We start from the raw sequence: 143026 nt of genomic DNA on the forward strand, positions 1-143026 counted from the left end.
TCCTCTTCTCAATAGAAACATTTCGTTGTAAGCGGGTTCCGTAAGCCTTGCCCCATTTTCTCAGTTGCCTATAATGGAGGCCAATCAGGTGGCAGACTCCCCTCAGGCCCTACTTCCCAGGATGTGATACAGACATGTCGCCTGCTTCAGCCCAAAGGCACAGCTTATCGGAAGGTAAAAACCCTGAGTGGCAGAGTTCCTGCCTAATCCCTGCCACAAGCACAAGCAGATTGAAATTGGTCAAAGGCTTTCTCCACAAGCTTAACACGTTTGCTCCCATGTAGCCACCGAAGTCCGGGTTTACCTAGCTAGGAATCAAACTTGAGGAATAGTACTCAGAGGTCTGGCTGACTGCAAAAACAGTTTCACCAGGCAGCCCAAACCGAGTACACCTACTTGTAATATCCATGGGCAGAACAAATGGTGTCAACTTACACGCCTCCAGCACGGGAGGGGCGACGGCCACATTCTCCATGTGAAACAAGCCCATGCCTTCAGGGTGAAAGGCCTCTATGCCTCTTTGCTTCTGCAGCCCAGGGATAGGGTCAGGGGTGAAAGGCTTCCAAAAGAGCAGAGATAAAAAACCTTTGAACCACAGAGCCGGTGCAGCCGAGAACAAGGACTGCTCTTGGCCTGAGAACAACCACGGCCCAGCGCTACTTTGGAGTGCACATGTGTGGAGAAAGGGGGTTGACATCTGCTGCGTCATAACTTCTCCGGGCCACGTAGTGTGAGCACAAGCAGAGTGACCCAACGTCTCATCCCAGTTTTCTGTGTAAGTTGTCCAAGGCAAACTCCCTGCTTGAATCCCTGCGTGGGGTACGTACCCTCCAGAGAAAAATGGATGCTTGGGACCCTGGGCTGGTATCTAGGTTAATGTTCTGTGCATCCACTTCGCAGCTGTTCTCTCTAAGCATGTCCCAACCTCGTTTTGGAAGAGTTTCCTGAGAGCGTCGGAAATAGGAAAGTAGCCGACAGGCCCACGAGGAGGCAGTGCTCTCCTGCAACAATGCTACCAGCCTCAGACACTTGCGTTCTCTTTGGTAGATGAAAGAACACTGGGCTTGGAAGCTTCTTCCATCCAGTTTGCGAGTCGCCCTTCCACAGTGTCCTAGGATTCCAAGTGTTGCCATGCCGTCACAATGGCCAATTCTTAGGCCTATGACGGCAGAGTGTCTGGCAGCTCTCAAAGAGACCTTAGGAATGCTGGCTTTTTGGCTTCTTCCACCGAGAAACCAGCTCCTCCAGGTGCTCTGTCATTAGTGATTTCACGTCCGAGAATCTCTGGGCACCCTCATTCCTCCTCCACGAAGTAAGACACAAACGGAATTGCCCAAACGGGAAGAAGCCTTCTGAGCCCGGCAGAGAGGCAGACTCTCCCAATCAGCATTCCCACAAGGCTGAGCCCAGGGTACGGGACACAGAGAGGGAGAAAGATAGCCGTAATCGCGAATTTTTCCACAATGTAGACTAGGCCTCAACTTTCAAGCCCACTTGAATTGCCTAGAGAAAGCACCAGGCCTCTCTGTGCTTTCCTGTGGCAGGAAACTTTGCTTTCGTTCTTTAGGAGACACATTGACTCAGGACTGCCCTACCCCAAGGACTCACGGTGTGCAGGCCGATTGGTTGAGATCAGCCCTTCTAGCTCTTTCACGGAGGATACCAACTGGGAAAAGAGCCGATCAAACCCTGGAAACGGTGGTGGTTTTCCCTAGTCTACACAGGAACAGCACTCGGAGGGAGAGGAGCTTCTGACGTGTAGTAGCAAAATCTCCTCTTCTCAATAGAAACATTTCGTTGTAAGCGGGTTCCGTAAGCCTTGCCCCATTTTCTCAGTTGCCTATAATGGAGGCCAATCAGGTGGCAGACTCCCCTCAGGCCCTACTTCCCAGGATGTGATACAGACACGTCGCCTGCTTCAGCCCAAAGGCACAGCTTATCGGAAGGTAAAAACCCTGAGTGGCAGAGTTCCTGCCTAATCCCTGCCACAAGCACAAGCAGATTGCCATTGGTCAAAGGCTTTCTCCACAAGCTTAACACGTTTGCTCCTATGTAGCCACCGAAGTCCCGGTTTACCTAGCTAGGAATCAAACTTGAGGAATAGTACTCAGAGGGCTGGCTGACTGCAAAAACAGTTTAACCAGGCAGCCCAAACCGAGTACACCTACTTGTAATATCCATGGGCAGAACAAATGGTGTCAACTTACACGCCTCCAGCACGGGAGGGGCGACGGCCACATTCTCCATGTGAAACAAGCCCATGCCTTCAGGGTGAAAGGCCTCTATGCCTCTTTGCTTCTGCAGCCCAGGGATAGGGTCAGGGGTGAAAGGCTTCCAAAAGAGCAGAGATAAAGAACCTTTGAACCACAGAGCCGGTACAGCCGAGAACAAGGACTGCTCTTGGCCTGAGAACACCCACTGCGCACCGCTTCTTTGGGGTCCACATGTGTAGAGAAAGGGCTTGATATCTACTACGTCACAACTTCTCTGGGGCACGTAGTGTGAGCACAAGCAGAGTGACCCAACGTCTCATCCCAGTTTTCTGTGTAAGTTGTCCAAGGCAAACTCCCTGCTTGAATCCCTGCGTGGGGTACGTACCCTCCAGAGAAAAATGGATGCTTGGGACCCTGGGCTGGTATCTAGGTTAATGTTCTGTGCATCCACTTCGCAGCTGTTCTCTCTAAGCATGTCCCAACCTCGTTTTGGAAGAGTTTCCTGAGAGCGTCGGAAATAGGAAAGTAGCCGACAGGCCCACGAGGAGGCAGTGCTCTCCTGCAACAATGCTACCAGCCTCAGACACTTGCGTTCTCTTTGGTAGATGAAAGAACACTGGGCTTGGAAGCTTCTTCCATCCAGTTTGCGAGTCGCCCTTCCACAGTGTCCTAGGATTCCAAGTGTTGCCATGCCGTCACAATGGCCAATTCTTAGGCCTATGACGGCAGAGTGTCTGGCAGCTCTCAAAGAGACCTTAGGAATGCTGGCTTTTTGGCTTCTTCCACCGAGAAACCAGCTCCTCCAGGTGCTCTGTCATTAGTGATTTCACGTCCGAGAATCTCTGGGCACCCTCATTCCTCCTCCACGAAGTAAGACACAAACGGAATTGCCCAAACGGGGAGAAGCCTTCTGAGCCCGGCAGAGAGGCCCACTCTCCCAATCAGCATTCCCACAAGGCTGAGCCCAGGGTACGGGACAGAGAGAGGGAGAAAGATAGCCGTAATCGCGAATTTTTCCACAATGTAGACTAGGCCTCAACTTTCAAGCCCACTTGAATTGCCTAGAGAAAGCACCAGGCCTCTCAGTGCTTTCCTGTGGCAGGAAACTTTGCTTTCGTTCTTTAGGAGACACATTGACTCAGGATTGCCCTACCCCAAGGACTCACGGTGTGCAGGCCAATTGGTTGAGATCAGCACTTCTAGCTCTTTCACGGAGGATACCAACTGGGAAAAGAGCCGATCAAACCCTGGAAACGGTGGTGGTTTTCCCTAGTCTACACAGGAACAGCACTCGGAGGGAGAGGAGCTTCTGACGTGTAGTAGCAAAATCTCCTCTTCTCAATAGAAACATTTCGTTGTAAGCGGGTTCCGTAAGCCTTGCCCCATTTTCTCAGTTGCCTATAATGGAGGCCAATCAGGTGGCAGACTCCCCTCAGGCCCTACTTCCCAGGATGTGATACAGACACGTCGCCTGCTTCAGCCCAAAGGCACAGCTTATCGGAAGGTAAAAACCCTGAGTGGCAGAGTTCCTGCCTAATCCCTGCCACAAGCACAAGCAGATTGAAATTGGTCAAAGGCTTTCTCCACAAGCTTAACACGTTTGCTCCCATGTAGCCACCGAAGTCCGGGTTTACCTAGCTAGGAATCAAACTTGAGGAATAGTACTCAGAGGTCTGGCTGACTGCAAAAACAGTTTCACCAGGCAGCCCAAACCGAGTACACCTACTTGTAATATCCATGGGCAGAACAAATGGTGTCAACTTACACGCCTCCAGCACGGGAGGGGCGACGGCCACATTCTCCATGTGAAACAAGCCCATGCCTTCAGGGTGAAAGGCCTCTATGCCTCTTTGCTTCTGCAGCCCAGGGATAGGGTCAGGGGTGAAAGGCTTCCAAAAGAGCAGAGATAAAGAACCTTTGAACCACAGAGCCGGTACAGCCGAGAACAAGGACTGCTCTTGGCCTGAGAACACCCACGGCCCAGCGCTACTTTGGAGTGCACATGTGTGGAGAAAGGGGGTTGACATCTGCTGCGTCATAACTTCTCCGGGCCACGTAGTGTGAGCACAAGCAGAGTGACCCAACGTCTCATCCCAGTTTTCTGTGTAAGTTGTCCAAGGCAAACTCCCTGCTTGAATCCCTGCGTGGGGTACGTACCCTCCAGAGAAAAATGGATGCTTGGGACCCTGGGCTGGTATCTAGGTTAATGTTCTGTGCATCCACTTCGCAGCTGTTCTCTCTAAGCATGTCCCAACCTCGTTTTGGAAGAGTTTCCTGAGAGCGTCGGAAATAGGAAAGTAGCCGACAGGCCCACGAGGAGGCAGTGTTCTCCTGCAACAATGCTACCAGCCTCAGACACTTGCGTTCTCTTTGGTAGATGAAAGAACACTGGGCTTGGAAGCTTCTTCCATCCAGTTTGCGAGTCGCCCTTCCACAGTGTCCTAGGATTCCAAGTGTTGCCATGCCGTCACAATGGCCAATTCTTAGGCCTATGACGGCAGAGTGTCTGGCAGCTCTCAAAGAGACCTTAGGAATGCTGGCTTTTTGGCTTCTTCCACCGAGAAACCAGCTCCTCCAGGTGCTCCGTCATTAGTGATTTCACGTCCGAGAATCTCTGGGCACCCTCATTCCTCCTCCACGAAGTAAGACACAAACGGAATTGCCCAAACGGGAAGAAGCCTTCTGAGCCCGGCAGAGAGGCAGACTCTCCCAATCAGCATTCCCACAAGGCTGAGCCCAGGGTACGGGACACAGAGAGGGAGAAAGATAGCCGTAATCGCGAATTTTTCCACAATGTAGACTAGGCCTCAACTTTCAAGCCCACTTGAATTGCCTAGAGAAAGCACCAGGCCTCTCTGTGCTTTCCTGTGGCAGGAAACTTTGCTTTCGTTCTTTAGGAGACACATTGACTCAGGACTGCCCTACCCCAAGGACTCACGGTGTGCAGGCCGATTGGTTGAGATCAGCCCTTCTAGCTCTTTCACGGAGGATACCAACTGGGAAAAGAGCCGATCAAACCCTGGAAACGGTGGTGGTTTTCCCTAGTCTACCCAGGAACAGCACTCGGAGGGAGAGGAGCTTCTGACGTGTAGTAGCAAAATCTCCTCTTCTCAATAGAAACATTTCGTTGTAAGCGGGTTCCGTAAGCCTTGCCCCATTTTCTCAGTTGCCTATAATGGAGGCCAATCAGGTGGCAGACTCCCCTCAGGCCCTACTTCCCAGGATGTGATACAGACACGTCGCCTGCTTCAGCCCAAAGGCACAGCTTATCGGAAGGTAAAAACCCTGAGTGGCAGAGTTCCTGCCTAATCCCTGCCACAAGCACAAGCAGATTGCCATTGGTCAAAGGCTTTCTCCACAAGCTTAACACGTTTGCTCCCATGTAGCCACCGAAGTCCCGGTTTACCTAGCTAGGAATCAAACTTGAGGAATAGTACTCAGAGGGCTGGCTGACTGCAAAAACAGTTTAACCAGGCAGCCCAAACCGAGTACACCTACTTGTAATATCCATGGGCAGAACAAATGGTGTCAACTTACACGCCTCCAGCACGGGAGGGGCGACGGCCACATTCTCCATGTGAAACAAGCCCATGCCTTCAGGGTGAAAGGCCTCTATGCCTCTTTGCTTCTGCAGCCCAGGGATAGGGTCAGGGGTGAAAGGCTTCCAAAAGAGCAGAGATAAAGAACCTTTGAACCACACAGCCGGTACAGCCGAGAACAAGGACTGCTCTTGGCCTGAGAACACCCACTGCGCACCGCTTCTTTGGGGTCCACATGTGTAGAGAAAGGGCTTGATATCTACTACGTCACAACTTCTCTGGGGCACGTAGTGTGAGCACAAGCAGAGTTACCCAACGTCTCATCCCAGTTTTCTGTGTAAGTTGTCCAAGGCAAACTCCCTGCTTGAATCCCTGCGTGGGGTACGTACCCTCCAGAGAAAAATGGATGCTTGGGACCCTGGGCTGGTATCTAGGTTAATGTTCTGTGCATCCACTTCGCAGCTGTTCTCTCTAAGCATGTCCCAACCTCGTTTTGGAAGAGTTTCCTGAGAGCGTCGGAAATAGGAAAGTAGCCGACAGGCCCACGAGGAGGCAGTGCTCTCCTGCAACAATGCTACCAGCCTCAGACACTTGCGTTCTCTTTGGTAGATGAAAGAACACTGGGCTTGGAAGCTTCTTCCATCCAGTTTGCGAGTCGCCCTTCCACAGTGTCCTAGGATTCCAAGTGTTGCCATGCCGTCACAATGGCCAATTCTTAGGCCTATGACGGCAGAGTGTCTGGCAGCTCTCAAAGAGACCTTAGGAATGCTGGCTTTTTGGCTTCTTCCACCGAGAAACCAGCTCCTCCAGGTGCTCTGTCATTAGTGATTTCACGTCCGAGAATCTCTGGGCACCCTCATTCCTCCTCCACGAAGTAAGACACAAACGGAATTGCCCAAACGGGAAGAAGCCTTCTGAGCCCGGCAGAGAGGCAGACTCTCCCAATCAGCATTCCCACAAGGCTGAGCCCAGGGTACGGGACACAGAGAGGGAGAAAGATAGCCGTAATCGCGAATTTTTCCACAATGTAGACTAGGCCTCAACTTTCAAGCCCACTTGAATTGCCTAGAGAAAGCACCAGGCCTCTCTGTGCTTTCCTGTGGCAGGAAACTTTGCTTTCGTTCTTTAGGAGACACATTGACTCAGGACTGCCCTACCCCAAGGACTCACGGTGTGCAGGCCGATTGGTTGAGATCAGCCCTTCTAGCTCTTTCACGGAGGATACCAACTGGGAAAAGAGCCGATCAAACCCTGGAAACGGTGGTGGTTTTCCCTAGTCTACACAGGAACAGCACTCGGAGGGAGAGGAGCTTCTGACGTGTAGTAGCAAAATCTCCTCTTCTCAATAGAAACATTTCGTTGTAAGCGGGTTCCGTAAGCCTTGCCCCATTTTCTCAGTTGCCTATAATGGAGGCCAATCAGGTGGCAGACTCCCCTCAGGCCCTACTTCCCAGGATGTGATACAGACACGTCGCCTGCTTCAGCCCAAAGGCACAGCTTATCGGAAGGTAAAAACCCTGAGTGGCAGAGTTCCTGCCTAATCCCTGCCACAAGCACAAGCAGATTGCCATTGGTCAAAGGCTTTCTCCACAAGCTTAACACGTTTGCTCCTATGTAGCCACCGAAGTCCCGGTTTACCTAGCTAGGAATCAAACTTGAGGAATAGTACTCAGAGGGCTGGCTGACTGCAAAAACAGTTTCACCAGGCAGCCCAAACCGAGTACACCTACTTGTAATATCCATGGGCAGAACAAATGGTGTCAACTTACACGCCTCCAGCACGGGAGGGGCGACGGCCACATTCTCCATGTGAAACAAGCCCATGCCTTCAGGGTGAAAGGCCTCTATGCCTCTTTGCTTCTGCAGCCCAGGGATAGGGTCAGGGGTGAAAGGCTTCCAAAAGAGCAGAGATAAAGAACCTTTGAACCACACAGCCGGTACAGCCGAGAACAAGGACTGCTCTTGGCCTGAGAACACCCACTGCGCACCGCTTCTTTGGGGTCCACATGTGTAGAGAAAGGGCTTGATATCTACTACGTCACAACTTCTCTGGGGCACGTAGTGTGAGCACAAGCAGAGTGACCCAACGTCTCATCCCAGTTTTCTGTGTAAGTTGTCCAAGGCAAACTCCCTGCTTGAATCCCTGCGTGGGGTACGTACCCTCCAGAGAAAAATGGATGCTTGGGACCCTGGGCTGGTATCTAGGTTAATGTTCTGTGCATCCACTTCGCAGCTGTTCTCTCTAAGCATGTCCCAACCTCGTTTTGGAAGAGTTTCCTGAGAGCGTCGGAAATAGGAAAGTAGCCGACAGGCCCACGAGGAGGCAGTGCTCTCCTGCAACAATGCTACCAGCCTCAGACACTTGCGTTCTCTTTGGTAGATGAAAGAACACTGGGCTTGGAAGCTTCTTCCATCCAGTTTGCGAGTCGCCCTTCCACAGTGTCCTAGGATTCCAAGTGTTGCCATGCCGTCACAATGGCCAATTCTTAGGCCTATGACGGCAGAGTGTCTGGCAGCTCTCAAAGAGACCTTAGGAATGCTGGCTTTTTGGCTTCTTCCACCGAGAAACCAGCTCCTCCAGGTGCTCTGTCATTAGTGATTTCACGTCCGAGAATCTCTGGGCACCCTCATTCCTCCTCCACGAAGTAAGACACAAACGGAATTGCCCAAACGGGGAGAAGCCTTCTGAGCCCGGCAGAGAGGCCGACTCTCCCAATCAGCATTCCCACAAGGCTGAGCCCAGGGTACGGGACAGAGAGAGGGAGAAAGATAGCCGTAATCGCGAATTTTTCCACAATGTAGACTAGGCCTCAACTTTCAAGCCCACTTGAATTGCCTAGAGAAAGCACCAGGCCTCTCAGTGCTTTCCTGTGGCAGGAAACTTTGCTTTCGTTCTTTAGGAGACACATTGACTCAGGATTGCCCTACCCCAAGGACTCACGGTGTGCAGGCCAATTGGTTGAGATCAGCACTTCTAGCTCTTTCACGGAGGATACCAACTGGGAAAAGAGCCGATCAAACCCTGGAAACGGTGGTGGTTTTCCCTAGTCTACACAGGAACAGCACTCGGAGGGAGAGGAGCTTCTGACGTGTAGTAGCAAAATCTCCTCTTCTCAATAGAAACATTTCGTTGTAAGCGGGTTCCGTAAGCCTTGCCCCATTTTCTCAGTTGCCTATAATGGAGGCCAATCAGGTGGCAGACTCCCCTCAGGCCCTACTTCCCAGGATGTGATACAGACACGTCGCCTGCTTCAGCCCAAAGGCACAGCTTATCGGAAGGTAAAAACCCTGAGTGGCAGAGTTCCTGCCTAATCCCTGCCACAAGCACAAGCAGATTGAAATTGGTCAAAGGCTTTCTCCACAAGCTTAACACGTTTGCTCCCATGTAGCCACCGAAGTCCGGGTTTACCTAGCTAGGAATCAAACTTGAGGAATAGTACTCAGAGGTCTGGCTGACTGCAAAAACAGTTTCACCAGGCAGCCCAAACCGAGTACACCTACTTGTAATATCCATGGGCAGAACAAATGGTGTCAACTTACACGCCTCCAGCACGGGAGGGGCGACGGCCACATTCTCCATGTGAAACAAGCCCATGCCTTCAGGGTGAAAGGCCTCTATGCCTCTTTGCTTCTGCAGCCCAGGGATAGGGTCAGGGGTGAAAGGCTTCCAAAAGAGCAGAGATAAAGAACCTTTGAACCACAGAGCCGGTAGAGCCGAGAACAAGGACTGCTCTTGGCCTGAGAACACCCACGGCCCAGCGCTACTTTGGAGTGCACATGTGTGGAGAAAGGGGGTTGACATCTGCTGCGTCATAACTTCTCCGGGCCACGTAGTGTGAGCACAAGCAGAGTGACCCAACGTCTCATCCCAGTTTTCTGTGTAAGTTGTCCAAGGCAAACTCCCTGCTTGAATCCCTGCGTGGGGTACGTACCCTCCAGAGAAAAATGGATGCTTGGGACCCTGGGCTGGTATCTAGGTTAATGTTCTGTGCATCCACTTCGCAGCTGTTCTCTCTAAGCATGTCCCAACCTCGTTTTGGAAGAGTTTCCTGAGAGCGTCGGAAATAGGAAAGTAGCCGACAGGCCCACGAGGAGGCAGTGCTCTCCTGCAACAATGCTACCAGCCTCAGACACTTGCGTTCTCTTTGGTAGATGAAAGAACACTGGGCTTGGAAGCTTCTTCCATCCAGTTTGCGAGTCGCCCTTCCACAGTGTCCTAGGATTCCAAGTGTTGCCATGCCGTCACAATGGCCAATTCTTAGGCCTATGACGGCAGAGTGTCTGGCAGCTCTCAAAGAGACCTTAGGAATGCTGGCTTTTTGGCTTCTTCCACCGAGAAACCAGCTCCTCCAGGTGCTCCGTCATTAGTGATTTCACGTCCGAGAATCTCTGGGCACCCTCATTCCTCCTCCACGAAGTAAGACACAAACGGAATTGCCCAAACGGGAAGAAGCCTTCTGAGCCCGGCAGAGAGGCAGACTCTCCCAATCAGCATTCCCACAAGGCTGAGCCCAGGGTACGGGACACAGAGAGGGAGAAAGATAGCCGTAATCGCGAATTTTTCCACAATGTAGACTAGGCCTCAACTTTCAAGCCCACTTGAATTGCCTAGAGAAAGCACCAGGCCTCTCTGTGCTTTCCTGTGGCAGGAAACTTTGCTTTCGTTCTTTAGGAGACACATTGACTCAGGACTGCCCTACCCCAAGGACTCACGGTGTGCAGGCCGATTGGTTGAGATCAGCCCTTCTAGCTCTTTCACGGAGGATACCAACTGGGAAAAGAGCCGATCAAACCCTGGAAACGGTGGTGGTTTTCCCTAGTCTACCCAGGAACAGCACTCGGAGGGAGAGGAGCTTCTGACGTGTAGTAGCAAAATCTCCTCTTCTCAATAGAAACATTTCGTTGTAAGCGGGTTCCGTAAGCCTTGCCCCATTTTCTCAGTTGCCTATAATGGAGGCCAATCAGGTGGCAGACTCCCCTCAGGCCCTACTTCCCAGGATGTGATACAGACACGTCGCCTGCTTCAGCCCAAAGGCACAGCTTATCGGAAGGTAAAAACCCTGAGTGGCAGAGTTCCTGCCTAATCCCTGCCACAAGCACAAGCAGATTGCCATTGGTCAAAGGCTTTCTCCACAAGCTTAACACGTTTGCTCCCATGTAGCCACCGAAGTCCCGGTTTACCTAGCTAGGAATCAAACTTGAGGAATAGTACTCAGAGGGCTGGCTGACTGCAAAAACAGTTTAACCAGGCAGCCCAAACCGAGTACACCTACTTGTAATATCCATGGGCAGAACAAATGGTGTCAACTTACACGCCTCCAGCACGGGAGGGGCGACGGCCACATTCTCCATGTGAAACAAGCCCATGCCTTCAGGGTGAAAGGCCTCTATGCCTCTTTGCTTCTGCAGCCCAGGGATAGGGTCAGGGGTGAAAGGCTTCCAAAAGAGCAGAGATAAAGAACCTTTGAACCACACAGCCGGTACAGCCGAGAACAAGGACTGCTCTTGGCCTGAGAACACCCACTGCGCACCGCTTCTTTGGGGTCCACATGTGTAGAGAAAGGGCTTGATATCTACTACGTCACAACTTCTCTGGGGCACGTAGTGTGAGCACAAGCAGAGTTACCCAACGTCTCATCCCAGTTTTCTGTGTAAGTTGTCCAAGGCAAACTCCCTGCTTGAATCCCTGCGTGGGGTACGTACCCTCCAGAGAAAAATGGATGCTTGGGACCCTGGGCTGGTATCTAGGTTAATGTTCTGTGCATCCACTTCGCAGCTGTTCTCTCTAAGCATGTCCCAACCTCGTTTTGGAAGAGTTTCCTGAGAGCGTCGGAAATAGGAAAGTAGCCGACAGGCCCACGAGGAGGCAGTGCTCTCCTGCAACAATGCTACCAGCCTCAGACACTTGCGTTCTCTTTGGTAGATGAAAGAACACTGGGCTTGGAAGCTTCTTCCATCCAGTTTGCGAGTCGCCCTTCCACAGTGTCCTAGGATTCCAAGTGTTGCCATGCCGTCACAATGGCCAATTCTTAGGCCTATGACGGCAGAGTGTCTGGCAGCTCTCAAAGAGACCTTAGGAATGCTGGCTTTTTGGCTTCTTCCACCGAGAAACCAGCTCCTCCAGGTGCTCTGTCATTAGTGATTTCACGTCCGAGAATCTCTGGGCACCCTCATTCCTCCTCCACGAAGTAAGACACAAACGGAATTGCCCAAACGGGAAGAAGCCTTCTGAGCCCGGCAGAGAGGCAGACTCTCCCAATCAGCATTCCCACAAGGCTGAGCCCAGGGTACGGGACACAGAGAGGGAGAAAGATAGCCGTAATCGCGAATTTTTCCACAATGTAGACTAGGCCTCAACTTTCAAGCCCACTTGAATTGCCTAGAGAAAGCACCAGGCCTCTCTGTGCTTTCCTGTGGCAGGAAACTTTGCTTTCGTTCTTTAGGAGACACATTGACTCAGGACTGCCCTACCCCAAGGACTCACGGTGTGCAGGCCGATTGGTTGAGATCAGCCCTTCTAGCTCTTTCACGGAGGATACCAACTGGGAAAAGAGCCGATCAAACCCTGGAAACGGTGGTGGTTTTCCCTAGTCTACACAGGAACAGCACTCGGAGGGAGAGGAGCTTCTGACGTGTAGTAGCAAAATCTCCTCTTCTCAATAGAAACATTTCGTTGTAAGCGGGTTCCGTAAGCCTTGCCCCATTTTCTCAGTTGCCTATAATGGAGGCCAATCAGGTGGCAGACTCCCCTCAGGCCCTACTTCCCAGGATGTGATACAGACACGTCGCCTGCTTCAGCCCAAAGGCACAGCTTATCGGAAGGTAAAAACCCTGAGTGGCAGAGTTCCTGCCTAATCCCTGCCACAAGCACAAGCAGATTGCCATTGGTCAAAGGCTTTCTCCACAAGCTTAACACGTTTGCTCCTATGTAGCCACCGAAGTCCCGGTTTACCTAGCTAGGAATCAAACTTGAGGAATAGTACTCAGAGGGCTGGCTGACTGCAAAAACAGTTTCACCAGGCAGCCCAAACCGAGTACACCTACTTGTAATATCCATGGGCAGAACAAATGGTGTCAACTTACACGCCTCCAGCACGGGAGGGGCGACGGCCACATTCTCCATGTGAAACAAGCCCATGCCTTCAGGGTGAAAGGCCTCTATGCCTCTTTGCTTCTGCAGCCCAGGGATAGGGTCAGGGGTGAAAGGCTTCCAAAAGAGCAGAGATAAAGAACCTTTGAACCACAGAGCCGGTACAGCCGAGAACAAGGACTGCTCTTGGCCTGAGAACACCCACTGCGCACCGCTTCTTTGGGGTCCACATGTGTAGAGAAAGGGCTTGATATCTACTACGTCACAACTTCTCTGGGGCACGTAGTGTGAGCACAAGCAGAGTGACCCAACGTCTCATCCCAGTTTTCTGTGTAAGTTGTCCAAGGCAAACTCCCTGCTTGAATCCCTGCGTGGGGTACGTACCCTCCAGAGAAAAATGGATGCTTGGGACCCTGGGCTGGTATCTAGGTTAATGTTCTGTGCATCCACTTCGCAGCTGTTCTCTCTAAGCATGTCCCAACCTCGTTTTGGAAGAGTTTCCTGAGAGCGTCGGAAATAGGAAAGTAGCCGACAGGCCCACGAGGAGGCAGTGCTCTCCTGCAACAATGCTACCAGCCTCAGACACTTGCGTTCTCTTTGGTAGATGAAAGAACACTGGGCTTGGAAGCTTCTTCCATCCAGTTTGCGAGTCGCCCTTCCACAGTGTCCTAGGATTCCAAGTGTTGCCATGCCGTCACAATGGCCAATTCTTAGGCCTATGACGGCAGAGTGTCTGGCAGCTCTCAAAGAGACCTTAGGAATGCTGGCTTTTTGGCTTCTTCCACCGAGAAACCAGCTCCTCCAGGTGCTCTGTCATTAGTGATTTCACGTCCGAGAATCTCTGGGCACCCTCATTCCTCCTCCACGAAGTAAGACACAAACGGAATTGCCCAAACGGGGAGAAGCCTTCTGAGCCCGGCAGAGAGGCCGACTCTCCCAATCAGCATTCCCACAAGGCTGAGCCCAGGGTACGGGACAGAGAGAGGGAGAAAGATAGCCGTAATCGCGAATTTTTCCACAATGTAGACTAGGCCTCAACTTTCAAGCCCACTTGAATTGCCTAGAGAAAGCACCAGGCCTCTCAGTGCTTTCCTGTGGCAGGAAACTTTGCTTTCGTTCTTTAGGAGACACATTGACTCAGGATTGCCCTACCCCAAGGACTCACGGTGTGCAGGCCAATTGGTTGAGATCAGCACTTCTAGCTCTTTCACGGAGGATACCAACTGGGAAAAGAGCCGATCAAACCCTGGAAACGGTGGTGGTTTTCCCTAGTCTACACAGGAACAGCACTCGGAGGGAGAGGAGCTTCTGACGTGTAGTAGCAAAATCTCCTCTTCTCAATAGAAACATTTCGTTGTAAGCGGGTTCCGTAAGCCTTGCCCCATTTTCTCAGTTGCCTATAATGGAGGCCAATCAGGTGGCAGACTCCCCTCAGGCCCTACTTCCCAGGATGTGATACAGACACGTCGCCTGCTTCAGCCCAAAGGCACAGCTTATCGGAAGGTAAAAACCCTGAGTGGCAGAGTTCCTGCCTAATCCCTGCCACAAGCACAAGCAGATTGAAATTGGTCAAAGGCTTTCTCCACAAGCTTAACACGTTTGCTCCCATGTAGCCACCGAAGTCCGGGTTTACCTAGCTAGGAATCAAACTTGAGGAATAGTACTCAGAGGTCTGGCTGACTGCAAAAATAGTTTCACCAGGCAGCCCAAACCGAGTACACCTACTTGTAATATCCATGGGCAGAACAAATGGTGTCAACTTACACGCCTCCAGCACGGGAGGGGCGACGGCCACATTCTCCATGTGAAACAAGCCCATGCCTTCAGGGTGAAAGGCCTCTATGCCTCTTTGCTTCTGCAGCCCAGGGATAGGGTCAGGGGTGAAAGGCTTCCAAAAGAGCAGAGATAAAGAACCTTTGAACCACAGAGCCGGTACAGCCGAGAACAAGGACTGCTCTTGGCCTGAGAACACCCACGGCCCAGCGCTACTTTGGAGTGCACATGTGTGGAGAAAGGGGGTTGACATCTGCTGCGTCATAACTTCTCCGGGCCACGTAGTGTGAGCACAAGCAGAGTGACCCAACGTCTCATCCCAGTTTTCTGTGTAAGTTGTCCAAGGCAAACTCCCTGCTTGAATCCCTGCGTGGGGTACGTACCCTCCAGAGAAAAATGGATGCTTGGGACCCTGGGCTGGTATCTAGGTTAATGTTCTGTGCATCCACTTCGCAGCTGTTCTCTCTAAGCATGTCCCAACCTCGTTTTGGAAGAGTTTCCTGAGAGCGTCGGAAATAGGAAAGTAGCCGACAGGCCCACGAGGAGGCAGTGCTCTCCTGCAACAATGCTACCAGCCTCAGACACTTGCGTTCTCTTTGGTAGATGAAAGAACACTGGGCTTGGAAGCTTCTTCCATCCAGTTTGCGAGTCGCCCTTCCACAGTGTCCTAGGATTCCAAGTGTTGCCATGCCGTCACAATGGCCAATTCTTAGGCCTATGACGGCAGAGTGTCTGGCAGCTCTCAAAGAGACCTTAGGAATGCTGGCTTTTTGGCTTCTTCCACCGAGAAACCAGCTCCTCCAGGTGCTCCGTCATTAGTGATTTCACGTCCGAGAATCTCTGGGCACCCTCATTCCTCCTCCACGAAGTAAGACACAAACGGAATTGCCCAAACGGGAAGAAGCCTTCTGAGCCCGGCAGAGAGGCAGACTCTCCCAATCAGCATTCCCACAAGGCTGAGCCCAGGGTACGGGACACAGAGAGGGAGAAAGATAGCCGTAATCGCGAATTTTTCCACAATGTAGACTAGGCCTCAACTTTCAAGCCCACTTGAATTGCCTAGAGAAAGCACCAGGCCTCTCTGTGCTTTCCTGTGGCAGGAAACTTTGCTTTCGTTCTTTAGGAGACACATTGACTCAGGACTGCCCTACCCCAAGGACTCACGGTGTGCAGGCCGATTGGTTGAGATCAGCCCTTCTAGCTCTTTCACGGAGGATACCAACTGGGAAAAGAGCCGATCAAACCCTGGAAACGGTGGTGGTTTTCCCTAGTCTACCCAGGAACAGCACTCGGAGGGAGAGGAGCTTCTGACGTGTAGTAGCAAAATCTCCTCTTCTCAATAGAAACATTTCGTTGTAAGCGGGTTCCGTAAGCCTTGCCCCATTTTCTCAGTTGCCTATAATGGAGGCCAATCAGGTGGCAGACTCCCCTCAGGCCCTACTTCCCAGGATGTGATACAGACACGTCGCCTGCTTCAGCCCAAAGGCACAGCTTATGGGAAGGTAAAAACCCTGAGTGGCAGAGTTCCTGCTTAATCCCTGCCACAAGCACAAGCAGATTGCCATTGGTCAAAGGCTTTCTCCACAAGCTTAACACGTTTGCTCCCATGTAGCCACCGAAGTCCGGGTTTACCTAACTAGGAATCAAACTGGAGGAATAGTACTCAGAAGGCTGGCTGACTGCAAAAACAGTTTCACCAGGCAGCCCAAACCGAGTACACCTACTTGAAATATCCATGGGCAGAACAAATGTTGTCAACATACACGCCTCCAGCACTGGAGGGGCTACGGACACATTCTCCATGTGAAACAAGCCCATGCCTTCAGGGTGAAAGTCCTCTATGCCTCTTTGCTTCTGCAGCCCAGGGATACGGTCAGGTCTGAAAGGCTTCCAAAAGAGCAGAGATAAAGAACCTTTGAACCACAGAGACGGTGCAGCCGAGAACAAGGACTGCTCTTGGCCTGAGAACACCCACGGCCCAGCGCTACTTTGGAGTGCACATGTGTGGAGAAAGGGGGTTGACATCTGCTGCGTCATAACTTCTCCGGGCCACGTAGTGTGAGCACAAGTAGAGTGACCCAACGTCTCATCCCAGTTTTCTGTGTAAGTTGTCCAAGGCAAACTCCCTGCTTGAATCCCTGCGTGGGGTACGTACCCTCCAGAGAAAAATGGATGCTTGGGACCCTGGGCTGGTATCTAGGTTAATGTTCTGTGCATCCACTTCGCAGCTGTTCTCTCTAAGCATGTCCCAACCTCGTTTTGGAAGAGTTTCCTGAGAGCGTCGGAAATAGGAAAGTAGCCGACAGGCCCACGAGGAGGCAGTGCTCTCCAGCAACAATGCTACCAGCCTCAGACACTTGCGTTCTCTTTGGTACATGAAAGAACACTGGGCTTGGAAGCTTCTTCCATCCAGTTTGGGAGTCGCCCTTCCACAGTGTCCTAGGATTCCAAGTGTTGCCATGCCGTCACAATGGCCAATTCTTAGGCCTATGACGGTAGAGTGTCTGGCAGCTCTCAAAGAGACCTTAGGAATGCTGGCTTTTTGGCTTCTTCCACCGAGAAACCAGCTCCTCCAGGTGCTCTGTCATTAGTGATTTCACGTCCGAGAATCTCTGGGCACCCTCATTCCTCCTCCACGAAGTAAGACACAAACGGAATTGCCCAAACGGGAAGAAGCCTTCTGAGCCCGGCAGAGAGGCCGACTCTCCCAATCAGCATTCCCAAAAGGCTGAGCCCAGGGTACGGGACAGAGAGAGGGAGAAAGATAGCCGTAATCGCGAACTTTTCCACAATATAGACTAGGCCTCACCTTTCCAGCCCACTTGAATTGCCTAGAGAAAGCACCAGGCCTCTCTGTGCTTTCCTGTGGCAGGAAACTTTGCTTTCGTTCTTTAGGAGACACATTGACTCAGGACTGCCCTACCCCAAGGACTCACGGTGTGCAGGCCGATTGGTTGAGATCAGCCCTTCTAGCTCTTTCACGGAAGATACCAACTGGGAAAAGAGCCGATCAAAACCTGGAAACCGTGGTGGTTTTCCCTAGTCTACACAGGAACAGCACTCTGAGGGAGAGGGGCTGCTGACGTGTAGTAGCAAAATCTCCTCTTCTCAATAGAAACATTTCGTTGTAAGCGGGTACCGTAAGCCTTGCCCCATTTTCTCAGTTGCCTATAATGGAGGCCAATCAGGTGGCAGACTCCCCTCAGGCCCTACTTCCCAGGATGTGATACAGACACGTCGCCTGCTTCAGCCCAAAGGCACAGCTTATCGGAAGGTAAAAACCCTGAGTGGCAGAGTTCCTGCCTAATCCCTGCCACAAGAACAAGCAGATTGCCATTGGTCAAAGGCTTTCTCCACAAGCTTAACACGTTTGCTCCCATGTAGCCACCGAAGTCCAGGTTTACCTAGCTAGGAATCAAACTTGAGGAATAGTACTCAGAGGGCTGGCTGACTGCAAAAACAGTTTCACCAGGCAGCCCAAACCGAGTACACCTACTTGTAATATCCATGGGCAGAACAAATGGTGTCAACTTACACGCCTCCAGCACGGGAGGGGCGACGGCCACATTCTCCATGTGAAACAAGCCCATGCCTTCAGGGTGAAAGGCCTCTATGCCTCTTTGCTTCTGCAGCCCAGGGATAGGGTCAGGGGTGAAAGGCTTCCAAAAGAGCAGAGATAAAGAACCTTTGAACCACAGAGCCGGTGTAGCCGAGAACAAGGACTGCTCTTGGCCTGAGAACACCCACGGCCCAGCGCTACTTTGGAGTGCACATGTGTGGAGAAAGGGGGTTGACATCTGCTGCGTCATAACTTCTCCGGGCCACGTAGTGTGAGCACAAGTAGAGTGACCCAACGTCTCATCCCAGTTTTCTGTGTAAGTTGTCCAAGGCAAACTCCCTGCTTGAATCCCTGCGTGGGGTACGTACCCTCCAGAGAAAAATGGATGCTTGGGACCCTGGGCTGGTATCTAGGTTAATGTTCTGTGCATCCACTTCGCAGCTGTTCTCTCTAAGCATGTCCCAACCTCGTTTTGGAAGAGTTTCCTGAGAGCGTCGGAAATAGGAAAGTAGCCGACAGGCCCACGAGGAGGCAGTGCTCTCCAGCAACAATGCTACCAGCCTCAGACACTTGCGTTCTCTTTGGTACATGAAAGAACACTGGGCTTGGAAGCTTCTTCCATCCAGTTTGCGAGTCGCCCTTCCACAGTGTCCTAGGATTCCAAGTGTTGCCATGCCGTCACAATGGCCAATTCTTAGGCCTATGACGGCAGAGTGTCTGGCAGCTCTCAAAGAGACCTTAGGAATGCTGGCTTTTTGGCTTCTTCCACCGAGAAACCAGCTCCTCCAGGTGCTCTGTCATTAGTGATTTCACGTCCGAGAATCTCTGGGCACCCTCATTCCTCCTCCACGAAGTAAGACACAAACGGAATTGCCCAAACGGGGAGAAGCCTTCTGAGCCCGGCAGAGAGGCCGACTCTCCCAATCAGCATTCCCACAAGGCTGAGCCCAGGGTACGGGACAGAGAGAGGGAGAAAGATAGCCGTAATCGCGAACTTTTCCACAATATAGACTAGGCCTCACCTTTCCAGCCCACTTGAATTGCCTAGAGAAAGCACCAGGCCTCTCTGTGCTTTCCTGTGGCAGGAAACTTTGCTTTCGTTCTTTAGGAGACACATTGACTCAGGACTGCCCTACCCCAAGGACTCACGGTGTGCAGGCCGATTGGTTGAGATCAGCCCTTCTAGCTCTTTCACGGAAGATACCAACTGGGAAAATAGCCGATCAAAACCTGGAAACCGTGGTGGTTTTCCCTAGTCTACACAGGAACAGCACTCTGAGGGAGAGGAGCTGCTGACGTGTAGTAGCAAAATCTCCTCTTCTCAATAGAAACATTTCGTTGTAAGCGGGTACCGTAAGCCTTGCCCCATTTTCTCAGTTGCCTATAATGGAGGCCAATCAGGTGGCAGACTCCCCTCAGGCCCTACTTCCCAGGATGTGATACAGACACGTCGCCTGCTTCAGCCCAAAGGCACAGCTTATCGGAAGGTAAAAATCCTGAGTGGCAGAGTTCCTGCCTAATCCCTGCCACAAGAACAAGCAGATTGCCATTGGTCAAAGGCTTTCTCCACAAGCTTAACACGTTTGCTCCCATGTAGCCACCGAAGTCCAGGTTTACCTAGGTAGGAATCAAACTTGAGGAATAGTACTCAGAGGGCTGGCTGACTGCAAAAACAGTTTCACCAGGCAGCCCAAACCGAGTACACCTACTTGTAATATCCATGGGCAGAACAAATGGTGTCAACTTACACGCCTCCATCACTGGAGGGGCGACGGACACATTCTCCATGTGAAACAAGCCCATGCCTTCAGGGTGAAAGGCCTCTATGCCTCTTTGCTTCTGCAGCCCAGGGATAGGGTCAGGGGTGAAAGGCTTCCAAAAGAGCAGAGATAAAGAACCTTTGAACCACAGAGCCGGTGCAGCCGAGAACAAGGACTGCTCTTGGCCTGAGAACACCCACGGCCCAGCGCTTCTTTGGGGTGCACATGTGTGGAGAAAGGGGCTTGACATCTGCTGCGTCATAACTTCCCCGGGCCACGTAGTGTGAGCACAAGCAGAGTGACCCAACGTCTCATCCCAGTTTTCTGTGTAAGTTGTCCAAGGCAAACTCCCTGCTTGAATCCCTGCGTGGGGTACGTACCCTCCAGAGAAAAATGGATGCTTGGGACCCTGGGCTGGTATCTAGGTTAATGTTCTGTGCATCCACTTCGCAGCTGTTCTCTCTAAGCATGTCCCAACCTCATTTTGAAAGAGTTTCCTGAGAGCGTCGGAAATAGGAAAGTAGCCGACAGGCCCACGAGGAGGCAGTGCTCTCCTGCAACAATGCTACCAGCCTCAGACACTTGCGTTCTCTTTGGTAGATGAAAGAACACTGGGCTTGGAAGCTTCTTCCATCCAGTTTGCGAGTCGCCCTTCCACAGTGTCCTAGGATTCCAAGTGTTGCCATGCCGTCACAATGGCCAATTCTTAGGCCTATGACGGCAGAGTGTCTGGCAGCTCTCAAAGAGACCTTAGGAATGCTGGCTTTTTGGCTTCTTCCACCGAGAAACCAGCTCCTCCAGGTACTCTGTCATTAGAGATTTCACGTCCGAGAATCTCTGGGCACCCTCATTCCTCCTCCACGAAGTAAGACACAAACGGAATTGCCCAAACGGGAAGAAGCCTTCTGAGCCCGGCAGAGAGGCAGACTCTCCCAATCAGCATTCCCACAAGGCTGAGCCCAGGGTACGGGACAGAGAGAGGGAGAAAGATAGCCGTAATCGCGAATTTTTCCACAATGTAGACTAGGCCTCAACTTTCAAGCCCACTTGAATTGCCTAGAGAAAGCACCAGGCCTCTCTGTGCTTTCCTGTGGCAGGAAACTTTGCTTTCGTTCTTTAGGAGACACATTGACTCAGGATTGCCCTACCCCAAGGACTCACGGTGTGCAGGCCAATTGGTTGAGATCAGCACTTCTAGCTCTTTCACGGAGGATACCAACTGGGAAAAGAGCCGATCAAACCCTGGAAACGGTGGTGGTTTTCCCTAGTCTACACAGGAACAGCACTCGGAGGGAGAGGAGCTTCTGACGTGTAGTAGCAAAATCTCCTCTTCTCAATAGAAACATTTCGTTGTAAGCGGGTTCCGTAAGCCTTGCCCCATTTTCTCAGTTGCCTATAATGGAGGCCAATCAGGTGGCAGACTCCCCTCAGGCCCTACTTCCCAGGATGTGATACAGACATGTCGCCTGCTTCAGCCCAAAGGCACAGCTTATCGGAAGGTAAAAACCCTGAGTGGCAGAGTTCCTGCCTAATCCCTGCCACAAGCACAAGCAGATTGAAATTGGTCAAAGGCTTTCTGCACAAGCTTAACACGTTTGCTCCCATGTAGCCACCGAAGTCCGGGTTTACCTAGCTAGGAATCAAACTTGAGGAATAGTACTCAGAGGTCTGGCTGACTGCAAAAACAGTTTCACCAGGCAGCCCAAACCGAGTACACCTACTTGTAATATCCATGGGCAGAACAAATGGTGTCAACTTACACGCCTCCAGCACGGGAGGGGCGACGGCCACATTCTCCATGTGAAACAAGCCCATGCCTTCAGGGTGAAAGGCCTCTATGCCTCTTTGCTTCTGCAGCCCAGGGATAGGGTCAGGGGTGAAAGGCTTCCAAAAGAGCAGAGATAAAGAACCTTTGAACCACAGAGACGGTACAGCCGAGAACAAGGACTGCTCTTGGCCTGAGAACACCCACGGCCCAGCGCTACTTTGGAGTGCACATGTGTGGAGAAAGGGGGTTGACATCTGCTGCGTCATAACTTCTCCGGGCCACATAGTGTGAGCACAAGCAGAGTGACCCAACGTCTCATCCCAGTTTTCTGTGTAAGTTGTCCAAGGCAAACTCCCTGCTTGAATCCCTGCGTGGGGTACGTACCCTCCAGAGAAAAATGGATGCTTGGGACCCTGGGCTGGTATCTAGGTTAATGTTCTGTGCATCCACTTCGCAGCTGTTCTCTCTAAGCATGTCCCAACCTCGTTTTGGAAGAGTTTCCTGAGAGCGTCGGAAATAGGAAAGTAGCCGACAGGCCCACGAGGAGGCAGTGCTCTCCTGCAACAATGCTACCAGCCTCAGACACTTGCGTTCTCTTTGGTAGATGAAAGAACACTGGGCTTGGAAGCTTCTTCCATCCAGTTTGCGAGTCGCCCTTCCACAGTGTCCTAGGATTCCAAGTGTTGCCATGCCGTCACAATGGCCAATTCTTAGGCCTATGACGGCAGAGTGTCTGGCAGCTCTCAAAGAGACCTTAGGAATGCTGGCTTTTTGGCTTCTTCCACCGAGAAACCAGCTCCTCCAGGTGCTCTGTCATTAGTGATTTCACGTCCGAGAATCTCTGGGCACCCTCATTCCTCCTCCACGAAGTAAGACACAAACGGAATTGCCCAAACGGGAAGAAGCCTTCTGAGCCCGGCAGAGAGGCAGACTCTCCCAATCAGCATTCCCACAAGGCTGAGCCCAGGGTACGGGACACAGAGAGGGAGAAAGATAGCCGTAATCGCGAATTTTTCCACAATGTAGACTAGGCCTCAACTTTCAAGCCCACTTGAATTGCCTAGAGAAAGCACCAGGCCTCTCTGTGCTTTCCTGTGGCAGGAAACTTTGCTTTCGTTCTTTAGGAGACACATTGACTCAGGACTGCCCTACCCCAAGGACTCACGGTGTGCAGGCCGATTGGTTGAGATCAGCCCTTCTAGCTCTTTCACGGAAGATACCAACTGGGAAAAGAGCCGATCAAAACCTGGAAACCGTGGTGGTTTTCCCTAGTCTACACAGGAACAGCACTCTGAGGGAGAGGGGCTGCTGACGTGTAGTAGCAAAATCTCCTCTTCTCAATAGAAACATTTCGTTGTAAGCGGGTACCGTAAGCCTTGCCCCATTTTCTCAGTTGCCTATAATGGAGGCCAATCAGGTGGCAGACTCCCCTCAGGCCCTACTTCCCAGGATGTGATACAGACACGTCGCCTGCTTCAGCCCAAAGGCACAGCTTATCGGAAGGTAAAAACCCTGAGTGGCAGAGTTCCTGCCTAATCCCTGCCACAAGCACAAGCAGATTGCCATTGGTCAAAGGCTTTCTCCACAAGCTTAACACGTTTGCTCCCATGTAGCCACCGAAGTCCCGGTTTACCTAGCTAGGAATCAAACTTGAGGAATAGTACTCAGAGGGCTGGCTGACTGCAAAAACAGTTTCACCAGGCAGCCCAAACCGAGTACACCTACTTGTAATATCCATGGGCAGAACAAATGTTGTCAACTTACACGCCTCCAGCACGGGAGGGGCGACGGCCACATTCTCCATGTGAAACAAGCCCATGCCTTCAGGGTGAAAGGCCTCTATGCCTCTTTGCTTCTGCAGCCCAGGGATAGGGTCAGGGGTGAAAGGCTTCCAAAAGAGCAGAGATAAAGAACCTTTGAACCACACAGCCGGTACAGCCGAGAACAAGGACTGCTCTTGGCCTGAGAACACCCACTGCGCACCGCTTCTTTGGGGTCCACATGTGTAGAGAAAGGGCTTGATATCTGCTACGTCACAACTTCTCTGGGGCACGTAGTGTGAGCACAAGCAGAGTGACCCAACGTCTCATCCCAGTTTTCTGTGTAAGTTGTCCAAGGCAAACTCCCTGCTTGAATCCCTGCGTGGGGTACGTACCCTCCAGAGAAAAATGGATGCTTGGGACCCTGGGCTGGTATCTAGGTTAATGTTCTGTGCATCCACTTCGCAGCTGTTCTCTCTAAGCATGTCCCAACCTCGTTTTGGAAGAGTTTCCTGAGAGCGTCGGAAATAGGAAAGTAGCCGACAGGCCCACGAGGAGGCAGTGCTCTCCAGCAACAATGCTACCAGCCTCAGACACTTGCGTTCTCTTTGGTACATGAAAGAACACTGGGCTTGGAAGCTTCTTCCATCCAGTTTGGGAGTCGCCCTTCCACAGTGTCCTAGGATTCCAAGTGTTGCCATGCCGTCACAATGGCCAATTCTTAGGCCTATGACGGCAGAGTGTCTGGCAGCTCTCAAAGAGACCTTAGGAATGCTGGCTTTTTGGCTTCTTCCACCGAGAAACCAGCTCCTCCAGGTGCTCTGTCATTAGTGATTTCACGTCCGAGAATCTCTGGGCACCCTCATTCCTCCTCCACGAAGTAAGACACAAACGGAATTGCCCAAACGGGAAGAAGCCTTCTGAGCCCGGCAGAGAGGCCGACTCTCCCAATCAGCATTCCCAAAAGGCTGAGCCCAGGGTACGGGACAGAGAGAGGGAGAAAGATAGCCGTAATCGCGAACTTTTCCACAATATAGACTAGGCCTCACCTTTCCAGCCCACTTGAATTGCCTAGAGAAAGCACCAGGCCTCTCTGTGCTTTCCTGTGGCAGGAAACTTTGCTTTCGTTCTTTAGGAGACACATTGACTCAGGACTGCCCTACCCCAAGGACTCACGGTGTGCAGGCCGATTGGTTGAGATCAGCCCTTCTAGCTCTTTCACGGAAGATACCAACTGGGAAAATAGCCGATCAAAACCTGGAAACCGTGGTGGTTTTCCCTAGTCTACACAGGAACAGCACTCTGAGGGAGAGGGGCTGCTGACGTGTAGTAGCAAAATCTCCTCTTCTCAATAGAAACATTTCGTTGTAAGCGGGTACCGTAAGCCTTGCCCCATTTTCTCAGTTGCCTATAATGGAGGCCAATCAGGTGGCAGACTCCCCTCAGGCCCTACTTCCCAGGATGTGATACAGACACGTCGCCTGCTTCAGCCCAAAGGCACAGCTTATCGGAAGGTAAAAACCCTGAGTGGCAGAGTTCCTGCCTAATCCCTGCCACAAGAACAAGCAGATTGCCATTGGTCAAAGGCTTTCTCCACAAGCTTAACACGTTTGCTCCCATGTAGCCACCGAAGTCCAGGTTTACCTAGCTAGGAATCAAACTTGAGGAATAGTACTCAGAGGGCTGGCTGACTGCAAAAACAGTTTCACCAGGCAGCCCAAACCGAGTACACCTACTTGTAATATCCATGGGCAGAACAAATGGTGTCAACTTACACGCCTCCAGCACGGGAGGGGCGACGGCCACATTCTCCATGTGAAACAAGCCCATGCCTTCAGGGTGAAAGGCCTCTATGCCTCTTTGCTTCTGCAGCCCAGGGATAGGGTCAGGGGTGAAAGGCTTCCAAAAGAGCAGAGATAAAGAACCTTTGAACCACAGAGCCGGTGTAGCCGAGAACAAGGACTGCTCTTGGCCTGAGAACACCCACGGCCCAGCGCTACTTTGGAGTGCACATGTGTGGAGAAAGGGGGTTGACATCTGCTGCGTCATAACTTCTCCGGGCCACGTAGTGTGAGCACAAGTAGAGTGACCCAACGTCTCATCCCAGTTTTCTGTGTAAGTTGTCCAAGGCAAACTCCCTGCTTGAATCCCTGCGTGGGGTACGTACCCTCCAGAGAAAAATGGATGCTTGGGACCCTGGGCTGGTATCTAGGTTAATGTTCTGTGCATCCACTTCGCAGCTGTTCTCTCTAAGCATGTCCCAACCTCGTTTTGGAAGAGTTTCCTGAGAGCGTCGGAAATAGGAAAGTAGCCGACAGGCCCACGAGGAGGCAGTGCTCTCCAGCAACAATGCTACCAGCCTCAGACACTTGCGTTCTCTTTGGTACATGAAAGAACACTGGGCTTGGAAGCTTCTTCCATCCAGTTTGCGAGTCGCCCTTCCACAGTGTCCTAGGATTCCAAGTGTTGCCATGCCGTCACAATGGCCAATTCTTAGGCCTATGACGGCAGAGTGTCTGGCAGCTCTCAAAGAGACCTTAGGAATGCTGGCTTTTTGGCTTCTTCCACCGAGAAACCAGCTCCTCCAGGTGCTCTGTCATTAGTGATTTCACGTCCGAGAATCTCTGGGCACCCTCATTCCTCCTCCACGAAGTAAGACACAAACGGAATTGCCCAAACGGGGAGAAGCCTTCTGAGCCCGGCAGAGAGGCCGACTCTCCCAATCAGCATTCCCACAAGGCTGAGCCCAGGGTACGGGACAGAGAGAGGGAGAAAGATAGCCGTAATCGCGAACTTTTCCACAATATAGACTAGGCCTCACCTTTCCAGCCCACTTGAATTGCCTAGAGAAAGCACCAGGCCTCTCTGTGCTTTCCTGTGGCAGGAAACTTTGCTTTCGTTCTTTAGGAGACACATTGACTCAGGACTGCCCTACCCCAAGGACTCACGGTGTGCAGGCCGATTGGTTGAGATCAGCCCTTCTAGCTCTTTCACGGAGGATACCAACTGGGAAAATAGCCGATCAAAACCTGGAAACCGTGGTGGTTTTCCCTAGTCTACACAGGAACAGCACTCTGAGGGAGAGGAGCTGCTGACGTGTAGTAGCAAAATCTCCTCTTCTCAATAGAAACATTTCGTTGTAAGCGGGTACCGTAAGCCTTGCCCCATTTTCTCAGTTGCCTATAATGGAGGCCAATCAGGTGGCAGACTCCCCTCAGGCCCTACTTCCCAGGATGTGATACAGACACGTCGCCTGCTTCAGCCCAAAGGCACAGCTTATCGGAAGGTAAAAACCCTGAGTGGCAGAGTTCCTGCCTAATCCCTGCCACAAGCACAAGCAGATTGCCATTGGTCAAAGGCTTTCTCCACAAGCTTAACACGTTTGCTCCCATGTAGCCACCGAAGTCCCGGTTTACCTAGCTAGGAATCAAACTTGAGGAATAGTACTCAGAGGGCTGGCTGACTGCAAAAACAGTTTCACCAGGCAGCCCAAACCGAGTACACCTACTTGTAATATCCATGGGCAGAACAAATGGTGTCAACTTACACGCCTCCAGCACGGGAGGGGCGACGGCCACATTCTCCATGTGAAACAAGCCCATGCCTTCAGGGTGAAAGGCCTCTATGCCTCTTTGCTTCTGCAGCCCAGGGATAGGGTCAGGGGTGAAAGGCTTCCAAAAGAGCAGAGATAAAGAACCTTTGAACCACACAGCCGGTACAGCCGAGAACAAGGACTGCTCTTGGCCTGAGAACACCCACTGCGCACCGCTTCTTTGGGGTCCACATGTGTAGAGAAAGGGCTTGATATCTGCTACGTCACAACTTCTCTGGGGCACGTAGTGTGAGCACAAGCAGAGTGACCCAACGTCTCATCCCAGTTTTCTGTGTAAGTTGTCCAAGGCAAACTCCCTGCTTGAATCCCTGCGTGGGGTACGTACCCTCCAGAGAAAAATGGATGCTTGGGACCCTGGGCTGGTATCTAGGTTAATGTTCTGTGCATCCACTTCGCAGCTGTTCTCTCTAAGCATGTCCCAACCTCGTTTTGGAAGAGTTTCCTGAGAGCGTCGGAAATAGGAAAGTAGCCGACAGGCCCACGAGGAGGCAGTGCTCTCCAGCAACAATGCTACCAACCTCAGACACTTGCGTTCTCTTTGGTACATGAAAGAACACTGGGCTTGGAAGCTTCTTCCATCCAGTTTGCGAGTCGCCCTTCCACAGTGTCCTAGGATTCCAAGTGTTGCCATGCCGTCACAATGGCCAATTCTTAGGCCTATGACGGCAGAGTGTCTGGCAGCTCTCAAAGAGACCTTAGGAATGCTGGCTTTTTGGCTTCTTCCACCGAGAAACCTGCTCCTCCAGGTGCTCTGTCATTAGTGATTTCACGTCCGAGAATCTCTGGGCACCATCATTCCTCCTCCACGAGGTAAGACACAAACGGAATTGCCCAAACGGGAAGAAGCCTTCTGAGCCCGGCAGAGAGGCAGACTCTCCCAATCAGCATTCCCACAAGGCTGAGCCCAGGGTACGGGACACAGAGAGGGAGAATGATAGCCGTAATCGCGAACTTTTCCACAATGTAGACTAGGCCTCAACTTTCCAGCCCACTTGAATTGCCTAGAGAAAGCACCAGGCCTCTCTGTGCTTTCCTGTGGCAGGAAACTTTGCTTTCGTTCTTTAGGAGACACATTGACTCAGGACTGCCCTACCCCAAGGACTCACGGTGTGCAGGCCGATTGGTTGAGATCAGCCCTTCTAGCTCTTTCACGGAGGATACCAACTGGGAAAAGAGCCGATCAAACCCTGGAAACCGTGGTGGTTTTCCCTAGTCTACACAGGAACAGCACTCTGAGGGAGAGGAGCTGCTGACGTGTAGTAGCAAAATCTCCTCTTCTCAATAGAAACATTTCGTTGTAAGCGGGTTCCGTAAGCCTTGCCCCATTTTCTCAGTTGCCTATAATGGAGGCCAATCAGGTGGCAGACTCCCCTCAGGCCCTACTTCCCAGGATGTGATACAGACACGTCGCCTGCTTCAGCCCAAAGGCACAGCTTATCGGAAGGTAAAAACCCTGAGTGGCAGAGTTCCTGCCTAATCCCTGCCACAAGCACAAGCAGATTGCCATTGGTCAAAGGCTTTCTCCACAAGCTTAACACGTTTGCTCCCATGTAGCCACCGAAGTCCGGGTTTACCTAGCTAGGAATCAAACTTGAGGAATAGTACTCAGAGGGCTGGCTGACTGCAAAAACAGTTTCACCAGGCAGCCCAAACCGAGTACACCTACTTGTAATATCCATGGGCAGAACAAATGGTGTCAACTTACACGCCTCCAGCAAGGGAGGGGCGAGGGACACATTCTCCATGTGAAACAAGCCCATGCCTTCAGGGTGAAAGGCCTCTATGCCTCTTTGCTTCTGCAGCCCAGGGATAGGGTCAGGGGTGAAAGGCTTCCAAAAGAGCAGAGATAAAGAACCTTTGAACCACAGAGCCGGTGCAGCCGAGAACAAGGACTGCTCTTGGCCTGAGAACACCCACGGCCCAGCGCTTCTTTGGGGTGCACATGTGTGGAGAAAGGGGGTTGACATCTGCTGCGTCATAACTTCTCCGGGCCACGTAGTGTGAGCACAAGCAGAGTGACCCAACGTCTCATCCCAGTTTTCTGTGTAAGTTGTCCAAGGCAAACTCCCTGCTTGAATCCCTGCGTGGGGTACGTACCCTCCAGAGAAAAATGGATGCTTGGGACCCTGGGCTGGTATCTAGATTAATGTTCTGTGCATCCACTTCGCAGCTGTTCTCTCTAAGCATGTCCCAACCTCGTTTTGGAAGAGTTTCCTGAGAGCGTCGGAAATAGGAAAGTAGCCGACAGGCCCACGAGGAGGCAGTGCTCTCCAGCAACAATGCTACCAGCCTCAGACACTTGCGTTCTCTTTGGTACATGAAAGAACACTGGGCTTGGAAGCTTCTTCCATCCAGTTTGCGAGTCGCCCTTCCACAGTGTCCTAGGATTCCAAGTGTTGCCATGCCGTCACAATGGCCAATTCTTAGGCCTATGACGGCAGAGTGTCTGGCAGCTCTCAAAGAGACCTTAGGAATGCTGGCTTTTTGGCTTCTTCCACCGAGAAACCTGCTCCTCCAGGTGCTCTGTCATTAGTGATTTCACGTCCGAGAATCTCTGGGCACCCTCATTCCTCCTCCACGAAGTAAGACACAAACGGAATTGCCCAAACGGGAAGAAGCCTTCTGAGCCCGGCAGAGAGGCAGACTCTCCCAATCAGCATTCCCACAAGGCTGAGCCCAGGGTACGGGACAGAGAGAGGGAGAAAGATAGCCGTAATCGCGAACTTTTCCACAATGTAGACTAGGCCTCAACTTTCCAGCCCACTTGAATTGCCTAGAGAAAGCACCAGGCCTCTCTGTGCTTTCCTGTGGCAGGAAACTTTGCTTTCGTTCTTTAGGAGACACATTGACTCAGGACTGCCCTACCCCAAGGACTCACGGTGTGCAGGCCGATTGGTTGAGATCAGCCCTTCTAGCTCTTTCACGGAGGATACCAACTGGGAAAAGAGCCGATCAAACCCTGGAAACCGTGGTGGTTTTCCCTAGTCTACACAGGAACAGCACTCTGAGGGAGAGGAGCTGCTGACGTGTAGTAGCAAAATCTCCTCTTCTCAATAGAAACATTTCGTTGTAAGCGGGTTCCGTAAGCCTTGCCCCATTTTCTCAGTTGCCTATAATGGAGGCCAATCAGGTGGCAGACTCCCCTCAGGCCCTACTTCCCAGGATGTGATACAGACACGTCGCCTGCTTCAGCCCAAAGGCACAGCTTATCGGAAGGTAAAAACCCTGAGTGGCAGAGTTCCTGCCTAATCCCTGCCACAAGCACAAGCAGATTGCCATTGGTCAAAGGCTTTCTCCGCAAGCTTAACACGTTTGCTCCCATGTAGCCACCGAAGTCCGGGTTTACCTAGCTAGGAATCAAACTTGAGGAATAGTACTCAGAAGGCTGGCTGACTGCAAAAACAGTTTCACCAGGCAGCCCAAACCGAGTACACCTACTTGTAAGATCCATGGGCAGAACAAATGGTGTCAACTTACAGGCCTCCAGCAAGGGAGGGGCGACGCCCACATTCTCCATGTGAAACAAGCCCATGCCTTCAGGGTGAAAGGCCTCTATGCCTCTATGCTTCTGCAGCCCAGTGATAGGGTCAGGTCTGAAAGGCTTCCAAAAGAGCAGAGATAAAGAACCTTTGAACCACAGAGACGGTGCAGCCGAGAACAAGGACTGCTCTTGGCCTGAGAACACCCACGGCCCAGCGCTTCTTTGGGGTGCACATGTGTGGAGAAAGGGGCTTGACATCTGCTGCGTCATAACTTCTCCGGGCCACGTAGTGTGAGCACAAGCAGAGTGACCCAACGTCTCATCCCAGTTTTCTGTGTAAGTTGTCCAAGGCAAACTCCCTGCTTGAATCCCTGCGTGGGGTACGTACCCTCCAGAGGAAAATGGATGCTTGGGACCCTGGGCTGGTATCTAGGTTAATGTTCTGTGCATCCACTTCGCAGCTGTTCTCTCTAAGCATGTCCCAACCTCGTTTTGGAAGAGTTTCCTGAGAGCGTCGGAAATAGGAAAGTAGCCGACAGGCCCACGAGGAGGCAGTGCTCTCCAGCAACAATGCTACCAGCCTCAGACACTTGCGTTCTCTTTGGTACATGAAAGAACACTGGGCTTGGAAGCTTCTTCCATCCAGTTTGCGAGTCGCCCTTCCACAGTGTCCTAGGATTCCAAGTGTTGACATGCCGTCACAATGGCCAATTCTTAGGCCTATGACGGCAGAGTCTCTGGCAGCTCTCAAAGAGACCTTAGGAATGCTGGCTTTTTTTTTCTTCCACCGAGAAACCAGCTCCTCCAGGTGCTCCGTCATTAGTGATTTCACGTCAGAGAATCTCTGGGCACCCTCATTCCTCCTCCACGAAGTAAGACACAAACGGAATTGCCCAAACGGGAAGAAGCCTTCTGAGCCCGGCAGAGAGGCAGACTCTCCCAATCAGCATTCCCACAAGGCTGAGCCCAGGGTACGGGACAGAGAGAGGGAGAAAGATAGCCGTAATCGCGAACTTTTCCACAATGTAGACTAGGCCTCACCTTTCAAGCCCACTTGAATTGCCTAGAGAAAGCACCAGGCCTCTCTGTGCTTTCCTGTGGCAGGAAACTTTGCTTTCGTTCTCTAGGAGACACATTGACTCAGGACTGCCCTACCCCAAGGACTCACGGTGTGCAGGCCGATTGGTTGAGATCAGCCCTTCTAGCTCTTTCACGGAGGATACCAACTGGGAAAAGAGCCAATCAAACCCTGGAACCGGTGGTGGTTTTCCCTAGTCTACCCAGGAACAGCACTCTGAGGGAGAGGAGCTGCTGACGTGTAGTAGCAAAATCTCCTCTTCTCAATAGAAACATTTCGTTGTAAGCGGGTTCCGTAAGCCTTGCCCCATTTTCTCAGTTGCCTATAATGGAGGCCAATCAGGTGGCAGACGACCCTCAGGCCCTACTTCCCAGGATGTGATACAGACACGTCGCCTGCTTCAGCCCAAAGGCACAGCTTATGGGAAGGTAAAAACCCTGAGTGGCAGAGTTCCTGCTTAATCCCTGCCACAAGCACAAGCAGATTGCCATTGGTCAAAGGCTTTCTCCACAAGCTTAACACGTTTGCTCCCATGTAGCCACCGAAGTCCGGGTTTACCTAACTAGGAATCAAACTGGAGGAATAGTACTCAGAAGGCTGGCTGACTGCAAAAACAGTTTCACCAGGCAGCCCAAACCGAGTACACCTACTTGAAATATCCATGGGCAGAACAAATGTTGTCAACATACACGCCTCCAGCACTGGAGGGGCTACGGACACATTCTCCATGTGAAACAAGCCCATGCCTTCAGGGTGAAAGTCCTCTATGCCTCTTTGCTTCTGCAGCCCAGGGATACGGTCAGGTCTGAAAGGCTTCCAAAAGAGCAGAGATAAAGAACCTTTGAACCACAGAGACGGTGCAGCCGAGAACAAGGACTGCTCTTGGCCTGAGAACACCCACGGCCCAGCGCTACTTTGGAGTGCACATGTGTGGAGAAAGGGGGTTGACATCTGCTGCGTCATAACTTCTCCGGGCCACGTAGTGTGAGCACAAGTAGAGTGACCCAACGTCTCATCCCAGTTTTCTGTGTAAGTTGTCCAAGGCAAACTCCCTGCTTGAATCCCTGCGTGGGGTACGTACCCTCCAGAGAAAAATGGATGCTTGGGACCCTGGGCTGGTATCTAGGTTAATGTTCTGTGCATCCACTTCGCAGCTGTTCTCTCTAAGCATGTCCCAACCTCGTTTTGGAAGAGTTTCCTGAGAGCGTCGGAAATAGGAAAGTAGCCGACAGGCCCACGAGGAGGCAGTGCTCTCCAGCAACAATGCTACCAGCCTCAGACACTTGCGTTCTCTTTGGTACATGAAAGAACACTGGGCTTGGAAGCTTCTTCCATCCAGTTTGGGAGTCGCCCTTCCACAGTGTCCTAGGATTCCAAGTGTTGCCATGCCGTCACAATGGCCAATTCTTAGGCCTATGACGGCAGAGTGTCTGGCAGCTCTCAAAGAGACCTTAGGAATGCTGGCTTTTTGGCTTCTTCCACCGAGAAACCAGCTCCTCCAGGTGCTCTGTCATTAGTGATTTCACGTCCGAGAATCTCTGGGCACCCTCATTCCTCCTCCACGAAGTAAGACACAAACGGAATTGCCCAAACGGGAAGAAGCCTTCTGAGCCCGGCAGAGAGGCCGACTCTCCCAATCAGCATTCCCAAAAGGCTGAGCCCAGGGTACGGGACAGAGAGAGGGAGAAAGATAGCCGTAATCGCGAACTTTTCCACAATATAGACTAGGCCTCACCTTTCCAGCCCACTTGAATTGCCTAGAGAAAGCACCAGGCCTCTCTGTGCTTTCCTGTGGCAGGAAACTTTGCTTTCGTTCTTTAGGAGACACATTGACTCAGGACTGCCCTACCCCAAGGACTCACGGTGTGCAGGCCGATTGGTTGAGATCAGCCCTTCTAGCTCTTTCACGGAAGATACCAACTGGGAAAAGAGCCGATCAAAACCTGGAAACCGTGGTGGTTTTCCCTAGTCTACACAGGAACAGCACTCTGAGGGAGAGGGGCTGCTGACGTGTAGTAGCAAAATCTCCTCTTCTCAATAGAAACATTTCGTTGTAAGCGGGTACCGTAAGCCTTGCCCCATTTTCTCAGTTGCCTATAATGGAGGCCAATCAGGTGGCAGACTCCCCTCAGGCCCTACTTCCCAGGATGTGATACAGACACGTCGCCTGCTTCAGCCCAAAGGCACAGCTTATCGGAAGGTAAAAACCCTGAGTGGCAGAGTTCCTGCCTAATCCCTGCCACAAGAACAAGCAGATTGCCATTGGTCAAAGGCTTTCTCCACAAGCTTAACACGTTTGCTCCCATGTAGCCACCGAAGTCCAGGTTTACCTAGCTAGGAATCAAACTTGAGGAATAGTACTCAGAGGGCTGGCTGACTGCAAAAACAGTTTCACCAGGCAGCCCAAACCGAGTACACCTACTTGTAATATCCATGGGCAGAACAAATGGTGTCAACTTACACGCCTCCAGCACGGGAGGGGCGACGGCCACATTCTCCATGTGAAACAAGCCCATGCCTTCAGGGTGAAAGGCCTCTATGCCTCTTTGCTTCTGCAGCCCAGGGATAGGGTCAGGGGTGAAAGGCTTCCAAAAGAGCAGAGATAAAGAACCTTTGAACCACAGAGCCGGTGTAGCCGAGAACAAGGACTGCTCTTGGCCTGAGAACACCCACGGCCCAGCGCTACTTTGGAGTGCACATGTGTGGAGAAAGGGGGTTGACATCTGCTGCGTCATAACTTCTCCGGGCCACGTAGTGTGAGCACAAGTAGAGTGACCCAACGTCTCATCCCAGTTTTCTGTGTAAGTTGTCCAAGGCAAACTCCCTGCTTGAATCCCTGCGTGGGGTACGTACCCTCCAGAGAAAAATGGATGCTTGGGACCCTGGGCTGGTATCTAGGTTAATGTTCTGTGCATCCACTTCGCAGCTGTTCTCTCTAAGCATGTCCCAACCTCGTTTTGGAAGAGTTTCCTGAGAGCGTCGGAAATAGGAAAGTAGCCGACAGGCCCACGAGGAGGCAGTGCTCTCCAGCAACAATGCTACCAGCCTCAGACACTTGCGTTCTCTTTGGTACATGAAAGAACACTGGGCTTGGAAGCTTCTTCCATCCAGTTTGCGAGTCGCCCTTCCACAGTGTCCTAGGATTCCAAGTGTTGCCATGCCGTCACAATGGCCAATTCTTAGGCCTATGACGGCAGAGTGTCTGGCAGCTCTCAAAGAGACCTTAGGAATGCTGGCTTTTTGGCTTCTTCCACCGAGAAACCAGCTCCTCCAGGTGCTCTGTCATTAGTGATTTCACGTCCGAGAATCTCTGGGCACCCTCATTCCTCCTCCACGAAGTAAGACACAAACGGAATTGCCCAAACGGGGAGAAGCCTTCTGAGCCCGGCAGAGAGGCCGACTCTCCCAATCAGCATTCCCACAAGGCTGAGCCCAGGGTACGGGACAGAGAGAGGGAGAAAGATAGCCGTAATCGCGAACTTTTTCACAATATAGACTAGGCCTCACCTTTCCAGCCCACTTGAATTGCCTAGAGAAAGCACCAGGCCTCTCTGTGCTTTCCTGTGGCAGGAAACTTTGCTTTCGTTCTTTAGGAGACACATTGACTCAGGACTGCCCTACCCCAAGGACTCACGGTGTGCAGGCCGATTGGTTGAGATCAGCCCTTCTAGCTCTTTCACGGAGGATACCAACTGGGAAAATAGCCGAACAAACCCTGGAAACCGTGGTGGTTTTCCCTAGTCTACACAGGAACAGCACTCTGAGGGAGAGGAGCTGCTGACGTGTAGTAGCAAAATCTCCTCTTCTCAATAGAAACATTTCGTTGTAAGCGGGTACCGTAAGCCTTGCCCCATTTTCTCAGTTGCCTATAATGGAGGCCAATCAGGTGGCAGACTCCCCTCAGGCCCTACTTCCCAGGATGTGATACAGACACGTCGCCTGCTTCAGCCCAAAGGCACAGCTTATCGGAAGGTAAAAATCCTGAGTGGCAGAGTTCCTGCCTAATCCCTGCCACAAGAACAAGCAGATTGCCATTGGTCAAAGGCTTTCTCCACAAGCTTAACACGTTTGCTCCCATGTAGCCACCGAAGTCCAGGTTTACCTAGGTAGGAATCAAACTTGAGGAATAGTACTCAGAGGGCTGGCTGACTGCAAAAACAGTTTCACCAGGCAGCCCAAACCGAGTACACCTACTTGTAATATCCATGGGCAGAACAAATGGTGTCAACTTACACGCCTCCATCACTGGAGGGGCGACGGACACATTCTCCATGTGAAACAAGCCCATGCCTTCAGGGTGAAAGGCCTCTATGCCTCTTTGCTTCTGCAGCCCAGGGATAGGGTCAGGGGTGAAAGGCTTCCAAAAGAGCAGAGATAAAGAACCTTTGAACCACAGAGCCGGTGCAGCCGAGAACAAGGACTGCTCTTGGCCTGAGAACACCCACGGCCCAGCGCTTCTTTGGGGTGCACATGTGTGGAGAAAGGGGCTTGACATCTGCTGCGTCATAACTTCCCCGGGCCACGTAGTGTGAGCACAAGCAGAGTGACCCAACGTCTCATCCCAGTTTTCTGTGTAAGTTGTCCAAGGCAAACTCCCTGCTTGAATCCCTGCGTGGGGTACGTACCCTCCAGAGAAAAATGGATGCTTGGGACCCTGGGCTGGTATCTAGGTTAATGTTCTGTGCATCCACTTCGCAGCTGTTCTCTCTAAGCATGTCCCAACCTCATTTTGGAAGAGTTTCCTGAGAGCGTCGGAAATAGGAAAGTAGCCGACAGGCCCACGAGGAGGCAGTGCTCTCCTGCAACAATGCTACCAGCCTCAGACACTTGCGTTCTCTTTGGTAGATGAAAGAACACAGGGCTTGGAAGCTTCTTCCATCCAGTTTGCGAGTCGCCCTTCCACAGTGTCCTAGGATTCCAAGTGTTGCCATGCCGTCACAATGGCCAATTCTTAGGCCTATGACGGCAGAGTGTCTGGCAGCTCTCAAAGAGACCTTAGGAATGCTGGCTTTTTGGCTTCTTCCACCGAGAAACCAGCTCCTCCAGGTACTCTGTCATTAGAGATTTCACGTCCGAGAATCTCTGGGCACCCTCATTCCTCCTCCACGAAGTAAGACACAAACGGAATTGCCCAAACGGGAAGAAGCCTTCTGAGCCCGGCAGAGAGGCAGACTCTCCCAATCAGCATTCCCACAAGGCTGAGCCCAGGGTACGGGACAGAGAGAGGGAGAAAGATAGCCGTAATCGCGAATTTTTCCACAATGTAGACTAGGCCTCAAGTTTCAAGCCCACTTGAATTGCCTAGAGAAAGCACCAGGCCTCTCTGTGCTTTCCTGTGGCAGGAAACTTTGCTTTCGTTCTTTAGGAGACACATTGACTCAGGATTGCCCTACCCCAAGGACTCACGGTGTGCAGGCCAATTGGTTGAGATCAGCACTTCTAGCTCTTTCACGGAGGATACCAACTGGGAAAAGAGCCGATCAAACCCTGGAAACGGTGGTGGTTTTCCCTAGTCTACACAGGAACAGCACTCGGAGGGAGAGGAGCTTCTGACGTGTAGTAGCAAAATCTCCTCTTCTCAATAGAAACATTTCGTTGTAAGCGGGTTCCGTAAGCCTTGCCCCATTTTCTCAGTTGCCTATAATGGAGGCCAATCAGGTGGCAGACTCCCCTCAGGCCCTACTTCCCAGGATGTGATACAGACATGTCGCCTGCTTCAGCCCAAAGGCACAGCTTATCGGAAGGTAAAAACCCTGAGTGGCAGAGTTCCTGCCTAATCCCTGCCACAAGCACAAGCAGATTGAAATTGGTCAAAGGCTTTCTGCACAAGCTTAACACGTTTGCTCCCATGTAGCCACCGAAGTCCGGGTTTACCTAGCTAGGAATCAAACTTGAGGAATAGTACTCAGAGGTCTGGCTGACTGCAAAAACAGTTTCACCAGGCAGCCCAAACCGAGTACACCTACTTGTAATATCCATGGGCAGAACAAATGGTGTCAACTTACACGCCTCCAGCACAGGAGGGGCGACGGCCACATTCTCCATGTGAAACAAGCCCATGCCTTCAGGGTGAAAGGCCTCTATGCCTCTTTGCTTCTGCAGCCCAGGGATAGGGTCAGGGGTGAAAGGCTTCCAAAAGAGCAGAGATAAAGAACCTTTGAACCACAGAGCCGGTACAGCCGAGAACAAGGACTGCTCTTGGCCTGAGAACACCCACGGCCCAGCGCTACTTTGGAGTGCACATGTGTGGAGAAAGGGGGTTGACATCTGCTGCGTCATAACTTCTCCGGGCCACGTAGTGTGAGCACAAGCAGAGTGACCCAACGTCTCATCCCAGTTTTCTGTGTAAGTTGTCCAAGGCAAACTCCCTGCTTGAATCCCTGCGTGGGGTACGTACCCTCCAGAGAAAAATGGATGCTTGGGACCCTGGGCTGGTATCTAGGTTAATGTTCTGTGCATCCACTTCGCAGCTGTTCTCTCTAAGCATGTCCCAACCTCGTTTTGGAAGAGTTTCCTGAGAGCGTCGGAAATAGGAAAGTAGCCGACAGGCCCACGAGGAGGCAGTGCTCTCCTGCAACAATGCTACCAGCCTCAGACACTTGCGTTCTCTTTGGTAGATGAAAGAACACTGGGCTTGGAAGCTTCTTCCATCCAGTTTGCGAGTCGCCCTTCCACAGTGTCCTAGGATTCCAAGTGTTGCCATGCCGTCACAATGGCCAATTCTTAGGCCTATGACGGCAGAGTGTCTGGCAGCTCTCAAAGAGACCTTAGGAATGCTGGCTTTTTGGCTTCTTCCACCGAGAAACCAGCTCCTCCAGGTGCTCTGTCATTAGTGATTTCACGTCCGAGAATCTCTGGGCACCCTCATTCCTCCTCCACGAAGTAAGACACAAACGGAATTGCCCAAACGGGAAGAAGCCTTCTGAGCCCGGCAGAGAGGCAGACTCTCCCAATCAGCATTCCCACAAGGCTGAGCCCAGGGTACGGGACACAGAGAGGGAGAAAGATAGCCGTAATCGCGAATTTTTCCACAATGTAGACTAGGCCTCAACTTTCAAGCCCACTTGAATTGCCTAGAGAAAGCACCAGGCCTCTCAGTGCTTTCCTGTGGCAGGAAACTTTGCTTTCGTTCTTTAGGAGACACATTGACTCAGGACTGCCCTACCCCAAGGACTCACGGTGTGCAGGCCGATTGGTTGAGATCAGCCCTTCTAGCTCTTTCACGGAGGATACCAACTGGGAAAAGAGCCGATCAAACCCTGGAAACGGTGGTGGTTTTCCCTAGTCTACACAGGAACAGCACTCGGAGGGAGAGGAGCTTCTGACGTGTAGTAGCAAAATCTCCTCTTCTCAATAGAAACATTTCGTTGTAAGCGGGTTCCGTAAGCCTTGCCCCATTTTCTCAGTTGCCTATAATGGAGGCCAATCAGGTGGCAGACTCCCCTCAGGCCCTACTTCCCAGGATGTGATACAGACACGTCGCCTGCTTCAGCCCAAAGGCACAGCTTATCGGAAGGTAAAAACCCTGAGTGGCAGAGTTCCTGCCTAATCCCTGCCACAAGCACAAGCAGATTGCCATTGGTCAAAGGCTTTCTCCACAAGCTTAACACGTTTGCTCCCATGTAGCCACCGAAGTCCCGGTTTACCTAGCTAGGAATCAAACTTGAGGAATAGTACTCAGAGGGCTGGCTGACTGCAAAAACAGTTTCACCAGGCAGCCCAAACCGAGTACACCTACTTGTAATATCCATGGGCAGAACAAATGGTGTCAACTTACACGCCTCCAGCACGGGAGGGGCGACGGCCACATTCTCCATGTGAAACAAGCCCATGCCTTCAGGGTGAAAGGCCTCTATGCCTCTTTGCTTCTGCAGCCCAGGGATAGGGTCAGGGGTGAAAGGCTTCCAAAAGAGCAGAGATAAAGAACCTTTGAACCACACAGCCGGTACAGCCGAGAACAAGGACTGCTCTTGGCCTGAGAACACCCACTGCGCACCGCTTCTTTGGGGTCCACATGTGTAGAGAAAGGGCTTGATATCTACTACGTCACAACTTCTCTGGGGCACGTAGTGTGAGCACAAGCAGAGTGATCCAACGTCTCATCCCAGTTTTCTGTGTAAGTTGTCCAAGGCAAACTCCCTGCTTGAATCCCTGCGTGGGGTACGTACCCTCCAGAGAAAAATGGATGCTTGGGACCCTGGGCTGGTATCTAGGTTAATGTTCTGTGCATCCACTTCGCAGCTGTTCTCTCTAAGCATGTCCCAACCTCGTTTTGGAAGAGTTTCCTGAGAGCGTCGGAAATAGGAAAGTAGCCGACAGGCCCACGAGGAGGCAGTGCTCTCCTGCAACAATGCTACCAGCCTCAGACACTTGCGTTCTCTTTGGTAGATGAAAGAACACTGGGCTTGGAAGCTTCTTCCATCCAGTTTGCGAGTCGCCCTTCCACAGTGTCCTAGGATTCCAAGTGTTGCCATGCCGTCACAATGGCCAATTCTTAGGCCTATGACGGCAGAGTGTCTGGCAGCTCTCAAAGAGACCTTAGGAATGCTGGCTTTTTGGCTTCTTCCACCGAGAAACCAGCTCCTCCAGGTGCTCTGTCATTAGTGATTTCACGTCCGAGAATCTCTGGGCACCCTCATTCCTCCTCCACGAAGTAAGACACAAACGGAATTGCCCAAACGGGGAGAAGCCTTCTGAGCCCGGCAGAGAGGCCGACTCTCCCAATCAGCATTCCCACAAGGCTGAGCCCAGGGTACGGGACACAGAGAGGGAGAAAGATAGCCGTAATCGCGAACTTTTCCACAATATAGACTAGGCCTCACCTTTCCAGCCCACTTGAATTGCCTAGAGAAAGCACCAGGCCTCTCTGTGCTTTCCTGTGGCAGGAAACTTTGCTTTCGTTCTTTAGGAGACACATTGACTCAGGACTGCCCTACCCCAAGGACTCACGGTGTGCAGGCCGATTGGTTGAGATCAGCCCTTCTAGCTCTTTCACGGAAGATACCAACTGGGAAAATAGCCGATCAAAACCTGGAAACCGTGGTGGTTTTCCCTAGTCTACACAGGAACAGCACTCTGAGGGAGAGGAGCTGCTGACGTGTAGTAGCAAAATCTCCTCTTCTCAATAGAAACATTTCGTTGTAAGCGGGTACCGTAAGCCTTGCCCCATTTTCTCAGTTGCCTATAATGGAGGCCAATCAGGTGGCAGACTCCCCTCAGGCCCTACTTCCCAGGATGTGATACAGACACGTCGCCTGCTTCAGCCCAAAGGCACAGCTTATCGGAAGGTAAAAATCCTGAGTGGCAGAGTTCCTGCCTAATCCCTGCCACAAGAACAAGCAGATTGCCATTGGTCAAAGGCTTTCTCCACAAGCTTAACACGTTTGCTCCCATGTAGCCACCGAAGTCCAGGTTTACCTAGGTAGGAATCAAACTTGAGGAATAGTACTCAGAGGGCTGGCTGACTGCAAAAACAGTTTCACCAGGCAGCCCAAACCGAGTACACCTACTTGTAATATCCATGGGCAGAACAAATGGTGTCAACTTACACGCCTCCATCACTGGAGGGGCGACGGACACATTCTCCATGTGAAACAAGCCCATGCCTTCAGGGTGAAAGGCCTCTATGCCTCTTTGCTTCTGCAGCCCAGGGATAGGGTCAGGGGTGAAAGGCTTCCAAAAGAGCAGAGATAAAGAACCTTTGAACCACAGAGCCGGTGCAGCCGAGAACAAGGACTGCTCTTGGCCTGAGAACACCCACGGCCCAGCGCTTCTTTGGGGTGCACATGTGTGGAGAAAGGGGCTTGACATCTGCTGCGTCATAACTTCCCCGGGCCACGTAGTGTGAGCACAAGCAGAGTGACCCAACGTCTCATCCCAGTTTTCTGTGTAAGTTGTCCAAGGCAAACTCCCTGCTTGAATCCCTGCGTGGGGTACGTACCCTCCAGAGAAAAATGGATGCTTGGGACCCTGGGCTGGTATCTAGGTTAATGTTCTGTGCATCCACTTCGCAGCTGTTCTCTCTAAGCATGTCCCAACCTCATTTTGGAAGAGTTTCCTGAGAGCGTCGGAAATAGGAAAGTAGCCGACAGGCCCACGAGGAGGCAGTGCTCTCCTGCAACAATGCTACCAGCCTCAGACACTTGCGTTCTCTTTGGTAGATGAAAGAACACAGGGCTTGGAAGCTTCTTCCATCCAGTTTGCGAGTCGCCCTTCCACAGTGTCCTAGGATTCCAAGTGTTGCCATGCCGTCACAATGGCCAATTCTTAGGCCTATGACGGCAGAGTGTCTGGCAGCTCTCAAAGAGACCTTAGGAATGCTGGCTTTTTGGCTTCTTCCACCGAGAAACCAGCTCCTCCAGGTACTCTGTCATTAGAGATTTCACGTCCGAGAATCTCTGGGCACCCTCATTCCTCCTCCACGAAGTAAGACACAAACGGAATTGCCCAAACGGGAAGAAGCCTTCTGAGCCCGGCAGAGAGGCAGACTCTCCCAATCAGCATTCCCACAAGGCTGAGCCCAGGGTACGGGACAGAGAGAGGGAGAAAGATAGCCGTAATCGCGAATTTTTCCACAATGTAGACTAGGCCTCAAGTTTCAAGCCCACTTGAATTGCCTAGAGAAAGCACCAGGCCTCTCTGTGCTTTCCTGTGGCAGGAAACTTTGCTTTCGTTCTTTAGGAGACACATTGACTCAGGATTGCCCTACCCCAAGGACTCACGGTGTGCAGGCCAATTGGTTGAGATCAGCACTTCTAGCTCTTTCACGGAGGATACCAACTGGGAAAAGAGCCGATCAAACCCTGGAAACGGTGGTGGTTTTCCCTAGTCTACACAGGAACAGCACTCGGAGGGAGAGGAGCTTCTGACGTGTAGTAGCAAAATCTCCTCTTCTCAATAGAAACATTTCGTTGTAAGCGGGTTCCGTAAGCCTTGCCCCATTTTCTCAGTTGCCTATAATGGAGGCCAATCAGGTGGCAGACTCCCCTCAGGCCCTACTTCCCAGGATGTGATACAGACATGTCGCCTGCTTCAGCCCAAAGGCACAGCTTATCGGAAGGTAAAAACCCTGAGTGGCAGAGTTCCTGCCTAATCCCTGCCACAAGCACAAGCAGATTGAAATTGGTCAAAGGCTTTCTGCACAAGCTTAACACGTTTGCTCCCATGTAGCCACCGAAGTCCGGGTTTACCTAGCTAGGAATCAAACTTGAGGAATAGTACTCAGAGGTCTGGCTGACTGCAAAAACAGTTTCACCAGGCAGCCCAAACCGAGTACACCTACTTGTAATATCCATGGGCAGAACAAATGGTGTCAACTTACACGCCTCCAGCACAGGAGGGGCGACGGCCACATTCTCCATGTGAAACAAGCCCATGCCTTCAGGGTGAAAGGCCTCTATGCCTCTTTGCTTCTGCAGCCCAGGGATAGGGTCAGGGGTGAAAGGCTTCCAAAAGAGCAGAGATAAAGAACCTTTGAACCACAGAGCCGGTACAGCCGAGAACAAGGACTGCTCTTGGCCTGAGAACACCCACGGCCCAGCGCTACTTTGGAGTGCACATGTGTGGAGAAAGGGGGTTGACATCTGCTGCGTCATAACTTCTCCGGGCCACGTAGTGTGAGCACAAGCAGAGTGACCCAACGTCTCATCCCAGTTTTCTGTGTAAGTTGTCCAAGGCAAACTCCCTGCTTGAATCCCTGCGTGGGGTACGTACCCTCCAGAGAAAAATGGATGCTTGGGACCCTGGGCTGGTATCTAGGTTAATGTTCTGTGCATCCACTTCGCAGCTGTTCTCTCTAAGCATGTCCCAACCTCGTTTTGGAAGAGTTTCCTGAGAGCGTCGGAAATAGGAAAGTAGCCGACAGGCCCACGAGGAGGCAGTGCTCTCCTGCAACAATGCTACCAGCCTCAGACACTTGCGTTCTCTTTGGTAGATGAAAGAACACTGGGCTTGGAAGCTTCTTCCATCCAGTTTGCGAGTCGCCCTTCCACAGTGTCCTAGGATTCCAAGTGTTGCCATGCCGTCACAATGGCCAATTCTTAGGCCTATGACGGCAGAGTGTCTGGCAGCTCTCAAAGAGACCTTAGGAATGCTGGCTTTTTGGCTTCTTCCACCGAGAAACCAGCTCCTCCAGGTGCTCTGTCATTAGTGATTTCACGTCCGAGAATCTCTGGGCACCCTCATTCCTCCTCCACGAAGTAAGACACAAACGGAATTGCCCAAACGGGAAGAAGCCTTCTGAGCCCGGCAGAGAGGCAGACTCTCCCAATCAGCATTCCCACAAGGCTGAGCCCAGGGTACGGGACACAGAGAGGGAGAAAGATAGCCGTAATCGCGAATTTTTCCACAATGTAGACTAGGCCTCAACTTTCAAGCCCACTTGAATTGCCTAGAGAAAGCACCAGGCCTCTCAGTGCTTTCCTGTGGCAGGAAACTTTGCTTTCGTTCTTTAGGAGACACATTGACTCAGGACTGCCCTACCCCAAGGACTCACGGTGTGCAGGCCGATTGGTTGAGATCAGCCCTTCTAGCTCTTTCACGGAGGATACCAACTGGGAAAAGAGCCGATCAAACCCTGGAAACGGTGGTGGTTTTCCCTAGTCTACACAGGAACAGCACTCGGAGGGAGAGGAGCTTCTGACGTGTAGTAGCAAAATCTCCTCTTCTCAATAGAAACATTTCGTTGTAAGCGGGTTCCGTAAGCCTTGCCCCATTTTCTCAGTTGCCTATAATGGAGGCCAATCAGGTGGCAGACTCCCCTCAGGCCCTACTTCCCAGGATGTGATACAGACACGTCGCCTGCTTCAGCCCAAAGGCACAGCTTATCGGAAGGTAAAAACCCTGAGTGGCAGAGTTCCTGCCTAATCCCTGCCACAAGCACAAGCAGATTGCCATTGGTCAAAGGCTTTCTCCACAAGCTTAACACGTTTGCTCCCATGTAGCCACCGAAGTCCCGGTTTACCTAGCTAGGAATCAAACTTGAGGAATAGTACTCAGAGGGCTGGCTGACTGCAAAAACAGTTTCACCAGGCAGCCCAAACCGAGTACACCTACTTGTAATATCCATGGGCAGAACAAATGGTGTCAACTTACACGCCTCCAGCACGGGAGGGGCGACGGCCACATTCTCCATGTGAAACAAGCCCATGCCTTCAGGGTGAAAGGCCTCTATGCCTCTTTGCTTCTGCAGCCCAGGGATAGGGTCAGGGGTGAAAGGCTTCCAAAAGAGCAGAGATAAAGAACCTTTGAACCACACAGCCGGTACAGCCGAGAACAAGGACTGCTCTTGGCCTGAGAACACCCACTGCGCACCGCTTCTTTGGGGTCCACATGTGTAGAGAAAGGGCTTGATATCTACTACGTCACAACTTCTCTGGGGCACGTAGTGTGAGCACAAGCAGAGTGACCCAACGTCTCATCCCAGTTTTCTGTGTAAGTTGTCCAAGGCAAACTCCCTGCTTGAATCCCTGCGTGGGGTACGTACCCTCCAGAGAAAAATGGATGCTTGGGACCCTGGGCTGGTATCTAGGTTAATGTTCTGTGCATCCACTTCGCAGCTGTTCTCTCTAAGCATGTCCCAACCTCGTTTTGGAAGAGTTTCCTGAGAGCGTCGGAAATAGGAAAGTAGCCGACAGGCCCACGAGGAGGCAGTGCTCTCCTGCAACAATGCTACCAGCCTCAGACACTTGCGTTCTCTTTGGTAGATGAAAGAACACTGGGCTTGGAAGCTTCTTCCATCCAGTTTGCGAGTCGCCCTTCCACAGTGTCCTAGGATTCCAAGTGTTGCCATGCCGTCACAATGGCCAATTCTTAGGCCTATGACGGCAGAGTGTCTGGCAGCTCTCAAAGAGACCTTAGGAATGCTGGCTTTTTGGCTTCTTCCACCGAGAAACCAGCTCCTCCAGGTGCTCTGTCATTAGTGATTTCACGTCCGAGAATCTCTGGGCACCCTCATTCCTCCTCCACGAAGTAAGACACAAACGGAATTGCCCAAACGGGAAGAAGCCTTCTGAGCCCGGCAGAGAGGCCGACTCTCCCAATCAGCATTCCCACAAGGCTGAGCCCAGGGTACGGGACACAGAGAGGGAGAAAGATAGCCGTAATCGCGAACTTTTCCACAATATAGACTAGGCCTCACCTTTCCAGCCCACTTGAATTGCCTAGAGAAAGCACCAGGCCTCTCTGTGCTTTCCTGTGGCAGGAAACTTTGCTTTCGTTCTTTAGGAGACACATTGACTCAGGACTGCCCTACCCCAAGGACTCACGGTGTGCAGGCCGATTGGTTGAGATCAGCCCTTCTAGCTCTTTCACGGAAGATACCAACTGGGAAAATAGCCGATCAAAACCTGGAAACCGTGGTGGTTTTCCCTAGTCTACACAGGAACAGCACTCTGAGGGAGAGGAGCTGCTGACGTGTAGTAGCAAAATCTCCTCTTCTCAATAGAAACATTTCGTTGTAAGCGGGTACCGTAAGCCTTGCCCCATTTTCTCAGTTGCCTATAATGGAGGCCAATCAGGTGGCAGACTCCCCTCAGGCCCTACTTCCCAGGATGTGATACAGACACGTCGCCTGCTTCAGCCCAAAGGCACAGCTTATCGGAAGGTAAAAATCCTGAGTGGCAGAGTTCCTGCCTAATCCCTGCCACAAGAACAAGCAGATTGCCATTGGTCAAAGGCTTTCTCCACAAGCTTAACACGTTTGCTCCCATGTAGCCACCGAAGTCCAGGTTTACCTAGGTAGGAATCAAACTTGAGGAATAGTACTCAGAGGGCTGGCTGACTGCAAAAACAGTTTCACCAGGCAGCCCAAACCGAGTACACCTACTTGTAATATCCATGGGCAGAACAAATGGTGTCAACTTACACGCCTCCATCACTGGAGGGGCGACGGACACATTCTCCATGTGAAACAAGCCCATGCCTTCAGGGTGAAAGGCCTCTATGCCTCTTTGCTTCTGCAGCCCAGGGATAGGGTCAGGGGTGAAAGGCTTCCAAAAGAGCAGAGATAAAGAACCTTTGAACCACAGAGCCGGTGCAGCCGAGAACAAGGACTGCTCTTGGCCTGAGAACACCCACGGCCCAGCGCTTCTTTGGGGTGCACATGTGTGGAGAAAGGGGCTTGACATCTGCTGCGTCATAACTTCCCCGGGCCACGTAGTGTGAGCACAAGCAGAGTGACCCAACGTCTCATCCCAGTTTTCTGTGTAAGTTGTCCAAGGCAAACTCCCTGCTTGAATCCCTGCGTGGGGTACGTACCCTCCAGAGAAAAATGGATGCTTGGGACCCTGGGCTGGTATCTAGGTTAATGTTCTGTGCATCCACTTCGCAGCTGTTCTCTCTAAGCATGTCCCAACCTCATTTTGGAAGAGTTTCCTGAGAGCGTCGGAAATAGGAAAGTAGCCGACAGGCCCACGAGGAGGCAGTGCTCTCCTGCAACAATGCTACCAGCCTCAGACACTTGCGTTCTCTTTGGTAGATGAAAGAACACAGGGCTTGGAAGCTTCTTCCATCCAGTTTGCGAGTCGCCCTTCCACAGTGTCCTAGGATTCCAAGTGTTGCCATGCCGTCACAATGGCCAATTCTTAGGCCTATGACGGCAGAGTGTCTGGCAGCTCTCAAAGAGACCTTAGGAATGCTGGCTTTTTGGCTTCTTCCACCGAGAAACCTGCTCCTCCAGGTGCTCTGTCATTAGTGATTTCACGTCCGAGAATCTCTGGGCACCATCATTCCTCCTCCACGAGGTAAGACACAAACGGAATTGCCCAAACGGGAAGAAGCCTTCTGAGCCCGGCAGAGAGGCAGACTCTCCCAATCAGCATTCCCACAAGGCTGAGCCCAGGGTACGGGACAGAGAGAGGGAGAATGATAGCCGTAATCGCGAACTTTTCCACAATGTAGACTAGGCCTCAACTTTCCAGCCCACTTGAATTGCCTAGAGAAAGCACCAGGCCTCTCTGTGCTTTCCTGTGGCAGGAAACTTTGCTTTCGTTCTTTAGGAGACACATTGACTCAGGACTGCCCTACCCCAAGGACTCACGGTGTGCAGGCCGATTGGTTGAGATCAGCCCTTCTAGCTCTTTCACGGAGGATACCAACTGGGAAAAGAGCCGATCAAACCCTGGAAACCGTGGTGGTTTTCCCTAGTCTACACAGGAACAGCACTCTGAGGGAGAGGAGCTGCTGACGTGTAGTAGCAAAATCTCCTCTTCTCAATAGAAACATTTCGTTGTAAGCGGGTTCCGTAAGCCTTGCCCCATTTTCTCAGTTGCCTATAATGGAGGCCAATCAGGTGGCAGACTCCCCTCAGGCCCTACTTCCCAGGATGTGATACAGACACGTCGCCTGCTTCAGCCCAAAGGCACAGCTTATCGGAAGGTAAAAACCCTGAGTGGCAGAGTTCCTGCCTAATCCCTGCCACAAGCACAAGCAGATTGCCATTGGTCAAAGGCTTTCTCCACAAGCTTAACACGTTTGCTCCCATGTAGCCACCGAAGTCCGGGTTTACCTAGCTAGGAATCAAACTTGAGGAATAGTACTCAGAGGGCTGGCTGACTGCAAAAACAGTTTCACCAGGCAGCCCAAACCGAGTACACCTACTTGTAATATCCATGGGCAGAACAAATGGTGTCAACTTACACGCCTCCAGCACGGGAGGGGCGAGGGACACATTCTCCATGTGAAACAAGCCCATGCCTTCAGGGTGAAAGGCCTCTATGCCTCTTTGCTTCTGCAGCCCAGGGATAGGGTCAGGGGTGAAAGGCTTCCAAAAGAGCAGAGATAAAGAACCTTTGAACCACAGAGCCGGTGCAGCCGAGAACAAGGACTGCTCTTGGCCTGAGAACACCCACGGCCCAGCGCTTCTTTGGGGTGCACATGTGTGGAGAAAGGGGGTTGACATCTGCTGCGTCATAACTTCTCCGGGCCACGTAGTGTGAGCACAAGCAGAGTGACCCAACGTCTCATCCCAGTTTTCTGTGTAAGTTGTCCAAGGCAAACTCCCTGCTTGAATCCCTGCGTGGGGTACGTACCCTCCAGAGAAAAATGGATGCTTGGGACCCTGGGCTGGTATCTAGATTAATGTTCTGTGCATCCACTTCGCAGCTGTTCTCTCTAAGCATGTCCCAACCTCGTTTTGGAAGAGTTTCCTGAGAGCGTCGGAAATAGGAAAGTAGCCGACAGGCCCACGAGGAGGCAGTGCTCTCCAGCAACAATGCTACCAGCCTCAGACACTTGCGTTCTCTTTGGTACATGAAAGAACACTGGGCTTGGAAGCTTCTTCCATCCAGTTTGCGAGTCGCCCTTCCACAGTGTCCTAGGATTCCAAGTGTTGCCATGCCGTCACAATGGCCAATTCTTAGGCCTATGACGGCAGAGTGTCTGGCAGCTCTCAAAGAGACCTTAGGAATGCTGGCTTTTTGGCTTCTTCCACCGAGAAACCTGCTCCTCCAGGTGCTCTGTCATTAGTGATTTCACGTCCGAGAATCTCTGGGCACCCTCATTCCTCCTCCACGAAGTAAGACACAAACGGAATTGCCCAAACGGGAAGAAGCCTTCTGAGCCCGGCAGAGAGGCAGACTCTCCCAATCAGCATTCCCACAAGGCTGAGCCCAGGGTACGGGACAGAGAGAGGGAGAAAGATAGCCGTAATCGCGAACTTTTCCACAATGTAGACTAGGCCTCAACTTTCCAGCCCACTTGAATTGCCTAGAGAAAGCACCAGGCCTCTCTGTGCTTTCCTGTGGCAGGAAACTTTGCTTTCGTTCTTTAGGAGACACATTGACTCAGGACTGCCCTACCCCAAGGACTCACGGTGTGCAGGCCGATTGGTTGAGATCAGCCCTTCTAGCTCTTTCACGGAGGATACCAACTGGGAAAAGAGCCGATCAAACCCTGGAAACCGTGGTGGTTTTCCCTAGTCTACACAGGAACAGCACTCTGAGGGAGAGGAGCTGCTGACGTGTAGTAGCAAAATCTCCTCTTCTCAATAGAAACATTTCGTTGTAAGCGGGTTCCGTAAGCCTTGCCCCATTTTCTCAGTTGCCTATAATGGAGGCCAATCAGGTGGCAGACTCCCCTCAGGCCCTACTTCCCAGGATGTGATACAGACACGTCGCCTGCTTCAGCCCAAAGGCACAGCTTATCGGAAGGTAAAAACCCTGAGTGGCAGAGTTCCTGCCTAATCCCTGCCACAAGCACAAGCAGATTGCCATTGGTCAAAGGCTTTCTCCACAAGCTTAACACGTTTGCTCCCATGTAGCCACCGAAGTCCGGGTTTACCTAGCTAGGAATCAAACTTGAGGAATAGTACTCAGAGGGCTGGCTGACTGCAAAAACAGTTTCACCAGGCAGCCCAAACCGAGTACACCTACTTGTAAGATCCATGGGCAGAACAAATGGTGTCAACTTACAGGCCTCCAGCAAGGGAGGGGCGACGCCCACATTCTCCATGTGAAACAAGCCCATGCCTTCAGGGTGAAAGGCCTCTATGCCTCTATGCTTCTGCAGCCCAGTGATAGGGTCAGGTCTGAAAGGCTTCCAAAAGAGCAGAGATAAAGAACCTTTGAACCACAGAGACGGTGCAGCCGAGAACAAGGACTGCTCTTGGCCTGAGAACACCCACGGCCCAGCGCTTCTTTGGGGTGCACATGTGTGGAGAAAGGGGGTTGACATCTGCTGCGTCATAACTTCTCCGGGCCACGTAGTGTGAGCACAAGCAGAGTGACCCAACGTCTCATCCCAGTTTTCTGTGTAAGTTGTCCAAGGCAAACTCCCTGCTTGAATCCCTGCGTGGGGTACGTACCCTCCAGAGGAAAATGGATGCTTGGGACCCTGGGCTGGTATCTAGGTTAATGTTCTGTGCATCCACTTCGCAGCTGTTCTCTCTAAGCATGTCCCAACCTCGTTTTGGAAGAGTTTCCTGAGAGCGTCGGAAATAGGAAAGTAGCCGACAGGCCCACGAGGAGGCAGTGCTCTCCAGCAACAATGCTACCAGCCTCAGACACTTGCGTTCTCTTTGGTACATGAAAGAACACTGGGCTTGGAAGCTTCTTCCATCCAGTTTGCGAGTCGCCCTTCCACAGTGTCCTAGGATTCCAAGTGTTGACATGCCGTCACAATGGCCAATTCTTAGGCCTATGACGGCAGAGTCTCTGGCAGCTCTCAAAGAGACCTTAGGAATGCTGGCTTTTTTTTTCTTCCACCGAGAAACCAGCTCCTCCAGGTGCTCCGTCATTAGTGATTTCACGTCAGAGAATCTCTGGGCACCCTCATTCCTCCTCCACGAAGTAAGACACAAACGGAATTGCCCAAACGGGAAGAAGCCTTCTGAGCCCGGCAGAGAGGCAGACTCTCCCAATCAGCATTCCCACAAGGCTGAGCCCAGGGTACGGGACAGAGAGAGGGAGAAAGATAGCCGTAATCGCGAACTTTTCCACAATGTAGACTAGGCCTCACCTTTCAAGCCCACTTGAATTGCCTAGAGAAAGCACCAGGCCTCTCTGTGCTTTCCTGTGGCAGGAAACTTTGCTTTCGTTCTCTAGGAGACACATTGACTCAGGACTGCCCTACCCCAAGGACTCACGGTGTGCAGGCCGATTGGTTGAGATCAGCCCTTCTAGCTCTTTCACGGAGGATACCAACTGGGAAAAGAGCCAATCAAACCCTGGAACCGGTGGTGGTTTTCCCTAGTCTACCCAGGAACAGCACTCTGAGGGAGAGGAGCTGCTGACGTGTAGTAGCAAAATCTCCTCTTCTCAATAGAAACATTTCGTTGTAAGCGGGTTCCGTAAGCCTTGCCCCATTTTCTCAGTTGCCTATAATGGAGGCCAATCAGGTGGCAGACGACCCTCAGGCCCTACTTCCCAGGATGTGATACAGACACGTCGCCTGCTTCAGCCCAAAGGCACAGCTTATGGGAAGGTAAAAACCCGGAGTGGCAGAGTTCCTGCTTAATCCCTGCCACAAGCACAAGCAGATTGCCATTGGTCAAAGGCTTTCTCCACAAGCTTAACACGTTTGCTCCCATGTAGCCACCGAAGTCCGGGTTTACCTAACTAGGAATCAAACTGGAGGAATAGTACTCAGAAGGCTGGCTGACTGCAAAAACAGTTTCACCAGGCAGCCCAAACCGAGTACACCTACTTGAAATATCCATGGGCAGAACAAATGTTGTCAACATACACGCCTCCAGCACTGGAGGGGCTACGGACACATTCTCCATGTGAAACAAGCCCATGCCTTCAGGGTGAAAGTCCTCTATGCCTCTTTGCTTCTGCAGCCCAGGGATACGGTCAGGTCTGAAAGGCTTCCAAAAGAGCAGAGATAAAGAACCTTTGAACCACAGAGACGGTGCAGCCGAGAACAAGGACTGCTCTTGGCCTGAGAACACCCACGGCCCAGCGCTACTTTGGAGTGCACATGTGTGGAGAAAGGGGGTTGACATCTGCTGCGTCATAACTTCTCCGGGCCACGTAGTGTGAGCACAAGTAGAGTGACCCAACGTCTCATCCCAGTTTTCTGTGTAAGTTGTCCAAGGCAAACTCCCTGCTTGAATCCCTGCGTGGGGTACGTACCCTCCAGAGAAAAATGGATGCTTGGGACCCTGGGCTGGTATCTAGGTTAATGTTCTGTGCATCCACTTCGCAGCTGTTCTCTCTAAGCATGTCCCAACCTCGTTTTGGAAGAGTTTCCTGAGAGCGTCGGAAATAGGAAAGTAGCCGACAGGCCCACGAGGAGGCAGTGCTCTCCAGCAACAATGCTACCAGCCTCAGACACTTGCGTTCTCTTTGGTACATGAAAGAACACTGGGCTTGGAAGCTTCTTCCATCCAGTTTGGGAGTCGCCCTTCCACAGTGTCCTAGGATTCCAAGTGTTGCCATGCCGTCACAATGGCCAATTCTTAGGCCTATGACGGCAGAGTGTCTGGCAGCTCTCAAAGAGACCTTAGGAATGCTGGCTTTTTGGCTTCTTCCACCGAGAAACCAGCTCCTCCAGGTGCTCTGTCATTAGTGATTTCACGTCCGAGAATCTCTGGGCACCCTCATTCCTCCTCCACGAAGTAAGACACAAACGGAATTGCCCAAACGGGAAGAAGCCTTCTGAGCCCGGCAGAGAGGCCGACTCTCCCAATCAGCATTCCCAAAAGGCTGAGCCCAGGGTACGGGACAGAGAGAGGGAGAAAGACAGCCGTAATCGCGAACTTTTCCACAATATAGACTAGGCCTCACCTTTCCAGCCCACTTGAATTGCCTAGAGAAAGCACCAGGCCTCTCTGTGCTTTCCTGTGGCAGGAAACTTTGCTTTCGTTCTTTAGGAGACACATTGACTCAGGACTGCCCTACCCCAAGGACTCACGGTGTGCAGGCCGATTGGTTGAGATCAGCCCTTCTAGCTCTTTCACGGAAGATACCAACTGGGAAAAGAGCCGATCAAAACCTGGAAACCGTGGTGGTTTTCCCTAGTCTACACAGGAACAGCACTCTGAGGGAGAGGGGCTGCTGACGTGTAGTAGCAAAATCTCCTCTTCTCAATAGAAACATTTCGTTGTAAGCGGGTACCGTAAGCCTTGCCCCATTTTCTCAGTTGCCTATAATGGAGGCCAATCAGGTGGCAGACTCCCCTCAGGCCCTACTTCCCAGGATGTGATACAGACACGTCGCCTGCTTCAGCCCAAAGGCACAGCTTATCGGAAGGTAAAAACCCTGAGTGGCAGAGTTCCTGCCTAATCCCTGCCACAAGAACAAGCAGATTGCCATTGGTCAAAGGCTTTCTCCACAAGCTTAACACGTTTGCTCCCATGTAGCCACCGAAGTCCAGGTTTACCTAGCTAGGAATCAAACTTGAGGAATAGTACTCAGAGGGCTGGCTGACTGCAAAAACAGTTTCACCAGGCAGCCCAAACCGAGTACACCTACTTGTAATATCCATGGGCAGAACAAATGGTGTCAACTTACACGCCTCCAGCACGGGAGGGGCGACGGCCACATTCTCCATGTGAAACAAGCCCATGCCTTCAGGGTGAAAGGCCTCTATGCCTCTTTGCTTCTGCAGCCCAGGGATAGGGTCAGGGGTGAAAGGCTTCCAAAAGAGCAGAGATAAAGAACCTTTGAACCACAGAGCCGGTGTAGCCGAGAACAAGGACTGCTCTTGGCCTGAGAACACCCACGGCCCAGCGCTACTTTGGAGTGCACATGTGTGGAGAAAGGGGGTTGACATCTGCTGCGTCATAACTTCTCCGGGCCACGTAGTGTGAGCACAAGTAGAGTGACCCAACGTCTCATCCCAGTTTTCTGTGTAAGTTGTCCAAGGCAAACTCCCTGCTTGAATCCCTGCGTGGGGTACGTACCCTCCAGAGAAAAATGGATGCTTGGGACCCTGGGCTGGTATCTAGGTTAATGTTCTGTGCATCCACTTCGCAGCTGTTCTCTCTAAGCATGTCCCAACCTCGTTTTGGAAGAGTTTCCTGAGAGCGTCGGAAATAGGAAAGTAGCCGACAGGCCCACGAGGAGGCAGTGCTCTCCAGCAACAATGCTACCAGCCTCAGACACTTGCGTTCTCTTTGGTACATGAAAGAACACTGGGCTTGGAAGCTTCTTCCATCCAGTTTGCGAGTCGCCCTTCCACAGTGTCCTAGGATTCCAAGTGTTGCCATGCCGTCACAATGGCCAATTCTTAGGCCTATGACGGCAGAGTGTCTGGCAGCTCTCAAAGAGACCTTAGGAATGCTGGCTTTTTGGCTTCTTCCACCGAGAAACCAGCTCCTCCAGGTGCTCTGTCATTAGTGATTTCACGTCCGAGAATCTCTGGGCACCCTCATTCCTCCTCCACGAAGTAAGACACAAACGGAATTGCCCAAACGGGGAGAAGCCTTCTGAGCCCGGCAGAGAGGCCGACTCTCCCAATCAGCATTCCCACAAGGCTGAGCCCAGGGTACGGGACAGAGAGAGGGAGAAAGATAGCCGTAATCGCGAACTTTTCCACAATATAGACTAGGCCTCACCTTTCCAGCCCACTTGAATTGCCTAGAGAAAGCACCAGGCCTCTCTGTGCTTTCCTGTGGCAGGAAACTTTGCTTTCGTTCTTTAGGAGACACATTGACTCAGGACTGCCCTACCCCAAGGACTCACGGTGTGCAGGCCGATTGGTTGAGATCAGCCCTTCTAGCTCTTTCACGGAGGATACCAACTGGGAAAATAGCCGAACAAACCCTGGAAACCGTGGTGGTTTTCCCTAGTCTACACAGGAACAGCACTCTGAGGGAGAGGAGCTGCTGACGTGTAGTAGCAAAATCTCCTCTTCTCAATAGAAACATTTCGTTGTAAGCGGGTACCGTAAGCCTTGCCCCATTTTCTCAGTTGCCTATAATGGAGGCCAATCAGGTGGCAGACTCCCCTCAGGCCCTACTTCCCAGGATGTGATACAGACACGTCGCCTGCTTCAGCCCAAAGGCACAGCTTATCGGAAGGTAAAAACCCTGAGTGGCAGAGTTCCTGCCTAATCCCTGCCACAAGCACAAGCAGATTGCCATTGGTCAAAGGCTTTCTCCACAAGCTTAACACGTTTGCTCCCATGTAGCCACCGAAGTCCGGGTTTACCTAGCTAGGAATCAAACTTGAGGAATAGTACTCAGAGGGCTGGCTGACTGCAAAAACAGTTTCACCAGGCAGCCCAAACCGAGTACACCTACTTGTAATATCCATGGGCAGAACAAATGGTGTCAACTTACACGCCTCCAGCACGGGAGGGGCGAGGGACACATTCTCCATGTGAAACAAGCCCATGCCTTCAGGGTGAAAGGCCTCTATGCCTCTTTGCTTCTGCAGCCCAGGGATAGGGTCAGGGGTGAAAGGCTTCCAAAAGAGCAGAGATAAAGAACCTTTGAACCACAGAGCCGGTGCAGCCGAGAACAAGGACTGCTCTTGGCCTGAGAACACCCACGGCCCAGCGCTTCTTTGGGGTGCACATGTGTGGAGAAAGGGGGTTGACATCTGCTGCGTCATAACTTCTCCGGGCCACGTAGTGTGAGCACAAGCAGAGTGACCCAACGTCTCATCCCAGTTTTCTGTGTAAGTTGTCCAAGGCAAACTCCCTGCTTGAATCCCTGCGTGGGGTACGTACCCTCCAGAGAAAAATGGATGCTTGGGACCCTGGGCTGGTATCTAGATTAATGTTCTGTGCATCCACTTCGCAGCTGTTCTCTCTAAGCATGTCCCAACCTCGTTTTGGAAGAGTTTCCTGAGAGCGTCGGAAATAGGAAAGTAGCCGACAGGCCCACGAGGAGGCAGTGCTCTCCAGCAACAATGCTACCAGCCTCAGACACTTGCGTTCTCTTTGGTACATGAAAGAACACTGGGCTTGGAAGCTTCTTCCATCCAGTTTGCGAGTCGCCCTTCCACAGTGTCCTAGGATTCCAAGTGTTGCCATGCCGTCACAATGGCCAATTCTTAGGCCTATGACGGCAGAGTGTCTGGCAGCTCTCAAAGAGACCTTAGGAATGCTGGCTTTTTGGCTTCTTCCACCGAGAAACCTGCTCCTCCAGGTGCTCTGTCATTAGTGATTTCACGTCCGAGAATCTCTGGGCACCCTCATTCCTCCTCCACGAAGTAAGACACAAACGGAATTGCCCAAACGGGAAGAAGCCTTCTGAGCCCGGCAGAGAGGCAGACTCTCCCAATCAGCATTCCCACAAGGCTGAGCCCAGGGTACGGGACAGAGAGAGGGAGAAAGATAGCCGTAATCGCGAACTTTTCCACAATGTAGACTAGGCCTCAACTTTCCAGCCCACTTGAATTGCCTAGAGAAAGCACCAGGCCTCTCTGTGCTTTCCTGTGGCAGGAAACTTTGCTTTCGTTCTTTAGGAGACACATTGACTCAGGACTGCCCTACCCCAAGGACTCACGGTGTGCAGGCCGATTGGTTGAGATCAGCCCTTCTAGCTCTTTCACGGAGGATACCAACTGGGAAAAGAGCCGATCAAACCCTGGAAACCGTGGTGGTTTTCCCTAGTCTACACAGGAACAGCACTCTGAGGGAGAGGAGCTGCTGACGTGTAGTAGCAAAATCTCCTCTTCTCAATAGAAACATTTCGTTGTAAGCGGGTTCCGTAAGCCTTGCCCCATTTTCTCAGTTGCCTATAATGGAGGCCAATCAGGTGGCAGACTCCCCTCAGGCCCTACTTCCCAGGATGTGATACAGACACGTCGCCTGCTTCAGCCCAAAGGCACAGCTTATCGGAAGGTAAAAACCCTGAGTGGCAGAGTTCCTGCCTAATCCCTGCCACAAGCACAAGCAGATTGCCATTGGTCAAAGGCTTTCTCCACAAGCTTAACACGTTTGCTCCCATGTAGCCACCGAAGTCCGGGTTTACCTAGCTAGGAATCAAACTTGAGGAATAGTACTCAGAGGGCTGGCTGACTGCAAAAACAGTTTCACCAGGCAGCCCAAACCGAGTACACCTACTTGTAAGATCCATGGGCAGAACAAATGGTGTCAACTTACAGGCCTCCAGCAAGGGAGGGGCGACGCCCACATTCTCCATGTGAAACAAGCCCATGCCTTCAGGGTGAAAGGCCTCTATGCCTCTATGCTTCTGCAGCCCAGTGATAGGGTCAGGTCTGAAAGGCTTCCAAAAGAGCAGAGATAAAGAACCTTTGAACCACAGAGACGGTGCAGCCGAGAACAAGGACTGCTCTTGGCCTGAGAACACCCACGGCCCAGCGCTTCTTTGGGGTGCACATGTGTGGAGAAAGGGGGTTGACATCTGCTGCGTCATAACTTCTCCGGGCCACGTAGTGTGAGCACAAGCAGAGTGACCCAACGTCTCATCCCAGTTTTCTGTGTAAGTTGTCCAAGGCAAACTCCCTGCTTGAATCCCTGCGTGGGGTACGTACCCTCCAGAGGAAAATGGATGCTTGGGACCCTGGGCTGGTATCTAGGTTAATGTTCTGTGCATCCACTTCGCAGCTGTTCTCTCTAAGCATGTCCCAACCTCGTTTTGGAAGAGTTTCCTGAGAGCGTCGGAAATAGGAAAGTAGCCGACAGGCCCACGAGGAGGCAGTGCTCTCCAGCAACAATGCTACCAGCCTCAGACACTTGCGTTCTCTTTGGTACATGAAAGAACACTGGGCTTGGAAGCTTCTTCCATCCAGTTTGCGAGTCGCCCTTCCACAGTGTCCTAGGATTCCAAGTGTTGACATGCCGTCACAATGGCCAATTCTTAGGCCTATGACGGCAGAGTCTCTGGCAGCTCTCAAAGAGACCTTAGGAATGCTGGCTTTTTTTTTCTTCCACCGAGAAACCAGCTCCTCCAGGTGCTCCGTCATTAGTGATTTCACGTCAGAGAATCTCTGGGCACCCTCATTCCTCCTCCACGAAGTAAGACACAAACGGAATTGCCCAAACGGGAAGAAGCCTTCTGAGCCCGGCAGAGAGGCAGACTCTCCCAATCAGCATTCCCACAAGGCTGAGCCCAGGGTACGGGACAGAGAGAGGGAGAAAGATAGCCGTAATCGCGAACTTTTCCACAATGTAGACTAGGCCTCACCTTTCAAGCCCACTTGAATTGCCTAGAGAAAGCACCAGGCCTCTCTGTGCTTTCCTGTGGCAGGAAACTTTGCTTTCGTTCTCTAGGAGACACATTGACTCAGGACTGCCCTACCCCAAGGACTCACGGTGTGCAGGCCGATTGGTTGAGATCAGCCCTTCTAGCTCTTTCACGGAGGATACCAACTGGGAAAAGAGCCAATCAAACCCTGGAACCGGTGGTGGTTTTCCCTAGTCTACCCAGGAACAGCACTCTGAGGGAGAGGAGCTGCTGACGTGTAGTAGCAAAATCTCCTCTTCTCAATAGAAACATTTCGTTGTAAGCGGGTTCCGTAAGCCTTGCCCCATTTTCTCAGTTGCCTATAATGGAGGCCAATCAGGTGGCAGACGACCCTCAGGCCCTACTTCCCAGGATGTGATACAGACACGTCGCCTGCTTCAGCCCAAAGGCACAGCTTATGGGAAGGTAAAAACCCGGAGTGGCAGAGTTCCTGCTTAATCCCTGCCACAAGCACAAGCAGATTGCCATTGGTCAAAGGCTTTCTCCACAAGCTTAACACGTTTGCTCCCATGTAGCCACCGAAGTCCGGGTTTACCTAACTAGGAATCAAACTGGAGGAATAGTACTCAGAAGGCTGGCTGACTGCAAAAACAGTTTCACCAGGCAGCCCAAACCGAGTACACCTACTTGAAATATCCATGGGCAGAACAAATGTTGTCAACATACACGCCTCCAGCACTGGAGGGGCTACGGACACATTCTCCATGTGAAACAAGCCCATGCCTTCAGGGTGAAAGTCCTCTATGCCTCTTTGCTTCTGCAGCCCAGGGATACGGTCAGGTCTGAAAGGCTTCCAAAAGAGCAGAGATAAAGAACCTTTGAACCACAGAGACGGTGCAGCCGAGAACAAGGACTGCTCTTGGCCTGAGAACACCCACGGCCCAGCGCTACTTTGGAGTGCACATGTGTGGAGAAAGGGGGTTGACATCTGCTGCGTCATAACTTCTCCGGGCCACGTAGTGTGAGCACAAGTAGAGTGACCCAACGTCTCATCCCAGTTTTCTGTGTAAGTTGTCCAAGGCAAACTCCCTGCTTGAATCCCTGCGTGGGGTACGTACCCTCCAGAGAAAAATGGATGCTTGGGACCCTGGGCTGGTATCTAGGTTAATGTTCTGTGCATCCACTTCGCAGCTGTTCTCTCTAAGCATGTCCCAACCTCGTTTTGGAAGAGTTTCCTGAGAGCGTCGGAAATAGGAAAGTAGCCGACAGGCCCACGAGGAGGCAGTGCTCTCCAGCAACAATGCTACCAGCCTCAGACACTTGCGTTCTCTTTGGTACATGAAAGAACACTGGGCTTGGAAGCTTCTTCCATCCAGTTTGGGAGTCGCCCTTCCACAGTGTCCTAGGATTCCAAGTGTTGCCATGCCGTCACAATGGCCAATTCTTAGGCCTATGACGGCAGAGTGTCTGGCAGCTCTCAAAGAGACCTTAGGAATGCTGGCTTTTTGGCTTCTTCCACCGAGAAACCAGCTCCTCCAGGTGCTCTGTCATTAGTGATTTCACGTCCGAGAATCTCTGGGCACCCTCATTCCTCCTCCACGAAGTAAGACACAAACGGAATTGCCCAAACGGGAAGAAGCCTTCTGAGCCCGGCAGAGAGGCCGACTCTCCCAATCAGCATTCCCAAAAGGCTGAGCCCAGGGTACGGGACAGAGAGAGGGAGAAAGACAGCCGTAATCGCGAACTTTTCCACAATATAGACTAGGCCTCACCTTTCCAGCCCACTTGAATTGCCTAGAGAAAGCACCAGGCCTCTCTGTGCTTTCCTGTGGCAGGAAACTTTGCTTTCGTTCTTTAGGAGACACATTGACTCAGGACTGCCCTACCCCAAGGACTCACGGTGTGCAGGCCGATTGGTTGAGATCAGCCCTTCTAGCTCTTTCACGGAAGATACCAACTGGGAAAAGAGCCGATCAAAACCTGGAAACCGTGGTGGTTTTCCCTAGTCTACACAGGAACAGCACTCTGAGGGAGAGGGGCTGCTGACGTGTAGTAGCAAAATCTCCTCTTCTCAATAGAAACATTTCGTTGTAAGCGGGTACCGTAAGCCTTGCCCCATTTTCTCAGTTGCCTATAATGGAGGCCAATCAGGTGGCAGACTCCCCTCAGGCCCTACTTCCCAGGATGTGATACAGACACGTCGCCTGCTTCAGCCCAAAGGCACAGCTTATCGGAAGGTAAAAACCCTGAGTGGCAGAGTTCCTGCCTAATCCCTGCCACAAGAACAAGCAGATTGCCATTGGTCAAAGGCTTTCTCCACAAGCTTAACACGTTTGCTCCCATGTAGCCACCGAAGTCCAGGTTTACCTAGCTAGGAATCAAACTTGAGGAATAGTACTCAGAGGGCTGGCTGACTGCAAAAACAGTTTCACCAGGCAGCCCAAACCGAGTACACCTACTTGTAATATCCATGGGCAGAACAAATGGTGTCAACTTACACGCCTCCAGCACGGGAGGGGCGACGGCCACATTCTCCATGTGAAACAAGCCCATGCCTTCAGGGTGAAAGGCCTCTATGCCTCTTTGCTTCTGCAGCCCAGGGATAGGGTCAGGGGTGAAAGGCTTCCAAAAGAGCAGAGATAAAGAACCTTTGAACCACAGAGCCGGTGTAGCCGAGAACAAGGACTGCTCTTGGCCTGAGAACACCCACGGCCCAGCGCTACTTTGGAGTGCACATGTGTGGAGAAAGGGGGTTGACATCTGCTGCGTCATAACTTCTCCGGGCCACGTAGTGTGAGCACAAGTAGAGTGACCCAACGTCTCATCCCAGTTTTCTGTGTAAGTTGTCCAAGGCAAACTCCCTGCTTGAATCCCTGCGTGGGGTACGTACCCTCCAGAGAAAAATGGATGCTTGGGACCCTGGGCTGGTATCTAGGTTAATGTTCTGTGCATCCACTTCGCAGCTGTTCTCTCTAAGCATGTCCCAACCTCGTTTTGGAAGAGTTTCCTGAGAGCGTCGGAAATAGGAAAGTAGCCGACAGGCCCACGAGGAGGCAGTGCTCTCCAGCAACAATGCTACCAGCCTCAGACACTTGCGTTCTCTTTGGTACATGAAAGAACACTGGGCTTGGAAGCTTCTTCCATCCAGTTTGCGAGTCGCCCTTCCACAGTGTCCTAGGATTCCAAGTGTTGCCATGCCGTCACAATGGCCAATTCTTAGGCCTATGACGGCAGAGTGTCTGGCAGCTCTCAAAGAGACCTTAGGAATGCTGGCTTTTTGGCTTCTTCCACCGAGAAACCAGCTCCTCCAGGTGCTCTGTCATTAGTGATTTCACGTCCGAGAATCTCTGGGCACCCTCATTCCTCCTCCACGAAGTAAGACACAAACGGAATTGCCCAAACGGGGAGAAGCCTTCTGAGCCCGGCAGAGAGGCCGACTCTCCCAATCAGCATTCCCACAAGGCTGAGCCCAGGGTACGGGACAGAGAGAGGGAGAAAGATAGCCGTAATCGCGAACTTTTCCACAATATAGACTAGGCCTCACCTTTCCAGCCCACTTGAATTGCCTAGAGAAAGCACCAGGCCTCTCTGTGCTTTCCTGTGGCAGGAAACTTTGCTTTCGTTCTTTAGGAGACACATTGACTCAGGACTGCCCTACCCCAAGGACTCACGGTGTGCAGGCCGATTGGTTGAGATCAGCCCTTCTAGCTCTTTCACGGAGGATACCAACTGGGAAAATAGCCGAACAAACCCTGGAAACCGTGGTGGTTTTCCCTAGTCTACACAGGAACAGCACTCTGAGGGAGAGGAGCTGCTGACGTGTAGTAGCAAAATCTCCTCTTCTCAATAGAAACATTTCGTTGTAAGCGGGTACCGTAAGCCTTGCCCCATTTTCTCAGTTGCCTATAATGGAGGCCAATCAGGTGGCAGACTCCCCTCAGGCCCTACTTCCCAGGATGTGATACAGACACGTCGCCTGCTTCAGCCCAAAGGCACAGCTTATCGGAAGGTAAAAATCCTGAGTGGCAGAGTTCCTGCCTAATCCCTGCCACAAGAACAAGCAGATTGCCATTGGTCAAAGGCTTTCTCCACAAGCTTAACACGTTTGCTCCCATGTAGCCACCGAAGTCCAGGTTTACCTAGGTAGGAATCAAACTTGAGGAATAGTACTCAGAGGGCTGGCTGACTGCAAAATCAGTTTCACCAGGCAGCCCAAACCGAGTACACCTACTTGTAATATCCATGGGCAGAACAAATGGTGTCAACTTACACGCCTCCATCACTGGAGGGGCGACGGACACATTCTCCATGTGAAACAAGCCCATGCCTTCAGGGTGAAAGGCCTCTATGCCTCTTTGCTTCTGCAGCCCAGGGATAGGGTCAGGGGTGAAAGGCTTCCAAAAGAGCAGAGATAAAGAACCTTTGAACCACAGAGCCGGTGCAGCCGAGAACAAGGACTGCTCTTGGCCTGAGAACACCCACGGCCCAGCGCTTCTTTGGGGTGCACATGTGTGGAGAAAGGGGCTTGACATCTGCTGCGTCATAACTTCCCCGGGCCACGTAGTGTGAGCACAAGCAGAGTGACCCAACGTCTCATCCCAGTTTTCTGTGTAAGTTGTCCAAGGCAAACTCCCTGCTTGAATCCCTGCGTGGGGTACGTACCCTCCAGAGAAAAATGGATGCTTGGGACCCTGGGCTGGTATCTAGGTTAATGTTCTGTGCATCCACTTCGCAGCTGTTCTCTCTAAGCATGTCCCAACCTCATTTTGGAAGAGTTTCCTGAGAGCGTCGGAAATAGGAAAGTAGCCGACAGGCCCACGAGGAGGCAGTGCTCTCCTGCAACAATGCTACCAGCCTCAGACACTTGCGTTCTCTTTGGTAGATGAAAGAACACAGGGCTTGGAAGCTTCTTCCATCCAGTTTGCGAGTCGCCCTTCCACAGTGTCCTAGGATTCCAAGTGTTGCCATGCCGTCACAATGGCCAATTCTTAGGCCTATGACGGCAGAGTGTCTGGCAGCTCTCAAAGAGACCTTAGGAATGCTGGCTTTTTGGCTTCTTCCACCGAGAAACCAGCTCCTCCAGGTGCTCTGTCATTAGAGATTTCACGTCCGAGAATCTCTGGGCACCCTCATTCCTCCTCCACGAAGTAAGACACAAACGGAATTGCCCAAACGGGAAGAAGCCTTCTGAGCCCGGCAGAGAGGCAGACTCTCCCAATCAGCATTCCCACAAGGCTGAGCCCAGGGTACGGGACAGAGAGAGGGAGAAAGATAGCCGTAATCGCGAATTTTTCCACAATGTAGACTAGGCCTCAAGTTTCAAGCCCACTTGAATTGCCTAGAGAAAGCACCAGGCCTCTCTGTGCTTTCCTGTGGCAGGAAACTTTGCTTTCGTTCTTTAGGAGACACATTGACTCAGGATTGCCCTACCCCAAGGACTCACGGTGTGCAGGCCAATTGGTTGAGATCAGCACTTCTAGCTCTTTCACGGAGGATACCAACTGGGAAAAGAGCCGATCAAACCCTGGAAACGGTGGTGGTTTTCCCTAGTCTACACAGGAACAGCACTCGGAGGGAGAGGAGCTTCTGACGTGTAGTAGCAAAATCTCCTCTTCTCAATAGAAACATTTCGTTGTAAGCGGGTTCCGTAAGCCTTGCCCCATTTTCTCAGTTGCCTATAATGGAGGCCAATCAGGTGGCAGACTCCCCTCAGGCCCTACTTCCCAGGATGTGATACAGACATGTCGCCTGCTTCAGCCCAAAGGCACAGCTTATCGGAAGGTAAAAACCCTGAGTGGCAGAGTTCCTGCCTAATCCCTGCCACAAGCACAAGCAGATTGAAATTGGTCAAAGGCTTTCTGCACAAGCTTAACACGTTTGCTCCCATGTAGCCACCGAAGTCCGGGTTTACCTAGCTAGGAATCAAACTTGAGGAATAGTACTCAGAGGTCTGGCTGACTGCAAAAACAGTTTCACCAGGCAGCCCAAACCGAGTACACCTACTTGTAATATCCATGGGCAGAACAAATGGTGTCAACTTACACGCCTCCAGCACAGGAGGGGCGACGGCCACATTCTCCATGTGAAACAAGCCCATGCCTTCAGGGTGAAAGGCCTCTATGCCTCTTTGCTTCTGCAGCCCAGGGATAGGGTCAGGGGTGAAAGGCTTCCAAAAGAGCAGAGATAAAGAACCTTTGAACCACAGAGCCGGTACAGCCGAGAACAAGGACTGCTCTTGGCCTGAGAACACCCACGGCCCAGCGCTACTTTGGAGTGCACATGTGTGGAGAAAGGGGGTTGACATCTGCTGCGTCATAACTTCTCCGGGCCACGTAGTGTGAGCACAAGCAGAGTGACCCAACGTCTCATCCCAGTTTTCTGTGTAAGTTGTCCAAGGCAAACTCCCTGCTTGAATCCCTGCATGGGGTACGTACCCTCCAGAGAAAAATGGATGCTTGGGACCCTGGGCTGGTATCTAGGTTAATGTTCTGTGCATCCACTTCGCAGCTGTTCTCTCTAAGCATGTCCCAACCTCGTTTTGGAAGAGTTTCCTGAGAGCGTCGGAAATAGGAAAGTAGCCGACAGGCCCACGAGGAGGCAGTGCTCTCCTGCAACAATGCTACCAGCCTCAGACACTTGCGTTCTCTTTGGTAGATGAAAGAACACTGGGCTTGGAAGCTTCTTCCATCCAGTTTGCGAGTCGCCCTTCCACAGTGTCCTAGGATTCCAAGTGTTGCCATGCCGTCACAATGGCCAATTCTTAGGCCTATGACGGCAGAGTGTCTGGCAGCTCTCAAAGAGACCTTAGGAATGCTGGCTTTTTGGCTTCTTCCACCGAGAAACCAGCTCCTCCAGGTGCTCTGTCATTAGTGATTTCACGTCCGAGAATCTCTGGGCACCCTCATTCCTCCTCCACGAAGTAAGACACAAACGGAATTGCCCAAACGGGAAGAAGCCTTCTGAGCCCGGCAGAGAGGCAGACTCTCCCAATCAGCATTCCCACAAGGCTGAGCCCAGGGTACGGGACACAGAGAGGGAGAAAGATAGCCGTAATCGCGAATTTTTCCACAATGTAGACTAGGCCTCAACTTTCAAGCCCACTTGAATTGCCTAGAGAAAGCACCAGGCCTCTCAGTGCTTTCCTGTGGCAGGAAACTTTGCTTTCGTTCTTTAGGAGACACATTGACTCAGGACTGCCCTACCCCAAGGACTCACGGTGTGCAGGCCGATTGGTTGAGATCAGCCCTTCTAGCTCTTTCACGGAGGATACCAACTGGGAAAAGAGCCGATCAAACCCTGGAAACGGTGGTGGTTTTCCCTAGTCTACACAGGAACAGCACTCGGAGGGAGAGGAGCTTCTGACGTGTAGTAGCAAAATCTCCTCTTCTCAATAGAAACATTTCGTTGTAAGCGGGTTCCGTAAGCCTTGCCCCATTTTCTCAGTTGCCTATAATGGAGGCCAATCAGGTGGCAGACTCCCCTCAGGCCCTACTTCCCAGGATGTGATACAGACACGTCGCCTGCTTCAGCCCAAAGGCACAGCTTATCGGAAGGTAAAAACCCTGAGTGGCAGAGTTCCTGCCTAATCCCTGCCACAAGCACAAGCAGATTGCCATTGGTCAAAGGCTTTCTCCACAAGCTTAACACGTTTGCTCCCATGTAGCCACCGAAGTCCCGGTTTACCTAGCTAGGAATCAAACTTGAGGAATAGTACTCAGAGGGCTGGCTGACTGCAAAAACAGTTTCACCAGGCAGCCCAAACCGAGTACACCTACTTGTAATATCCATGGGCAGAACAAATGGTGTCAACTTACACGCCTCCAGCACGGGAGGGGCGACGGCCACATTCTCCATGTGAAACAAGCCCATGCCTTCAGGGTGAAAGGCCTCTATGCCTCTTTGCTTCTGCAGCCCAGGGATAGGGTCAGGGGTGAAAGGCTTCCAAAAGAGCAGAGATAAAGAACCTTTGAACCACACAGCCGGTACAGCCGAGAACAAGGACTGCTCTTGGCCTGAGAACACCCACTGCGCACCGCTTCTTTGGGGTCCACATGTGTAGAGAAAGGGCTTGATATCTACTACGTCACAACTTCTCTGGGGCACGTAGTGTGAGCACAAGCAGAGTGACCCAACGTCTCATCCCAGTTTTCTGTGTAAGTTGTCCAAGGCAAACTCCCTGCTTGAATCCCTGCGTGGGGTACGTACCCTCCAGAGAAAAATGGATGCTTGGGACCCTGGGCTGGTATCTAGGTTAATGTTCTGTGCATCCACTTCGCAGCTGTTCTCTCTAAGCATGTCCCAACCTCGTTTTGGAAGAGTTTCCTGAGAGCGTCGGAAATAGGAAAGTAGCCGACAGGCCCACGAGGAGGCAGTGCTCTCCTGCAACAATGCTACCAGCCTCAGACACTTGCGTTCTCTTTGGTAGATGAAAGAACACTGGGCTTGGAAGCTTCTTCCATCCAGTTTGCGAGTCGCCCTTCCACAGTGTCCTAGGATTCCAAGTGTTGCCATGCCGTCACAATGGCCAATTCTTAGGCCTATGACGGCAGAGTGTCTGGCAGCTCTCAAAGAGACCTTAGGAATGCTGGCTTTTTGGCTTCTTCCACCGAGAAACCAGCTCCTCCAGGTGCTCTGTCATTAGTGATTTCACGTCCGAGAATCTCTGGGCACCCTCATTCCTCCTCCACGAAGTAAGACACAAACGGAATTGCCCAAACGGGGAGAAGCCTTCTGAGCCCGGCAGAGAGGCCGACTCTCCCAATCAGCATTCCCACAAGGCTGAGCCCAGGGTACGGGACACAGAGAGGGAGAAAGATAGCCGTAATCGCGAACTTTTCCACAATATAGACTAGGCCTCACCTTTCCAGCCCACTTGAATTGCCTAGAGAAAGCACCAGGCCTCTCTGTGCTTTCCTGTGGCAGGAAACTTTGCTTTCGTTCTTTAGGAGACACATTGACTCAGGACTGCCCTACCCCAAGGACTCACGGTGTGCAGGCCGATTGGTTGAGATCAGCCCTTCTAGCTCTTTCACGGAAGATACCAACTGGGAAAATAGCCGATCAAAACCTGGAAACCGTGGTGGTTTTCCCTAGTCTACACAGGAACAGCACTCTGAGGGAGAGGAGCTGCTGACGTGTAGTAGCAAAATCTCCTCTTCTCAATAGAAACATTTCGTTGTAAGCGGGTACCGTAAGCCTTGCCCCATTTTCTCAGTTGCCTATAATGGAGGCCAATCAGGTGGCAGACTCCCCTCAGGCCCTACTTCCCAGGATGTGATACAGACACGTCGCCTGCTTCAGCCCAAAGGCACAGCTTATGGGAAGGTAAAAACCCTGAGTGGCAGAGTTCCTGCCTAATCCCTGCCACAAGCACAAGCAGATTGCCATTGGTCAAAGGCTTTCTCCACAAGCTTAACACGTTTGCTCCCATGTAGCCACCGAAGTCCCGGTTTACCTAGCTAGGAATCAAACTTGAGGAATAGTACTCAGAGGGCTGGCTGACTGCAAAAACAGTTTCACCAGGCAGCCCAAACCGAGTACACCTACTTGTAATATCCATGGGCAGAACAAATGGTGTCAACTTACACGCCTCCAGCACGGGAGGGGCGACGGCCACATTCTCCATGTGAAACAAGCCCATGCCTTCAGGGTGAAAGGCCTCTATGCCTCTTTGCTTCTGCAGCCCAGGGATAGGGTCAGGGGTGAAAGGCTTCCAAAAGAGCAGAGATAAAGAACCTTTGAACCACACAGCCGGTACAGCCGAGAACAAGGACTGCTCTTGGCCTGAGAACACCCACTGCGCACCGCTTCTTTGGGGTCCACATGTGTAGAGAAAGGGCTTGATATCTACTACGTCACAACTTCTCTGGGGCACGTAGTGTGAGCACAAGCAGAGTGACCCAACGTCTCATCCCAGTTTTCTGTGTAAGTTGTCCAAGGCAAACTCCCTGCTTGAATCCCTGCGTGGGGTACGTACCCTCCAGAGAAAAATGGATGCTTGGGACCCTGGGCTGGTATCTAGGTTAATGTTCTGTGCATCCACTTCGCAGCTGTTCTCTCTAAGCATGTCCCAACCTCATTTTGGAAGAGTTTCCTGAGAGCGTCGGAAATAGGAAAGTAGCCGACAGGCCCACGAGGAGGCAGTGCTCTCCTGCAACAATGCTACCAGCCTCAGACACTTGCGTTCTCTTTGGTAGATGAAAGAACACTGGGCTTGGAAGCTTCTTCCATCCAGTTTGCGAGTCGCCCTTCCACAGTGTCCTAGGATTCCAAGTGTTGCCATGCCGTCACAATGGCCAATTCTTAGGCCTATGACGGCAGAGTGTCTGGCAGCTCTCAAAGAGACCTTAGGAATGCTGGCTTTTTGGCTTCTTCCACCGAGAAACCAGCTCCTCCAGGTGCTCTGTCATTAGTGATTTCACGTCCGAGAATCTCTGGGCACCCTCATTCCTCCTCCACGAAGTAAGACACAAACGGAATTGCCCAAACGGGAAGAAGCCTTCTGAGCCCGGCAGAGAGGCAGACTCTCCCAATCAGCATTCCCACAAGGCTGAGCCCAGGGTACGGGACAGAGAGAGGGAGAAAGATAGCCGTAATCGCGAATTTTTCCACAATGTAGACTAGGCCTCAACTTTCAAGCCCACTTGAATTGCCTAGAGAAAGCACCAGGCCTCTCAGTGCTTTCCTGTGGCAGGAAACTTTGCTTTCGTTCTTTAGGAGACACATTGACTCAGGACTGCCCTACCCCAAGGACTCACGGTGTGCAGGCCGATTGGTTGAGATCAGCCCTTCTAGCTCTTTCACGGAGGATACCAACTGGGAAAAGAGCCGATCAAACCCTGGAAACGGTGGTGGTTTTCCCTAGTCTACACAGGAACAGCACTCGGAGGGAGAGGAGCTGCTGACGTGTAGTAGCAAAATCTCCTCTTCTCAATAGAAACATTTCGTTGTAAGCGGGTTCCGTAAGCCTTGCCCCATTTTCTCAGTTGCCTATAATGGAGGCCAATCAGGTGGCAGACTCCCCTCAGGCCCTACTTCCCAGGATGTGATACAGACACGTCGCCTGCTTCAGCCCAAAGGCACAGCTTATCGGAAGGTAAAAACCCTGAGTGGCAGAGTTCCTGCCTAATCCCTGCCACAAGCACAAGCAGATTGCCATTGGTCAAAGGCTTTCTCCACAAGCTTAACACGTTTGCTCCCATGTAGCCACCGAAGTCCCGGTTTACCTAGCTAGGAATCAAACTTGAGGAATAGTACTCAGAGGGCTGGCTGACTGCAAAAACAGTTTCACCAGGCAGCCCAAACCGAGTACACCTACTTGTAATATCCATGGGCAGAACAAATGGTGTCAACTTACACGCCTCCAGCACGGGAGGGGCGACGGCCACATTCTCCATGTGAAACAAGCCCATGCCTTCAGGGTGAAAGGCCTCTATGCCTCTTTGCTTCTGCAGCCCAGGGATAGGGTCAGGGGTGAAAGGCTTCCAAAAGAGCAGAGATAAAGAACCTTTGAACCACACAGCCGGTACAGCCGAGAACAAGGACTGCTCTTGGCCTGAGAACACCCACTGCGCACCGCTTCTTTGGGGTCCACATGTGTAGAGAAAGGGCTTGATATCTGCTACGTCACAACTTCTCTGGGGCACGTAGTGTGAGCACAAGCAGAGTGACCCAACGTCTCATCCCAGTTTTCTGTGTAAGTTGTCCAAGGCAAACTCCCTGCTTGAATCCCTGCGTGGGGTACGTACCCTCCAGAGAAAAATGGATGCTTGGGACCCTGGGCTGGTATCTAGGTTAATGTTCTGTGCATCCACTTCGCAGCTGTTCTCTCTAAGCATGTCCCAACCTCGTTTTGGAAGAGTTTCCTGAGAGCGTCGGAAATAGGAAAGTAGCCGACAGGCCCACGAGGAGGCAGTGCTCTCCAGCAACAATGCTACCAGCCTCAGACACTTGCGTTCTCTTTGGTACATGAAAGAACACTGGGCTTGGAAGCTTCTTCCATCCAGTTTGCGAGTCGCCCTTCCACAGTGTCCTAGGATTCCAAGTGTTGCCATGCCGTCACAATGGCCAATTCTTAGGCCTATGACGGCAGAGTGTCTGGCAGCTCTCAAAGAGACCTTAGGAATGCTGGCTTTTTGGCTTCTTCCACCGAGAAACCTGCTCCTCCAGGTGCTCTGTCATTAGTGATTTCACGTCCGAGAATCTCTGGGCACCATCATTCCTCCTCCACGAAGTAAGACACAAACGGAATTGCCCAAACGGGAAGAAGCCTTCTGAGCCCGGCAGAGAGGCAGACTCTCCCAATCAGCATTCCCACAAGGCTGAGCCCAGGGTACGGGACAGAGAGAGGGAGAAAGATAGCCGTAATCGCGAACTTTTCCACAATGTAGACTAGGCCTCAACTTTCCAGCCCACTTGAATTGCCTAGAGAAAGCACCAGGCCTCTCTGTGCTTTCCTGTGGCAGGAAACTTTGCTTTCGTTCTTTAGGAGACACATTGACTCAGGATTGCCCTACCCCAAGGACTCACGGTGTGCAGGCCAATTGGTTGAGATCAGCACTTCTAGCTCTTTCACGGAGGATACCAACTGGGAAAAGAGCCGATCAAACCCTGGAAACGGTGGTGGTTTTCCCTAGTCTACACAGGAACAGCACTCGGAGGGAGAGGAGCTTCTGACGTGTAGTAGCAAAATCTCCTCTTCTCAATAGAAACATTTCGTTGTAAGCGGGTTCCGTAAGCCTTGCCCCATTTTCTCAGTTGCCTATAATGGAGGCCAATCAGGTGGCAGACTCCCCTCAGGCCCTACTTCCCAGGATGTGATACAGACATGTCGCCTTCTTCAGCCCAAAGGCACAGCTTATCGGAAGGTAAAAACCCTGAGTGGCAGAGTACCTGCCTAATCCCTGCCACAAGCACAAGCAGATTGAAATTGGTCAAAGGCTTTCTGCACAAGCTTAACACGTTTGCTCCCATGTAGCCACCGAAGTCCGGGTTTACCTAGCTAGGAATCAAACTTGAGGAATAGTACTCAGAGGTCTGGCTGACTGCAAAAACAGTTTCACCAGGCAGCCCAAACCGAGTACACCTACTTGTAATATCCATGGGCAGAACAAATGGTGTCAACTTACACGCCTCCAGCACAGGAGGGGCGACGGCCACATTCTCCATGTGAAACAAGCCCATGCCTTCAGGGTGAAAGGCCTCTATGCCTCTTTGCTTCTGCAGCCCAGGGATAGGGTCAGGGGTGAAAGGCTTCCAAAAGAGCAGAGATAAAGAACCTTTGAACCACAGAGCCGGTACAGCCGAGAACAAGGACTGCTCTTGGCCTGAGAACACCCACGGCCCAGCGCTACTTTGGAGTGCACATGTGTGGAGAAAGGGGGTTGACATCTGCTGCGTCATAACTTCTCCGGGCCACGTCGTGTGAGCACAAGCAGAGTGACCCAACGTCTCATCCCAGTTTTCTGTGTAAGTTGTCCAAGGCAAACTCCCTGCTTGAATCCCTGCGTGGGGTACGTACCCTCCAGAGAAAAATGGATGCTTGGGACCCTGGGCTGGTATCTAGGTTAATGTTCTGTGCATCCACTTCGCAGCTGTTCTCTCTAAGCATGTCCCAACCTCGTTTTGGAAGAGTTTCCTGAGAGCGTCGGAAATAGGAAAGTAGCCGACAGGCCCACGAGGAGGCAGTGCTCTCCTGCAACAATGCTACCAGCCTCAGACACTTGCGTTCTCTTTGGTAGATGAAAGAACACTGGGCTTGGAAGCTTCTTCCATCCAGTTTGCGAGTCGCCCTTCCACAGTGTCCTAGGATTCCAAGTGTTGCCATGCCGTCACAATGGCCAATTCTTAGGCCTATGACGGCAGAGTGTCTGGCAGCTCTCAAAGAGACCTTAGGAATGCTGGCTTTTTGGCTTCTTCCACCGAGAAACCAGCTCCTCCAGGTGCTCTGTCATTAGTGATTTCACGTCCGAGAATCTCTGGGCACCCTCATTCCTCCTCCACGAAGTAAGACACAAACGGAATTGCCCAAACGGGAAGAAGCCTTCTGAGCCCGGCAGAGAGGCAGACTCTCCCAATCAGCATTCCCACAAGGCTGAGCCCAGGGTACGGGACACAGAGAGGGAGAAAGATAGCCGTAATCGCGAATTTTTCCACAATGTAGACTAGGCCTCAACTTTCAAGCCCACTTGAATTGCCTAGAGAAAGCACCAGGCCTCTCAGTGCTTTCCTGTGGCAGGAAACTTTGCTTTCGTTCTTTAGGAGACACATTGACTCAGGACTGCCCTACCCCAAGGACTCACGGTGTGCAGGCCGATTGGTTGAGATCAGCCCTTCTAGCTCTTTCACGGAGGATACCAACTGGGAAAAGAGCCGATCAAACCCTGGAAACGTTGGTGGTTTTCCCTAGTCTACACAGGAACAGCACTCGGAGGGAGAGGAGCTTCTGACGTGTAGTAGCAAAATCTCCTCTTCTCAATAGAAACATTTCGTTGTAAGCGGGTTCCGTAAGCCTTGCCCCATTTTCTCAGTTGCCTATAATGGAGGCCAATCAGGTGGCAGACTCCCCTCAGGCCCTACTTCCCAGGATGTGATACAGACACGTCGCCTGCTTCAGCCCAAAGGCACAGCTTATCGGAAGGTAAAAACCCTGAGTGGCAGAGTTCCTGCCTAATCCCTGCCACAAGCACAAGCAGATTGCCATTGGTCAAAGGCTTTCTCCACAAGCTTAACACGTTTGCTCCCATGTAGCCACCGAAGTCCCGGTTTACCTAGCTAGGAATCAAACTTGAGGAATAGTACTCAGAGGGCTGGCTGACTGCAAAAACAGTTTCACCAGGCAGCCCAAACCGAGTACACCTACTTGTAATATCCATGGGCAGAACAAATGGTGTCAACTTACACGCCTCCAGCACGGGAGGGGCGACGGCCACATTCTCCATGTGAAACAAGCCCATGCCTTCAGGGTGAAAGGCCTCTATGCCTCTTTGCTTCTGCAGCCCAGGGATAGGGTCAGGGGTGAAAGGCTTCCAAAAGAGCAGAGATAAAGAACCTTTGAACCACACAGCCGGTACAGCCGAGAACAAGGACTGCTCTTGGCCTGAGAACACCCACTGCGCACCGCTTCTTTGGGGTCCACATGTGTAGAGAAAGGGCTTGATATCTACTACGTCACAACTTCTCTGGGGCACGTAGTGTGAGCACAAGCAGAGTGACCCAACGTCTCATCCCAGTTTTCTGTGTAAGTTGTCCAAGGCAAACTCCCTGCTTGAATCCCTGCGTGGGGTACGTACCCTCCAGAGAAAAATGGATGCTTGGGACCCTGGGCTGGTATCTAGGTTAATGTTCTGTGCATCCACTTCGCAGCTGTTCTCTCTAAGCATGTCCCAACCTCGTTTTGGAAGAGTTTCCTGAGAGCGTCGGAAATAGGAAAGTAGCCGACAGGCCCACGAGGAGGCAGTGCTCTCCTGCAACAATGCTACCAGCCTCAGACACTTGCGTTCTCTTTGGTAGATGAAAGAACACTGGGCTTGGAAGCTTCTTCCATCCAGTTTGCGAGTCGCCCTTCCACAGTGTCCTAGGATTCCAAGTGTTGCCATGCCGTCACAATGGCCAATTCTTAGGCCTATGACGGCAGAGTGTCTGGCAGCTCTCAAAGAGACCTTAGGAATGCTGGCTTTTTGGCTTCTTCCACCGAGAAACCAGCTCCTCCAGGTGCTCTGTCATTAGTGATTTCACGTCCGAGAATCTCTGGGCACCCTCATTCCTCCTCCACGAAGTAAGACACAAACGGAATTGCCCAAACGGGGAGAAGCCTTCTGAGCCCGGCAGAGAGGCCGACTCTCCCAATCAGCATTCCCACAAGGCTGAGCCCAGGGTACGGGACACAGAGAGGGAGAAAGATAGCCGTAATCGCGAACTTTTCCACAATATAGACTAGGCCTCACCTTTCCAGCCCACTTGAATTGCCTAGAGAAAGCACCAGGCCTCTCTGTGCTTTCCTGTGGCAGGAAACTTTGCTTTCGTTCTTTAGGAGACACATTGACTCAGGACTGCCCTACCCCAAGGACTCACGGTGTGCAGGCCGATTGGTTGAGATCAGCCCTTCTAGCTCTTTCACGGAAGATACCAACTGGGAAAATAGCCGATCAAAACCTGGAAACCGTGGTGGTTTTCCCTAGTCTACACAGGAACAGCACTCTGAGGGAGAGGAGCTGCTGACGTGTAGTAGCAAAATCTCCTCTTCTCAATAGAAACATTTCGTTGTAAGCGGGTACCGTAAGCCTTGCCCCATTTTCTCAGTTGCCTATAATGGAGGCCAATCAGGTGGCAGACTCCCCTCAGGCCCTACTTCCCAGGATGTGATACAGACACGTCGCCTGCTTCAGCCCAAAGGCACAGCTTATCGGAAGGTAAAAATCCTGAGTGGCAGAGTTCCTGCCTAATCCCTGCCACAAGAACAAGCAGATTGCCATTGGTCAAAGGCTTTCTCCACAAGCTTAACACGTTTGCTCCCATGTAGCCACCGAAGTCCAGGTTTACCTAGGTAGGAATCAAACTTGAGGAATAGTACTCAGAGGGCTGGCTGACTGCAAAAACAGTTTCACCAGGCAGCCCAAACCGAGTACACCTACTTGTAATATCCATGGGCAGAACAAATGGTGTCAACTTACACGCCTCCATCACTGGAGGGGCGACGGACACATTCTCCATGTGAAACAAGCCCATGCCTTCAGGGTGAAAGGCCTCTATGCCTCTTTGCTTCTGCAGCCCAGGGATAGGGTCAGGGGTGAAAGGCTTCCAAAAGAGCAGAGATAAAGAACCTTTGAACCACAGAGCCGGTGCAGCCGAGAACAAGGACTGCTCTTGGCCTGAGAACACCCACGGCCCAGCGCTTCTTTGGGGTGCACATGTGTGGAGAAAGGGGCTTGACATCTGCTGCGTCATAACTTCCCCGGGCCACGTAGTGTGAGCACAAGCAGAGTGACCCAACGTCTCATCCCAGTTTTCTGTGTAAGTTGTCCAAGGCAAACTCCCTGCTTGAATCCCTGCGTGGGGTACGTACCCTCCAGAGAAAAATGGATGCTTGGGACCCTGGGCTGGTATCTAGGTTAATGTTCTGTGCATCCACTTCGCAGCTGTTCTCTCTAAGCATGTCCCAACCTCATTTTGGAAGAGTTTCCTGAGAGCGTCGGAAATAGGAAAGTAGCCGACAGGCCCACGAGGAGGCAGTGCTCTCCTGCAACAATGCTACCAGCCTCAGACACTTGCGTTCTCTTTGGTAGATGAAAGAACACTGGGCTTGGAAGCTTCTTCCATCCAGTTTGCGAGTCGCCCTTCCACAGTGTCCTAGGATTCCAAGTGTTGCCATGCCGTCACAATGGCCAATTCTTAGGCCTATGACGGCAGAGTGTCTGGCAGCTCTCAAAGAGACCTTAGGAATGCTGGCTTTTTGGCTTCTTCCACCGAGAAACCAGCTCCTCCAGGTACTCTGTCATTAGAGATTTCACGTCCGAGAATCTCTGGGCACCCTCATTCCTCCTCCACGAAGTAAGACACAAACGGAATTGCCCAAACGGGAAGAAGCCTTCTGAGCCCGGCAGAGAGGCAGACTCTCCCAATCAGCATTCCCACAAGGCTGAGCCCAGGGTACGGGACAGAGAGAGGGAGAAAGATAGCCGTAATCGCGAATTTTTCCACAATGTAGACTAGGCCTCAACTTTCAAGCCCACTTGAATTGCCTAGAGAAAGCACCAGGCCTCTCTGTGCTTTCCTGTGGCAGGAAACTTTGCTTTCGTTCTTTAGGAGACACATTGACTCAGAATTGCCCTACCCCAAGGACTCACGGTGTGCAGGCCAATTGGTTGAGATCAGCACTTCTAGCTCTTTCACGGAGGATACCAACTGGGAAAAGAGCCGATCAAACCCTGGAAACGGTGGTGGTTTTCCCTAGTCTACACAGGAACAGCACTCGGAGGGAGAGGAGCTTCTGACGTGTAGTAGCAAAATCTCCTCTTCTCAATAGAAACATTTCGTTGTAAGCGGGTTCCGTAAGCCTTGCCCCATTTTCTCAGTTGCCTATAATGGAGGCCAATCAGGTGGCAGACTCCCCTCAGGCCCTACTTCCCAGGATGTGATACAGACACGTCGCCTGCTTCAGCCCAAAGGCACAGCTTATGGGAAGGTAAAAACCCTGAGTGGCAGAGTTCCTGCCTAATCCCTGCCACAAGCACAAGCAGATTGCCATTGGTCAAAGGCTTTCTCCACAAGCTTAACACGTTTGCTCCCATGTAGCCACCGAAGTCCCGGTTTACCTAGCTAGGAATCAAACTTGAGGAATAGTACTCAGAGGGCTGGCTGACTGCAAAAACAGTTTCACCAGGCAGCCCAAACCGAGTACACCTACTTGTAATATCCATGGGCAGAACAAATGGTGTCAACTTACACGCCTCCAGCACGGGAGGGGCGACGGCCACATTCTCCATGTGAAACAAGCCCATGCCTTCAGGGTGAAAGGCCTCTATGCCTCTTTGCTTCTGCAGCCCAGGGATAGGGTCAGGGGTGAAAGGCTTCCAAAAGAGCAGAGATAAAGAACCTTTGAACCACACAGCCGGTACAGCCGAGAACAAGGACTGCTCTTGGCCTGAGAACACCCACTGCGCACCGCTTCTTTGGGGTCCACATGTGTAGAGAAAGGGCTTGATATCTACTACGTCACAACTTCTCTGGGGCACGTAGTGTGAGCACAAGCAGAGTGACCCAACATCTCATCCCAGTTTTCTGTGTAAGTTGTCCAAGGCAAACTCCCTGCTTGAATCCCTGCGTGGGGTACGTACCCTCCAGAGAAAAATGGATGCTTGGGACCCTGGGCTGGTATCTAGGTTAATGTTCTGTGCATCCACTTCGCAGCTGTTCTCTCTAAGCATGTCCCAACCTCATTTTGGAAGAGTTTCCTGAGAGCGTCGGAAATAGGAAAGTAGCCGACAGGCCCACGAGGAGGCAGTGCTCTCCTGCAACAATGCTACCAGCCTCAGACACTTGCGTTCTCTTTGGTAGATGAAAGAACACTGGGCTTGGAAGCTTCTTCCATCCAGTTTGCGAGTCGCCCTTCCACAGTGTCCTAGGATTCCAAGTGTTGCCATGCCGTCACAATGGCCAATTCTTAGGCCTATGACGGCAGAGTGTCTGGCAGCTCTCAAAGAGACCTTAGGAATGCTGGCTTTTTGGCTTCTTCCACCGAGAAACCAGCTCCTCCAGGTGCTCTGTCATTAGTGATTTCACGTCCGAGAATCTCTGGGCACCCTCATTCCTCCTCCACGAAGTAAGACACAAACGGAATTGCCCAAACGGGAAGAAGCCTTCTGAGCCCGGCAGAGAGGCAGACTCTCCCAATCAGCATTCCCACAAGGCTGAGCCCAGGGTACGGGACAGAGAGAGGGAGAAAGATAGCCGTAATCGCGAATTTTTCCACAATGTAGACTAGGCCTCAACTTTCAAGCCCACTTGAATTGCCTAGAGAAAGCACCAGGCCTCTCAGTGCTTTCCTGTGGCAGGAAACTTTGCTTTCGTTCTTTAGGAGACACATTGACTCAGGACTGCCCTACCCCAAGGACTCACGGTGTGCAGGCCGATTGGTTGAGATCAGCCCTTCTAGCTCTTTCACGGAGGATACCAACTGGGAAAAGAGCCGATCAAACCCTGGAAACGGTGGTGGTTTTCCCTAGTCTACACAGGAACAGCACTCGGAGGGAGAGGAGCTGCTGACGTGTAGTAGCAAAATCTCCTCTTCTCAATAGAAACATTTCGTTGTAAGCGGGTTCCGTAAGCCTTGCCCCATTTTCTCAGTTGCCTATAATGGAGGCCAATCAGGTGGCAGACTCCCCTCAGGCCCTACTTCCCAGGATGTGATACAGACACGTCGCCTGCTTCAGCCCAAAGGCACAGCTTATCGGAAGGTAAAAACCCTGAGTGGCAGAGTTCCTGCCTAATCCCTGCCACAAGCACAAGCAGATTGCCATTGGTCAAAGGCTTTCTCCACAAGCTTAACACGTTTGCTCCCATGTAGCCACCGAAGTCCCGGTTTACCTAGCTAGGAATCAAACTTGAGGAATAGTACTCAGAGGGCTGGCTGACTGCAAAAACAGTTTCACCAGGCAGCCCAAACCGAGTACACCTACTTGTAATATCCATGGGCAGAACAAATGGTGTCAACTTACACGCCTCCAGCACGGGAGGGGCGACGGCCACATTCTCCATGTGAAACAAGCCCATGCCTTCAGGGTGAAAGGCCTCTATGCCTCTTTGCTTCTGCAGCCCAGGGATAGGGTCAGGGGTGAAAGGCTTCCAAAAGAGCAGAGATAAAGAACCTTTGAACCACACAGCCGGTACAGCCGAGAACAAGGACTGCTCTTGGCCTGAGAACACCCACTGCGCACCGCTTCTTTGGGGTCCACATGTGTAGAGAAAGGGCTTGATATCTGCTACGTCACAACTTCTCTGGGGCACGTAGTGTGAGCACAAGCAGAGTGACCCAACGTCTCATCCCAGTTTTCTGTGTAAGTTGTCCAAGGCAAACTCCCTGCTTGAATCCCTGCGTGGGGTACGTACCCTCCAGAGAAAAATGGATGCTTGGGACCCTGGGCTGGTATCTAGGTTAATGTTCTGTGCATCCACTTCGCAGCTGTTCTCTCTAAGCATGTCCCAACCTCGTTTTGGAAGAGTTTCCTGAGAGCGTCGGAAATAGGAAAGTAGCCGACAGGCCCACGAGGAGGCAGTGCTCTCCAGCAACAATGCTACCAGCCTCAGACACTTGCGTTCTCTTTGGTACATGAAAGAACACTGGGCTTGGAAGCTTCTTCCATCCAGTTTGCGAGTCGCCCTTCCACAGTGTCCTAGGATTCCAAGTGTTGCCATGCCGTCACAATGGCCAATTCTTAGGCCTATGACGGCAGAGTGTCTGGCAGCTCTCAAAGAGACCTTAGGAATGCTGGCTTTTTGGCTTCTTCCACCGAGAAACCTGCTCCTCCAGGTGCTCTGTCATTAGTGATTTCACGTCCGAGAATCTCTGGGCACCATCATTCCTCCTCCACGAAGTAAGACACAAACGGAATTGCCCAAACGGGAAGAAGCCTTCTGAGCCCGGCAGAGAGGCAGACTCTCCCAATCAGCATTCCCACAAGGCTGAGCCCAGGGTACGGGACAGAGAGAGGGAGAAAGATAGCCGTAATCGCGAACTTTTCCACAATGTAGACTAGGCCTCAACTTTCCAGCCCACTTGAATTGCCTAGAGAAAGCACCAGGCCTCTCTGTGCTTTCCTGTGGCAGGAAACTTTGCTTTCGTTCTTTAGGAGACACATTGACTCAGGACTGCCCTACCCCAAGGACTCACGGTGTGCAGGCCGATTGGTTGAGATCAGCCCTTCTAGCTCTTTCACGGAGGATACCAACTGGGAAAAGAGCCGAACAAACCCTGGAAACCGTGGTGGTTTTCCCTAGTCTACACAGGAACAGCACTCTGAGGGAGAGGAGCTGCTGACGTGTAGTAGCAAAATCTCCTCTTCTCAATAGAAACATTTCGTTGTAAGCGGGTTCCGTAAGCCTTGCCCCATTTTCTCAGTTGCCTATAATGGAGGCCAATCAGGTGGCAGACTCCCCTCAGGCCCTACTTCCAAGGATGTGATACAGACACGTCGCCTGCTTCAGCCCAAAGGCACAGCTAATCGGAAGGTAAAAACCCTGAGTGGCAGAGTTCCTGCCTAATCCCTGCCACAAGCACAAGCAGATTGCCATTGGTCAAAGGCTTTCTCCACAAGCTTAACACGTTTGCTCCCATGTAGCCACCGAAGTCCGGGTTTACCTAGCTAGGAATCAAACTTGAGGAATAGTACTCAGAGGGCTGGCTGACTGCAAAAACAGTTTCACCAGGCAGCCCAAACCGAGTACACCTACTTGTAATATCCATGGGCAGAACAAATGGTGTCAACTTACACGCCTCCAGCACGGGAGGGGCGACGGCCACATTCTCCATGTGAAACAAGCCCATGCCTTCAGGGTGAAAGGCCTCTATGCCTCTTTGCTTCTGCAGCCCAGGGATAGGGTCAGGGGTGAAAGGCTTCCAAAAGAGCAGAGATAAAGAACCTTTGAACCACACAGCCGGTACAGCCGAGAACAAGGACTGCTCTTGGCCTGAGAACACCCACTGCGCACCGCTTCTTTGGGGTCCACATGTGTAGAGAAAGGGCTTGATATCTACTACGTCACAACTTCTCTGGGGCACGTAGTGTGAGCACAAGCAGAGTGACCCAACATCTCATCCCAGTTTTCTGTGTAAGTTGTCCAAGGCAAACTCCCTGCTTGAATCCCTGCGTGGGGTACGTACCCTCCAGAGAAAAATGGATGCTTGGGACCCTGGGCTGGTATCTAGGTTAATGTTCTGTGCATCCACTTCGCAGCTGTTCTCTCTAAGCATGTCCCAACCTCATTTTGGAAGAGTTTCCTGAGAGCGTCGGAAATAGGAAAGTAGCCGACAGGCCCACGAGGAGGCAGTGCTCTCCTGCAACAATGCTACCAGCCTCAGACACTTGCGTTCTCTTTGGTAGATGAAAGAACACTGGGCTTGGAAGCTTCTTCCATCCAGTTTGCGAGTCGCCCTTCCACAGTGTCCTAGGATTCCAAGTGTTGCCATGCCGTCACAATGGCCAATTCTTAGGCCTATGACGGCAGAGTGTCTGGCAGCTCTCAAAGAGACCTTAGGAATGCTGGCTTTTTGGCTTCTTCCACCGAGAAACCAGCTCCTCCAGGTGCTCTGTCATTAGTGATTTCACGTCCGAGAATCTCTGGGCACCCTCATTCCTCCTCCACGAAGTAAGACACAAACGGAATTGCCCAAACGGGAAGAAGCCTTCTGAGCCCGGCAGAGAGGCAGACTCTCCCAATCAGCATTCCCACAAGGCTGAGCCCAGGGTACGGGACAGAGAGAGGGAGAAAGATAGCCGTAATCGCGAATTTTTCCACAATGTAGACTAGGCCTCAACTTTCAAGCCCACTTGAATTGCCTAGAGAAAGCACCAGGCCTCTCAGTGCTTTCCTGTGGCAGGAAACTTTGCTTTCGTTCTTTAGGAGACACATTGACTCAGGACTGCCCTACCCCAAGGACTCACGGTGTGCAGGCCGATTGGTTGAGATCAGCCCTTCTAGCTCTTTCACGGAGGATACCAACTGGGAAAAGAGCCGATCAAACCCTGGAAACGGTGGTGGTTTTCCCTAGTCTACACAGGAACAGCACTCGGAGGGAGAGGAGCTGCTGACGTGTAGTAGCAAAATCTCCTCTTCTCAATAGAAACATTTCGTTGTAAGCGGGTTCCGTAAGCCTTGCCCCATTTTCTCAGTTGCCTATAATGGAGGCCAATCAGGTGGCAGACTCCCCTCAGGCCCTACTTCCCAGGATGTGATACAGACACGTCGCCTGCTTCAGCCCAAAGGCACAGCTTATCGGAAGGTAAAAACCCTGAGTGGCAGAGTTCCTGCCTAATCCCTGCCACAAGCACAAGCAGATTGCCATTGGTCAAAGGCTTTCTCCACAAGCTTAACACGTTTGCTCCCATGTAGCCACCGAAGTCCCGGTTTACCTAGCTAGGAATCAAACTTGAGGAATAGTACTCAGAGGGCTGGCTGACTGCAAAAACAGTTTCACCAGGCAGCCCAAACCGAGTACACCTACTTGTAATATCCATGGGCAGAACAAATGGTGTCAACTTACACGCCTCCAGCACGGGAGGGGCGACGGCCACATTCTCCATGTGAAACAAGCCCATGCCTTCAGGGTGAAAGGCCTCTATGCCTCTTTGCTTCTGCAGCCCAGGGATAGGGTCAGGGGTGAAAGGCTTCCAAAAGAGCAGAGATAAAGAACCTTTGAACCACACAGCCGGTACAGCCGAGAACAAGGACTGCTCTTGGCCTGAGAACACCCACTGCGCACCGCTTCTTTGGGGTCCACATGTGTAGAGAAAGGGCTTGATATCTGCTACGTCACAACTTCTCTGGGGCACGTAGTGTGAGCACAAGCAGAGTGACCCAACGTCTCATCCCAGTTTTCTGTGTAAGTTGTCCAAGGCAAACTCCCTGCTTGAATCCCTGCGTGGGGTACGTACCCTCCAGAGAAAAATGGATGCTTGGGACCCTGGGCTGGTATCTAGGTTAATGTTCTGTGCATCCACTTCGCAGCTGTTCTCTCTAAGCATGTCCCAACCTCGTTTTGGAAGAGTTTCCTGAGAGCGTCGGAAATAGGAAAGTAGCCGACAGGCCCACGAGGAGGCAGTGCTCTCCAGCAACAATGCTACCAGCCTCAGACACTTGCGTTCTCTTTGGTACATGAAAGAACACTGGGCTTGGAAGCTTCTTCCATCCAGTTTGCGAGTCGCCCTTCCACAGTGTCCTAGGATTCCAAGTGTTGCCATGCCGTCACAATGGCCAATTCTTAGGCCTATGACGGCAGAGTGTCTGGCAGCTCTCAAAGAGACCTTAGGAATGCTGGCTTTTTGGCTTCTTCCACCGAGAAACCTGCTCCTCCAGGTGCTCTGTCATTAGTGATTTCACGTCCGAGAATCTCTGGGCACCATCATTCCTCCTCCACGAAGTAAGACACAAACGGAATTGCCCAAACGGGAAGAAGCCTTCTGAGCCCGGCAGAGAGGCAGACTCTCCCAATCAGCATTCCCACAAGGCTGAGCCCAGGGTACGGGACAGAGAGAGGGAGAAAGATAGCCGTAATCGCGAACTTTTCCACAATGTAGACTAGGCCTCAACTTTCCAGCCCACTTGAATTGCCTAGAGAAAGCACCAGGCCTCTCTGTGCTTTCCTGTGGCAGGAAACTTTGCTTTCGTTCTTTAGGAGACACATTGACTCAGGACTGCCCTACCCCAAGGACTCACGGTGTGCAGGCCGATTGGTTGAGATCAGCCCTTCTAGCTCTTTCACGGAGGATACCAACTGGGAAAAGAGCCGAACAAACCCTGGAAACCGTGGTGGTTTTCCCTAGTCTACACAGGAACAGCACTCTGAGGGAGAGGAGCTGCTGACGTGTAGTAGCAAAATCTCCTCTTCTCAATAGAAACATTTCGTTGTAAGCGGGTTCCGTAAGCCTTGCCCCATTTTCTCAGTTGCCTATAATGGAGGCCAATCAGGTGGCAGACTCCCCTCAGGCCCTACTTCCAAGGATGTGATACAGACACGTCGCCTGCTTCAGCCCAAAGGCACAGCTAATCGGAAGGTAAAAACACTGAGTGGCAGAGTTCCTGCCTAATCCCTGCCACAAGCACAAGCAGATTGCCATTGGTCAAAGGCTTTCTCCACAAGCTTAACACGTTTGCTCCCATGTAGCCACCGAAGTCCGGGTTTACCTAGCTAGGAATCAAACTTGAGGAATAGTACTCAGAGGGCTGGCTGACTGCAAAAACAGTTTCACCAGGCAGCCCAAACCGAGTACACCTACTTGTAATATCCATGGGCAGAACAAATGGTGTCAACTTACACGCCTCCAGCACGGGAGGGGCGACGGCCACATTCTCCATGTGAAACAAGCCCATGCCTTCAGGGTGAAAGGCCTCTATGCCTCTTTGCTTCTGCAGCCCAGGGATAGGGTCAGGGGTGAAAGGCTTCCAAAAGAGCAGAGATAAAGAACCTTTGAACCACAGAGCCGGTACAGCCGAGAACAAGGACTGCTCTTGGCCTGAGAACACCCACTGCGCACCGCTTCTTTGGGGTCCACATGTGTAGAGAAAGGGCTTGATATCTACTACGTCACAACTTCTCTGGGGCACGTAGTGTGAGCACAAGCAGAGTGACCCAACGTCTCATCCCAGTTTTCTGTGTAAGTTGTCCAAGGCAAACTCCCTGCTTGAATCCCTGCGTGGGGTACGTACCCTCCAGAGAAAAATGGATGCTTGGGACCCTGGGCTGGTATCTAGGTTAATGTTCTGTGCATCCACTTCGCAGCTGTTCTCTCTAAGCATGTCCCAACCTCGTTTTGGAAGAGTTTCCTGAGAGCGTCGGAAATAGGAAAGTAGCCGACAGGCCCACGAGGAGGCAGTGCTCTCCTGCAACAATGCTACCAGCCTCAGACACTTGCGTTCTCTTTGGTAGATGAAAGAACACTGGGCTTGGAAGCTTCTTCCATCCAGTTTGGGAGTCGCCCTTCCACAGTGTCCTAGGATTCCAAGTGTTGCCATGCCGTCACAATGGCCAATTCTTAGGCCTATGACGGCAGAGTGTCTGGCAGCTCTCAAAGAGACCTTAGGAATGCTGGCTTTTTGGCTTCTTCCACCGAGAAACCAGCTCCTCCAGGTGCTCTGTCATTAGTGATTTCACGTCCGAGAATCTCTGGGCACCCTCATTCCTCCTCCACGAAGTAAGACACAAACGGAATTGCCCAAACGGGGAGAAGCCTTCTGAGCCCGGCAGAGAGGCCGACTCTCCCAATCAGCATTCCCACAAGGCTGAGCCCAGGGTACGGGACAGAGAGAGGGAGAAAGATAGCCGTAATCGCGAACTTTTCCACAATATAGACTAGGCCTCACCTTTCCAGCCCACTTGAATTGCCTAGAGAAAGCACCAGGCCTCTCTGTGCTTTCCTGTGGCAGGAAACTTTGCTTTCGTTCTTTAGGAGACACATTGACTCAGGACTGCCCTACCCCAAGGACTCACGGTGTGCAGGCCGATTGGTTGAGATCAGCCCTTCTAGCTCTTTCACGGAAGATACCAACTGGGAAAATAGCCGATCAAAACCTGGAAACCGTGGTGGTTTTCCCTAGTCTACACAGGAACAGCACTCTGAGGGAGAGGAGCTGCTGACGTGTAGTAGCAAAATCTCCTCTTCTCAATAGAAACATTTCGTTGTAAGCGGGTACCGTAAGCCTTGCCCCATTTTCTCAGTTGCCTATAATGGAGGCCAATCAGGTGGCAGACTCCCCTCAGGCCCTACTTCCCAGGATGTGATACAGACACGTCGCCTGCTTCAGCCCAAAGGCACAGCTTATCGGAAGGTAAAAATCCTGAGTGGCAGAGTTCCTGCCTAATCCCTGCCACAAGAACAAGCAGATTGCCATTGGTCAAAGGCTTTCTCCACAAGCTTAACACGTTTGCTCCCATGTAGCCACCGAAGTCCAGGTTTACCTAGGTAGGAATCAAACTTGAGGAATAGTACTCAGAGGGCTGGCTGACTGCAAAAACAGTTTCACCAGGCAGCCCAAACCGAGTACACCTACTTGTAATATCCATGGGCAGAACAAATGGTGTCAACTTACACGCCTCCATCACTGGAGGGGCGACGGACACATTCTCCATGTGAAACAAGCCCATGCCTTCAGGGTGAAAGGCCTCTATGCCTCTTTGCTTCTGCAGCCCAGGGATAGGGTCAGGGGTGAAAGGCTTCCAAAAGAGCAGAGATAAAGAACCTTTGAACCACAGAGCCGGTGCAGCCGAGAACAAGGACTGCTCTTGGCCTGAGAACACCCACGGCCCAGCGCTTCTTTGGGGTGCACATGTGTGGAGAAAGGGGCTTGACATCTGCTGCGTCATAACTTCCCCGGGCCACGTAGTGTGAGCACAAGCAGAGTGACCCAACGTCTCATCCCAGTTTTCTGTGTAAGTTGTCCAAGGCAAACTCCCTGCTTGAATCCCTGCGTGGGGTACGTACCCTCCAGAGAAAAATGGATGCTTGGGACCCTGGGCTGGTATCTAGGTTAATGTTCTGTGCATCCACTTCGCAGCTGTTCTCTCTAAGCATGTCCCAACCTCATTTTGGAAGAGTTTCCTGAGAGCGTCGGAAATAGGAAAGTAGCCGACAGGCCCACGAGGAGGCAGTGCTCTCCTGCAACAATGCTACCAGCCTCAGACACTTGCGTTCTCTTTGGTAGATGAAAGAACACTGGGCTTGGAAGCTTCTTCCATCCAGTTTGCGAGTCGCCCTTCCACAGTGTCCTAGGATTCCAAGTGTTGCCATGCCGTCACAATGGCCAATTCTTAGGCCTATGACGGCAGAGTGTCTGGCAGCTCTCAAAGAGACCTTAGGAATGCTGGCTTTTTGGCTTCTTCCACCGAGAAACCAGCTCCTCCAGGTACTCTGTCATTAGAGATTTCACGTCCGAGAATCTCTGGGCACCCTCATTCCTCCTCCACGAAGTAAGACACAAACGGAATTGCCCAAACGGGAAGAAGCCTTCTGAGCCCGGCAGAGAGGCAGACTCTCCCAATCAGCATTCCCACAAGGCTGAGCCCAGGGTACGGGACAGAGAGAGGGAGAAAGATAGCCGTAATCGCGAATTTTTCCACAATGTAGACTAGGCCTCAACTTTCAAGCCCACTTGAATTGCCTAGAGAAAGCACCAGGCCTCTCTGTGCTTTCCTGTGGCAGGAAACTTTGCTTTCGTTCTTTAGGAGACACATTGACTCAGGATTGCCCTACCCCAAGGACTCACGGTGTGCAGGCCAATTGGTTGAGATCAGCACTTCTAGCTCTTTCACGGAGGATACCAACTGGGAAAAGAGCCGATCAAACCCTGGAAACGGTGGTGGTTTTCCCTAGTCTACACAGGAACAGCACTCGGAGGGAGAGGAGCTTCTGACGTGTAGTAGCAAAATCTCCTCTTCTCAATAGAAACATTTCGTTGTAAGCGGGTTCCGTAAGCCTTGCCCCATTTTCTCAGTTGCCTATAATGGAGGCCAATCAGGTGGCAGACTCCCCTCAGGCCCTACTTCCCAGGATGTGATACAGACACGTCGCCTGCTTCAGCCCAAAGGCACAGCTTATCGGAAGGTAAAAACCCTGAGTGGCAGAGTTCCTGCCTAATCCCTGCCACAAGCACAAGCAGATTGCCATTGGTCAAAGGCTTTCTCCACAAGCTTAACACGTTTGCTCCCATGTAGCCACCGAAGTCCCGGTTTACCTAGGTAGGAATCAAACTTGAGGAATAGTACTCAGAGGGCTGGCTGACTGCAAAAACAGTTTCACCAGGCAGCCCAAACCGAGTACACCTACTTGTAATATCCATGGGCAGAACAAATGGTGTCAACTTACACGCCTCCAGCACGGGAGGGGCGACGGCCACATTCTCCATGTGAAACAAGCCCATGCCTTCAGGGTGAAAGGCCTCTATGCCTCTTTGCTTCTGCAGCCCAGGGATAGGGTCAGGGGTGAAAGGCTTCCAAAAGAGCAGAGATAAAGAACCTTTGAACCACACAGCCGGTACAGCCGAGAACAAGGACTGCTCTTGGCCTGAGAACACCCACTGCGCACCGCTTCTTTGGGGTCCACATGTGTAGAGAAAGGGCTTGATATCTACTACGTCACAACTTCTCTGGGGCACGTAGTGTGAGCACAAGCAGAGTGACCCAACGTCTCATCCCAGTTTTCTGTGTAAGTTGTCCAAGGCAAACTCCCTGCTTGAATCCCTGCGTGGGGTACGTACCCTCCAGAGAAAAATGGATGCTTGGGACCCTGGGCTGGTATCTAGGTTAATGTTCTGTGCATCCACTTCGCAGCTGTTCTCTCTAAGCATGTCCCAACCTCGTTTTGGAAGAGTTTCCTGAGAGCGTCGGAAATAGGAAAGTAGCCGACAGGCCCACGAGGAGGCAGTGCTCTCCTGCAACAATGCTACCAGCCTCAGACACTTGCGTTCTCTTTGGTAGATGAAAGAACACTGGGCTTGGAAGCTTCTTCCATCCAGTTTGCGAGTCGCCCTTCCACAGTGTCCTAGGATTCCAAGTGTTGCCATGCCGTCACAATGGCCAATTCTTAGGCCTATGACGGCAGAGTGTCTGGCAGCTCTCAAAGAGACCTTAGGAATGCTGGCTTTTTGGCATCTTCCACCGAGAAACCAGCTCCTCCAGGTGCTCTGTCATTAGTGATTTCACGTCCGAGAATCTCTGGGCACCCTCATTCCTCCTCCACGAAGTAAGACACAAACGGAATTGCCCAAACGGGAAGAAGCCTTCTGAGCCCGGCAGAGAGGCAGACTCTCCCAATCAGCATTCCCACAAGGCTGAGCCCAGGGTACGGGACACAGAGAGGGAGAAAGATAGCCGTAATCGCGAATTTTTCCACAATGTAGACTAGGCCTCAACTTTCAAGCCCACTTGAATTGCCTAGAGAAAGCACCAGGCCTCTCAGTGCTTTCCTGTGGCAGGAAACTTTGCTTTCGTTCTTTAGGAGACACATTGACTCAGGACTGCCCTACCCCAAGGACTCACGGTGTGCAGGCCGATTGGTTGAGATCAGCCCTTCTAGCTCTTTCACGGAGGATACCAACTGGGAAAAGAGCCGATCAAAACCTGGAAACCGTGGTGGTTTTCCCTAGTCTACACAGGAACAGCACTCTGAGGGAGAGGAGCTTCTGACGTGTAGTAGCAAAATCTCCTCTTCTCAATAGAAACATTTCGTTGTAAGCGGGTTCCGTAAGCCTTGCCCCATTTTCTCAGTTGCCTATAATGGAGGCCAATCAGGTGGCAGACTCCCCTCAGGCCCTACTTCCCAGGATGTGATACAGACACGTCGCCTGCTTCAGCCCAAAGGCACAGCTTATCGGAAGGTAAAAACCCTGAGTGGCAGAGTTCCTGCCTAATCCCTGCCACAAGCACAAGCAGATTGCCATTGGTCAAAGGCTTTCTCCACAAGCTTAACACGTTTGCTCCCATGTAGCCACCGAAGTCCCGGTTTACCTAGCTAGGAATCAAACTTGAGGAATAGTACTCAGAGGGCTGGCTGACTGCAAAAACAGTTTCACCAGGCAGCCCAAACCGAGTACACCTACTTGTAATATCCATGGGCAGAACAAATGGTGTCAACTTACACGCCTCCAGCACGGGAGGGGCGACGGCCACATTCTCCATGTGAAACAAGCCCATGCCTTCAGGGTGAAAGGCCTCTATGCCTCTTTGCTTCTGCAGCCCAGGGATAGGGTCAGGGGTGAAAGGCTTCCAAAAGAGCAGAGATAAAGAACCTTTGAACCACACAGCCGGTACAGCCGAGAACAAGGACTGCTCTTGGCCTGAGAACACCCACTGCGCACCGCTTCTTTGGGGTCCACATGTGTAGAGAAAGGGCTTGATATCTGCTACGTCACAACTTCTCTGGGGCACGTAGTGTGAGCACAATCAGAGTGACCCAACGTCTCATCCCAGTTTTCTGTGTAAGTTGTCCAAGGCAAACTCCCTGCTTGAATCCCTGCGTGGGGTACGTACCCTCCAGAGAAAAATGGATGCTTGGGACCCTGGGCTGGTATCTAGGTTAATGTTCTGTGCATCCACTTCGCAGCTGTTCTCTCTAAGCATGTCCCAACCTCGTTTTGGAAGAGTTTCCTGAGAGCGTCGGAAATAGGAAAGTAGCCGACAGGCCCACGAGGAGGCAGTGCTCTCCAGCAACAATGCTACCAGCCTCAGACACTTGCGTTCTCTTTGGTACATGAAAGAACACTGGGCTTGGAAGCTTCTTCCATCCAGTTTGCGAGTCGCCCTTCCACAGTGTCCTAGGATTCCAAGTGTTGCCATGCCGTCACAATGGCCAATTCTTAGGCCTATGACGGCAGAGTGTCTGGCAGCTCTCAAAGAGACCTTAGGAATGCTGGCTTTTTGGCTTCTTCCACCGAGAAACCTGCTCCTCCAGGTGCTCTGTCATTAGTGATTTCACGTCCGAGAATCTCTGGGCACCATCATTCCTCCTCCACGAAGTAAGACACAAACGGAATTGCCCAAACGGGAAGAAGCCTTCTGAGCCCGGCAGAGAGGCAGACTCTCCCAATCAGCATTCCCACAAGGCTGAGCCCAGGGTACGGGACAGAGAGAGGGAGAAAGATAGCCGTAATCGCGAACTTTTCCACAATGTAGACTAGGCCTCAACTTTCCAGCCCACTTGAATTGCCTAGAGAAAGCACCAGGCCTCTCTGTGCTTTCCTGTGGCAGGAAACTTTGCTTTCGTTCTTTAGGAGACACATTGACTCAGGACTGCCCTACCCCAAGGACTCACGGTGTGCAGGCCGATTGGTTGAGATCAGCCCTTCTAGCTCTTTCACGGAGGATACCAACTGGGAAAAGAGCCGATCAAACCCTGGAAACCGTGGTGGTTTTCCCTAGTCTACACAGGAACAGCACTCTGAGGGAGAGGAGCTGCTGACGTGTAGTAGCAAAATCTCCTCTTCTCAATAGAAACATTTCGTTGTAAGCGGGTTCCGTAAGCCTTGCCCCATTTTCTCAGTTGCCTATAATGGAGGCCAATCAGGTGGCAGACTCCCCTCAGGCCCTACTTCCAAGGATGTGATACAGACACGTCGCCTGCTTCAGCCCAAAGGCACAGCTAATCGGAAGGTAAAAACCCTGAGTGGCAGAGTTCCTGCCTAATCCCTGCCACAAGCACAAGCAGATTGCCATTGGTCAAAGGCTTTCTCCACAAGCTTAACACGTTTGCTCCCATGTAGCCACCGAAGTCCGGGTTTACCTAGCTAGGAATCAAACTTGAGGAATAGTACTCAGAGGGCTGGCTGACTGCAAAAACAGTTTCACCAGGCAGCCCAAACCGAGTACACCTACTTGTAATATCCATGGGCAGAACAAATGGTGTCAACTTACACGCCTCCAGCACGGGAGGGGCGAGGGACACATTCTCCATGTGAAACAAGCCCATGCCTTCAGGGTGAAAGGCCTCTATGCCTCTTTGCTTCTGCAGCCCAGGGATAGGGTCAGGGGTGAAAGGCTTCCAAAAGAGCAGAGATAAAGAACCTTTGAACCACAGAGCCGGTGCAGCAGAGAACAAGGACTGCTCTTGGCCTGAGAACACCCACGGCCCAGCGCTTCTTTGGGGTGCACATGTGTGGAGAAAGGGGGTTGACATCTGCTGCGTCATAACTTCTCCGGGCCACGTAGTGTGAGCACAAGCAGAGTGACCCAACGTCTCATCCCAGTTTTCTGTGTAAGTTGTCCAAGGCAAACTCCCTGCTTGAATCCCTGCGTGGGGTACGTACCCTCCAGAGAAAAATGGATGCTTGGGACCCTGGGCTGGTATCTAGATTAATGTTCTGTGCATCCACTTCGCAGCTGTTCTCTCTAAGCATGTCCCAACCTCGTTTTGGAAGAGTTTCCTGAGAGCGTCGGAAATAGGAAAGTAGCCGACAGGCCCACGAGGAGGCAGTGCTCTCCAGCAACAATGCTACCAGCCTCAGACACTTGCGTTCTCTTTGGTACATGAAAGAACACTGGGCTTGGAAGCTTCTTCCATCCAGTTTGCGAGTCGCCCTTCCACAGTGTCCTAGGATTCCAAGTGTTGCCATGCCGTCACAATGGCCAATTCTTAGGCCTATGACGGCAGAGTGTCTGGCAGCTCTCAAAGAGACCTTAGGAATGCTGGCTTTTTGGCTTCTTCCACCGAGAAACCTGCTCCTCCAGGTGCTCTGTCATTAGTGATTTCACGTCCGAGAATCTCTGGGCACCCTCATTCCTCCTCCACGAAGTAAGACACAAACGGAATTGCCCAAACGGGAAGAAGCCTTCTGAGCCCGGCAGAGAGGCAGACTCTCCCAATCAGCATTCCCACAAGGCTGAGCCCAGGGTACGGGACAGAGAGAGGGAGAAAGATAGCCGTAATCGCGAACTTTTCCACAATGTAGACTAGGCCTCAACTTTCCAGCCCACTTGAATTGCCTAGAGAAAGCACCAGGCCTCTCTGTGCTTTCCTGTGGCAGGAAACTTTGCTTTCGTTCTTTAGGAGACACATTGACTCAGGACTGCCCTACCCCAAGGACTCACGGTGTGCAGGCCGATTGGTTGAGATCAGCCCTTCTAGCTCTTTCACGGAGGATACCAACTGGGAAAAGAGCCGATCAAACCCTGGAAACCGTGGTGGTTTTCCCTAGTCTACACAGGAACAGCACTCTGAGGGAGAGGAGCTGCTGACGTGTAGTAGCAAAATCTCCTCTTCTCAATAGAAACATTTCGTTGTAAGCGGGTTCCGTAAGCCTTGCCCCATTTTCTCAGTTGCCTATAATGGAGGCCAATCAGGTGGCAGACTCCCCTCAGGCCCTACTTCCCAGGATGTGATACAGACACGTCGCCTGCTTCAGCCCAAAGGCACAGCTTATCGGAAGGTAAAAACCCTGAGTGGCAGAGTTCCTGCCTAATCCCTGCCACAAGCACAAGCAGATTGCCATTGGTCAAAGGCTTTCTCCACAAGCTTAACATGTTTGCTCCCATGTAGCCACCGAAGTCCGGGTTTACCTAGCTAGGAATCAAACTTGAGGAATAGTACTCAGAAGGCTGGCTGACTGCAAAAACAGTTTCACCAGGCAGCCCAAACCGAGTACACCTACTTGTAAGATCCATGGGCAGAACAAATGGTGTCAACTTACAGGCCTCCAGCAAGGGAGGGGCGACGCCCACATTCTCCATGTGAAACAAGCCCATGCCTTCAGGGTGAAAGGCCTCTATGCCTCTATGCTTCTGCAGCCCAGTGATAGGGTCAGGTCTGAAAGGCTTCCAAAAGAGCAGAGATAAAGAACCTTTGAACCACAGAGACGGTGCAGCCGAGAACAAGGACTGCTCTTGGCCTGAGAACACCCACGGCCCAGCGCTTCTTTGGGGTGCACATGTGTGGAGAAAGGGGCTTGACATCTGCTGCGTCATAACTTCTCCGGGCCACGTAGTGTGAGCACAAGCAGAGTGACCCAACGTCTCATCCCAGTTTTCTGTGTAAGTTGTCCAAGGCAAACTCCCTGCTTGAATCCCTGCGTGGGGTACGTACCCTCCAGAGGAAAATGGATGCTTGGGACCCTGGGCTGGTATCTAGGTTAATGTTCTGTGCATCCACTTCGCAGCTGTTCTCTCTAAGCATGTCCCAACCTCGTTTTGGAAGAGTTTCCTGAGAGCGTCGGAAATAGGAAAGTAGCCGACAGGCCCACGAGGAGGCAGTGCTCTCCAGCAACAATGCTACCAGCCTCAGACACTTGCGTTCTCTTTGGTACATGAAAGAACACTGGGCTTGGAAGCTTCTTCCATCCAGTTTGCGAGTCGCCCTTCCACAGTGTCCTAGGATTCCAAGTGTTGACATGCCGTCACAATGGCCAATTCTTAGGCCTATGACGGCAGAGTCTCTGGCAGCTCTCAAAGAGACCTTAGGAATGCTGGCTTTTTTTTTCTTCCACCGAGAAACCAGCTCCTCCAGGTGCTCCGTCATTAGTGATTTCACGTCAGAGAATCTCTGGGCACCCTCATTCCTCCTCCACGAAGTAAGACACAAACGGAATTGCCCAAACGGGAAGAAGCCTTCTGAGCCCGGCAGAGAGGCAGACTCTCCCAATCAGCATTCCCACAAGGCTGAGCCCAGGGTACGGGACAGAGAGAGGGAGAAAGATAGCCGTAATCGCGAACTTTTCCACAATGTAGACTAGGCCTCACCTTTCAAGCCCACTTGAATTGCCTAGAGAAAGCACCAGGCCTCTCTGTGCTTTCCTGTGGCAGGAAACTTTGCTTTCGTTCTCTAGGAGACACATTGACTCAGGACTGCCCTACCCCAAGGACTCACGGTGTGCAGGCCGATTGGTTGAGATCAGCCCTTCTAGCTCTTTCACGGAGGATACCAACTGGGAAAAGAGCCAATCAAACCCTGGAACCGGTGGTGGTTTTCCCTAGTCTACCCAGGAACAGCACTCTGAGGGAGAGGAGCTGCTGACGTGTAGTAGCAAAATCTCCTCTTCTCAATAGAAACATTTCGTTGTAAGCGGGTTCCGTAAGCCTTGCCCCATTTTCTCAGTTGCCTATAATGGAGGCCAATCAGGTGGCAGACGACCCTCAGGCCCTACTTCCCAGGATGTGATACAGACACGTCGCCTGCTTCAGCCCAAAGGCACAGCTTATGGGAAGGTAAAAACCCTGAGTGGCAGAGTTCCTGCTTAATCCCTGCCACAAGCACAAGCAGATTGCCATTGGTCAAAGGCTTTCTCCACAAGCTTAACACGTTTGCTCCCATGTAGCCACCGAAGTCCGGGTTTACCTAACTAGGAATCAAACTGGAGGAATAGTACTCAGAAGGCTGGCTGACTGCAAAAACAGTTTCACCAGGCAGCCCAAACCGAGTACACCTACTTGAAATATCCATGGGCAGAACAAATGTTGTCAACATACACGCCTCCAGCACTGGAGGGGCTACGGACACATTCTCCATGTGAAACAAGCCCATGCCTTCAGGGTGAAAGTCCTCTATGCCTCTTTGCTTCTGCAGCCCAGGGATACGCTCAGGTCTGAAAGGCTTCCAAAAGAGCAGAGATAAAGAACCTTTGAACCACAGAGACGGTGCAGCCGAGAACAAGGACTGCTCTTGGCCTGAGAACACCCACGGCCCAGCGCTTCTTTGGGGTGCACATGTGTGGAGAAAGGGGCTTGACATCTGCTGCGTCATAACTTCTCCGGGCCACGTAGTGTGAGCACAAGCAGAGTGACCCAACGTCTCATCCCAGTTTTCTGTGTAAGTTGTCCAAGGCAAACTCCCTGCTTGAATCCCTGCGTGGGGTACGTACCCTCCAGAGGAAAATGGATGCTTGGGACCCTGGGCTGGTATCTAGGTTAATGTTCTGTGCATCCACTTCGCAGCTGTTCTCTCTAAGCATGTCCCAACCTCGTTTTGGAAGAGTTTCCTGAGAGCGTCGGAAATAGGAAAGTAGCCGACAGGCCACGAGGAGGCAGTGCTCTCCAGCAACAATGCTACCAGCCTCAGACACTTGCGTTCTCTTTGGTACATGAAAGAACACTGGGCTTGGAAGCTTCTTCCATCCAGTTTGCGAGTCGCCCTTCCACAGTGTCCTAGGATTCCAAGTGTTGCCATGCCGTCACAATGGCCAATTCTTAGGCCTATGACGGCAGAGTGTCTGGCAGCTCTCAAAGAGACCTTAGGAATGCTGGCTTTTTGGCTTCTTCCACCGAGAAACCTGCTCCTCCAGGTGTTCTGTCATTAGTGATTTCACGTCAGAGAATCTCTGGGCACCCTCATTCCTCCTCCACGAAGTAAGACACAAACGGAATTGCCCAAACGGGAAGAAGCCTTCTGAGCCCGGCAGAGAGGCAGACTCTCCCAATCAGCATTCCCACAAGGCTGAGCCCAGGGTACGGGACGGAGAGAGGGAGGAAAATAGCCGTAATCGCGAACTTTTCCACAATGTAGACTAGGCCTCACCTTTCCAGCCCACTTGAATTGCCTAGAGAAAGCACCAGGCCTCTCTGTGCTTTCCTGTGGCAGGAAACTTTGCTTTCGTTCTTTAGGAGACACATTGACTCAGGACTGCCCTACCCCAAGGACTCACGGTGTGCAGGCCGATTGGTTGAGATCAGCCCTTCTAGCTCTTTCACGGAGGATACCAACTGGGAAAAGAGCCGATCAAACCCTGGAAACGGTGGTGGTTTTCCCTAGTCTACACAGGAACAGCACTCGGAGGGAGAGGAGCTTCTGACGTGTAGTAGCAAAATCTCCTCTTCTCAATAGAAACATTTCGTTGTAAGCGGGTTCCGTAAGCCTTGCCCCATTTTCTCAGTTGCCTATAATGGAGGCCAATCAGGTGGCAGACTCCCCTCAGGCCCTACTTCCCAGGATGTGATACAGACACGTCGCCTGCTTCAGCCCAAAGGCACAGCTTATCGGAAGGTAAAAACCCTGAGTGGCAGAGTTCCTGCCTAATCCCTGCCACAAGCACAAGCAGATTGCCATTGGTCAAAGGCTTTCTCCACAAGCTTAACACGTTTGCTCCCATGTAGCCACCGAAGTCCCGGTTTACCTAGCTAGGAATCAAACTTGAGGAATAGTACTCAGAGGGCTGGCTGACTGCAAAAACAGTTTCACCAGGCAGCCCAAACCGAGTACACCTACTTGTAATATCCATGGGCAGAACAAATGGTGTCAACTTACACGCCTCCAGCACGGGAGGGGCGACGGCCACATTCTCCATGTGAAACAAGCCCATGCCTTCAGGGTGAAAGGCCTCTATGCCTCTTTGCTTCTGCAGCCCAGGGATAGGGTCAGGGGTGAAAGGCTTCCAAAAGAGCAGAGATAAAGAACCTTTGAACCACACAGCCGGTACAGCCGAGAACAAGGACTGCTCTTGGCCTGAGAACACCCACTGCGCACCGCTTCTTTGGGGTCCACATGTGTAGAGAAAGGGCTTGATATCTGCTACGTCACAACTTCTCTGGGGCACGTAGTGTGAGCACAAGCAGAGTGACCCAACGTCTCATCCCAGTTTTCTGTGTAAGTTGTCCAAGGCAAACTCCCTGCTTGAATCCCTGCGTGGGGTACATACCCTCCAGAGAAAAATGGATGCTTGGGACCCTGGGCTGGTATCTAGGTTAATGTTCTGTGCATCCACTTCGCAGCTGTTCTCTCTAAGCATGTCCCAACCTCGTTTTGGAAGAGTTTCCTGAGAGCGTCGGAAATAGGAAAGTAGCCGACAGGCCCACGAGGAGGCAGTGCTCTCCTGCAACAATGCTACCAGCCTCAGACACTTGCGTTCTCTTTGGTAGATGAAAGAACACTGGGCTTGGAAGCTTCTTCCATCCAGTTTGCGAGTCGCCCTTCCACAGTGTCCTAGGATTCCAAGTGTTGCCATGCCGTCACAATGGCCAATTCTTAGGCCTATGACGGCAGAGTGTCTGGCAGCTCTCAAAGAGACCTTAGGAATGCTGGCTTTTTGGCTTCTTCCACCGAGAAACCAGCTCCTCCAGGTGCTCTGTCATTAGTGATTTCACGTCCGAGAATCTCTGGGCACCCTCATTCCTCCTCCACGAAGTAAGACACAAACGGAATTGCCCAAACGGGGAGAAGCCTTCTGAGCCCGGCAGAGAGGCCGACTCTCCCAATCAGCATTCCCACAAGGCTGAGCCCAGGGTACGGGACAGAGAGAGGGAGAAAGATAGCCGTAATCGCGAACTTTTCCACAATATAGACTAGGCCTCACCTTTCCAGCCCACTTGAATTGCCTAGAGAAAGCACCAGGCCTCTCTGTGCTTTCCTGTGGCAGGAAACTTTGCTTTCGTTCTTTAGGAGACACATTGACTCAGGACTGCCCTACCCCAAGGACTCACGGTGTGCAGGCCGATTGGTTGAGATCAGCCCTTCTAGCTCTTTCACGGAAGATACCAACTGGGAAAATAGCCGATCAAAACCTGGAAACCGTGGTGGTTTTCCCTAGTCTACACAGGAACAGCACTCTGAGGGAGAGGAGCTGCTGACGTGTAGTAGCAAAATCTCCTCTTCTCAATAGAAACATTTCGTTGTAAGCGGGTACCGTAAGCCTTGCCCCATTTTCTCAGTTGCCTATAATGGAGGCCAATCAGGTGGCAGACTCCCCTCAGGCCCTACTTCCCAGGATGTGATACAGACACGTCGCCTGCTTCAGCCCAAAGGCACAGCTTATCGGAAGGTAAAAATCCTGAGTGGCAGAGTTCCTGCCTAATCCCTGCCACAAGAACAAGCAGATTGCCATTGGTCAAAGGCTTTCTCCACAAGCTTAACACGTTTGCTCCCATGTAGCCACCGAAGTCCAGGTTTACCTAGGTAGGAATCAAACTTGAGGAATAGTACTCAGAGGGCTGGCTGACTGCAAAAACAGTTTCACCAGGCAGCCCAAACCGAGTACACCTACTTGTAATATCCATGGGCAGAACAAATGGTGTCAACTTACACGCCTCCATCACTGGAGGGGCGACGGACACATTCTCCATGTGAAACAAGCCCATGCCTTCAGGGTGAAAGGCCTCTATGCCTCTTTGCTTCTGCAGCCCAGGGATAGGGTCAGGGGTGAAAGGCTTCCAAAAGAGCAGAGATAAAGAACCTTTGAACCACAGAGCCGGTGCAGCCGAGAACAAGGACTGCTCTTGGCCTGAGAACACCCACGGCCCAGCGCTTCTTTGGGGTGCACATGTGTGGAGAAAGGGGCTTGACATCTGCTGCGTCATAACTTCCCCGGGCCACGTAGTGTGAGCACAAGCAGAGTGACCCAACGTCTCATCCCAGTTTTCTGTGTAAGTTGTCCAAGGCAAACTCCCTGCTTGAATCCCTGCGTGGGGTACGTACCCTCCAGAGAAAAATGGATGCTTGGGACCCTGGGCTGGTATCTAGGTTAATGTTCTGTGCATCCACTTCGCAGCTGTTCTCTCTAAGCATGTCCCAACCTCATTTTGGAAGAGTTTCCTGAGAGCGTCGGAAATAGGAAAGTAGCCGACAGGCCCACGAGGAGGCAGTGCTCTCCTGCAACAATGCTACCAGCCTCAGACACTTGCGTTCTCTTTGGTAGATGAAAGAACACTGGGCTTGGAAGCTTCTTCCATCCAGTTTGCGAGTCGCCCTTCCACAGTGTCCTAGGATTCCAAGTGTTGCCATGCCGTCACAATGGCCAATTCTTAGGCCTATGACGGCAGAGTGTCTGGCAGCTCTCAAAGAGACCTTAGGAATGCTGGCTTTTTGGCTTCTTCCACCGAGAAACCAGCTCCTCCAGGTACTCCGTCATTAGAGATTTCACGTCCGAGAATCTCTGGGCACCCTCATTCCTCCTCCACGAAGTAAGACACAAACGGAATTGCCCAAACGGGAAGAAGCCTTCTGAGCCCGGCAGAGAGGCAGACTCTCCCAATCAGCATTCCCACAAGGCTGAGCCCAGGGTACGGGACAGAGAGAGGGAGAAAGATAGCCGTAATCGCGAATTTTTCCACAATGTAGACTAGGCCTCAACTTTCAAGCCCACTTGAATTGCCTAGAGAAAGCACCAGGCCTCTCTGTGCTTTCCTGTGGCAGGAAACTTTGCTTTCGTTCTTTAGGAGACACATTGACTCAGGATTGCCCTACCCCAAGGACTCACGGTGTGCAGGCCAATTGGTTGAGATCAGCACTTCTAGCTCTTTCACGGAGGATACCAACTGGGAAAAGAGCCGATCAAACCCTGGAAACGGTGGTGGTTTTCCCTAGTCTACACAGGAACAGCACTCGGAGGGAGAGGAGCTTCTGACGTGTAGTAGCAAAATCTCCTCTTCTCAATAGAAACATTTCGTTGTAAGCGGGTTCCGTAAGCCTTGCCCCATTTTCTCAGTTGCCTATAATGGAGGCCAATCAGGTGGCAGACTCCCCTCCGGCCCTACTTCCCAGGATGTGATACAGACACGTCGCCTGCTTCAGCCCAAAGGCACAGCTTATCGGAAGGTAAAAACCCTGAGTGGCAGAGTTCCTGCCTAATCCCTGCCACAAGCACAAGCAGATTGCCATTGGTCAAAGGCTTTCTCCACAAGCTTAACACGTTTGCTCCCATGTAGCCACCGAAGTCCCGGTTTACCTAGCTAGGAATCAAACTTGAGGAATAGTACTCAGAGGGCTGGCTGACTGCAAAAACTGTTTCACCAGGCAGCCCAAACCGAGTACACCTACTTGTAATATCCATGGGCAGAACAAATGGTGTCAACTTACACGCCTCCAGCACGGGAGGGGCGACGGCCACATTCTCCATGTGAAACAAGCCCATGCCTTCAGGGTGAAAGGCCTCTATGCCTCTTTGCTTCTGCAGCCCAGGGATAGGGTCAGGGGTGAAAGGCTTCCAAAAGAGCAGAGATAAAGAACCTTTGAACCACACAGCCGGTACAGCCGAGAACAAGGACTGCTCTTGGCCTGAGAACACCCACTGCGCACCGCTTCTTTGGGGTCCACATGTGTAGAGAAAGGGCTTGATATCTACTACGTCACAACTTCTCTGGGGCACGTAGTGTGAGCACAAGCAGAGTGACCCAACGTCTCATCCCAGTTTTCTGTGTAAGTTGTCCAAGGCAAACTCCCTGCTTGAATCCCTGCGTGGGGTACGTACCCTCCAGAGAAAAATGGATGCTTGGGACCCTGGGCTGGTATCTAGGTTAATGTTCTGTGCATCCACTTCGCAGCTGTTCTCTCTAAGCATGTCCCAACCTCGTTTTGGAAGAGTTTCCTGAGAGCGTCGGAAATAGGAAAGTAGCCGACAGGCCCACGAGGAGGCAGTGCTCTCCTGCAACAATGCTACCAGCCTCAGACACTTGCGTTCTCTTTGGTAGATGAAAGAACACTGGGCTTGGAAGCTTCTTCCATCCAGTTTGCGAGTCGCCCTTCCACAGTGTCCTAGGATTCCAAGTGTTGCCATGCCGTCACAATGGCCAATTCTTAGGCCTATGACGGCAGAGTGTCTGGCAGCTCTCAAAGAGACCTTAGGAATGCTGGCTTTTTGGCATCTTCCACCGAGAAACCAGCTCCTCCAGGTGCTCTGTCATTAGTGATTTCACGTCCGAGAATCTCTGGGCACCCTCATTCCTCCTCCACGAAGTAAGACACAAACGGAATTGCCCAAACGGGAAGAAGCCTTCTGAGCCCGGCAGAGAGGCAGACTCTCCCAATCAGCATTCCCACAAGGCTGAGCCCAGGGTACGGGACACAGAGAGGGAGAAAGATAGCCGTAATCGCGAATTTTTCCACAATGTAGACTAGGCCTCAACTTTCAAGCCCACTTGAATTGCCTAGAGAAAGCACCAGGCCTCTCAGTGCTTTCCTGTGGCAGGAAACTTTGCTTTCGTTCTTTAGGAGACACATTGACTCAGGACTGCCCTACCCCAAGGACTCACGGTGTGCAGGCCGATTGGTTGAGATCAGCCCTTCTAGCTCTTTCACGGAGGATACCAACTGGGAAAAGAGCCGATCAAAACCTGGAAACCGTGGTGGTTTTCCCTAGTCTACACAGGAACAGCACTCTGAGGGAGAGGAGCTTCTGACGTGTAGTAGCAAAATCTCCTCTTCTCAATAGAAACATTTCGTTGTAAGCGGGTTCCGTAAGCCTTGCCCCATTTTCTCAGTTGCCTATAATGGAGGCCAATCAGGTGGCAGACTCCCCTCAGGCCCTACTTCCCAGGATGTGATACAGACACGTCGCCTGCTTCAGCCCAAAGGCACAGCTTATCGGAAGGTAAAAACCCTGAGTGGCAGAGTTCCTGCCTAATCCCTGCCACAAGCACAAGCAGATTGCCATTGGTCAAAGGCTTTCTCCACAAGCTTAACACGTTTGCTCCCATGTAGCCACCGAAGTCCCGGTTTACCTAGCTAGGAATCAAACTTGAGGAATAGTACTCAGAGGGCTGGCTGACTGCAAAAACAGTTTCACCAGGCAGCCCAAACCGAGTACACCTACTTGTAATATCCATGGGCAGAACAAATGGTGTCAACTTACACGCCTCCAGCACGGGAGGGGCGACGGCCACATTCTCCATGTGAAACAAGCCCATGCCTTCAGGGTGAAAGGCCTCTATGCCTCTTTGCTTCTGCAGCCCAGGGATAGGGTCAGGGGTGAAAGGCTTCCAAAAGAGCAGAGATAAAGAACCTTTGAACCACACAGCCGGTACAGCCGAGAACAAGGACTGCTCTTGGCCTGAGAACACCCACTGCGCACCGCTTCTTTGGGGTCCACATGTGTAGAGAAAGGGCTTGATATCTGCTACGTCACAACTTCTCTGGGGCACGTAGTGTGAGCACAAGCAGAGTGACCCAACGTCTCATCCCAGTTTTCTGTGTAAGTTGTCCAAGGCAAACTCCCTGCTTGAATCCCTGCGTGGGGTACATACCCTCCAGAGAAAAATGGATGCTTGGGACCCTGGGCTGGTATCTAGGTTAATGTTCTGTGCATCCACTTCGCAGCTGTTCTCTCTAAGCATGTCCCAACCTCGTTTTGGAAGAGTTTCCTGAGAGCGTCGGAAATAGGAAAGTAGCCGACAGGCCCACGAGGAGGCAGTGCTCTCCTGCAACAATGCTACCAGCCTCAGACACTTGCGTTCTCTTTGGTAGATGAAAGAACACTGGGCTTGGAAGCTTCTTCCATCCAGTTTGCGAGTCGCCCTTCCACAGTGTCCTAGGATTCCAAGTGTTGCCATGCCGTCACAATGGCCAATTCTTAGGCCTATGACGGCAGAGTGTCTGGCAGCTCTCAAAGAGACCTTAGGAATGCTGGCTTTTTGGCTTCTTCCACCGAGAAACCAGCTCCTCCAGGTGCTCTGTCATTAGTGATTTCACGTCCGAGAATCTCTGGGCACCCTCATTCCTCCTCCACGAAGTAAGACACAAACGGAATTGCCCAAACGGGGAGAAGCCTTCTGAGCCCGGCAGAGAGGCCGACTCTCCCAATCAGCATTCCCACAAGGCTGAGCCCAGGGTACGGGACAGAGAGAGGGAGAAAGATAGCCGTAATCGCGAACTTTTCCACAATATAGACTAGGCCTCACCTTTCCAGCCCACTTGAATTGCCTAGAGAAAGCACCAGGCCTCTCTGTGCTTTCCTGTGGCAGGAAACTTTGCTTTCGTTCTTTAGGAGACACATTGACTCAGGACTGCCCTACCCCAAGGACTCACGGTGTGCAGGCCGATTGGTTGAGATCAGCCCTTCTAGCTCTTTCACGGAAGATACCAACTGGGAAAATAGCCGATCAAAACCTGGAAACCGTGGTGGTTTTCCCTAGTCTACACAGGAACAGCACTCTGAGGGAGAGGAGCTGCTGACGTGTAGTAGCAAAATCTCCTCTTCTCAATAGAAACATTTCGTTGTAAGCGGGTACCGTAAGCCTTGCCCCATTTTCTCAGTTGCCTATAATGGAGGCCAATCAGGTGGCAGACTCCCCTCAGGCCCTACTTCCCAGGATGTGATACAGACACGTCGCCTGCTTCAGCCCAAAGGCACAGCTTATCGGAAGGTAAAAATCCTGAGTGGCAGAGTTCCTGCCTAATCCCTGCCACAAGAACAAGCAGATTGCCATTGGTCAAAGGCTTTCTCCACAAGCTTAACACGTTTGCTCCCATGTAGCCACCGAAGTCCAGGTTTACCTAGGTAGGAATCAAACTTGAGGAATAGTACTCAGAGGGCTGGCTGACTGCAAAAACAGTTTCACCAGGCAGCCCAAACCGAGTACACCTACTTGTAATATCCATGGGCAGAACAAATGGTGTCAACTTACACGCCTCCATCACTGGAGGGGCGACGGACACATTCTCCATGTGAAACAAGCCCATGCCTTCAGGGTGAAAGGCCTCTATGCCTCTTTGCTTCTGCAGCCCAGGGATAGGGTCAGGGGTGAAAGGCTTCCAAAAGAGCAGAGATAAAGAACCTTTGAACCACAGAGCCGGTGCAGCCGAGAACAAGGACTGCTCTTGGCCTGAGAACACCCACGGCCCAGCGCTTCTTTGGGGTGCACATGTGTGGAGAAAGGGGCTTGACATCTGCTGCGTCATAACTTCCCCGGGCCACGTAGTGTGAGCACAAGCAGAGTGACCCAACGTCTCATCCCAGTTTTCTGTGTAAGTTGTCCAAGGCAAACTCCCTGCTTGAATCCCTGCGTGGGGTACGTACCCTCCAGAGAAAAATGGATGCTTGGGACCCTGGGCTGGTATCTAGGTTAATGTTCTGTGCATCCACTTCGCAGCTGTTCTCTCTAAGCATGTCCCAACCTCATTTTGGAAGAGTTTCCTGAGAGCGTCGGAAATAGGAAAGTAGCCGACAGGCCCACGAGGAGGCAGTGCTCTCCTGCAACAATGCTACCAGCCTCAGACACTTGCGTTCTCTTTGGTAGATGAAAGAACACTGGGCTTGGAAGCTTCTTCCATCCAGTTTGCGAGTCGCCCTTCCACAGTGTCCTAGGATTCCAAGTGTTGCCATGCCGTCACAATGGCCAATTCTTAGGCCTATGACGGCAGAGTGTCTGGCAGCTCTCAAAGAGACCTTAGGAATGCTGGCTTTTTGGCTTCTTCCACCGAGAAACCAGCTCCTCCAGGTACTCCGTCATTAGAGATTTCACGTCCGAGAATCTCTGGGCACCCTCATTCCTCCTCCACGAAGTAAGACACAAACGGAATTGCCCAAACGGGAAGAAGCCTTCTGAGCCCGGCAGAGAGGCAGACTCTCCCAATCAGCATTCCCACAAGGCTGAGCCCAGGGTACGGGACAGAGAGAGGGAGAAAGATAGCCGTAATCGCGAATTTTTCCACAATGTAGACTAGGCCTCAACTTTCAAGCCCACTTGAATTGCCTAGAGAAAGCACCAGGCCTCTCTGTGCTTTCCTGTGGCAGGAAACTTTGCTTTCGTTCTTTAGGAGACACATTGACTCAGGATTGCCCTACCCCAAGGACTCACGGTGTGCAGGCCAATTGGTTGAGATCAGCACTTCTAGCTCTTTCACGGAGGATACCAACTGGGAAAAGAGCCGATCAAACCCTGGAAACGGTGGTGGTTTTCCCTAGTCTACACAGGAACAGCACTCGGAGGGAGAGGAGCTTCTGACGTGTAGTAGCAAAATCTCCTCTTCTCAATAGAAACATTTCGTTGTAAGCGGGTTCCGTAAGCCTTGCCCCATTTTCTCAGTTGCCTATAATGGAGGCCAATCAGGTGGCAGACTCCCCTCCGGCCCTACTTCCCAGGATGTGATACAGACACGTCGCCTGCTTCAGCCCAAAGGCACAGCTTATCGGAAGGTAAAAACCCTGAGTGGCAGAGTTCCTGCCTAATCCCTGCCACAAGCACAAGCAGATTGCCATTGGTCAAAGGCTTTCTCCACAAGCTTAACACGTTTGCTCCCATGTAGCCACCGAAGTCCCGGTTTACCTAGCTAGGAATCAAACTTGAGGAATAGTACTCAGAGGGCTGGCTGACTGCAAAAACTGTTTCACCAGGCAGCCCAAACCGAGTACACCTACTTGTAATATCCATGGGCAGAACAAATGGTGTCAACTTACACGCCTCCAGCACGGGAGGGGCGACGGCCACATTCTCCATGTGAAACAAGCCCATGCCTTCAGGGTGAAAGGCCTCTATGCCTCTTTGCTTCTGCAGCCCAGGGATAGGGTCAGGGGTGAAAGGCTTCCAAAAGAGCAGAGATAAAGAACCTTTGAACCACACAGCCGGTACAGCCGAGAACAAGGACTGCTCTTGGCCTGAGAACACCCACTGCGCACCGCTTCTTTGGGGTCCACATGTGTAGAGAAAGGGCTTGATATCTACTACGTCACAACTTCTCTGGGGCACGTAGTGTGAGCACAAGCAGAGTGACCCAACGTCTCATCCCAGTTTTCTGTGTAAGTTGTCCAAGGCAAACTCCCTGCTTGAATCCCTGCGTGGGGTACGTACCCTCCAGAGAAAAATGGATGCTTGGGACCCTGGGCTGGTATCTAGGTTAATGTTCTGTGCATCCACTTCGCAGCTGTTCTCTCTAAGCATGTCCCAACCTCGTTTTGGAAGAGTTTCCTGAGAGCGTCGGAAATAGGAAAGTAGCCGACAGGCCCACGAGGAGGCAGTGCTCTCCTGCAACAATGCTACCAGCCTCAGACACTTGCGTTCTCTTTGGTAGATGAAAGAACACTGGGCTTGGAAGCTTCTTCCATCCAGTTTGCGAGTCGCCCTTCCACAGTGTCCTAGGATTCCAAGTGTTGCCATGCCGTCACAATGGCCAATTCTTAGGCCTATGACGGCAGAGTGTCTGGCAGCTCTCAAAGAGACCTTAGGAATGCTGGCTTTTTGGCATCTTCCACCGAGAAACCAGCTCCTCCAGGTGCTCTGTCATTAGTGATTTCACGTCCGAGAATCTCTGGGCACCCTCATTCCTCCTCCACGAAGTAAGACACAAACGGAATTGCCCAAACGGGAAGAAGCCTTCTGAGCCCGGCAGAGAGGCAGACTCTCCCAATCAGCATTCCCACAAGGCTGAGCCCAGGGTACGGGACACAGAGAGGGAGAAAGATAGCCGTAATCGCGAATTTTTCCACAATGTAGACTAGGCCTCAACTTTCAAGCCCACTTGAATTGCCTAGAGAAAGCACCAGGCCTCTCAGTGCTTTCCTGTGGCAGGAAACTTTGCTTTCGTTCTTTAGGAGACACATTGACTCAGGACTGCCCTACCCCAAGGACTCACGGTGTGCAGGCCGATTGGTTGAGATCAGCCCTTCTAGCTCTTTCACGGAGGATACCAACTGGGAAAAGAGCCGATCAAAACCTGGAAACCGTGGTGGTTTTCCCTAGTCTACACAGGAACAGCACTCTGAGGGAGAGGAGCTTCTGACGTGTAGTAGCAAAATCTCCTCTTCTCAATAGAAACATTTCGTTGTAAGCGGGTTCCGTAAGCCTTGCCCCATTTTCTCAGTTGCCTATAATGGAGGCCAATCAGGTGGCAGACTCCCCTCAGGCCCTACTTCCCAGGATGTGATACAGACACGTCGCCTGCTTCAGCCCAAAGGCACAGCTTATCGGAAGGTAAAAACCCTGAGTGGCAGAGTTCCTGCCTAATCCCTGCCACAAGCACAAGCAGATTGCCATTGGTCAAAGGCTTTCTCCACAAGCTTAACACGTTTGCTCCCATGTAGCCACCGAAGTCCCGGTTTACCTAGCTAGGAATCAAACTTGAGGAATAGTACTCAGAGGGCTGGCTGACTGCAAAAACAGTTTCACCAGGCAGCCCAAACCGAGTACACCTACTTGTAATATCCATGGGCAGAACAAATGGTGTCAACTTACACGCCTCCAGCACGGGAGGGGCGACGGCCACATTCTCCATGTGAAACAAGCCCATGCCTTCAGGGTGAAAGGCCTCTATGCCTCTTTGCTTCTGCAGCCCAGGGATAGGGTCAGGGGTGAAAGGCTTCCAAAAGAGCAGAGATAAAGAACCTTTGAACCACACAGCCGGTACAGCCGAGAACAAGGACTGCTCTTGGCCTGAGAACACCCACTGCGCACCGCTTCTTTGGGGTCCACATGTGTAGAGAAAGGGCTTGATATCTGCTACGTCACAACTTCTCTGGGGCACGTAGTGTGAGCACAATCAGAGTGACCCAACGTCTCATCCCAGTTTTCTGTGTAAGTTGTCCAAGGCAAACTCCCTGCTTGAATCCCTGCGTGGGGTACGTACCCTCCAGAGAAAAATGGATGCTTGGGACCCTGGGCTGGTATCTAGGTTAATGTTCTGTGCATCCACTTCGCAGCTGTTCTCTCTAAGCATGTCCCAACCTCGTTTTGGAAGAGTTTCCTGAGAGCGTCGGAAATAGGAAAGTAGCCGACAGGCCCACGAGGAGGCAGTGCTCTCCAGCAACAATGCTACCAGCCTCAGACACTTGCGTTCTCTTTGGTACATGAAAGAACACTGGGCTTGGAAGCTTCTTCCATCCAGTTTGCGAGTCGCCCTTCCACAGTGTCCTAGGATTCCAAGTGTTGCCATGCCGTCACAATGGCCAATTCTTAGGCCTATGACGGCAGAGTGTCTGGCAGCTCTCAAAGAGACCTTAGGAATGCTGGCTTTTTGGCTTCTTCCACCGAGAAACCTGCTCCTCCAGGTGCTCTGTCATTAGTGATTTCACGTCCGAGAATCTCTGGGCACCATCATTCCTCCTCCACGAAGTAAGACACAAACGGAATTGCCCAAACGGGAAGAAGCCTTCTGAGCCCGGCAGAGAGGCAGACTCTCCCAATCAGCATTCCCACAAGGCTGAGCCCAGGGTACGGGACAGAGAGAGGGAGAAAGATAGCCGTAATCGCGAACTTTTCCACAATGTAGACTAGGCCTCAACTTTCCAGCCCACTTGAATTGCCTAGAGAAAGCACCAGGCCTCTCTGTGCTTTCCTGTGGCAGGAAACTTTGCTTTCGTTCTTTAGGAGACACATTGACTCAGGACTGCCCTACCCCAAGGACTCACGGTGTGCAGGCCGATTGGTTGAGATCAGCCCTTCTAGCTCTTTCACGGAGGATACCAACTGGGAAAAGAGCCGATCAAACCCTGGAAACCGTGGTGGTTTTCCCTAGTCTACACAGGAACAGCACTCTGAGGGAGAGGAGCTGCTGACGTGTAGTAGCAAAATCTCCTCTTCTCAATAGAAACATTTCGTTGTAAGCGGGTTCCGTAAGCCTTGCCCCATTTTCTCAGTTGCCTATAATGGAGGCCAATCAGGTGGCAGACTCCCCTCAGGCCCTACTTCCAAGGATGTGATACAGACACGTCGCCTGCTTCAGCCCAAAGGCACAGCTAATCGGAAGGTAAAAACCCTGAGTGGCAGAGTTCCTGCCTAATCCCTGCCACAAGCACAAGCAGATTGCCATTGGTCAAAGGCTTTCTCCACAAGCTTAACACGTTTGCTCCCATGTAGCCACCGAAGTCCGGGTTTACCTAGCTAGGAATCAAACTTGAGGAATAGTACTCAGAGGGCTGGCTGACTGCAAAAACAGTTTCACCAGGCAGCCCAAACCGAGTACACCTACTTGTAATATCCATGGGCAGAACAAATGGTGTCAACTTACACGCCTCCAGCACGGGAGGGGCGAGGGACACATTCTCCATGTGAAACAAGCCCATGCCTTCAGGGTGAAAGGCCTCTATGCCTCTTTGCTTCTGCAGCCCAGGGATAGGGTCAGGGGTGAAAGGCTTCCAAAAGAGCAGAGATAAAGAACCTTTGAACCACAGAGCCGGTGCAGCAGAGAACAAGGACTGCTCTTGGCCTGAGAACACCCACGGCCCAGCGCTTCTTTGGGGTGCACATGTGTGGAGAAAGGGGGTTGACATCTGCTGCGTCATAACTTCTCCGGGCCACGTAGTGTGAGCACAAGCAGAGTGACCCAACGTCTCATCCCAGTTTTCTGTGTAAGTTGTCCAAGGCAAACTCCCTGCTTGAATCCCTGCGTGGGGTACGTACCCTCCAGAGAAAAATGGATGCTTGGGACCCTGGGCTGGTATCTAGATTAATGTTCTGTGCATCCACTTCGCAGCTGTTCTCTCTAAGCATGTCCCAACCTCGTTTTGGAAGAGTTTCCTGAGAGCGTCGGAAATAGGAAAGTAGCCGACAGGCCCACGAGGAGGCAGTGCTCTCCAGCAACAATGCTACCAGCCTCAGACACTTGCGTTCTCTTTGGTACATGAAAGAACACTGGGCTTGGAAGCTTCTTCCATCCAGTTTGCGAGTCGCCCTTCCACAGTGTCCTAGGATTCCAAGTGTTGCCATGCCGTCACAATGGCCAATTCTTAGGCCTATGACGGCAGAGTGTCTGGCAGCTCTCAAAGAGACCTTAGGAATGCTGGCTTTTTGGCTTCTTCCACCGAGAAACCTGCTCCTCCAGGTGCTCTGTCATTAGTGATTTCACGTCCGAGAATCTCTGGGCACCCTCATTCCTCCTCCACGAAGTAAGACACAAACGGAATTGCCCAAACGGGAAGAAGCCTTCTGAGCCCGGCAGAGAGGCAGACTCTCCCAATCAGCATTCCCACAAGGCTGAGCCCAGGGTACGGGACAGAGAGAGGGAGAAAGATAGCCGTAATCGCGAACTTTTCCACAATGTAGACTAGGCCTCAACTTTCCAGCCCACTTGAATTGCCTAGAGAAAGCACCAGGCCTCTCTGTGCTTTCCTGTGGCAGGAAACTTTGCTTTCGTTCTTTAGGAGACACATTGACTCAGGACTGCCCTACCCCAAGGACTCACGGTGTGCAGGCCGATTGGTTGAGATCAGCCCTTCTAGCTCTTTCACGGAGGATACCAACTGGGAAAAGAGCCGATCAAACCCTGGAAACCGTGGTGGTTTTCCCTAGTCTACACAGGAACAGCACTCTGAGGGAGAGGAGCTGCTGACGTGTAGTAGCAAAATCTCCTCTTCTCAATAGAAACATTTCGTTGTAAGCGGGTTCCGTAAGCCTTGCCCCATTTTCTCAGTTGCCTATAATGGAGGCCAATCAGGTGGCAGACTCCCCTCAGGCCCTACTTCCCAGGATGTGATACAGACACGTCGCCTGCTTCAGCCCAAAGGCACAGCTTATCGGAAGGTAAAAACCCTGAGTGGCAGAGTTCCTGCCTAATCCCTGCCACAAGCACAAGCAGATTGCCATTGGTCAAAGGCTTTCTCCACAAGCTTAACATGTTTGCTCCCATGTAGCCACCGAAGTCCGGGTTTACCTAGCTAGGAATCAAACTTGAGGAATAGTACTCAGAAGGCTGGCTGACTGCAAAAACAGTTTCACCAGGCAGCCCAAACCGAGTACACCTACTTGTAAGATCCATGGGCAGAACAAATGGTGTCAACTTACAGGCCTCCAGCAAGGGAGGGGCGACGCCCACATTCTCCATGTGAAACAAGCCCATGCCTTCAGGGTGAAAGGCCTCTATGCCTCTATGCTTCTGCAGCCCAGTGATAGGGTCAGGTCTGAAAGGCTTCCAAAAGAGCAGAGATAAAGAACCTTTGAACCACAGAGACGGTGCAGCCGAGAACAAGGACTGCTCTTGGCCTGAGAACACCCACGGCCCAGCGCTTCTTTGGGGTGCACATGTGTGGAGAAAGGGGCTTGACATCTGCTGCGTCATAACTTCTCCGGGCCACGTAGTGTGAGCACAAGCAGAGTGACCCAACGTCTCATCCCAGTTTTCTGTGTAAGTTGTCCAAGGCAAACTCCCTGCTTGAATCCCTGCGTGGGGTACGTACCCTCCAGAGGAAAATGGATGCTTGGGACCCTGGGCTGGTATCTAGGTTAATGTTCTGTGCATCCACTTCGCAGCTGTTCTCTCTAAGCATGTCCCAACCTCGTTTTGGAAGAGTTTCCTGAGAGCGTCGGAAATAGGAAAGTAGCCGACAGGCCCACGAGGAGGCAGTGCTCTCCAGCAACAATGCTACCAGCCTCAGACACTTGCGTTCTCTTTGGTACATGAAAGAACACTGGGCTTGGAAGCTTCTTCCATCCAGTTTGCGAGTCGCCCTTCCACAGTGTCCTAGGATTCCAAGTGTTGACATGCCGTCACAATGGCCAATTCTTAGGCCTATGACGGCAGAGTCTCTGGCAGCTCTCAAAGAGACCTTAGGAATGCTGGCTTTTTTTTTCTTCCACCGAGAAACCAGCTCCTCCAGGTGCTCCGTCATTAGTGATTTCACGTCAGAGAATCTCTGGGCACCCTCATTCCTCCTCCACGAAGTAAGACACAAACGGAATTGCCCAAACGGGAAGAAGCCTTCTGAGCCCGGCAGAGAGGCAGACTCTCCCAATCAGCATTCCCACAAGGCTGAGCCCAGGGTACGGGACAGAGAGAGGGAGAAAGATAGCCGTAATCGCGAACTTTTCCACAATGTAGACTAGGCCTCACCTTTCAAGCCCACTTGAATTGCCTAGAGAAAGCACCAGGCCTCTCTGTGCTTTCCTGTGGCAGGAAACTTTGCTTTCGTTCTCTAGGAGACACATTGACTCAGGACTGCCCTACCCCAAGGACTCACGGTGTGCAGGCCGATTGGTTGAGATCAGCCCTTCTAGCTCTTTCACGGAGGATACCAACTGGGAAAAGAGCCAATCAAACCCTGGAACCGGTGGTGGTTTTCCCTAGTCTACCCAGGAACAGCACTCTGAGGGAGAGGAGCTGCTGACGTGTAGTAGCAAAATCTCCTCTTCTCAATAGAAACATTTCGTTGTAAGCGGGTTCCGTAAGCCTTGCCCCATTTTCTCAGTTGCCTATAATGGAGGCCAATCAGGTGGCAGACGACCCTCAGGCCCTACTTCCCAGGATGTGATACAGACACGTCGCCTGCTTCAGCCCAAAGGCACAGCTTATGGGAAGGTAAAAACCCTGAGTGGCAGAGTTCCTGCTTAATCCCTGCCACAAGCACAAGCAGATTGCCATTGGTCAAAGGCTTTCTCCACAAGCTTAACACGTTTGCTCCCATGTAGCCACCGAAGTCCGGGTTTACCTAACTAGGAATCAAACTGGAGGAATAGTACTCAGAAGGCTGGCTGACTGCAAAAACAGTTTCACCAGGCAGCCCAAACCGAGTACACCTACTTGAAATATCCATGGGCAGAACAAATGTTGTCAACATACACGCCTCCAGCACTGGAGGGGCTACGGACACATTCTCCATGTGAAACAAGCCCATGCCTTCAGGGTGAAAGTCCTCTATGCCTCTTTGCTTCTGCAGCCCAGGGATACGCTCAGGTCTGAAAGGCTTCCAAAAGAGCAGAGATAAAGAACCTTTGAACCACAGAGACGGTGCAGCCGAGAACAAGGACTGCTCTTGGCCTGAGAACACCCACGGCCCAGCGCTTCTTTGGGGTGCACATGTGTGGAGAAAGGGGCTTGACATCTGCTGCGTCATAACTTCTCCGGGCCACGTAGTGTGAGCACAAGCAGAGTGACCCAACGTCTCATCCCAGTTTTCTGTGTAAGTTGTCCAAGGCAAACTCCCTGCTTGAATCCCTGCGTGGGGTACGTACCCTCCAGAGGAAAATGGATGCTTGGGACCCTGGGCTGGTATCTAGGTTAATGTTCTGTGCATCCACTTCGCAGCTGTTCTCTCTAAGCATGTCCCAACCTCGTTTTGGAAGAGTTTCCTGAGAGCGTCGGAAATAGGAAAGTAGCCGACAGGCCACGAGGAGGCAGTGCTCTCCAGCAACAATGCTACCAGCCTCAGACACTTGCGTTCTCTTTGGTACATGAAAGAACACTGGGCTTGGAAGCTTCTTCCATCCAGTTTGCGAGTCGCCCTTCCACAGTGTCCTAGGATTCCAAGTGTTGCCATGCCGTCACAATGGCCAATTCTTAGGCCTATGACGGCAGAGTGTCTGGCAGCTCTCAAAGAGACCTTAGGAATGCTGGCTTTTTGGCTTCTTCCACCGAGAAACCTGCTCCTCCAGGTGTTCTGTCATTAGTGATTTCACGTCAGAGAATCTCTGGGCACCCTCATTCCTCCTCCACGAAGTAAGACACAAACGGAATTGCCCAAACGGGAAGAAGCCTTCTGAGCCCGGCAGAGAGGCAGACTCTCCCAATCAGCATTCCCACAAGGCTGAGCCCAGGGTACGGGACGGAGAGAGGGAGGAAAATAGCCGTAATCGCGAACTTTTCCACAATGTAGACTAGGCCTCACCTTTCCAGCCCACTTGAATTGCCTAGAGAAAGCACCAGGCCTCTCTGTGCTTTCCTGTGGCAGGAAACTTTGCTTTCGTTCTTTAGGAGACACATTGACTCAGGACTGCCCTACCCCAAGGACTCACGGTGTGCAGGCCGATTGGTTGAGATCAGCCCTTCTAGCTCTTTCACGGAGGATACCAACTGGGAAAAGAGCCGATCAAACCCTGGAAACGGTGGTGGTTTTCCCTAGTCTACACAGGAACAGCACTCGGAGGGAGAGGAGCTTCTGACGTGTAGTAGCAAAATCTCCTCTTCTCAATAGAAACATTTCGTTGTAAGCGGGTTCCGTAAGCCTTGCCCCATTTTCTCAGTTGCCTATAATGGAGGCCAATCAGGTGGCAGACTCCCCTCAGGCCCTACTTCCCAGGATGTGATACAGACACGTCGCCTGCTTCAGCCCAAAGGCACAGCTTATCGGAAGGTAAAAACCCTGAGTGGCAGAGTTCCTGCCTAATCCCTGCCACAAGCACAAGCAGATTGCCATTGGTCAAAGGCTTTCTCCACAAGCTTAACACGTTTGCTCCCATGTAGCCACCGAAGTCCCGGTTTACCTAGCTAGGAATCAAACTTGAGGAATAGTACTCAGAGGGCTGGCTGACTGCAAAAACAGTTTCACCAGGCAGCCCAAACCGAGTACACCTACTTGTAATATCCATGGGCAGAACAAATGGTGTCAACTTACACGCCTCCAGCACGGGAGGGGCGACGGCCACATTCTCCATGTGAAACAAGCCCATGCCTTCAGGGTGAAAGGCCTCTATGCCTCTTTGCTTCTGCAGCCCAGGGATAGGGTCAGGGGTGAAAGGCTTCCAAAAGAGCAGAGATAAAGAACCTTTGAACCACACAGCCGGTACAGCCGAGAACAAGGACTGCTCTTGGCCTGAGAACACCCACTGCGCACCGCTTCTTTGGGGTCCACATGTGTAGAGAAAGGGCTTGATATCTGCTACGTCACAACTTCTCTGGGGCACGTAGTGTGAGCACAAGCAGAGTGACCCAACGTCTCATCCCAGTTTTCTGTGTAAGTTGTCCAAGGCAAACTCCCTGCTTGAATCCCTGCGTGGGGTACATACCCTCCAGAGAAAAATGGATGCTTGGGACCCTGGGCTGGTATCTAGGTTAATGTTCTGTGCATCCACTTCGCAGCTGTTCTCTCTAAGCATGTCCCAACCTCGTTTTGGAAGAGTTTCCTGAGAGCGTCGGAAATAGGAAAGTAGCCGACAGGCCCACGAGGAGGCAGTGCTCTCCTGCAACAATGCTACCAGCCTCAGACACTTGCGTTCTCTTTGGTAGATGAAAGAACACTGGGCTTGGAAGCTTCTTCCATCCAGTTTGCGAGTCGCCCTTCCACAGTGTCCTAGGATTCCAAGTGTTGCCATGCCGTCACAATGGCCAATTCTTAGGCCTATGACGGCAGAGTGTCTGGCAGCTCTCAAAGAGACCTTAGGAATGCTGGCTTTTTGGCTTCTTCCACCGAGAAACCAGCTCCTCCAGGTGCTCTGTCATTAGTGATTTCACGTCCGAGAATCTCTGGGCACCCTCATTCCTCCTCCACGAAGTAAGACACAAACGGAATTGCCCAAACGGGGAGAAGCCTTCTGAGCCCGGCAGAGAGGCCGACTCTCCCAATCAGCATTCCCACAAGGCTGAGCCCAGGGTACGGGACAGAGAGAGGGAGAAAGATAGCCGTAATCGCGAACTTTTCCACAATATAGACTAGGCCTCACCTTTCCAGCCCACTTGAATTGCCTAGAGAAAGCACCAGGCCTCTCTGTGCTTTCCTGTGGCAGGAAACTTTGCTTTCGTTCTTTAGGAGACACATTGACTCAGGACTGCCCTACCCCAAGGACTCACGGTGTGCAGGCCGATTGGTTGAGATCAGCCCTTCTAGCTCTTTCACGGAAGATACCAACTGGGAAAATAGCCGATCAAAACCTGGAAACCGTGGTGGTTTTCCCTAGTCTACACAGGAACAGCACTCTGAGGGAGAGGAGCTGCTGACGTGTAGTAGCAAAATCTCCTCTTCTCAATAGAAACATTTCGTTGTAAGCGGGTACCGTAAGCCTTGCCCCATTTTCTCAGTTGCCTATAATGGAGGCCAATCAGGTGGCAGACTCCCCTCAGGCCCTACTTCCCAGGATGTGATACAGACACGTCGCCTGCTTCAGCCCAAAGGCACAGCTTATCGGAAGGTAAAAATCCTGAGTGGCAGAGTTCCTGCCTAATCCCTGCCACAAGAACAAGCAGATTGCCATTGGTCAAAGGCTTTCTCCACAAGCTTAACACGTTTGCTCCCATGTAGCCACCGAAGTCCAGGTTTACCTAGGTAGGAATCAAACTTGAGGAATAGTACTCAGAGGGCTGGCTGACTGCAAAAACAGTTTCACCAGGCAGCCCAAACCGAGTACACCTACTTGTAATATCCATGGGCAGAACAAATGGTGTCAACTTACACGCCTCCATCACTGGAGGGGCGACGGACACATTCTCCATGTGAAACAAGCCCATGCCTTCAGGGTGAAAGGCCTCTATGCCTCTTTGCTTCTGCAGCCCAGGGATAGGGTCAGGGGTGAAAGGCTTCCAAAAGAGCAGAGATAAAGAACCTTTGAACCACAGAGCCGGTGCAGCCGAGAACAAGGACTGCTCTTGGCCTGAGAACACCCACGGCCCAGCGCTTCTTTGGGGTGCACATGTGTGGAGAAAGGGGCTTGACATCTGCTGCGTCATAACTTCCCCGGGCCACGTAGTGTGAGCACAAGCAGAGTGACCCAACGTCTCATCCCAGTTTTCTGTGTAAGTTGTCCAAGGCAAACTCCCTGCTTGAATCCCTGCGTGGGGTACGTACCCTCCAGAGAAAAATGGATGCTTGGGACCCTGGGCTGGTATCTAGGTTAATGTTCTGTGCATCCACTTCGCAGCTGTTCTCTCTAAGCATGTCCCAACCTCATTTTGGAAGAGTTTCCTGAGAGCGTCGGAAATAGGAAAGTAGCCGACAGGCCCACGAGGAGGCAGTGCTCTCCTGCAACAATGCTACCAGCCTCAGACACTTGCGTTCTCTTTGGTAGATGAAAGAACACTGGGCTTGGAAGCTTCTTCCATCCAGTTTGCGAGTCGCCCTTCCACAGTGTCCTAGGATTCCAAGTGTTGCCATGCCGTCACAATGGCCAATTCTTAGGCCTATGACGGCAGAGTGTCTGGCAGCTCTCAAAGAGACCTTAGGAATGCTGGCTTTTTGGCTTCTTCCACCGAGAAACCAGCTCCTCCAGGTACTCCGTCATTAGAGATTTCACGTCCGAGAATCTCTGGGCACCCTCATTCCTCCTCCACGAAGTAAGACACAAACGGAATTGCCCAAACGGGAAGAAGCCTTCTGAGCCCGGCAGAGAGGCAGACTCTCCCAATCAGCATTCCCACAAGGCTGAGCCCAGGGTACGGGACAGAGAGAGGGAGAAAGATAGCCGTAATCGCGAATTTTTCCACAATGTAGACTAGGCCTCAACTTTCAAGCCCACTTGAATTGCCTAGAGAAAGCACCAGGCCTCTCTGTGCTTTCCTGTGGCAGGAAACTTTGCTTTCGTTCTTTAGGAGACACATTGACTCAGGATTGCCCTACCCCAAGGACTCACGGTGTGCAGGCCAATTGGTTGAGATCAGCACTTCTAGCTCTTTCACGGAGGATACCAACTGGGAAAAGAGCCGATCAAACCCTGGAAACGGTGGTGGTTTTCCCTAGTCTACACAGGAACAGCACTCGGAGGGAGAGGAGCTTCTGACGTGTAGTAGCAAAATCTCCTCTTCTCAATAGAAACATTTCGTTGTAAGCGGGTTCCGTAAGCCTTGCCCCATTTTCTCAGTTGCCTATAATGGAGGCCAATCAGGTGGCAGACTCCCCTCAGGCCCTACTTCCCAGGATGTGATACAGACACGTCGCCTGCTTCAGCCCAAAGGCACAGCTTATCGGAAGGTAAAAACCCTGAGTGGCAGAGTTCCTGCCTAATCCCTGCCACAAGCACAAGCAGATTGCCATTGGTCAAAGGCTTTCTCCACAAGCTTAACACGTTTGCTCCCATGTAGCCACCGAAGTCCCGGTTTACCTAGCTAGGAATCAAACTTGAGGAATAGTACTCAGAGGGCTGGCTGACTGCAAAAACTGTTTCACCAGGCAGCCCAAACCGAGTACACCTACTTGTAATATCCATGGGCAGAACAAATGGTGTCAACTTACACGCCTCCAGCACGGGAGGGGCGACGGCCACATTCTCCATGTGAAACAAGCCCATGCCTTCAGGGTGAAAGGCCTCTATGCCTCTTTGCTTCTGCAGCCCAGGGATAGGGTCAGGGGTGAAAGGCTTCCAAAAGAGCAGAGATAAAGAACCTTTGAACCACAGAGCCGGTGCAGCCGAGAACAAGGACTGCTTTTGGCCTGAGAACACCCACTGCGCACCGCTTCTTTGGGGTCCACATGTGTAGAGAAAGGGCTTGATATCTACTACGTCACAACTTCTCTGGGGCACGTAGTGTGAGCACAAGCAGAGTGACCCAACGTCTCATCCCAGTTTTCTGTGTAAGTTGTCCAAGGCAAACTCCCTGCTTGAATCCCTGCGTGGGGTACGTACCCTCCAGAGAAAAATGGATGCTTGGGACCCTGGGCTGGTATCTAGGTTAATGTTCTGTGCATCCACTTCGCAGCTGTTCTCTCTAAGCATGTCCCAACCTCGTTTTGGAAGAGTTTCCTGAGAGCGTCGGAAATAGGAAAGTAGCCGACAGGCCCACGAGGAGGCAGTGCTCTCCTGCAACAATGCTACCAGCCTCAGACACTTGCGTTCTCTTTGGTAGATGAAAGAACACTGGGCTTGGAAGCTTCTTCCATCCAGTTTGCGAGTCGCCCTTCCACAGTGTCCTAGGATTCCAAGTGTTGCCATGCCGTCACAATGGCCAATTCTTAGGCCTATGACGGCAGAGTGTCTGGCAGCTCTCAAAGAGACCTTAGGAATGCTGGCTTTTTGGCATCTTCCACCGAGAAACCAGCTCCTCCAGGTGCTCTGTCATTAGTGATTTCACGTCCGAGAATCTCTGGGCACCCTCATTCCTCCTCCACGAAGTAAGACACAAACGGAATTGCCCAAACGGGAAGAAGCCTTCTGAGCCCGGCAGAGAGGCAGACTCTCCCAATCAGCATTCCCACAAGGCTGAGCCCAGGGTACGGGACACAGAGAGGGAGAAAGATAGCCGTAATCGCGAATTTTTCCACAATGTAGACTAGGCCTCAACTTTCAAGCCCACTTGAATTGCCTAGAGAAAGCACCAGGCCTCTCAGTGCTTTCCTGTGGCAGGAAACTTTGCTTTCGTTCTTTAGGAGACACATTGACTCAGGACTGCCCTACCCCAAGGACTCACGGTGTGCAGGCCGATTGGTTGAGATCAGCCCTTCTAGCTCTTTCACGGAGGATACCAACTGGGAAAAGAGCCGATCAAACCCTGGAAACGGTGGTGGTTTTCCCTAGTCTACACAGGAACAGCACTCGGAGGGAGAGGAGCTTCTGACGTGTAGTAGCAAAATCTCCTCTTCTCAATAGAAACATTTCGTTGTAAGCGGGTTCCGTAAGCCTTGCCCCATTTTCTCAGTTGCCTATAATGGAGGCCAATCAGGTGGCAGACTCCCCTCAGGCCCTACTTCCCAGGATGTGATACAGACACGTCGCCTGCTTCAGCCCAAAGGCACAGCTTATCGGAAGGTAAAAACCCTGAGTGGCAGAGTTCCTGCCTAATCCCTGCCACAAGCACAAGCAGATTGCCATTGGTCAAAGGCTTTCTCCACAAGCTTAACACGTTTGCTCCCATGTAGCCACCGAAGTCCCGGTTTACCTAGCTAGGAATCAAACTTGAGGAATAGTACTCAGAGGGCTGGCTGACTGCAAAAACAGTTTCACCAGGCAGCCCAAACCGAGTACACCTACTTGTAATATCCATGGGCAGAACAAATGGTGTCAACTTACACGCCTCCAGCACGGGAGGGGCGACGGCCACATTCTCCATGTGAAACAAGCCCATGCCTTCAGGGTGAAAGGCCTCTATGCCTCTTTGCTTCTGCAGCCCAGGGATAGGGTCAGGGGTGAAAGGCTTCCAAAAGAGCAGAGATAAAGAACCTTTGAACCACACAGCCGGTACAGCCGAGAACAAGGACTGCTCTTGGCCTGAGAACACCCACGGCCCAGCGCTTCTTTGGGGTGCACATGTGTGGAGAAAGGGGGTTGACATCTGCTGCGTCATAACTTCTCCGGGCCACGTAGTGTGAGCACAAGCAGAGTGACCCAACGTCTCATCCCAGTTTTCTGTGTAAGTTGTCCAAGGCAAACTCCCTGCTTGAATCCCTGCGTGGGGTACTTACCCTCCAGAGAAAAATGGATGCTTGGGACCCTGGGCTGGTATCTAGATTAATGTTCTGTGCATCCACTTCGCAGCTGTTCTCTCTAAGCATGTCCCAACCTCGTTTTGGAAGAGTTTCCTGAGAGCGTCGGAAATAGGAAAGTAGCCGACAGGCCCACGAGGAGGCAGTGCTCTCCAGCAACAATGCTACCAGCCTCAGACACTTGCGTTCTCTTTGGTACATGAAAGAACACTGGGCTTGGAAGCTTCTTCCATCCAGTTTGCGAGTCGCCCTTCCACAGTGTCCTAGGATTCCAAGTGTTGCCATGCCGTCACAATGGCCAATTCTTAGGCCTATGACGGCAGAGTGTCTGGCAGCTCTCAAAGAGACCTTAGGAATGCTGGCTTTTTGGCTTCTTCCACCGAGAAACCTGCTCCTCCAGGTGCTCTGTCATTAGTGATTTCACGTCCGAGAATCTCTGGGCACCCTCATTCCTCCTCCACGAAGTAAGACACAAACGGAATTGCCCAAACGGGAAGAAGCCTTCTGAGCCCGGCAGAGAGGCAGACTCTCCCAATCAGCATTCCCACAAGGCTGAGCCCAGGGTACGGGACAGAGAGAGGGAGAAAGATAGCCGTAATCGCGAACTTTTCCACAATGTAGACTAGGCCTCAACTTTCCAGCCCACTTGAATTGCCTAGAGAAAGCACCAGGCCTCTCTGTGCTTTCCTGTGGCAGGAAACTTTGCTTTCGTTCTTTAGGAGACACATTGACTCAGGACTGCCCTACCCCAAGGACTCACGGTGTGCAGGCCGATTGGTTGAGATCAGCCCTTCTAGCTCTTTCACGGAGGATACCAACTGGGAAAAGAGCCGATCAAACCCTGGAAACCGTGGTGGTTTTCCCTAGTCTACACAGGAACAGCACTCTGAGGGAGAGGAGCTGCTGACGTGTAGTAGCAAAATCTCCTCTTCTCAATAGAAACATTTCGTTGTAAGCGGGTTCCGTAAGCCTTGCCCCATTTTCTCAGTTGCCTATAATGGAGGCCAATCAGGTGGCAGACTCCCCTCAGGCCCTACTTCCCAGGATGTGATACAGACACGTCGCCTGCTTCAGCCCAAAGGCACAGCTTATCGGAAGGTAAAAACCCTGAGTGGCAGAGTTCCTGCCTAATCCCTGCCACAAGCACAAGCAGATTGCCATTGGTCAAAGGCTTTCTCCACAAGCTTAACATGTTTGCTCCCATGTAGCCACCGAAGTCCGGGTTTACCTAGCTAGGAATCAAACTTGAGGAATAGTACTCAGAAGGCTGGCTGACTGCAAAAACAGTTTCACCAGGCAGCCCAAACCGAGTACACCTACTTGTAAGATCCATGGGCAGAACAAATGGTGTCAACTTACAGGCCTCCAGCAAGGGAGGGGCGACGCCCACATTCTCCATGTGAAACAAGCCCATGCCTTCAGGGTGAAAGGCCTCTATGCCTCTATGCTTCTGCAGCCCAGTGATAGGGTCAGGTCTGAAAGGCTTCCAAAAGAGCAGAGATAAAGAACCTTTGAACCACAGAGACGGTGCAGCCGAGAACAAGGACTGCTCTTGGCCTGAGAACACCCACGGCCCAGCGCTTCTTTGGGGTGCACATGTGTGGAGAAAGGGGCTTGACATCTGCTGCGTCATAACTTCTCCGGGCCACGTAGTGTGAGCACAAGCAGAGTGACCCAACGTCTCATCCCAGTTTTCTGTGTAAGTTGTCCAAGGCAAACTCCCTGCTTGAATCCCTGCGTGGGGTACGTACCCTCCAGAGGAAAATGGATGCTTGGGACCCTGGGCTGGTATCTAGGTTAATGTTCTGTGCATCCACTTCGCAGCTGTTCTCTCTAAGCATGTCCCAACCTCGTTTTGGAAGAGTTTCCTGAGAGCGTCGGAAATAGGAAAGTAGCCGACAGGCCCACAAGGAGGCAGTGCTCTCCAGCAACAATGCTACCAGCCTCAGACACTTGCGTTCTCTTTGGTACATGAAAGAACACTGGGCTTGGAAGCTTCTTCCATCCAGTTTGCGAGTCGCCCTTCCACAGTGTCCTAGGATTCCAAGTGTTGACATGCCGTCACAATGGCCAATTCTTAGGCCTATGACGGCAGAGTCTCTGGCAGCTCTCAAAGAGACCTTAGGAATGCTGGCTTTTTTTTTCTTCCACCGAGAAACCAGCTCCTCCAGGTGCTCCGTCATTAGTGATTTCACGTCAGAGAATCTCTGGGCACCCTCATTCCTCCTCCACGAAGTAAGACACAAACGGAATTGCCCAAACGGGAAGAAGCCTTCTGAGCCCGGCAGAGAGGCAGACTCTCCCAATCAGCATTCCCACAAGGCTGAGCCCAGGGTACGGGACAGAGAGAGGGAGAAAGATAGCCGTAATCGCGAACTTTTCCACAATGTAGACTAGGCCTCACCTTTCAAGCCCACTTGAATTGCCTAGAGAAAGCACCAGGCCTCTCTGTGCTTTCCTGTGGCAGGAAACTTTGCTTTCGTTCTCTAGGAGACACATTGACTCAGGACTGCCCTACCCCAAGGACTCACGGTGTGCAGGCCGATTGGTTGAGATCAGCCCTTCTAGCTCTTTCACGGAGGATACCAACTGGGAAAAGAGCCAATCAAACCCTGGAACCGGTGGTGGTTTTCCCTAGTCTACCCAGGAACAGCACTCTGAGGGAGAGGAGCTGCTGACGTGTAGTAGCAAAATCTCCTCTTCTCAATAGAAACATTTCGTTGTAAGCGGGTTCCGTAAGCCTTGCCCCATTTTCTCAGTTGCCTATAATGGAGGCCAATCAGGTGGCAGACGACCCTCAGGCCCTACTTCCCAGGATGTGATACAGACACGTCGCCTGCTTCAGCCCAAAGGCACAGCTTATGGGAAGGTAAAAACCCTGAGTGGCAGAGTTCCTGCTTAATCCCTGCCACAAGCACAAGCAGATTGCCATTGGTCAAAGGCTTTCTCCACAAGCTTAACACGTTTGCTCCCATGTAGCCACCGAAGTCCGGGTTTACCTAACTAGGAATCAAACTGGAGGAATAGTACTCAGAAGGCTGGCTGACTGCAAAAACAGTTTCACCAGGCAGCCCAAACCGAGTACACCTACTTGAAATATCCATGGGCAGAACAAATGTTGTCAACATACACGCCTCCAGCACTGGAGGGGCTACGGACACATTCTCCATGTGAAACAAGCCCATGCCTTCAGGGTGAAAGTCCTCTATGCCTCTTTGCTTCTGCAGCCCAGGGATACGCTCAGGTCTGAAAGGCTTCCAAAAGAGCAGAGATAAAGAACCTTTGAACCACAGAGACGGTGCAGCCGAGAACAAGGACTGCTCTTGGCCTGAGAACACCCACGGCCCAGCGCTTCTTTGGGGTGCACATGTGTGGAGAAAGGGGCTTGACATCTGCTGCGTCATAACTTCTCCGGGCCACGTAGTGTGAGCACAAGCAGAGTGACCCAACGTCTCATCCCAGTTTTCTGTGTAAGTTGTCCAAGGCAAACTCCCTGCTTGAATCCCTGCGTGGGGTACGTACCCTCCAGAGGAAAATGGATGCTTGGGACCCTGGGCTGGTATCTAGGTTAATGTTCTGTGCATCCACTTCGCAGCTGTTCTCTCTAAGCATGTCCCAACCTCGTTTTGGAAGAGTTTCCTGAGAGCGTCGGAAATAGGAAAGTAGCCGACAGGCCACGAGGAGGCAGTGCTCTCCAGCAACAATGCTACCAGCCTCAGACACTTGCGTTCTCTTTGGTACATGAAAGAACACTGGGCTTGGAAGCTTCTTCCATCCAGTTTGCGAGTCGCCCTTCCACAGTGTCCTAGGATTCCAAGTGTTGCCATGCCGTCACAATGGCCAATTCTTAGGCCTATGACGGCAGAGTGTCTGGCAGCTCTCAAAGAGACCTTAGGAATGCTGGCTTTTTGGCTTCTTCCACCGAGAAACCTGCTCCTCCAGGTGTTCTGTCATTAGTGATTTCACGTCAGAGAATCTCTGGGCACCCTCATTCCTCCTCCACGAAGTAAGACACAAACGGAATTGCCCAAACGGGAAGAAGCCTTCTGAGCCCGGCAGAGAGGCAGACTCTCCCAATCAGCATTCCCACAAGGCTGAGCCCAGGGTACGGGACAGAGAGAGGGAGGAAAATAGCCGTAATCGCGAACTTTTCCACAATGTAGACTAGGCCTCACCTTTCCAGCCCACTTGAATTGCCTAGAGAAAGCACCAGGCCTCTCTGTGCTTTCCTGTGGCAGGAAACTTTGCTTTCGTTCTTTAGGAGACACATTGACTCAGGACTGCCCTACCCCAAGGACTCACGGTGTGCAGGCCGATTGGTTGAGATCAGCCCTTCTAGCTCTTTCACGGAGGATACCAACTGGGAAAAGAGCCGATCAAACCCTGGAAACGGTGGTGGTTTTCCCTAGTCTACACAGGAACAGCACTCGGAGGGAGAGGAGCTTCTGACGTGTAGTAGCAAAATCTCCTCTTCTCAATAGAAACATTTCGTTGTAAGCGGGTTCCGTAAGCCTTGCCCCATTTTCTCAGTTGCCTATAATGGAGGCCAATCAGGTGGCAGACTCCCCTCAGGCCCTACTTCCCAGGATGTGATACAGACACGTCGCCTGCTTCAGCCCAAAGGCACAGCTTATCGGAAGGTAAAAACCCTGAGTGGCAGAGTTCCTGCCTAATCCCTGCCACAAGCACAAGCAGATTGCCATTGGTCAAAGGCTTTCTCCACAAGCTTAACACGTTTGCTCCCATGTAGCCACCGAAGTCCCGGTTTACCTAGCTAGGAATCAAACTTGAGGAATAGTACTCAGAGGGCTGGCTGACTGCAAAAACAGTTTCACCAGGCAGCCCAAACCGAGTACACCTACTTGTAATATCCATGGGCAGAACAAATGGTGTCAACTTACACGCCTCCAGCACGGGAGGGGCGACGGCCACATTCTCCATGTGAAACAAGCCCATGCCTTCAGGGTGAAAGGCCTCTATGCCTCTTTGCTTCTGCAGCCCAGGGATAGGGTCAGGGGTGAAAGGCTTCCAAAAGAGCAGAGATAAAGAACCTTTGAACCACACAGCCGGTACAGCCGAGAACAAGGACTGCTCTTGGCCTGAGAACACCCACTGCGCACCGCTTCTTTGGGGTCCACATGTGTAGAGAAAGGGCTTGATATCTGCTACGTCACAACTTCTCTGGGGCACGTAGTGTGAGCACAAGCAGAGTGACCCAACGTCTCATCCCAGTTTTCTGTGTAAGTTGTCCAAGGCAAACTCCCTGCTTGAATCCCTGCGTGGGGTACGTACCCTCCAGAGAAAAATGGATGCTTGGGACCCTGGGCTGGTATCTAGGTTAATGTTCTGTGCATCCACTTCGCAGCTGTTCTCTCTAAGCATGTCCCAACCTCGTTTTGGAAGAGTTTCCTGAGAGCGTCGGAAATAGGAAAGTAGCCGACAGGCCCACGAGGAGGCAGTGCTCTCCAGCAACAATGCTACCAGACTCAGACACTTGCGTTCTCTTTGGTACATGAAAGAACACTGGGCTTGGAAGCTTCTTCCATCCAGTTTGCGAGTCGCCCTTCCACAGTGTCCTAGGATTCCAAGTGTTGCCATGCCGTCACAATGGCCAATTCTTAGGCCTATGACGGCAGAGTGTCTGGCAGCTCTCAAAGAGACCTTAGGAATGCTGGCTTTTTGGCTTCTTCCACCGAGAAACCTGCTCCTCCAGGTGCTCTGTCATTAGTGATTTCACGTCCGAGAATCTCTGGGCACCATCATTCCTCCTCCACGAAGTAAGACACAAACGGAATTGCCCAAACGGGAAGAAGCCTTCTGAGCCCGGCAGAGAGGCAGACTCTCCCAATCAGCATTCCCACAAGGCTGAGCCCAGGGTACGGGACAGAGAGAGGGAGAAAGATAGCCGTAATCGCGAACTTTTCCACAATGTAGACTAGGCCTCAACTTTCCAGCCCACTTGAATTGCCTAGAGAAAGCACCAGGCCTCTCTGTGCTTTCCTGTGGCAGGAAACTTTGCTTTCGTTCTTTAGGAGACACATTGACTCAGGACTGCCCTACCCCAAGGACTCACGGTGTGCAGGCCGATTGGTTGAGATCAGCCCTTCTAGCTCTTTCACGGAGGATACCAACTGGGAAAAGAGCCGATCAAACCCTGGAAACCGTGGTGGTTTTCCCTAGTCTACACAGGAACAGCACTCTGAGGGAGAGGAGCTGCTGACGTGTAGTAGCAAAATCTCCTCTTCTCAATAGAAACATTTCGTTGTAAGCGGGTTCCGTAAGCCTTGCCCCATTTTCTCAGTTGCCTATAATGGAGGCCAATCAGGTGGCAGACTCCCCTCAGGCCCTACTTCCCAGGATGTGATACAGACACGTCGCCTGCTTCAGCCCAAAGGCACAGCTTATCGGAAGGTAAAAACCCTGAGTGGCAGAGTTCCTGCCTAATCCCTGCCACAAGCACAAGCAGATTGCCATTGGTCAAAGGCTTTCTCCACAAGCTTAACACGTTTGCTCCCATGTAGCCACCGAAGTCCGGGTTTACCTAGCTAGGAATCAAACTTGAGGAATAGTACTCAGAGGGCTGGCTGACTGCAAAAACAGTTTCACCAGGCAGCCCAAACCGAGTACACCTACTTGTAATATCCATGGGCAGAACAAATGGTGTCAACTTACACGCCTCCAGCACGGGAGGGGCGAGGGACACATTCTCCATGTGAAACAAGCCCATGCCTTCAGGGTGAAAGGCCTCTATGCCTCTTTGCTTCTGCAGCCCAGGGATAGGGTCAGGGGTGAAAGGCTTCCAAAAGAGCAGAGATAAAGAACCTTTGAACCACAGAGCCGGTGCAGCAGAGAACAAGGACTGCTCTTGGCCTGAGAAAACCCACGGCCCAGCGCTACTTTGGAGTGCACATGTGTGGAGAAAGGGGGTTGACATCTGCTGCGTCATAACTTCTCCGGGCCACGTAGTGTGAGCACAAGTAGAGTGACCCAACGTCTCATCCCAGTTTTCTGTGTAAGTTGTCCAAGGCAAACTCCCTGCTTGAATCCCTGCGTGGGGTACGTACCCTCCAGAGAAAATTGGATGCTTGGGACCCTGGGCTGGTATCTAGGTTAATGTTCTGTGCATCCACTTCGCAGCTGTTCTCTCTAAGCATGTCCCAACCTCGTTTTGGAAGAGTTTCCTGAGAGCGTCGGAAATAGGAAAGTAGCCGACAGGCCCACGAGGAGGCAGTGCTCTCCAGCAACAATGCTACCAGCCTCAGACACTTGCGTTCTCTTTGGTACATGAAAGAACACTGGGCTTGGAAGCTTCTTCCATCCAGTTTGCGAGTCGCCCTTCCACAGTGTCCTAGGATTCCAAGTGTTGCCATGCCGTCACAATGGCCAATTCTTAGGCCTATGACGGCAGAGTGTCTGGCAGCTCTCAAAGAGACCTTAGGAATGCTGGCTTTTTGGCTTCTTCCACCGAGAAACCAGCTCCTCCAGGTGCTCTGTCATTAGTGATTTCACGTCCGAGAATCTCTGGGCACCCTCATTCCTCCTCCACGAAGTAAGACACAAACGGAATTGCCCAAACGGGGAGAAGCCTTCTGAGCCCGGCAGAGAGGCCGACTCTCCCAATCAGCATTCCCACAAGGCTGAGCCCAGGGTACGGGACAGAGAGAGGGAGAAAGATAGCCGTAATCGCGAACTTTTCCACAATGTAGACTAGGCCTCAACTTTCCAGCCCACTTGAATTGCCTAGAGAAAGCACCAGGCCTCTCTGTGCTTTCCTGTGGCAGGAAACTTTGCTTTCGTTCTTTAGGAGACACATTGACTCAGGACTGCCCTACCCCAAGGACTCACGGTGTGCAGGCCGATTGGTTGAGATCAGCCCTTCTAGCTCTTTCACGGAGGATACCAACTGGGAAAAGAGCCGATCAAACCCTGGAAACCGTGGTGGTTTTCCCTAGTCTACACAGGAACAGCACTCTGAGGGAGAGGAGCTTCTGACGTGTAGTAGCAAAATCTCCTCTTCTCAATAGAAACATTTCGTTGTAAGCGGGTTCCGTAAGCCTTGCCCCATTTTCTCAGTTGCCTATAATGGAGGCCAATCAGGTGGCAGACTCCCCTCAGGCCCTACTTCCCAGGATGTGATACAGACACGTCGCCTGCTTCAGCCCAAAGGCACAGCTTATCGGAAGGTAAAAACCCTGAGTGGCAGAGTTCCTGCCTAATCCCTGCCACAAGCACAAGCAGATTGCCATTGGTCAAAGGCTTTCTCCACAAGCTTAACACGTTTGCTCCCATGTAGCCACCGAAGTCCGGGTTTACCTAGCTAGGAATCAAACTTGAGGAATAGTACTCAGAGGGCTGGCTGACTGCAAAAACAGTTTCACCAGGCAGCCCAAACCGAGTACACCTACTTGTAATATCCATGGGCAGAACAAATGGTGTCAACTTACACGCCTCCAGCACGGGAGGGGCGAGGGACACATTCTCCATGTGAAACAAGCCCATGCCTTCAGGGTGAAAGGCCTCTATGCCTCTTTGCTTCTGCAGCCCAGGGATAGGGTCAGGGGTGAAAGGCTTCCAAAAGAGCAGAGATAAAGAACCTTTGAACCACAGAGCCGGTGCAGCCGAGAACAAGGACTGCTCTTGGCCTGAGAACACCCACGGCCCCGCGCTACTTTGGAGTGCACATGTGTGGAGAAAGGGGGTTGACATCTGCTGCGTCATAACTTCTCCGGGCCACGTAGTGTGAGCACAAGTAGAGTGACCCAACGTCTCATCCCAGTTTTCTGTGTAAGTTGTCCAAGGCAAACTCCCTGCTTGAATCCCTGCGTGGGGTACGTACCCTCCAGAGAAAAATGGATGCTTGGGACCCTGGGCTGGTATCTAGGTTAATGTTCTGTGCATCCACTTCGCAGCTGTTCTCTCTAAGCATGTCCCAACCTCGTTTTGGAAGAGTTTCCTGAGAGCGTCGGAAATAGGAAAGTAGCCGACAGGCCCACGAGGAGGCAGTGCTCTCCAGCAACAATGCTACCAGCCTCAGACACTTGCGTTCTCTTTGGTACATGAAAGAACACTGGGCTTGGAAGCTTCTTCCATCCAGTTTGGGAGTCGCCCTTCCACAGTGTCCTAGGATTCCAAGTGTTGCCATGCCGTCACAATGGCCAATTCTTAGGCCTATGACGGCAGAGTGTCTGGCAGCTCTCAAAGAGACCTTAGGAATGCTGGCTTTTTGGCTTCTTCCACCGAGAAACCAGCTCCTCCAGGTGCTCTGTCATTAGTGATTTCACGTCCGAGAATCTCTGGGCACCCTCATTCCTCCTCCACGAAGTAAGACACAAACGGAATTGCCCAAACGGGAAGAAGCCTTCTGAGCCCGGCAGAGAGGCCGACTCTCCCAATCAGCATTCCCAAAAGGCTGAGCCCAGGGTACGGGACAGAGAGAGGGAGAAAGATAGCCGTAATCGCGAACTTTTCCACAATATAGACTAGGCCTCACCTTTCCAGCCCACTTGAATTGCCTAGAGAAAGCACCAGGCCTCTCTGTGCTTTCCTGTGGCAGGAAACTTTGCTTTCGTTCTTTAGGAGACACATTGACTCAGGACTGCCCTACCCCAAGGACTCACGGTGTGCAGGCCGATTGGTTGAGATCAGCCCTTCTAGCTCTTTCACGGAAGATACCAACTGGGAAAAGAGCCGATCAAAACCTGGAAACCGTGGTGGTTTTCCCTAGTCTACACAGGAACAGCACTCTGAGGGAGAGGGGCTGCTGACGTGTAGTAGCAAAATCTCCTCTTCTCAATAGAAACATTTCGTTGTAAGCGGGTACCGTAAGCCTTGCCCCATTTTCTCAGTTGCCTATAATGGAGGCCAATCAGGTGGCAGACTCCCCTCAGGCCCTACTTCCCAGGATGTGATACAGACACGTCGCCTGCTTCAGCCCAAAGGCACAGCTTATCGGAAGGTAAAAACCCTGAGTGGCAGAGTTCCTGCCTAATCCCTGCCACAAGAACAAGCAGATTGCCATTGGTCAAAGGCTTTCTCCACAAGCTTAACACGTTTGCTCCCATGTAGCCACCGAAGTCCAGGTTTACCTAGCTAGGAATCAAACTTGAGGAATAGTACTCAGAGGGCTGGCTGACTGCAAAAACAGTTTCACCAGGCAGCCCAAACCGAGTACACCTACTTGTAATATCCATGGGCAGAACAAATGGTGTCAACTTACACGCCTCCAGCACGGGAGGGGCGACGGCCACATTCTCCATGTGAAACAAGCCCATGCCTTCAGGGTGAAAGGCCTCTATGCCTCTTTGCTTCTGCAGCCCAGGGATAGGGTCAGGGGTGAAAGGCTTCCAAAAGAGCAGAGATAAAGAACCTTTGAACCACAGAGCCGGTGTAGCCGAGAACAAGGACTGCTCTTGGCCTGAGAAAACCCACGGCCCAGCGCTACTTTGGAGTGCACATGTGTGGAGAAAGGGGGTTGACATCTGCTGCGTCATAACTTCTCCGGGCCACGTAGTGTGAGCACAAGTAGAGTGACCCAACGTCTCATCCCAGTTTTCTGTGTAAGTTGTCCAAGGCAAACTCCCTGCTTGAATCCCTGCGTGGGGTACGTACCCTCCAGAGAAAATTGGATGCTTGGGACCCTGGGCTGGTATCTAGGTTAATGTTCTGTGCATCCACTTCGCAGCTGTTCTCTCTAAGCATGTCCCAACCTCGTTTTGGAAGAGTTTCCTGAGAGCGTCGGAAATAGGAAAGTAGCCGACAGGCCCACGAGGAGGCAGTGCTCTCCAGCAACAATGCTACCAGCCTCAGACACTTGCGTTCTCTTTGGTACATGAAAGAACACTGGGCTTGGAAGCTTCTTCCATCCAGTTTGCGAGTCGCCCTTCCACAGTGTCCTAGGATTCCAAGTGTTGCCATGCCGTCACAATGGCCAATTCTTAGGCCTATGACGGCAGAGTGTCTGGCAGCTCTCAAAGAGACCTTAGGAATGCTGGCTTTTTGGCTTCTTCCACCGAGAAACCAGCTCCTCCAGGTGCTCTGTCATTAGTGATTTCACGTCCGAGAATCTCTGGGCACCCTCATTCCTCCTCCACGAAGTAAGACACAAACGGAATTGCCCAAACGGGGAGAAGCCTTCTGAGCCCGGCAGAGAGGCCGACTCTCCCAATCAGCATTCCCACAAGGCTGAGCCCAGGGTACGGGACAGAGAGAGGGAGAAAGATAGCCGTAATCGCGAACTTTTCCACAATATAGACTAGGCCTCACCTTTCCAGCCCACTTGAATTGCCTAGAGAAAGCACCAGGCCTCTCTGTGCTTTCCTGTGGCAGGAAACTTTGCTTTCGTTCTTTAGGAGACACATTGACTCAGGACTGCCCTACCCCAAGGACTCACGGTGTGCAGGCCGATTGGTTGAGATCAGCCCTTCTAGCTCTTTCACGGAAGATACCAACTGGGAAAAGAGCCGATCAAAACCTGGAAACCGTGGTGGTTTTCCCTAGTCTACACAGGAACAGCACTCTGAGGGAGAGGGGCTGCTGACGTGTAGTAGCAAAATCTCCTCTTCTCAATAGAAACATTTCGTTGTAAGCGGGTACCGTAAGCCTTGCCCCATTTTCTCAGTTGCCTATAATGGAGGCCAATCAGGTGGCAGACTCCCCTCAGGCCCTACTTCCCAGGATGTGATACAGACACGTCGCCTGCTTCAGCCCAAAGGCACAGCTTATCGGAAGGTAAAAACCCTGAGTGGCAGAGTTCCTGCCTAATCCCTGCCACAAGAACAAGCAGATTGCCATTGGTCAAAGGCTTTCTCCACAAGCTTAACACGTTTGCTCCCATGTAGCCACCGAAGTCCAGGTTTACCTAGCTAGGAATCAAACTTGAGGAATAGTACTCAGAGGGCTGGCTGACTGCAAAAACAGTTTCACCAGGCAGCCCAAACCGAGTACACCTACTTGTAATATCCATGGGCAGAACAAATGGTGTCAACTTACACGCCTCCAGCACGGGAGGGGCGACGGCCACATTCTCCATGTGAAACAAGCCCATGCCTTCAGGGTGAAAGGCCTCTATGCCTCTTTGCTTCTGCAGCCCAGGGATAGGGTCAGGGGTGAAAGGCTTCCAAAAGAGCAGAGATAAAGAACCTTTGAACCACAGAGCCGGTGTAGCCGAGAACAAGGACTGCTCTTGGCCTGAGAAAACCCACGGCCCAGCGCTACTTTGGAGTGCACATGTGTGGAGAAAGGGGGTTGACATCTGCTGCGTCATAACTTCTCCGGGCCACGTAGTGTGAGCACAAGTAGAGTGACCCAACGTCTCATCCCAGTTTTCTGTGTAAGTTGTCCAAGGCAAACTCCCTGCTTGAATCCCTGCGTGGGGTACGTACCCTCCAGAGAAAATTGGATGCTTGGGACCCTGGGCTGGTATCTAGGTTAATGTTCTGTGCATCCACTTCGCAGCTGTTCTCTCTAAGCATGTCCCAACCTCGTTTTGGAAGAGTTTCCTGAGAGCGTCGGAAATAGGAAAGTAGCCGACAGGCCCACGAGGAGGCAGTGCTCTCCAGCAACAATGCTACCAGCCTCAGACACTTGCGTTCTCTTTGGTACATGAAAGAACACTGGGCTTGGAAGCTTCTTCCATCCAGTTTGCGAGTCGCCCTTCCACAGTGTCCTAGGATTCCAAGTGTTGCCATGCCGTCACAATGGCCAATTCTTAGGCCTATGACGGCAGAGTGTCTGGCAGCTCTCAAAGAGACCTTAGGAATGCTGGCTTTTTGGCTTCTTCCACCGAGAAACCAGCTCCTCCAGGTGCTCTGTCATTAGTGATTTCACGTCCGAGAATCTCTGGGCACCCTCATTCCTCCTCCACGAAGTAAGACACAAACGGAATTGCCCAAACGGGGAGAAGCCTTCTGAGCCCGGCAGAGAGGCCGACTCTCCCAATCAGCATTCCCACAAGGCTGAGCCCAGGGTACGGGACAGAGAGAGGGAGAAAGATAGCCGTAATCGCGAACTTTTCCACAATGTAGACTAGGCCTCAACTTTCCAGCCCACTTGAATTGCCTAGAGAAAGCACCAGGCCTCTCTGTGCTTTCCTGTGGCAGGAAACTTTGCTTTCGTTCTTTAGGAGACACATTGACTCAGGACTGCCCTACCCCAAGGACTCACGGTGTGCAGGCCGATTGGTTGAGATCAGCCCTTCTAGCTCTTTCACGGAGGATACCAACTGGGAAAAGAGCCGATCAAACCCTGGAAACCGTGGTGGTTTTCCCTAGTCTACACAGGAACAGCACTCTGAGGGAGAGGAGCTTCTGACGTGTAGTAGCAAAATCTCCTCTTCTCAATAGAAACATTTCGTTGTAAGCGGGTTCCGTAAGCCTTGCCCCATTTTCTCAGTTGCCTATAATGGAGGCCAATCAGGTGGCAGACTCCCCTCAGGCCCTACTTCCCAGGATGTGATACAGACACGTCGCCTGCTTCAGCCCAAAGGCACAGCTTATCGGAAGGTAAAAACCCTGAGTGGCAGAGTTCCTGCCTAATCCCTGCCACAAGCACAAGCAGATTGCCATTGGTCAAAGGCTTTCTCCACAAGCTTAACACGTTTGCTCCCATGTAGCCACCGAAGTCCGGGTTTACCTAGCTAGGAATCAAACTTGAGGAATAGTACTCAGAGGGCTGGCTGACTGCAAAAACAGTTTCACCAGGCAGCCCAAACCGAGTACACCTACTTGTAATATCCATGGGCAGAACAAATGGTGTCAACTTACACGCCTCCAGCACGGGAGGGGCGAGGGACACATTCTCCATGTGAAACAAGCCCATGCCTTCAGGGTGAAAGGCCTCTATGCCTCTTTGCTTCTGCAGCCCAGGGATAGGGTCAGGGGTGAAAGGCTTCCAAAAGAGCAGAGATAAAGAACCTTTGAACCACAGAGCCGGTGCAGCCGAGAACAAGGACTGCTCTTGGCCTGAGAACACCCACGGCCCAGCGCTACTTTGGAGTGCACATGTGTGGAGAAAGGGGGTTGACATCTGCTGCGTCATAACTTCTCCGGGCCACGTAGTGTGAGCACAAGTAGAGTGACCCAACGTCTCATCCCAGTTTTCTGTGTAAGTTGTCCAAGGCAAACTCCCTGCTTGAATCCCTGCGTGGGGTACGTACCCTCCAGAGAAAAATGGATGCTTGGGACCCTGGGCTGGTATCTAGGTTAATGTTCTGTGCATCCACTTCGCAGCTGTTCTCTCTAAGCATGTCCCAACCTCGTTTTGGAAGAGTTTCCTGAGAGCGTCGGAAATAGGAAAGTAGCCGACAGGCCCACGAGGAGGCAGTGCTCTCCAGCAACAATGCTACCAGCCTCAGACACTTGCGTTCTCTTTGGTACATGAAAGAACACTGGGCTTGGAAGCTTCTTCCATCCAGTTTGGGAGTCGCCCTTCCACAGTGTCCTAGGATTCCAAGTGTTGCCATGCCGTCACAATGGCCAATTCTTAGGCCTATGACGGCAGAGTGTCTGGCAGCTCTCAAAGAGACCTTAGGAATGCTGGCTTTTTGGCTTCTTCCACCGAGAAACCAGCTCCTCCAGGTGCTCTGTCATTAGTGATTTCACGTCCGAGAATCTCTGGGCACCCTCATTCCTCCTCCACGAAGTAAGACACAAACGGAATTGCCCAAACGGGAAGAAGCCTTCTGAGCCCGGCAGAGAGGCCGACTCTCCCAATCAGCATTCCCAAAAGGCTGAGCCCAGGGTACGGGACAGAGAGAGGGAGAAAGATAGCCGTAATCGCGAACTTTTCCACAATATAGACTAGGCCTCACCTTTCCAGCCCACTTGAATTGCCTAGAGAAAGCACCAGGCCTCTCTGTGCTTTCCTGTGGCAGGAAACTTTGCTTTCGTTCTTTAGGAGACACATTGACTCAGGACTGCCCTACCCCAAGGACTCACGGTGTGCAGGCCGATTGGTTGAGATCAGCCCTTCTAGCTCTTTCACGGAAGATACCAACTGGGAAAAGAGCCGATCAAAACCTGGAAACCGTGGTGGTTTTCCCTAGTCTACACAGGAACAGCACTCTGAGGGAGAGGGGCTGCTGACGTGTAGTAGCAAAATCTCCTCTTCTCAATAGAAACATTTCGTTGTAAGCGGGTACCGTAAGCCTTGCCCCATTTTCTCAGTTGCCTATAATGGAGGCCAATCAGGTGGCAGACTCCCCTCAGGCCCTACTTCCCAGGATGTGATACAGACACGTCGCCTGCTTCAGCCCAAAGGCACAGCTTATCGGAAGGTAAAAACCCTGAGTGGCAGAGTTCCTGCCTAATCCCTGCCACAAGAACAAGCAGATTGCCATTGGTCAAAGGCTTTCTCCACAAGCTTAACACGTTTGCTCCCATGTAGCCACCGAAGTCCAGGTTTACCTAGCTAGGAATCAAACTTGAGGAATAGTACTCAGAGGGCTGGCTGACTGCAAAAACAGTTTCACCAGGCAGCCCAAACCGAGTACACCTACTTGTAATATCCATGGGCAGAACAAATGGTGTCAACTTACACGCCTCCAGCACGGGAGGGGCGACGGCCACATTCTCCATGTGAAACAAGCCCATGCCTTCAGGGTGAAAGGCCTCTATGCCTCTTTGCTTCTGCAGCCCAGGGATAGGGTCAGGGGTGAAAGGCTTCCAAAAGAGCAGAGATAAAGAACCTTTGAACCACAGAGCCGGTGTAGCCGAGAACAAGGACTGCTCTTGGCCTGAGAAAACCCACGGCCCAGCGCTACTTTGGAGTGCACATGTGTGGAGAAAGGGGGTTGACATCTGCTGCGTCATAACTTCTCCGGGCCACGTAGTGTGAGCACAAGTAGAGTGACCCAACGTCTCATCCCAGTTTTCTGTGTAAGTTGTCCAAGGCAAACTCCCTGCTTGAATCCCTGCGTGGGGTACGTACCCTCCAGAGAAAATTGGATGCTTGGGACCCTGGGCTGGTATCTAGGTTAATGTTCTGTGCATCCACTTCGCAGCTGTTCTCTCTAAGCATGTCCCAACCTCGTTTTGGAAGAGTTTCCTGAGAGCGTCGGAAATAGGAAAGTAGCCGACAGGCCCACGAGGAGGCAGTGCTCTCCAGCAACAATGCTACCAGCCTCAGACACTTGCGTTCTCTTTGGTACATGAAAGAACACTGGGCTTGGAAGCTTCTTCCATCCAGTTTGGGAGTCGCCCTTCCACAGTGTCCTAGGATTCCAAGTGTTGCCATGCCGTCACAATGGCCAATTCTTAGGCCTATGACGGCAGAGTGTCTGGCAGCTCTCAAAGAGACCTTAGGAATGCTGGCTTTTTGGCTTCTTCCACCGAGAAACCAGCTCCTCCAGGTGCTCTGTCATTAGTGATTTCACGTCCGAGAATCTCTGGGCACCCTCATTCCTCCTCCACGAAGTAAGACACAAACGGAATTGCCCAAACGGGGAGAAGCCTTCTGAGCCCGGCAGAGAGGCCGACTCTCCCAATCAGCATTCCCACAAGGCTGAGCCCAGGGTACGGGACAGAGAGAGGGAGAAAGATAGCCGTAATCGCGAACTTTTCCACAATATAGACTAGGCCTCACCTTTCCAGCCCACTTGAATTGCCTAGAGAAAGCACCAGGCCTCTCTGTGCTTTCCTGTGGCAGGAAACTTTGCTTTCGTTCTTTAGGAGACACATTGACTCAGGACTGCCCTACCCCAAGGACTCACGGTGTGCAGGCCGATTGGTTGAGATCAGCCCTTCTAGCTCTTTCACGGAAGATACCAACTGGGAAAAGAGCCGATCAAAACCTGGAAACCGTGGTGGTTTTCCCTAGTCTACACAGGAACAGCACTCTGAGGGAGAGGGGCTGCTGACGTGTAGTAGCAAAATCTCCTCTTCTCAATAGAAACATTTCGTTGTAAGCGGGTACCGTAAGCCTTGCCCCATTTTCTCAGTTGCCTATAATGGAGGCCAATCAGGTGGCAGACTCCCCTCAGGCCCTACTTCCCAGGATGTGATACAGACACGTCGCCTGCTTCAGCCCAAAGGCACAGCTTATCGGAAGGTAAAAACCCTGAGTGGCAGAGTTCCTGCCTAATCCCTGCCACAAGAACAAGCAGATTGCCATTGGTCAAAGGCTTTCTCCACAAGCTTAACACGTTTGCTCCCATGTAGCCACCGAAGTCCAGGTTTACCTAGCTAGGAATCAAACTTGAGGAATAGTACTCAGAGGGCTGGCTGACTGCAAAAACAGTTTCACCAGGCAGCCCAAACCGAGTACACCTACTTGTAATATCCATGGGCAGAACAAATGGTGTCAACTTACACGCCTCCAGCACGGGAGGGGCGACGGCCACATTCTCCATGTGAAACAAGCCCATGCCTTCAGGGTGAAAGGCCTCTATGCCTCTTTGCTTCTGCAGCCCAGGGATAGGGTCAGGGGTGAAAGGCTTCCAAAAGAGCAGAGATAAAGAACCTTTGAACCACAGAGCCGGTGCAGCCGAGAACAAGGACTGCTCTTGGCCTGAGAACACCCACGGCCCAGCGCTACTTTGGAGTGCACATGTGTGGAGAAAGGGGGTTGACATCTGCTGCGTCATAACTTCTCCGGGCCACGTAGTGTGAGCACAAGTAGAGTGACCCAACGTCTCATCCCAGTTTTCTGTGTAAGTTGTCCAAGGCAAACTCCCTGCTTGAATCCCTGCGTGGGGTACGTACCCTCCAGAGAAAAATGGATGCTTGGGACCCTGGGCTGGTATCTAGGTTAATGTTCTGTGCATCCACTTCGCAGCTGTTCTCTCTAAGCATGTCCCAACCTCGTTTTGGAAGAGTTTCCTGAGAGCGTCGGAAATAGGAAAGTAGCCGACAGGCCCACGAGGAGGCAGTGCTCTCCAGCAACAATGCTACCAGCCTCAGACACTTGCGTTCTCTTTGGTACATGAAAGAACACTGGGCTTGGAAGCTTCTTCCATCCAGTTTGGGAGTCGCCCTTCCACAGTGTCCTAGGATTCGAAGTGTTGCCATGCCGTCACAATGGCCAATTCTTAGGCCTATGACGGCAGAGTGTCTGGCAGCTCTCAAAGAGACCTTAGGAATGCTGGCTTTTTGGCTTCTTCCACCGAGAAACCAGCTCCTCCAGGTGCTCTGTCATTAGTGATTTCACGTCCGAGAATCTCTGGGCACCCTCATTCCTCCTCCACGAAGTAAGACACAAACGGAATTGCCCAAACGGGGAGAAGCCTTCTGAGCCCGGCAGAGAGGCCGACTCTCCCAATCAGCATTCCCACAAGGCTGAGCCCAGGGTACGGGACAGAGAGAGGGAGAAAGATAGCCGTAATCGCGAACTTTTCCACAATATAGACTAGGCCTCACCTTTCCAGCCCACTTGAATTGCCTAGAGAAAGCACCAGGCCTCTCTGTGCTTTCCTGTGGCAGGAAACTTTGCTTTCGTTCTTTAGGAGACACATTGACTCAGGACTGCCCTACCCCAAGGACTCACGGTGTGCAGGCCGATTGGTTGAGATCAGCCCTTCTAGCTCTTTCACGGAAGATACCAACTGGGAAAAGAGCCGATCAAAACCTGGAAACCGTGGTGGTTTTCCCTAGTCTACACAGGAACAGCACTCTGAGGGAGAGGGGCTGCTGACGTGTAGTAGCAAAATCTCCTCTTCTCAATAGAAACATTTCGTTGTAAGCGGGTACCGTAAGCCTTGCCCCATTTTCTCAGTTGCCTATAATGGAGGCCAATCAGGTGGCAGACTCCCCTCAGGCCCTACTTCCCAGGATGTGATACAGACACGTCGCCTGCTTCAGCCCAAAGGCACAGCTTATCGGAAGGTAAAAACCCTGAGTGGCAGAGTTCCTGCCTAATCCCTGCCACAAGAACAAGCAGATTGCCATTGGTCAAAGGCTTTCTCCACAAGCTTAACACGTTTGCTCCCATGTAGCCACCGAAGTCCAGGTTTACCTAGCTAGGAATCAAACTTGAGGAATAGTACTCAGAGGGCTGGCTGACTGCAAAAACAGTTTCACCAGGCAGCCCAAACCGAGTACACCTACTTGTAATATCCATGGGCAGAACAAATGGTGTCAACTTACACGCCTCCAGCACGGGAGGGGCGACGGCCACATTCTCCATGTGAAACAAGCCCATGCCTTCAGGGTGAAAGGCCTCTATGCCTCTTTGCTTCTGCAGCCCAGGGATAGGGTCAGGGGTGAAAGGCTTCCAAAAGAGCAGAGATAAAGAACCTTTGAACCACAGAGCCGGTGTAGCCGAGAACAAGGACTGCTCTTGGCCTGAGAAAACCCACGGCCCAGCGCTACTTTGGAGTGCACATGTGTGGAGAAAGGGGGTTGACATCTGCTGCGTCATAACTTCTCCGGGCCACGTAGTGTGAGCACAAGTAGAGTGACCCAACGTCTCATCCCAGTTTTCTGTGTAAGTTGTCCAAGGCAAACTCCCTGCTTGAATCCCTGCGTGGGGTACGTACCCTCCAGAGAAAATTGGATGCTTGGGACCCTGGGCTGGTATCTAGGTTAATGTTCTGTGCATCCACTTCGCAGCTGTTCTCTCTAAGCATGTCCCAACCTCGTTTTGGAAGAGTTTCCTGAGAGCGTCGGAAATAGGAAAGTAGCCGACAGGCCCACGAGGAGGCAGTGCTCTCCAGCAACAATGCTACCAGCCTCAGACACTTGCGTTCTCTTTGGTACATGAAAGAACACTGGGCTTGGAAGCTTCTTCCATCCAGTTTGCGAGTCGCCCTTCCACAGTGTCCTAGGATTCCAAGTGTTGCCATGCCGTCACAATGGCCAATTCTTAGGCCTATGACGGCAGAGTGTCTGGCAGCTCTCAAAGAGACCTTAGGAATGCTGGCTTTTTGGCTTCTTCCACCGAGAAACCAGCTCCTCCAGGTGCTCTGTCATTAGTGATTTCACGTCCGAGAATCTCTGGGCACCCTCATTCCTCCTCCACGAAGTAAGACACAAACGGAATTGCCCAAACGGGGAGAAGCCTTCTGAGCCCGGCAGAGAGGCCGACTCTCCCAATCAGCATTCCCACAAGGCTGAGCCCAGGGTACGGGACAGAGAGAGGGAGAAAGATAGCCGTAATCGCGAACTTTTCCACAATATAGACTAGGCCTCACCTTTCCAGCCCACTTGAATTGCCTAGAGAAAGCACCAGGCCTCTCTGTGCTTTCCTGTGGCAGGAAACTTTGCTTTCGTTCTTTAGGAGACACATTGACTCAGGACTGCCCTACCCCAAGGACTCACGGTGTGCAGGCCGATTGGTTGAGATCAGCCCTTCTAGCTCTTTCACGGAAGATACCAACTGGGAAAAGAGCCGATCAAAACCTGGAAACCGTGGTGGTTTTCCCTAGTCTACACAGGAACAGCACTCTGAGGGAGAGGGGCTGCTGACGTGTAGTAGCAAAATCTCCTCTTCTCAATAGAAACATTTCGTTGTAAGCGGGTACCGTAAGCCTTGCCCCATTTTCTCAGTTGCCTATAATGGAGGCCAATCAGGTGGCAGACTCCCCTCAGGCCCTACTTCCCAGGATGTGATACAGACACGTCGCCTGCTTCAGCCCAAAGGCACAGCTTATCGGAAGGTAAAAACCCTGAGTGGCAGAGTTCCTGCCTAATCCCTGCCACAAGAACAAGCAGATTGCCATTGGTCAAAGGCTTTCTCCACAAGCTTAACACGTTTGCTCCCATGTAGCCACCGAAGTCCAGGTTTACCTAGCTAGGAATCAAACTTGAGGAATAGTACTCAGAGGGCTGGCTGACTGCAAAAACAGTTTCACCAGGCAGCCCAAACCGAGTACACCTACTTGTAATATCCATGGGCAGAACAAATGGTGTCAACTTACACGCCTCCAGCACGGGAGGGGCGACGGCCACATTCTCCATGTGAAACAAGCCCATGCCTTCAGGGTGAAAGGCCTCTATGCCTCTTTGCTTCTGCAGCCCAGGGATAGGGTCAGGGGTGAAAGGCTTCCAAAAGAGCAGAGATAAAGAACCTTTGAACCACAGAGCCGGTGCAGCCGAGAACAAGGACTGCTCTTGGCCTGAGAACACCCACGGCCCAGCGCTACTTTGGAGTGCACATGTGTGGAGAAAGGGGGTTGACATCTGCTGCGTCATAACTTCTCCGGGCCACGTAGTGTGAGCACAAGTAGAGTGACCCAACGTCTCATCCCAGTTTTCTGTGTAAGTTGTCCAAGGCAAACTCCCTGCTTGAATCCCTGCGTGGGGTACGTACCCTCCAGAGAAAAATGGATGCTTGGGACCCTGGGCTGGTATCTAGGTTAATGTTCTGTGCATCCACTTCGCAGCTGTTCTCTCTAAGCATGTCCCAACCTCGTTTTGGAAGAGTTTCCTGAGAGCGTCGGAAATAGGAAAGTAGCCGACAGGCCCACGAGGAGGCAGTGCTCTCCAGCAACAATGCTACCAGCCTCAGACACTTGCGTTCTCTTTGGTACATGAAAGAACACTGGGCTTGGAAGCTTCTTCCATCCAGTTTGGGAGTCGCCCTTCCACAGTGTCCTAGGATTCGAAGTGTTGCCATGCCGTCACAATGGCCAATTCTTAGGCCTATGACGGCAGAGTGTCTGGCAGCTCTCAAAGAGACCTTAGGAATGCTGGCTTTTTGGCTTCTTCCACCGAGAAACCAGCTCCTCCAGGTGCTCTGTCATTAGTGATTTCACGTCCGAGAATCTCTGGGCACCCTCATTCCTCCTCCACGAAGTAAGACACAAACGGAATTGCCCAAACGGGGAGAAGCCTTCTGAGCCCGGCAGAGAGGCCGACTCTCCCAATCAGCATTCCCACAAGGCTGAGCCCAGGGTACGGGACAGAGAGAGGGAGAAAGATAGCCGTAATCGCGAACTTTTCCACAATATAGACTAGGCCTCACCTTTCCAGCCCACTTGAATTGCCTAGAGAAAGCACCAGGCCTCTCTGTGCTTTCCTGTGGCAGGAAACTTTGCTTTCGTTCTTTAGGAGACACATTGACTCAGGACTGCCCTACCCCAAGGACTCACGGTGTGCAGGCCGATTGGTTGAGATCAGCCCTTCTAGCTCTTTCACGGAAGATACCAACTGGGAAAAGAGCCGATCAAAACCTGGAAACCGTGGTGGTTTTCCCTAGTCTACACAGGAACAGCACTCTGAGGGAGAGGGGCTGCTGACGTGTAGTAGCAAAATCTCCTCTTCTCAATAGAAACATTTCGTTGTAAGCGGGTACCGTAAGCCTTGCCCCATTTTCTCAGTTGCCTATAATGGAGGCCAATCAGGTGGCAGACTCCCCTCAGGCCCTACTTCCCAGGATGTGATACAGACACGTCGCCTGCTTCAGCCCAAAGGCACAGCTTATCGGAAGGTAAAAACCCTGAGTGGCAGAGTTCCTGCCTAATCCCTGCCACAAGAACAAGCAGATTGCCATTGGTCAAAGGCTTTCTCCACAAGCTTAACACGTTTGCTCCCATGTAGCCACCGAAGTCCAGGTTTACCTAGCTAGGAATCAAACTTGAGGAATAGTACTCAGAGGGCTGGCTGACTGCAAAAACAGTTTCACCAGGCAGCCCAAACCGAGTACACCTACTTGTAATATCCATGGGCAGAACAAATGGTGTCAACTTACACGCCTCCAGCACGGGAGGGGCGACGGCCACATTCTCCATGTGAAACAAGCCCATGCCTTCAGGGTGAAAGGCCTCTATGCCTCTTTGCTTCTGCAGCCCAGGGATAGGGTCAGGGGTGAAAGGCTTCCAAAAGAGCAGAGATAAAGAACCTTTGAACCACAGAGCCGGTGTAGCCGAGAACAAGGACTGCTCTTGGCCTGAGAAAACCCACGGCCCAGCGCTACTTTGGAGTGCACATGTGTGGAGAAAGGGGGTTGACATCTGCTGCGTCATAACTTCTCCGGGCCACGTAGTGTGAGCACAAGTAGAGTGACCCAACGTCTCATCCCAGTTTTCTGTGTAAGTTGTCCAAGGCAAACTCCCTGCTTGAATCCCTGCGTGGGGTACGTACCCTCCAGAGAAAATTGGATGCTTGGGACCCTGGGCTGGTATCTAGGTTAATGTTCTGTGCATCCACTTCGCAGCTGTTCTCTCTAAGCATGTCCCAACCTCGTTTTGGAAGAGTTTCCTGAGAGCGTCGGAAATAGGAAAGTAGCCGACAGGCCCACGAGGAGGCAGTGCTCTCCAGCAACAATGCTACCAGCCTCAGACACTTGCGTTCTCTTTGGTACATGAAAGAACACTGGGCTTGGAAGCTTCTTCCATCCAGTTTGCGAGTCGCCCTTCCACAGTGTCCTAGGATTCCAAGTGTTGCCATGCCGTCACAATGGCCAATTCTTAGGCCTATGACGGCAGAGTGTCTGGCAGCTCTCAAAGAGACCTTAGGAATGCTGGCTTTTTGGCTTCTTCCACCGAGAAACCAGCTCCTCCAGGTGCTCTGTCATTAGTGATTTCACGTCCGAGAATCTCTGGGCACCCTCATTCCTC

Source organism: Balaenoptera physalus (assembly GCF_965194825.1).
Source record: "Balaenoptera physalus genome assembly, chromosome: 12".
Taxonomy (NCBI): domain Eukaryota; kingdom Metazoa; phylum Chordata; class Mammalia; order Artiodactyla; family Balaenopteridae; genus Balaenoptera; species Balaenoptera physalus.